We start from the raw sequence: 144,179 nt of genomic DNA, 5'->3' as shown, positions 1-144,179 counted from the left end.
ATTAAAATTTTGAAGAAGTTCTTCCAACGTTTGCGGCCTGTCTGTTTCAGGAATAATGATAGTATTGATTTGTCTCGAATCTAAGACAAGCCTGATCGATCCATTTTTCTTCTCAACAACATGTAATGGATTGTTGTATGAGCTTACTGCAGGCTCAATAATGCCCTCATCAAGCATAGATTGTATTTCTGTTCTAACACGGTCCCTATAATGTGCTGGAATTACGTATGGTCTAACACAAAATTTAGTATGCTCACGAACACGAAATTGGTATTTAAATCCCTTGATTGTTCCTGTTTTGTGAGTAAAAACGGTGTAATGTGCTTGTAAAATCTCAAAAAGGTCCTGCCTATCAGTGCCATTACAATCCTCAATTGTTTGAATTTTATTCTGAATTAACTCATTAATTTCAAATATGCCGTCGATATCATCCCTGTCAGTACTTGCAGAGTGATTGTTAGTGTCTAGTTCCGTAGAAAATTCCGAACTGTTGTCTAACAGAAGGTAAAGCCGATTAATTTCCTCGTCATGGTTTGAGAGCCAATCTTCAAATTTCAAAGCTATTGACTTACCTTCCTTCTCTAAACTTATTTCAGCATCGTGAAAGTTTAAGATTGCTTTGTATTCATTCAAAAAGTCTAGTCCCAATATAATTTCCGTAGACAATAATGGAACAATAATAAAGTTCATAGAGAAGCTGTGGCTTTGGCAAAAGAGTTTTAAATTGGTTTGTTGGCGTACATCTACACTTTTTCCAAAGATTGCACCTTGTAATTTAATCTTACGTAACGGAAGTGTGGGGCAATCATTCGATTGGTTGCATTTGCTAAAAGCTGTTTCACTAATTACTGAAATGGGACTGCCAGAGTCAAGTACTGCCGTAAATTTTACGTCATTTACAGTAATGTGAATCATAGGATATGCAATGTTGTTATGTTTTACGTCGTGTTCCTGGAGTAAGATGTCCCTAATGTCTTCCATTTTTACGTAATTACTAGCTACGGCAGCTGCGTCGTCAGTTTCATAAATACGTTATGTGGCTGCCAGCGGTATGAGACATTGCCTATTGTCTTTGTTGGCGCGCGTCGTTATTGGGATTTGGAGACCTAACTTCCACAAATTCACCTTGTCGAGAGGGCCCTGCTCTGTTCGAATCCCGCCAGTTCTGATGCAATTCAGGTCTGTCTTTACGATCATATCGTCTGTCGTCATGTCGGTAAATTCCATAGTTTATTTCTTGTCGGTGACGTGGTGGAGAATTTCTCTCTGAATCGTAACCGCGCGCTGGACCGTTGCATCTGAAGTTATTCTGTCTCCCTTGATAATAATTATTTTGGTTCCCATATTGTGTGTTTCTCTGATTGTCTCTGTGATAGTCATTACCGTGGAGAGGTGATCTTTCCCTGTAATTATTACTACTCTGCCAATGGTTGTCATACGGGTGTAGTCTGTTATGGTCACGATTTACGTTGAACGAATAGCCTTGTCGTGTATTATTTCTGTCATTGCGGAATTGTGACGGATGTGATATGTAATTGTTGTGCTCCTGTTTTCGCGTTCCGCGATTGTCAGTGTCAATTTCCAGTACTTGTAACAGTCCCTGAAAAGTTTCAATGTCGTCTTTGCAACGTCCTGCTAAAATAATATGTCGTAAATGTTCAGGCAGTTTTATTAAGCAGATGCGGATGAGTTCTGAGGGGCTGTATGGGTTTGACAGGTACTGATTCTTGTGCAACATGTCTTCAAAATATTTCACAAGACCGGAATATTCAGATTGTTCGAAATGTTTCATCATTATGATGCTATGTTTTACTCGGTCTTGTGTAGTTTGAGACCAATATGCTGAGAGGAAGGCATGATAAAAATCTCCTTCACTGTGACAATCGTGAACGACCGATCGCATTCTTACAGCTGATTCATTCTCCAAGTAGCCGCACATAAATTCTAATCTGTGCTCCAATGACCAGTTGGGAGGAAAACAATGAGAGAATTGATGGAGCCACGCTTGTGGACGAATGTCGTTGGCAGAATTCTTAAACGTTTTGAATTTACGTGTAGTAATGAACAGCTTATAGTCAAAATCATCGTGTCGGCGAGTAGCATATCGGTCAATGTTACGTCGTGTCGGCGGTTCCATCTCAAAATTCGGTGCACCTTGCCAGTTTCTTTCATAATTTCTGAAATGCCCTGTGATATTATTTTGAGGCTTTTCCGTATTTCTAAGTTCCTCTTCCCGTGTTGGAGCGCGAGTGTCCTCTGAAATATGAAATTTTTGTATTACTTGTGCCAACTGATTTTGTACTTCCCGGATTTCTCTTTTGTATTGCGTATTAATTTGATTCTGATTTTCTTTGAATTTCTTAATTTGTTCATTTGGCTACAGGTCTTGTGTCATTCAGATCATCATCTACCTTTGTAGATAAGTTAGTGAACTGATCTGAAAGTTCGGCTACTTTATCCGATAGCGAAATTATTTCCTCAGTGTGTTTTTCTGAACCAAGTTTCAGAGTGTCCATTTGTGTTGAAATCGTGTCTACTGTGTCCTTTAAGTTTTCTTGAGTTTTTGCAACTTGCGTAACCGAATCGGTAGATGCAACTGAGTCAATTTTAGCTTGCAAGGTGTCGTGATTTTCATGAACAATAGTTTGCAGTTCTTTTATGGCTGCTTCGTGATTCTGTATTGCATTTTCATGACGCGAAAAAATAGGTTGGAAATGCTCACAAATTTGTGTTTTTACGTCATTACAGACTTTTTGACATTTCGATTGGATGTTATGTAACTCAGTAGTTAAGTCTTCACGTGTTTGTTCAAGCGTGGTGTCTAACTTTTGTAGATTTTGTTCCATTGTGTCTAACTTCATAAGATTTTGTCCCACTGTGTCTAACTTTTGAAGATTTTGTTCCATTGTGTCTAACTGTTGCTGTGTTTGTCTCTGGTGTTGTTCCATTGTGTCTAACTTTTGAAGCTTTTGACCCATTTGTTGCATTAATTGTAATAACAATGCACTGGTGTCTGAAACCTGTTCCTGAGTGCTTTTCGGCAGTGAATGTGCACCGGCAACATTCACATTTTGACAAGCGGAAAATGCGTCTTGACTTATTTGAGAAAACGGTGAGAACCCAAAACCTGAGTCTACAGTATTTGCAATATTGTGTTCTGTCATTTCCGATTCCTGAGGCGAGCTATTGCCGAGCGATCGATCGATAATGCTTCCCTGTTCACTAATTGTTTCACTGCCTATGCCATTGTTTGCCGCCCGCTCCATTTCCCTATGCACAATTACCAAATTACTATGTTGAACATTAGTTAATTCATTACACGGTGGCGCTAACACACTGCTTTCGTCTTCACTGTCATTTCTCAGTTTACTTTGGAGCCTAGTATTACGTTTTTTCACACGCCATAATTGTCACAATATTTCACACGATAACACAGAAAAGCACAATTTGAAGAGCAAACTAACAAAACATATTAACATAGCATTGAAAATAATATCTAGTTAATTGCAAGCGCAGCTGCGAAATACTTGGTGCAAATCTACATGCATGCCACAACTGTGTACAACAATGAAAAACTACAACTACAAAGGAAATTCTCTCTATAATTACGCGCTAGCAATAAACAAAAGCTACACTAATTACACAAACTACAAGAAAAAAATCAGAAGATTCCAGTGAGGTATCCTAGGCTAAGGGTCGACATATGAAACGTCCCCTTTGTACAATTATACATAAGACTGTGCTTAACCTGACACACAATATTTTTAGCGCAACGCAATCTGACTTTCAAAAATCCCTACGAAAGAATGGCCCTGACTAACATTAACCTATACCTTTCACAAATCACTTACCTCACTAAAAATCTTCGTTGCTCGAACTACTGCAAAACAGCGAGCGCCACTACTGCCAGCTAAATAAAAGATTCAAACTACGGAAGGCACTAACTACTGATAGGCATAGTTAGGAAATGAAAGATTTTAGTAGAGAACAAACAATGTATTTGCCTTAATAGTGTTAAAAGATCATAATATACATAACAGATCATGACATCCAGTCTTACAAATTTCCAAACTCCGCCATCTCTCTCCGCACATCCACCACTGCTGGCGGCTCACCTCCAACTGCGCAACGCTACGCGCTGTTAACAGCCAACAGCCCAACACTACAATGGCGAGTATTACAACAATGCAAAGCAGCCACAGACTGCACACAGCACAGCCAGTGATTTTCATACAGAGCGCTACGTGGCGTTACCAATAAAATAACCTAAACAGCCTACTTACAGTAGGATACTGCGGAAAAACAGTAAGTCCACAGACAGTCGTGTGATGCTTTCTAGGATATTGTTTATGTCTTTGTCACCCATACTAAACAAGACTAACAGGGGACATTGACGGTATATAGAGAAGGGCAGCACGAATGGTCTTAAGTTTGTTTGAATCAGAGGCCAGAGTAACGGAAATGTTGAACAACCTGAAGTAACAGACGCCTCAGAATAGATGACAAGCATCCCGCGAAAGCCTTCCAAGAACTGCAGTTAACTAAAGAATCTAGAGGTGTACTACAGCGCCATACGTACTGCTGCAGCAGCTGCGACGAATACAAGATTAGCCCAATCACAAAGTGCCCAGGCGCAGAAATTCTTTCCGCACTCTAAACGCAGATGGAATGGAAGGGAGCCGTTATACAGTATGTACTACAGTGGCAAGTACATTATCCCATGTCGTTCATAGTGAATTACAGATCACATAGAGTAGTGAAATATGTTTCTCGCGCTGTAACATTTTCTGCAGGAAAGGACAAGATTAGTTCTATAGTGGCAGTGCGGGCCACAGTAAGGTGTTGGAATCGTTATCCAGTTGTATTTAAATCTCGCATGACCTCATTGAAACTCCACGGAGAAAGAACTACTAGCCCTTTGGCTGTTCATGGTAGAGAGCAGAGAGAAGACACCATTAATTGTCTACGTTGTGTCTAAACGATCTGGTAGAATGCGTCGGGAGCTCTTTGAGGCTGTTCGCAAATGATGCGCTTGCCTATAGGGAGGTAGCGTCGCCAGAAGGCAGTAACGATTTGCAGAAGGACTAACAGAGGATTGATGAGCGCTGCACGGGCATGTACATAAAGGACTCAGGACATTTCATTTAGAAGCTGAAGAAAGTAAAACTTGCACCAAACGACATCCTGGTCAGCTTTGATATTGTTTCTTTGTTTACGAAAGTGCCACTCAGCGACGCTCTGGAGGACATCGGTTCCATTTTCCCGCAAGACATCACAAGGCTCTTACTACGAACAGCTGGAATGCGCTGCCATGGGTAGTCCTCCTAGTTCAGTGGTGGGCAACTTCTTCATGGAACATTTCGAAGCACAGGCACTGGACTCGGTGACTTGTAAACCTAAGGTGTGGTACAGACACGTGGATGATAGTTTCGTTGTGTGGAGTCATGGTGAAAAACAGCTCGGTGACTTCCTAAGGCACTTGAACAGCCTCCACGCCAATATAAAATTTACCATGGAAGTAGAAAAGGACAAAAAACTACCATTTCTAGATGTGCTGGACACAAGGGATGGCAAAGACCTGGGACATAGCGTGTACCGAAAACCGCCACACACGGACCAATACCTGCACAAACTATCAAACCACCACCCGACCCAGAAAAGAGGCAGATCAAAGAATGTCTTAGGTCGGCAAAGGGCAAAAGGTTTCCACTTGCAATGTCGGGGCCGGCCGCTATGGCCGAGCGGTTCTAGGCCTACAGTCTGGATCCACGCGACAGCTATGGTCGCAGGTTCGAATCTTGCCTCGGACTTGGATGTGTGTGATGTCCGTAGGTTAGTTAGGTTTAAGTAGTTCTAAGTTCTAGGAGACTGATGACTTCAGATGTTAAGTCCCATAGTGCTCACAGCCATTCGAACCATTTTGCAATGTCCGGAATATACCGCTTACCATGCACATGCGTAAAAGTTTATGTCGGAATGACTGGACGATCAATCAACACCAGGATCAAAGAACATAATTGACACCGCAGTTTGGGGCAGGTGGAGAAATCGGCCTTGGCAGAGCACGCGCTGAGTGAGACCGACCATGTAATAAAATCCCCCGTCGCGGAATTCTGGCTGTAGAGAAGCACTATCGCACCCATTTGATCAGAGAAGCTGTAGAAATACACAAACAAGGGAAGATATTCAACAAGAAAGAAGAATACCTTAAGGTAAACGGATACTGGCTTCCCGTATTGCAGCGAACGACCGTCGCAATCAGCAAGAGAAGAACCACAACGGAAATGACCGCGGGGAAGCCCTCGGACGTTGGTGCGCCAGGTACATATAGTCTGCGGCCGCGAGCTCGGCTCCAGTTCACCACCGGCAGTGAAGGGTGAAACTAAGAAACTTTGTCAATACCAGGCACTCGTGCTGGCGAAAAGTAAGTAAAATCATCAGATGAACGTCGGCCGAAGAACCCGAGACAGAAGCAAACAGGCAGTTTGTCAACGAAGATATTGTTGGAAAGCTTGTGCGAACGACTTTAAGCCATTCAGTTCCCTGTTGATTGAGTGACTCAGAGTTTTCCCATTCGCAGAGTGAAGAGGCATGTAACCCTAGACGAAATTTCTGGGTACCTTCACCTTTAATTTCCTTGCGCCTAGACTCAGGTAAAGGAAGTCAAAGTACAAGTGCTACTTGCAAAGAGGCAGCAGTGTTGCCACCTTATTAAAGCAGTGTGGGAAGAGTCCTACACGTAGGGCTGATGACTGGATACCTTATTATACCAAGTCTCTACAGTCATACGTAACAGGTGCGGATATTACACACTGCTGGTGAGATGTGATGTACGAGCAGATCCTCTGTTTAAACTTTCCAAGCGAAAGCCAAGTATGTATAAGGCTTTGCTGATACCTTAAAGCCACCTAACACTACCATTCTGTCTCTTGTTATAACTTTTTCCGTGGATTTGTGTTCTCTCTAAATCGGTTATGGCAAACGCTGGGAATTATCGATTTGAAAAGAACACAGCTGATTTCTTTCCCCAATTGGAGCTTCACTCTTCCCTCAATCACCTCGTCGTCGGTCAGACGCTGCTGGACCCTGATCATTCCTGTCTCTTCTGCTTCGTTATCAGAGCGATAGTCGCGTTCTGGTGTACTGTATACGAAGGTCTTCTTCCTATTCGTCAGGAAGGTTCTTTCTGGTTGCAAGTTTATTGTGACTCATGTATTCTACGGCCATGGAGAGCCGCTGGAATATAAATCAGTTGCTAGTCCGAGGATAATTAGGAAAGTTCCCTCTAACACACTATTTCAATGTTTCTGGGAAGACGTCCGCTGTCAGGGTGTAGCGACAGGCGTCTGGTGTTGTCGTTGAAAAGAAACTTAATGATTATATTGTCAATGGCAAGAACTTTCATGATCTAAGCTGTAATGTTATCATTTTTTTAAGGTGATATGGTTCAATTCTTGTTGCTATGTACGAGTGCTGTCCGGAAAGTAAGGTTCGATGGGTCACGAAATGGAAATCTCCGCGAACATAAAAAAATTTTATTTGCGAGAGTTAGCTACACCTTTCTACACATTCACCGCTCTGACTGAGACATTTATCGTAGCATTGTACCAACTTTCTAACAACCTCGTCAAAGAAGGCAGCCACCTGTACTTGCTGACAATTCTCTACGTTGATCCGCAGCTTATTGTCTGTGCCAAAACATTGTCTGCATATCCAGCGGATAATGTGAGCAGAGAGGGAACTCTGAAGGAGCCAAGTCCGGGCTATATGGTGGGTGACAAAGCGCCTCATTGCCTCTGCAGTGAGCGGCCGAGGATTGTTATGAAGAAAGAAATGCATGACAGTTACGTTGTGTGGGCTGCATGAAATCAGGCTCAATCTCTCACAGGCACTCATACTTGGCGGGACACACCGTTCTTCAGGCTTCTATACGCGCTCACTGTGCGATCAAAATTGAAAAGAGGGATGTGATGTGATAGACTGGCATACAAGAAACACTGTTCAACACATCTGTGCCAACCTTCATCGGATTTTCACTGTGTTTTCCATTTCGCGATTGATCGGACCTTACTTTCTGAATAGCCCTCGTAATAAAAAAATTACCATACTATTGATTAAGCCTCTGAGACTGATTTCCCACTGAATGTCCAAGTTAGAAAAGTCGTCGATGTGGTGATTTCATGATTTAGATGTTCAGTATGGACGACAGGTTGAGCGTAAAATTTCTTTGATCTATGGAAGTCAGTTTGCAACATCTTTCATCTCGCTTTGTACTTAACATTGCTAGCCAGAAGAAGCTACTTAACAAATGAACAATACCTTGGTGCTGTACTTTTACCCTGTGTAGAAGCAAGTAACCGAGGGAGGAAAGTGAGGGCTTCCATCCTCGAGTATAGCACTTAAACCAACTCCTACCTGCTCCATCTTGTAGATCTTCTCATTATTTCTCTCGTAATCAGTAGCACTATCTGCCGTAAAATGATAAAGTGTGGTTTCTGATAGGAACGTGGGTAGTTATCTTTAATAAATGAAAAATTAAGATGCCATCACTATGTTCTACTGAATGAGACCTGATAGTCAAGGGAACGCAGGATTCGGTTAAGGTTGTGGACGGGATCGTAATCAGTTACTATTGGTTGCCTTGTACAGTTACACACATTTATTTTTAAAACAGTAATTCCAGACTCAACTGCGTGGACCTGTCTCCTCATGAGTCCCCAACCGAACTCCACATTCACACGACACGGAAAAACAACGACGTCGCCCCAAATATAGGGCAACAGTTACTACATATCGATAACTGCTGCTGCTGCCACTAGGGGATAGGCAACGTTTGCGAAGCGAGTGGCGCAAGTCAAGACGGGAAGAAGACAAACAATTGCAACCATGCCAACTAAAGGATACGGTCTGGCTTCCAACAGAAAGTGGAAACCTACAAACAGCACCAACGAGAGCTGCAGCGCATCTCACTAAATATAGTCACAATAGACTTTAGATAACTACACGTCCGATATTAACTAACGTAATTAACTCGAAAATGGAACACTGTAACATCAATGGCTACAAGAAAATCTCTGATGGGTAATGCCGAAGTGCAAAATGCCAAAATTACAGCCAATGACTGGTAAACCACCCCTGATATTTTCTGTATGAAATGTGATTTATTGTTATTATTATTACTACTATTCACAATTAGTACTGTTTGGTGCCCATCCTCAGCGACACCGTCTTCCAATACAGTGGCCTGTAAGATAGCTCCTTATGCAGCGAGCCGGTCTTCACAACGCAGATCAACTACAGAGTAGGTAAAATGAAACAGACGAAGGAAGTATTTCATGCACCTTAAGGCAGGCAACCCGACTTACATCATCTTCTTCTGGGGCTCACGATGTAAATCGGGTTGCGTACCTACCTTAAATGCATGAAATACGTCCTTGGATATTTTCATTTTGTCCAGTCCGTGTAAGCACCGTATATGGTGACACACGTGTTGCACAAGCCGACTTCAGCTGTGGGAACCGCCTCCCTCTACGATACTGTATTTCTGTAAGCTGCTACGTCTCAACAGAAATGTTAATAAATCTTATAAAGAACAAATAAAGGAGTCGATTATCACAAGAAACGAACGTCACGAATTCCATTAACAGAAATTCAGAATACCCTCAGCTGAAAGCTAAGTTAAGCCTCGTTCATTCTGCGGAATGACCTGTTTTTTTTTCCTTCGTTGCGCCACACGGATCCCTCTGTGAACTGCACGCTTCGCCAATGGTATTTTATGGCCTCTGTGTTCGAACACGCTCCAAAGGCAAAAGGCGTCGCGCAGTCCCGAACTTACGCACACAAGAACTGCAGCACCGCCGTTACTTTAGCTTACCTAGTATATTAAGCCCCTGGGTCTGCCCTCCAGCGTGGAAAACAAAGCGATTAGCCAGTCAGTGCGCCCGAGAGCGCAAAGACGCTTTGTTCTTCCAGTAACTCTGCAGGTGAGTGCATTCTCTACAAAAGGCGGCGTAATATCCTGGCACCGTGACCCAGCGTTCTGACTGCATACTGAGACCGTCTTCACGCGAGGATCTACCGCAAACTTCGCTAACAAAACTAAGAAACATATTTTGCGAAAGCAAATATTTATTTCACAACGGTTTTATTCTGTCAGAGGAAGTTTATTACCAAGTTTGCGTAACATTATTTCACAGTATGATAATTTTTCACACTCTCTACACTGTTACATTCGATTTCATCCGTCGGATATTTCTCATTATTTCGGGAACGTCTGAAAACTGTGAGCAACGGATAACGTTACATTGTATCCGTTACGAACCTGTATGTTGCACTGGATTAGCCGTCGAGTAATGAATGGTGTGCGATGCTGCCAGTGTGTTTCAGAACGACTGAAGAGGCTATTTTGGGCCCAACTCAAGTGTTGTCTGGGACTGATCGCTGAGTGCAGGGCTACCGTATGTAGTCACAAGTGATCTATTTCAACTTTCGTAGATGCTGCGTACAAACGTCAAAGAGTATGTGTAGTGCTGGCCCCCTGCACAGTTAGCTCTACAGATACACAAACCGCTCAGCAGTGGGTGTGCCGAGTGCTGGTTCTTCACTCTTCTCCTGTTTGTGATCAAGAAGTGTTCGACGAACAAAACTTATAGGCGATTTTCCAACTCCACGAAAGAGAAAAGTGTACCATTGTGGAAAAATTTAGATAATGATGGCAGGGAAACTGTCTCGAATCGAAGTTTGACATCGCTGTGCCTGATGTGTGCGCAGGTGTATTTTCATAGTGGGAGTACTCATCTTTACCCATAACTTTTGGCTGTTTCTGTTTCAACTCAAAACCGAATTCTTTAGTTCCTCCTCGTTTTAAGAACTGATCACTGCCGAATTATCCCTTTTCAAAATGATTACAATTCACTACGATCCCCCCCCCCCCCCAAACAAAACAACGCCCGCCTTCAGCTTCTCCACCGACAAAATGGATTTCTCTTGTTCTGGTGAAAATTTGCCTCTGTCCGGCCACAGTTCTTTCTTTTGGGTGTAATGCTGGATCTGAGTTTCGTCTGGAAAACATGGACTCTAAAATGCATAACTTAAGAGCGATGTGCAATTTTTCTTTGATACTGTGAAATAAATCTCTTTTACGGAAAGCTCTTTGCTTTCCACATGTTGAGAGGTGATGCTGTGGACCAAAACAAGAAAAAAATCTGGTAAACATGGGCTCTGAAGAGCATACCTTAAGAGCTATGACAAACTGTTCATCTTCGCTACTGAGAAAAATGTTACCTCTACTGAACAGATGCTCATAGGTCTTTAAGTATGCATTTTAAGAAAAGAGCCTGCTGCAGAATGGTTTTGTTTTATAGATTGAAGATGAAGTAGTGTTCTTAGGTCTTAATGTATGCATTTTAGAACCAATGTTTTAAGACGGTTTTTCTTCGCATGATTGTTCTTGTCGTACCCCTGAATACTGACCATTCCTCTTGCGATACCCTGTAGATGTTTTATAAATTACTTGTGGAATTCTTGTTGATAATGGGCATTTAATCACAGTCTATAACATGTTGTGTATCGGCGTGTAGTTGCGTAGCTGTATTTATTTCCCTTATTTAGAAACCAGTCTCTTAATGCAGGAAGCAGAGATCCGTCGCTCCAGGTAGTGTTATCGTCAATATTTCAAAAAAATTGTGTTTATAATTACTTGTAAATATGCGAAGATATGACTGAGCCTTTGGCGCAAAGGCAGCACTATGATTTTGAACTAGCTCTTTTGGTGTAATCATAGACCAGTAAAAAAGAAAACACAGACACACTAACGCAGCGCTTTCGTGGCTGGAGCGTTTTCGATTCAGCTGCCTGAGCGAACCGTGTCCGGTTTCCAGCTCCGGCTGTTCTCGCACAGTATGCAAACATGGCACGCTACAGCGAACTTAAGTGTAGCAATTTTACATTCAGTTTCCTGTGTGCGCCAGGTGGACATGGGAGCGTGGGGAAAAGAGGAGTGCATGATTTGTCAACAGTGAGTAACTGAGTGAAATCCAGTTGTTCTGCGAGAGACGAAAGTAATTTAACCGCACATATCATAGTTGTGGTTCTTAATGACTGTCAGCTCCGGGAAAATCTCTGAAGCGAAAGAATCCACCATTTCACAGACAAAGCGCTGCGGCTTTACCATCAACAGCGTCGAGTGCTGTTTGTCACAATAGTGATGCGTTGACTGCGCAACACAATTGTCAGGGTCAAATCTCTGTTACCTACGCTGTTAACTGTCACCTGTTTGAACCAGTGATTTGCTCCTCAAGAATTCATACTGCTAAAGTAACCGAGAACTTTGACAGAACAGTGTAGTGATTGAAACTCAGCTACATCTGAAATAGCAAAAGAGTGCGATAGCTGAAAAATTTTCGATATGCATAACTTTACAACAATATTTTTAGCTTCTTTCTCAAAGAAAGTTTCTGAAAACCTGATTGCAACCGAAAATGAACAGTGTATTAATACAGTACAACACATGATTTCTGCTTAAACTGTCTGCTTGGCCTTGTGTGCATGGATGATTAGAAACAAAGAAAACTAGGTAGGTATAACAGAATTACATAACACGGAATTTTAATATCGACGAATTTTGTATTCGCTGATGGAGAGTTCTGATATAAGTTGCAAGATGTATAATGCTTTCGTACCTTTTTCAATGATTCTACATCTACATCCATACTCCGCAAGCCACCTGGCGGTGTGTGGTGGAGTGTACCTTGAGTACCTCTATCGGTTCTCCCTTCTATTCCAGTCTCGTATTGTTCGTGGAAAGAAGGATTGTCGGTATGCCTCTGTGTGGGCTCTAATCTCTCTGATTTTATCCTCATAGTCTCTTCGCGAGATATACGTAGGAGGGAGCAATATACTGCTTGACTCCTCGGTGAAGGTATGTTCTCGAAACTTTAACAAAAGCCCGTACGGACCTACTGAGCGTCTCTCCTACAGAGTCTTCCACTGGAGTTTATCATCTCCGTAACGCTTTCGCGATTGCTAAATGATCCTGTAACGAAGCGTGCTGCTCTCCGTTGGATCTTCTCTCTCTCTTCTATCAACCCTATCTGGTACGGATCCCACACTGCTGAGCAATACTCAAGCAGTGGGCGAACAAGCGTACCGTAACCTACTTCCTTTGTTTTCGGATTGCATATCTCAGTCTGGCATCTGCTTTACCGACGATCAACTTTATATGAGCATTCCATTTTAAACCACTCCTAATGCCTACTCCCAGATAATTTATGGAATTAACTGCTTCCAGTCGCTGACCTGCTATATTGTAGCTAAATGATAAAGGATCTTTCCATGTATTCGCAGCACATTACACTTGTCTACATTGAGATTCAATTGCCGTTCCCAGCACCATGCGTCAATTCGTTGCAGATCCTCCTGCATTTCAGTACAATTTTCCATTGTTACAACCTCTCGATATACTACTGCATCATCCGCAAAAAGCCTCAGTGAACTTCCGATGTCATCCACAAGGTCATTTATGTATATTGTGAATAGCAACGGTCCTACGACACTCCCCTGCGGCACACCTGAAATCACTCTTACTTCGGAAGACTTCTCTCCATTGAGAATGACATGCTGCGTTCTGTTATCTAGGAACTCTTCAATCCAATCACACAATTTGTCTGATAGTCCATATGCTCTTACTTTGTTCATTAAACGACTGTGGGGAACTGTATCGAACGCCTTTCGGAAGTCAAGAAACACGGCAGATATCTGGCAACCCGTGTCTATGGCCCTCTGAGTCTCAAGGACGAATAGCGCGAGCTGGGTTTCACACGATCGTCGTTTTCGAAACTCATGCTGATTCCTACAGAGTAGTCCCTTCTTGAAAACGGGGATTACCTGTGCCCTTTTCCAATCCTTTGAAACGCTACGCTCTTCTAGAGACCTACGGTACACCGCTGCAAGAAGGGGGCAAGTTACTTCGCGTACTCTGTGTAAAATCACGATCTATTAATTTGAGTTGATATCATTTTATGCTCCGATGCCCGGAGGAAGTGCACGATTAACTTGCGTTTTATTTTAATTTTGAACTGCCCTTTCTGATATCCGTGCCGGTTTACGGTATGTGTTTTGAGTCGTCAGTCTTATGACTGGTTTGACGTAGCCCGCCACGAATTCCTCTCCTGTGCCAAATTCTTCAAAAAATGGTTCAAAGGGCTCTGAGCACTATGGGACTTAACATCTGAGGTCATCAGCCCCCTAGAACTTAGAACTACTTGAACGTAACTAACCTAAGGACATCACACACATCCATGCCCGAGGCAGGATTCGAACCTGCGACCGTAGCAGTCTCGCGGTTCCGGACTGAAGCGCCTAGAACCGCTCGGCCATCACGACCGGCCCAAATTCTTCATCTCAGAGTAGCACTCACAACATACGTCCTCAATTATTTGCTGGATGTATTCCAATCTCTGTCTTCCTCTACAGTTTTTGCCATCTACAGCTCCCTCTAGTACCATGGAAGTCATTCCCTAATGTCTTAATTAATGTCTTATTAACCTGTCCTTTCACCTTGTCAGTGTTTTTCACATATTGCTTCCCTCTCCGATTCTGCACAGAACCTCCTCATTCCTTACGTTATCAGTCCACCTAATTTTCAACATTCATCTGCAGCACAACATCTCAGATTCGTCAATCCTCCTCTTTTCCGGTTTTCCCACACTCCACGTTTCACTACCGTGCAATGCTGTGCTCCAAACGTACATTCCCAGAAATTTTTCCTCAAACTAAGACCTGTGACTGATACTAGTAGACTTATCTTGATCAAGAATGCTCTTTTTGCTAGTGGTAGTCCGCTTTTGATGTCCTCCTTGCTCCGTCCGAAATTGGTTATTTTGGTGGCTAGGCAGCAGAATTCCCTAACTTCATCTACATCGTGACCATAATCCTGATGTTAAATTTCTCGCTGTTCTCATTTCTGCTACTTATAATTACTTTCGTCTTTCTTCGATTTACTCTCAGTTCTGATTCTGTACTCATTAGACAGTTCATTGCATTCAGCATATCATGTAATTCTTCTTTAGTGAATCGTATTATTGACATCCTTTCACCTAGAATTTTATTTTCATCATTGTTTCTTCGATCTACGGATTGAACAGTAGTACACCCTTTTTAATTCGACATTTCGTTCTTGTTGTCCACTCTTATTGTTCCCTCTTGGCTCTTGTACATATTGTATATTATTCGTCTTTCACTATAGCTTACCCCTATTTTTCACAGAGTTTCGAACATGTGACACCATTTGACATTGTCAAACGCTTTTCCATGGTCGGCAATTCTATGAACGTGTCTTGATATTTCTTTAGTCTTGTTTCCATTTTCAACCACAACGTCAGAATTACCTCTCTGGTGCCTTTACGTTTCTTAAACCCAAACTGATCGATTCACTGTAGTGCATGAGTATGTAAGTTTAGCTCAGTATTGGGGCGGATTTCTGCTCTGCCATGGTCAGGGAGCAAAGGAGGTTCCGCTGGATTTCGTGGCACAACAACGGGATGGACACGCTAGTGAAAACTGTTCGTGTGTCCAGCGGGACCGTGCGGCCTATGTCATTCTGTTGGACTCCGTCGGCGTGCGCAGACGCAGAAACGGACATTCTCACCAAATTTTCAGGAGCGGCGTTCCACTGGCTCGTCACATTCCTCTGGAGGGCATTCTAGAAGATTCTGGTAGCTCTGCAGCCAAATAAGGTTTAGTCCTACGCACTCTTCTTGGTGTGTGATCGGTCTGTATCGTCGCCCAGGAAAGCGTGACACATGACTGATCTATGAGAACTGCAGAAAAAAAACGGGCCAATCTTGGTCGCTGGAGTGAAGACAGACAGCTTTGGGGATGCAACGACAGTCGTGTTAACTGTAAGCGCAGGAAGAGACAGTGGAGACAGCTTTTCGGTTGCTGAAAGTGCAGTCAGATATTCGAGTAGTTGTATAAAGCTCAGTCAGATTGCGTTGGAAAGTTACAGATATTATAAAGAATAAATTCGTTGCTGGACATGGGCGGTTAACACTTGAGAGCAACTGGGTGTAAATTCAATGCTGACGTTCTCAGACAAACCTTGGACGCTGCACGTATTAGAGTCTTGTCGGATATAATAGATGAGTGGAGCAAGACTGCAGAATTGCTAACCGTATGGTTCAATTTTACACAAAGGACACGATCACTAATTAAATTAGTAATCGATTAGTTGTATATAACACACGACGATTTGCACTGCATCGCAATCTAATACGTAAGTTCTTTCTATTTTATTCATAACAGTCTCTAATCATCAATAACTCTGTCTTTCTGTTTCACAACTCTACTTTTACAGTATCCTAAGATTGTTAATCATATTGGTTTCTTGTTGTCAGACAGTAACCATTCCGCAGTACAGACGATTATACCACATTTTCTTTCGTGTATCAAAATGTACTAGAGCTTCTGCACTACATATGCAACACTTATTAAGGTATACCGTTTCCCTGCGTTCTATGTGACTAACGTAAGTAACTCTTCGTGTTGTAAATAGTTTCCACTTTCTTCTAGCGCTGTGCTTAATCCTTGCAACTGTTTTGGTAGTTCCCATTCACTAAAGATCCCTGCACTTCACAGGATTACTGCTCCATATCGAATGATAAATGAGCACTTCGCTTATTCGATTCACGGTCCAGCTGTCACTGCGAACGCTGAAGAATTACTTGGTGGAGAGTGCCTTCTATAGTCTCTCCTCCCATGGCCCGCCTACAGCCAAGCTTCAAACACACACACACACACACACACACACGGCGAGAGAGAGAGAGAGAGAGAGAGAGAGAGAGAGAGAAAGGCTCAATGCCAAACACAGATCTCCGTTGTGTAAGTACCTCGGCTGCAGACAATCTACAGTGATAAACCACATCATACACATAGTCGGCTGCATTCCTTATCACCTTGCTATAAGTAGTATTTGTATTTGCCTAGCTTTTCTGCAGCAAATATCTTGTTGATTTTCACTTAGCATCTGTTGTGGAGTCTTCCTGCTCGAGTGTACTGCTTCGTGCTTTTGCCGCACTCAATGTTGTGACCCTTTTTCGTAGAAAATACATCACAGAATAATAAGGAAATAGCCGGCCGCTGTGGCCGAGCGGTTCTAGGCGCTTCATTCTGGAAACGCACTGCTGCTACGGTCGCAGGTTCGAATCCTGCCTCGGGCATGTATGTGTGTGATGTCCTTAGGTTAGTTAGGTTTAAGTAGTTCTAACTCTAGGGGACTGATGACCTCAGATGTTAAGCCCCATATTGCTTAGAGCCATTTGACCATTTGAATAAGGAAATACAAATATTCTTCTTCCAGTTATCTGAGTCCTTAGCGTAAAAATTGTCCATTTAACAGATAATGTGCTGAATAGCAGCCTGTTACAAGTTTACTCTTGCCACACGAAGGGTCAGTGGCTTGTCATAAGTCAGCTGTCTCTCTCAGTTTATTTGATGAGATATGGTCAATAATTTTGGATGTGGCATTGTAGTATCACTCGAATAAAACATACTGTTTAGCACTTGTCCAGCTTTTATTGGTTATAGAGATATAACTGTTAGAACATAACCCAAACAGATACTTACAGAAGGCCTTAAAGCGAAGTCGAATGATTAAATTCCAAAGCGATTTCCATAATTTCCACCTCCGACCTCAGTGTACTTTTCAGTTCTTTTTCCAGCACCGAGTGTAAGTCTTCCGAGGTCTTTCTGACGTTCTTTTACGAGGGCAGCACTGTTCAAAAACCAAAGGATCAATTAGTCTTTTCTCTTTGCTTTTTCATTGCAAAAGGTGGTTGTAAAGTCAGTACCTACTTGTAACAATGAATCATTAAAAAGTGTACAACTGAATACTTTGGTAGACTGTACTGTTTGGTTATTAAGTTGCATTTCAAAGTATGCACTCACATTTTTCACACAAATCTTGAATCTCTTAGGAACAGGATCTACCGCTTTTCTTAGAATCCCACTTGGAACATTTGCAAACACAGTAACCTCCCCGGAGAATTTTGAAAGATAAAATTATTTAAATGTGAATAGACATCGTGCTAAACGTAACTTCCCAGCAAATTCTTACAAGACAATACAAATGTTAATGTGAATAAACCCCAAGTGTGACTTCCCAGCAAAAAATAAAAGAAAACTCAATGATAATGAAAACGTGCAAAAATATTAAGTCCCCACAAAATTAACGTTATGATGAACCTGATAAATTTTATAAGGTCGTCTGCGCTGACCTTAGGCCCTGTGCAAATCTGATAAATTGATTCTGGCAGGAAAAGCATAGGAAGTATTGTGTCAATTGTAATGATTATTTTCTTAAAAAATTGCTTTCAGAATAAAATTATTATTGGGGCGATTCTTGAACAAATTAATTACTGTTAAGATACATTACATTATTAGATGAGCACAATGCTGCTTCATTACCTTATTTAACAATACACCTCGTCCTGAACCTTGACCAGAGCCCCATGTCGACGCCCGCCGACTCCACACACACACAACTGCGACTGTCTCTCGCGCGCTACTAGCACGAGCGAACTACATGCTCTCGCGACTCGCTACGTACAACAACTCTCTCGCAACTGCATCATCTCGCACGCGCTACTGCTCTCCAACTGAACTACATGCTCTCGCGCGGTCAAGCGCAGACTAGCAACGATTAATAACTCTCTGGTCAGAGATTCTGTCATGCCCCGCCATCGCTGCTACCGAGTACATACGCGTTTCATAACCCTCCACTGGGGGGGCAAAAATTTGGCAGCGATGGTGAGTCATTTGGACTTGCCATGAGCAACAATTTTTTTTGTAACTAATTAACTTTTACAATTCACAGAATATTCAGATGTAGAACATGAATTAAATGTGGTGCACATGCACCAAGTACAAAACATTTCAGACAATGACAATGAGTACATAACATATGACATAAGTGCACACACTGAAAAACTCCTTAGCATCTTCACAACAAAAAAAAAAATCATGTTGACAAGTGACATAAGTGCACATGCACTGCAGTTCAGAACATATCAGCAAATCAAAATGTATACGTAATGAGTACAAATGGCATAAAGTGCACATGCACTGTAAAACTCTCTAATATTTTTACGACAAATAAACCTAATGAGTACAAATCATATTGACAAATGACAAAAGTGCACACACACTGAAGTAGTGAACATATCAGGAAATCACAAATGTGTATGTAATGAGTACAAATGGCATAAAGTGTACACTCACTGAAGTTAAGTACAAAACATATTAACAAATGGCAAAAGTGCACACACACTGTAATACTCTCTAGTATTTTTCTACAACAAACAAACAAATCAAGGAGTGTAATAAAGTCCACATGCACTATTGAAGTCTTTAGTAATTTCAGGACAACTGGACTTATTAACAAATGAAAGGAAATGCACACGTACTGTATATAACTTTTTCATTTTACAAGAATTAGGAAAGGAATAGGAAGGATTGCGTCATGGTTGTAGCACTTAGGTTGCTCGCAGCTGCACTGAAAGTCCATATCTTTCCACAGAAGTACAACACCAAGTGAGACAATCTGAAGTTCTTTTCCCAGAAGTGTTTATCAGCGTAGCCAAGACACTGAAATGTCGTAGTAATATTCCATGTTATCATTTGGCAGTACATCAGGTACACCAAACAGTGGGACCATAATAACGTCTCCATCGCTCACGGTGGTGGACAGCATGTCGTGTCAACACCACGCTCTTACAAGGCACACCAACGTGGAATTAGTGCAAAAACCAAATATAGTGCTCCATGATCATGAGGATATACAGGACAAATGGATATTGCAGTAATTCAGGGTAGTTAGGCCAGAAGGTGAAGGACATTAAGTCACTTACTAGTCTTCGCTGAAAATTACATTAGTAGTTTGCGGCATTCATTGCCCAGTTATTGAACATTTCTGTACCATGTATGTAGTATTACAGAATAATGTTCATTGTTTGGCGTTTTACTGACAACATTGGCACTCATTGCCTAATTATAAATCATAGAAATTATTCGTTTTACAGATAACACTGAAATTCGTTGCTTAATTACAAATCATCAGAAGTCTTTCGTTTTACAGACAACATTGAAATTGATTGCCTATTTGCAAATCATCAGAAGTCATTCGTTTCACAGATAACATTGAAATTCGTTGCTTAATTACAAATCATCAGAAGTCATTCGTTTTACAGACAACATTGACATTGATTGCCTATTTGCAAATCATCAGAAGTCATTCGCTTTACAGAGAACATTTTACAGAGAACAGTAGAATAAAAGTATTATTCACTGAAATTATGCGCATAGTATTTATGTATTCAATTGACATACTATTTAGAGCTGATCAGTATTATTAAGAACTCTCTTAAACGGGTAGCATTATTTGGGACTGGTAATACTTTTTTTTTGTTACCAATACATTGCTTTGGGTAATTATAGGGGAAAGCAAGAAAAGGAAAAAAATTGCTTCTGGGTTGTTCCTGTAAATGAAAATGTGTAACGTCATTTGTCATGAGTCAGCTGTAGCAACGTTATGAAACAAGTAGAGTATATGTAATCACATTCATAAATGACATAGATTTAATGAACAACTGCTTGTAGCACATTAATTTCATAAATAATTTCTCCTGCAAAAATATATAAGAAAAATGGATTATTAAGCTGAAAGAAGAAACGCATTTTATGCTGAAAAGTAGTGAACTTCGAATTAACAGGTAGTGAAATATGTATAAAAATATTTGTTCTCTAGCTGTCCTTTCCAAAACCTTCAGTCATCATACCATACGATATAAAACATACTGTCAAAACAAACTACAACACATACTTAAATAACCACATAGCATAAATACATAAACTTCAACATCATCCTCATCTGTAAAGAAAAAACTTCATTATCCATCATTTCATTATCCATATTATCATAACTCCATTATTATCGTCACCTGTGAAGAAAAACTTCATTATTCATAGTAGCATATTCTTCATCATTATTCATCAGCATTCATTATCATCTGCAAAAAATTCACTTCATTACTCATTACATAACTATTCCTTATCTCTAGCATATTTCATCACTGAAACTAAGATGTGCAGTTCTGTCTGACGGGCTGCATCAATCGCTTCGTATTCTGAAATAAAAAATTAGTTAAGACTGCTATTCTACGATGTATAGTATATTCTTGTTAATGCTTGTTAATTCTGATCCATTTACTCTTCCTCATAAGGTTTTTGTATCTTCTTTCGTCTATTCCGTAAGTGAAATTCCCATTTCTGTTTAATTTATTTCCTTTACACGTTATTTCTTTCTGAAAATGATGAACAAAGATTAATGTCTTGCATTTACATCATATACTCACTAGATAATGCCTGGTTTATGGTAACATAATTAAGCATACAGCATAACATGACAGAAAACGTAATATGTCAAAAGCATAGACAGTGTTCAAAGGCAAAAATGTACACAGAATATCACAATGCAGCAGCAAAAAAAAAAAAAAAAATCTAAAACAGTCACGATGTTGAGATATCATAGGGCAAATAATGTCAAAGTCAACTGGTGTTTGCTATATCTTAACCATTTCATAGTTTATACAAACAAACCATGAAAACAATCGTACATACATAAAAAAAGATGACAAAAAATATGACCTTCCTTGTGTTCAGCTTGATTGTTGTGTAGTTAATAGAGGCGAGAATTAAAGACTTTAATGGAGAGAGAATTTAATAAAATTAATATGTCACTAGGCAAAATTGCATAATTATTCGTAAGATACGTAAGTTTATCTGAAAAAATATGCACGGTCTGATGTGTAACGACAAGAAGAGCGACCTGCTAACCTTGCCTTGCTGGGCGCTTGCCAAGAAAAAAATACGATAATCATCAGTAAGTAGTCATGTGAATATAATTGCAGAAATAGTCATAAAATGTGTAAATGGCATTATAGCATGTTAAATCATGAAGTGTCTTCACTCAATAAAGGGTTTAATGTTAGAGACATGGTGGTTGCGTTAACTTTTTTTGGTTCTTAGAGTTTCGACGTGTACAACATTGGGGTGAGGAATGCTGCGAATCCGATATGGACCTGCGTATAGAAGTTCAAATTTACTGCACTTACCTGTTATTCTGCTGGATAAATAGTGTGTACGTACTAATATCTTCTGTCCAATGTGAAAGTCTCGGCCTGTACAAACCTGTTTTTGCTGTCTTCTCCGGCGCTCTGCGGCACGTTTGATGTTGTTCAGCGCAATGTCAATTATTTCGTGGTGTCGTAATCGACGAGATGTAGGAAATGTTACTAATTCTGTAATTTTGTTTGCTGGTTCAACGTTTTTCAGTATAACAGACGGAGATAGGATAGTGGATTCATTTGGTATGGAATTAATTACATCTTGGAATGAGAATATGTGTGTGTCCCAATCAATATGTCTTTTGTGGCAGTATATTCTACACAGTTTACCAATTTCTTTCATTAATCGTTCACAGGGGTTCGAAGAAGCATGGTACTTGGATATATAGATCGGAGAAATGTTTCTAGCTCGTAACATGCGTGTCCATATAGCAGAACGAAATTGTGATCCATTATCGGAAATTATTCTCATCACATGTCCTACATGAAATAGAAAATGTTTTACAAATGCTTTCGAAACGGTTTTAGCAGTAGCTTTTCGTAACGGAGTGAAAGTAACAAATTTTGAAGTGAGTTCGACAGCGACAAAGATGTAGCAAAAACCTCTATTAGTTCTGGGAATCGGACCAAAAATGTCTACAGCGGCCATGTGTCTTAATTTAACAGGTATAATGGGATATAATGGAGGAATATGTGAAGTCGTGTCTGACTTAGCTTTCTGGCAAATTTTACATGACGCTAAAACTCGTCGTGTACGTTTCTCCATGCTGGTAAAATAACAGTTCTGTCTCAGTATAAGAAAACATTTTCTGGCTCCGTAATGTGCGTAACTTAAATGAGTGTACCAGATTAATTTGTTAACCAGTTCGTCAGGAATGCATAATAACCAATTGTTGCTGTCTGGATGAGAGCGGCGAAACAGAATGTCATTGCGTACAGTGTAGTGGTTTCTAATCGTAACATTATTCTTATCTTGCCAAAGGTGTTTAATTTCTTTCCACACGTTGTCTTTATTTTGCTCTTGTGCTATGTCCTGCAATGACGACGAAATAAAATTTTCAAATGCAACTTGTTGGATGTACATCACGCTGAAATTTCCTTTGCAGAAGTTGGTTGCGACGTCTTGCTGATTGTTGCTGAGAGAACGAGATAGTGCGCCTGCTATAACATATTGTGTGCCGGGAATGTGAACCATTGTAAAATTAAATTCCTGTAAATAAAGCTTCCATCTACTTAATCTGTCGTGAGTAAATTTAGCTGAAAGTAAAAATTGTATCGCTCTGTGATCTGTGTAAACGGTGGTATGTCTGCCATAAAGAAAATGCCTAAATCTCGTGAAAGCCCATACAACACATAATGTTTCCAGTTCTGTAACGGAGTAATTTCGTTCAGCAGGTGACAGAATACGACTTGCAAATGCGATGTTTTTAATTACTGTAGAGCCATTTTCTTCAATTTCCTGAAAAATATGTACCCCTAAAGCGGTGTTGGAACTGTCGGTGGCAATGGAAAAATTTCTGGTAAGATCTGGGTCCGATAAAAGTGATGCATTCAACAAAGCATGTTTCAGGTTCATAAATTCAGAATGTGCTTGCTTATCCCAGGACCAAATACTGTTTTTACCTGTTAATTGGCATAATCTAGGTGCGTCTAAAGCAGAATGATGAATAAATTTACGAAAAAAGTTAATTAAGCCCAAAAAACTGCGTAGTTGTTTCTTCGTTGTAGGAACGGTAATGTCACGTAGAGCTTGAAGTTTTTCCGGATCAGGCGCAATGCCTTCTGCTGAAATTACGTGTCCAAGAAATTTTATAGAAGTTTTACCAAAATGCGATTTACTGAGATTAACTGTGAGTCCTTGTGCACGAAAAGTTTGCAACAGTTGTTCAAGAGTCAGATTGTGTTCAGTCCTGTTAGCTTCTGCAATAAGAATGTCATCTAGGTACGTCGTAATTCTGTCCTTAAGTTCTGTCGGAAGTATTGTGTTCAAACCGCGAATAAAAGCTGCAGAAGAAATAGTTAAACCGAACGGTAATTTACAAAATTTATAACAGTCGCCAAAACAGAGAAAAGCTGTGTACTTTCTGCAGTTTGGATGGAGCTAAATTTGCCAAAATCCCGATTTCAAATCTAATGTAAAATAAATAGCAGTACCGTGAAATTTCTGTAGAAGTTCCTCTAATGTCTGTGGTCGATCTGTTTCATTAATAATAATGTCATTTATGTGACGCGAGTCAAGTACGATTCGAAGTGAGCCATCTTTTTTCTTAACAATATGCAGCGGGTTTATGTACGGACTAACTGCCGATTCAATAATTCCTTGGTCGAGCATATCTTGCAACTCTTTTTTAACCTGTTCTCTATGAATATACGGAATGGGATAATGCTTAGCTGTAAATGTATCGTGCTGTTTAACTTGAAATTCATACATAAAACCGGACATAGTACCAGGAATGTTGTCGACAACTGGAGCTTGCTGTAAAAGAATTTTGTGTAGTTGCGTGCGTTCGTCGTCTGCATTTGCACTACTTTGTTTAACTTTATCAAAAATCATCTGCATTACGTCGTAGTCAGCTTCGTCTGGAGTGTTACAGTTATGTACGTACGTATCCGTGAACAATGTGGAATTACAGTCTATGTTACGTGATACGGAAATGACCTCTGTGCGGTTAATTGTTTGTTCTTCCGCAGATAGTGAGTGCTGAAATTCTAAAGCCAATTGCACATTTTCATCCTTCAACATTAAATAGGAATTTTGAAAATCAACCACTGCGTCGTGTTGTACGAGAAAATTAGTACCTAAAATAAAGTCTGTTGTCAATAAAGGAACAATCCAAAAATTTGAGTGAAAAGTGTGACCTGCAATACAAAATGATAAATGCGTCTGTAATTTAACGTCTACACCTTTGCTCGATGCTGCTCCTTTTACTTTCGTTTTGCCTACCTCATTTATAACTGACATAGGTGATCCAGAATCGATTACTGCTGAAAATTTCGATGAACCAATTTTAATTTCGATGACAGGATGTGAAATAGTTTTCTGAACAACTGGTCTTTCCTATGAAAGAGTGTCTCTGATGTCGTCAAAAGTAATAACATTTTCGTGAACAACATTCTGTGTGTCTAAACTGGTGCTTGTGTTATTGGAAGACGCGACCTGTACAGTATCTAGTCAGATTCTATCTGACGTGTTATTATTTTCTGGAGGATGTTGCGGCATTTCTACTATTTGAACTGTTCTATTACTTCTTCCAGACGTATTACGCTCTGGATGATACCTACTGTCGGGTTCATTCATGAGAATAGGTTCTTGTGGATAATTTTGCTGTTGGTATGACCGACTGTTGTTAGATGTACGCTGAAAATTGTCCTCATTATTTTTACGTCTGTCGTGATAGTCATTCCTATACGGTGCATTGCGATAGGAATTGAAATACTGTGTTTTCTGTATGTAGTTGTTCCTTTGCTGCCGTGCGTTACTATTTGTTGTATCAGGGACTAAACGTCCACGCGGCGAAACATTAAAGTTAGGTTGCCTTGTGCATTACATTGTTGGTTAGGTAGGCTAACCGGCTGGTTTTGTTGCTGTTGTTGTGAAAAACCTCTATTGTTACTAAAATGTGGCTGCTGTTGCTGAAAATTTTGACGATATTGATAATTAGAATTTTGTCTGTTATTAAAGTTCTGGTAATTGTCGTGCCTAAAGCGTCTGTTACTTTTACTATTGAAATTGCGTGGCTGATCGTAATTGCTGTACGTTTGTTGGCCTTGGTTGTTATACGAAAAATTTTTGTTTACGAAAGAATAATCTGATTGCTGCACTTCTAAAAGCTGCAGCAGATCCCTGAATGCCGAAATATTTTCTTTTTGCTGACCTGTTAAAAGTGACACTCTTAATGACCGTGGTAATTTAGAGATACATAATTGAATGAGTGCAGATTCACTGTACGGTTCACTTAAGCACTGGTTTTGTTGCACCATGTGCTCAAAAAATTGCGTCACACTGGGAAAATTTGAGTTCTCATAATTCGGTAAACTAATTAACTGAGCTTTAATTCCGCGGTGTGTCGTCTTCGACCAATACGCTGACAGAAAAGCACTCTGGAATTCTTCTACCGAGTAACATTGTCTCGCGATCGGTCTCATACGAGTTGCCGGTTCGCCTTCCAAAAAGCTACAAATGAATTCAAGTTTGTGCGTTACAGGCCAACTCGGTGGAAAAGCAAAGCTAAACTGTTGTATCCAATCCAGTGGGTGAATCTGTGTTCTGTCATTTTTAAACACTTTAATTTTTCTCACTGATAGAAAATGTTTGTAATCGAAATTATCGTCTCTGTATGGCGGAACAGGTTCATGATTGTAAGAGAATCTATTTGTCTGTGTCTGTTCTGAATCTAAGTCCCGCAGAGTTGTGCAAATCTAATAATGTATGTTAATTGTAATTAATTTGTTCAAAAAATGCCCCAATAATAATTTTTTATAAAGTAACTCTTTTAAAGAAAAACATTCATTTCAATTTAAAGAATATTTCCTATGCATTTCCTCCAAGAATCAAAATTAAATATACGCCAGCATTGCACGAAGCTGTGTCGATAGATAAGAGCAGATATAAATGCAGTTTTTCATTGAGGTAAGTATTTTTGCTTTTTATTCAGAATACAGGGCCGAAGGTCACCGCTGCTGTCCTTATAAAATTTATCATCTCATGACCAGGCCACCGTTTTCCAGTTGTCTAGGGTGCAACCAGTATTGTCACGAGCCCAGGAGGGGCGTTGCAACCGATGTCGTGCTGTTAGCAAAGGCATTTGTGTCGTTCGTCTGCTGCCATAGAACATAAATGCGAAATTTCACCCCACTGTCCAAACTAATAAATTCGTCTTGCAACCCACATTGATTTCTGCGTTTATTTCAATGAGTATTGCTTGTCTGTTACCACTGACATCTCCACTCAAATTCTGCTGCTCTCGGTCGTTAAGTGAAGGCTGTCAGCCACTGCCTTATCCGTGATGAGAGGTAATGCCTGAAATTTGGTATTCTCGGCACACTCTTAACAATGTGGATCTAGGAATATTGAAATCCTCAACGATTTCCGAAATGGAATGTCCCATGAATCTAGCTCCAGTCACTGTTGCGCATTCAAAGTCTGTTAATTTTCGTCGTGAGGACATAATCACGTCGGAAACCTTTTCCCATGAATCACCTGAGTACAAATTACAGCTCCGCCAATGCACTGCCCTTTTACACCTTGCGTATGTGATGCTCCCGCCGGCTGCATATGTTGGTATCGCTATCCCATGACTTTTGACACCTCGATATATATAAGTCAGTGCTATCAGTCAAGACACCACTCAGATATATGAGGCGTGTTTTTTAAGTAAGGTCCCTTTGAACGTAATTATACAATGAAAGGTTACTTAAAAAAAAGTAAATTTATTTTCAGAAAGTATAAACTTCACTCTATTTTTCGACATAGTTGCCAAGTTTGTTCAAACACGTATCATACCTCTCAACCAATTTTAAAATACCCTGTTCATAAAAACTTGTCACTTGCTCCGATAACCAAGAGTTCACTGCCGTTTTCACGTCGTCCTCATCATTGTAACACTGAGGTGTTGCTTGAGGTGGCGGAACAGATGGTAATCGCTCGGCGCAATATCAGGACTGTAGAGTGGGTGGTGTAAAACTTCCCAGATAAAACTGTCCAATAAATTGCGGGTCTGACCTGCAGTGTGAGGTCTTGCATTGTCACGGAAAAGGACAGTTCCCTTTGTCAGCATGCTGCGTTTTTTGTTTTGAATGGCTCTGCGTAACTTTGTCAGGGTTTGGCAGTATGCTTCTGCACTGATAGTGGTTCCTCGTTGCACGAAGTCGACCAACAAAACACCATGCCTATCCCAAAACACCGACGCCATGATTTTGCACTAGGTCAGAGTCTGTTTGTCCTTCACCTTCACAGGCAAGTGTGTATGTCTCCATACCATTCTCTGTTGATTCGATTCGAGCATGATATGCGAAGCCCATGTTTCGTCTCCAGTTACGATCTGACTCATGAAGCCGTCACCATCTTTGTGATAACGAGTCAAGAGCTTCATTGCACACTCAGATCTTTGGTTTTTGTGGTCCTCTGTTAAGAGTTTCGTGACCCAACAGGAGCGTAGTTGCCTAAACTTTAGGTGTTCAGAAACAATGTTGTAAAGCACTGATCTCGACACGTCGGGAAATTCGTTTGAGAGACCTGTTATTGTGAAGCGCCTGTTCTCACGAATCCTCGCTTCAAATGAAGCCACCAAATCATCTGTAATCAAAGAAGCGGTCCTCATCATGGACATTGTCACGGCCATCTTTGAATTCTCTTACCCACTTACGCACTTTGCTTTCACTCATAACGGTATCACCATACACTTCGCAAATCTGTCGTTGAATTTCTGTAGCAGACAGGTTCCTTGCTGACAAAAACCGTATCACTGAGCCAACCTCACATGCGGCAGAAGAGTTGATAGTCTTAAAACATTTTGAAAGCACAGAACAGAACCGTACAGCTTAGCTACCTACGTGAAACTGAGCACAGTTGTTTCCAAGGCATGTCGGTACACGACACATGGGCTCGATGCGGTATGCATGCAAACTACCAGTGTCTACAACAAAACGGACCGTACTTAAAAAACACGCCTCGTATATAATCGTATAAATAGTGGCTCACATGAGAATCAGCATTATGGTTATTGTAAGACGTCGTGGTCTCCTGACCTTCATTGCTTACATATTCGGCCCTCACAGTCATATTTCGCACATGAAGATGCTTCATTCAAACCAAACTCGACAAGATAAAGTCAGTGTTGTATGAATTCATGTAAACGATATGCAAATAACTAGTAAATCGCAAGTGCACTCCAAGATTGAAATACTCGAGGCTGGCGTACACACACACATTCAAGACATGACGGTCGCAGGGGCTTTTAGTTCGGGAGAGACAAACCGCATGATGGAGGGCCGGTCCCTTCAGAGGATGAGTCAACCTATCTATGTCGGCCGGCGATCGCCCATAAAGCAGACAGCATTTGCCTGAGTGAAAGGGAGAATGACCCGTGTTCGGCTTAAATGCAAATTCCGCTACATTGTGTGGGAGCGCCGAGCCTACGCATTCTGTACAAACATAGCACGCAGTTTCAGAGGTTTTCACAGGGAGACAGCGAATGCCAAATGCCAATGCTACAGATTTCCGGATTGGTCGTCTTAAACGAAACGTCATTCTCCCGTTTTAGAAGAGCAATGCTGATTGCCAGACGATATTCCTGACGCTTTTAGCTGAAGGAGTAATGGAAGAGACCGAAATATACACCCCTTCACGTCTGATGTGGAGAGGGGCCGTTCCGTTGTCGCTCTTGGAGCGAGAACACGTAACGAGAGTGTGTGTGCTCTCCTCAATACTTCACTGGGAGAGCACCTCTGTCGAGAGCGAATCGGAGTGCGACTCCATGTTGAGTCCTTGCGATTAAGCATTGTTCACTGTGTTCGCTGCCACACTTATTGTGCAGCGTGGACAGAGTTATAGTCAAACGCCTGCGAGCGAATTTTTGAGTGACATCATGGTGGACTGGTTACCTGACCGGTGTACCACGCCAATAGTTAAGGCTAGGGGCGAATAGGAGTCCTTGACTTCATCAAGGCGTAGGGAGAGTTTGATTGGCGAAGGTCAATCCAGATAGAACGATAGTTATCTTATTTGTCAGCAGCGAGCGGCGCAGACAGCAGTCATTGCTGCTTACGGTATTGTGCGCTACAGCTCTTGTGGGCCCCATATATCCTCCACAACAGTACACTTCACTGCATTTCACACGTGACAGCCGTGACCATACCTAGCAACATTCTAACGGAAAATTATTCAACTTGAGTAGGCGCGGCTCTCAGCCATTCTGCCAAGTCAATAACAATCTTAAGGAGGGTAGGAGACGAGATACTGGCAGACGTAAAGCTGTGAGGACCGGGCGTGAGTCGTGCTTCGGTAGCTCAGATAGTAGAGCACTTGCCCGCGAAAGGCAAAGGTCCCAAGTTCGAGTCTCGGTCGGGCATACAGTTTTATTCTGCCAGGAAGTTTCAACAATCTTAAGCTTTGTATAGAAATTTCATTAGCGAATCCTATCCTTAAGAGGTAACTTTACATTCTGAAAAGAACCCGGAAATAACTTGTTCAGTTCATAACTAAAGGTGCCATTGTCATTTCTCAGAATTTTTGCAAAAATAAATAATAATTTCCGTTAGTTTCATGTTTTTCTTACACTAATTAGCACTACTCCAGTACCCAAGTATCCCACTAGTTACGTATGAAATTTTATGAATTTTTGTGTCATTTCCTTACAGCGGACGACTCCAGAAGATATTTATTGCTGAAAGTTTTTCAGGCGTTTCTCTTTAGAATGTTAGGAGCGTCTGTCTGACTTCTGTAGTAGTGTGGGGGTGGAAATTGCATCTTGCAGAAGCGACAGGGTAAAGGATACATCTCATATTAATCCGTTGCGCAGAATGACAGAATAGCACCCACACGCTCACATCATGTCTGACCAGATCCCTGACCATGAATTGTCAGGTATGCTAATAGTGAAGTAGCCATTTGTGGTGAACTTTTCATATTCTTGAGTATCTGTTTTCTCTTTCAAGGTGATCACATTCTGGTAGTAAAGTGGCCACTCTTCCCATACTTTTTAAATGGCCTGCTGCTTGGAAGTATATCATTTCTCTAACTCAGTCGAGGTGAAGGTTTCGGTCACTTGTACATTCAGCTCTGATGAAATTTTTCATTAGGGTACACTTGAAAATGTTGGGTCCATAACGCAGCAGTTGTCCCTCTATCCTCACCGCTTTCGTGAATTTAACTTCCACATCATGCAGTGCTGTACCCTCGCAGAGTATCTTGGATTGGTAAGGAGAATTGATAAATGTATCCAGTGCGAACAACTTTTCTTTTCCAACCGCAAGAGTTCATCTATGAGTTCACCCAAAGCTATGTAAGCAAGACTATGGGCACATACATCCCTGGCACCATCGTCTAGTCAGAATCTATTTAACATTTTGGCTGCAAAAATCTTTCAAACGACAATCGTCCCTGTGACACCCATGAATGGCATTAAGTAGTGATAACCTCTCAGCTTCACGTTGAAGTTGCTCAAATCTGAAACACAGGCAAAACAATGCCTGGTCGAAAGTGACGACACATGATTCTTAGTTAATTCGCTTACATTCTTCACTTATAGTGAGGATGGACTGTAGAGTAGTAGACTAAGAACATTGGTGAATGCAAGGCACACAATCTTGGAGCATTCATATTCCTGTCCTTGTGTCCTTGAGCCGGGCAACATCAAATGCCGACGGTACAGTATCCTATGAAGGGCTGTTAAATATGTACACAGTTTTACAGTTCCATCTGGTGGTCGGAGAAACTGCTGAACTTTAACAGTGCCAGCTCTGCCATTTATGTCTGGTGCTGAGGTCACTTTTATGCGAACCACATGTGCCTCCCTTGGTCACAGCGTCTCGGGGGTGTGACTCGTTATTCCTCCCAATTTATGGACTGGCTGAGTCGTTTACTATGTCTTTCTTTGCCTACAGCACATGTGGTCTTTCGAGCACGGAAGCTACGTCGTAGGAGGCTGAAAATCCTGATGTCACTAGGAGATTTAGAAGAAATTTGGATCGATAATTCTTCTAAACATAGGTTGCAACCCCAACTGAAATGGGAGACAAGAATGATTTTTCTTACGCATCTGGCATAATGACATGTGATAGAACAAGACATTTCTTTTCCTGCGATTCCAGTCAACCCCGTTTATCTGTCAACATAATCGTGTACAGGAGAAGAAGCAGTGTCTTGGAGGCAGCATACACACACACAAAAATATGAATGTGACGGTAAGCAGCAGTGCTGAACACTTCATAGTCGATATCGTTTTGCATGTAGTTTCATTATTCGAGAACATTCTTTTGCGGGTCTCCTTTTTTTCGTTCGAGTATCAGTGGTCAGGGAAAATTCTATGGACAGTGGTCCTCGAAACATATGATACTCCCTCCGGCAACTGTATGAGAGATGATTATAGCATGTTTATACTGTACTTCCCCTGCAGACACTTTTTAACATATGACAATTTTAACATATGAATAAGAATCTTCAGGTACATTATCAAGCAACTGCCCAAGGGAAAACTGGCACTCGTCACCACAATTAAATCAGTTCCATTTCGTCCATCATTCTCATATGGTCTTCAGCTTTTTGTCTCCATTCATCTCCTCGCAGTCTTGCGTATGTCAAAATCGTGCTTGCTACCTCTGGAAGCGTTTCTTTGACCACGGGATTGTGCCTCGCCTTTCCTTAAATAACTTGGCCTGTTTTCGTGGGTACTCTTCAGTAAGCTATTCCTCGCACCAGATACACTTTTTGTTGAAATTAAATGATAACGGTAGCTCATCCGAGCTGGTTGAGTTGGGTGCAGCTGTGACTGTGTCACGTTCACAGCATAATAAGGCCAAAATCAGTTTCTCGTTATTGTAACTTCTTCTACAAGCTATGCGAATTGTAATTTCCTCCACTCTTTCCAGTAACCTTTCATGTTCAGGCTTTCTGCGTTTGACACTGGAGGCAGGAAGCGTAACAACTCCTCTCTTTTCAATTACAGCCGTTTCGCGTTCTTCCAAACTTTTTTCGCGTATGGGACACCGTTCTAACGCTACTGAAAATGCCATACTAGGTCAGCACTACAACAAAAATAATTCGAATTATAGCACAATCAAGAAAAATGCGTTGCAGTGTCACTCAACAAGTCACCACCGAACATTCATATGGAACAACTAGATCGAAACTGACCTAATGAGAAAAATAGCGTTTACTTTAGGGACGTATATTGCGCAAACTCTCTCCTACTTGATTGTTTGATTTTATCACCTGCTGTTACCGAGTCTGAGCTTTATTCTCACCTACTAAGGGTCCTTGGCTGCCTCATTTGATAATAGCTTTGATGATTGCAGCTTGAAGTTATTTCTCACTGCTTGCTATGGCTAGTGACAGCAGGGTACTTTTCCAGTTATGTCCTGGTTAATTAAATGAATAATAGTAATTACCTTTCATCACTCAGATTAATTGAAATAATGCACAACGGACAGCTTTTGTCCATAAACTGTTTACCTTCGACCCATGATTCTTTATCATTCTAAGCTTCATTTCCCTCAGTTATATAAATATCCTCCTGAATCAAATAAATCAATTATTGGGAATTTACTTTGCCTTTCCATCATATCAAGAGCAACACGGGGATCTTGCTACATAGAATTTGTTTCTAAAGCTAATAAATTACTATAGTTTCATCCCCCTTCAAATCAGGGCTTTTACATCTGCGAAGCTACATGCATCCCAATTGGGATTAACCTTGGTCTCCTAGGCTAATATAATATCGTCACACTATAAGGTAGCAGGAAGGTTTCATAGAGTGGAAAATAATCTCGTCTCACAACACACAGTCCTCACTGCCATGCAAGATACTTTTTATATTAACTACTGCGATATAAATGTCACTTGCAGTGGGAAGGCTAAGCGTGGAGACCAGCAGAATGCGGTTCTATCAGGTCTCATAACAACTTCACTGCACTCAAAAGCTATCATGCTACGTGAACGACGAAGGAGGGCACCTCTCAATGGAAAACTACTTTTGATTACATAAACAAAGAACTGAATGAAACTTCAGCTTAGTAATCGCTTCTGAGAAGATATTCAAACGTGTTGTAGCTGTATGATTACACTCGTGATTTACGTTAAATAGCTAACTGAAATTGTCAAAATTACGTTAAACGTGTGTGATGTTCTAAGAGAATTTACGGTGACGGACTATCGGATTTAACTGACACAAGCATAACAAAATTCCATCTTAGACGAACTACCACCACAAATTTGCAATAAAAGTAAACTTCAGCCACTCAAAATGTAAGCGCAAATCGCCGCACAATAATGATTGCATAGTCAGGCTATATTGATTCTGGCGCTACAGTATAGAACCGCGCGACAGCTACGGTCGCAGGTTCGAATCCTGCCTCGGGCATGGATGTTTGTGATGACCTTAGGTTAGTTAGGTTTAAGTAGTTCTAAGATCTAGGGGACTGATGACCACAGATGTTAAGTCCCATAGAGCTCAGAGCCATTTGAACCATTTTTGAACTTAAACCTAACTAGTCTAAGGACATCACACACAACCATGCCCGAGGCCAGATTCGAACCTGCGACTGTAGCGGTCTCGCAGTTCCAGACTGAAGCGCCTAGAACCGCTCGACTACAACGGCCGGCTACTCGCTTTGGAAACAGCAGCACTGTGGGCCCTCCAGCTACACGACGCCTAAACTGGCCCACCCCTTGTCCAATATCTTCCAGTTTGAACCGTTAGGGTGAGAGAAGTCTCCCATTGGCAGAGCTACCAGACACTCTCTAAATTATCGATCCTTTTTGAAAATCTCCGCAGATCTTTCTGCGCAACCTTGCCCATAGATTTCTCTTCACAGAATCATCATTTCTGGTTAGTTCTGTTTTTGCTACAATCCGAACAATGACACTTTCATTTACTCATTTTCATGGAAAGGTAAACAGAGCACAAAGAAAGTGTGATTAGCAAAGTAAAACGCAGTTTAAATGCGTTTTCAGACCCAAATGGCCGTTGTGTGAGCGAATTACTTCTCGTAGCCTCTCCTTGTACTACCGCAAACTCTGGTCATCCATATAACGATCTCTTATCTTACAAGGTGGAGAGATTAAATGAGGCATATGAACAATACTGCTTCAATTGCACCTAACACAATTTACATAGAAATGTTGACAAATGAAGGTTATATGGCAAAAAATCTCCGCTTTGCTGCTATTTTTGATAATTTGAGGTATTTATTGTATTTGTGAACTACTGTACCTCGATAGATGTTGGGCAGAAAAATATTTTTGACAAGTAAATTTGCAGAGAGTTTAATTCTCTTCAAATCTGTAATGTGTGTTTGGTTATAAACACATGGTTTACACTCCCTACGTAAAATCCACCGTTATTGATTAGTGGATTATAGCATAACAGTTTAAAATACAGGATGTTTGTAAATGAATATCGGGGTTTTAACGCTTTATAATATTTATTATATTAAACTTACAGTTGTAAATGATATGTAAAATGAAAGAGCAACCCAAACAGTTGTGTTTGGCACCAGTGCGCATGCGGAGCGCGCAATGTTTCCACCGCAATCCGCTAGATTGAACTTCACTATACCCAAGCGCTGGATAGGCCGCAAGGGGCCCAATGCCAGGGCTTGCTTTTCATGGCCTCCACATTCACCTGACATAACGATTTTTTCCTTTGGGGCTTCATCACGGATCGCGTGTACGTGCCTCCGCTATCAGCAGACCTCCCTGAATTAAGTAACCGGATTGAAGCAGCTGTTGTTACAATCACTGATGACACACTTATCAACATTTGGGAAGAACTCGGCTAAAGACTTGATGTGTGCCATGTGACAAATGGTGCTCACGTTGAACTTTTATAAGGTTCTTGGTAAAACTGTTTGAGCTGCTCTTTCATTTGGCATAACATTTATAACTGTAAGTTCAATGTAACAAATCTTATAAAGTATTAAAACCCCGATGTAAACACCCTGTAGTTTGACCGTGTGCAACTGATAAAGGCTGATCGTTTAATACTTGTGTGGGAGTTGTTTCGAATTGAATCCAACGAAGGTAATTAAGATGTCAGGTAGCAATGATCGTACATACTTTGCTGTTATGTTCTATATCTTTTGCCTAAACAGCACAAATGAGGCTGTCACTCGCTTCGTCTGGCAAAGTAATAACGGTTAACCCATCACAGGTCGCCCATTAATGTCGTCACCCGCAAATATTCATTATGTGGCACTGAATACACAATCCTCATTGCAATCCAAATCGCGGGTGTCCAGCGCGGTTGTCATATAATCATGGTGCGCAAATGAACACTTAAACAGATCAAACAAATCACTCAATTAACGCCATTTGCGTATTTGCTGGAGGTCAGGCCCACGGCTTTGGGTGACACACACACAGCCGTTATACGATTGTGAACGCGGTCGGCTGTCCTGCCGAAATTCGCCCTGCTCGCTTTAGCAGCCAACGACTTACTTGCTCGGAGTCTCAGCCTTCGACCATAGATACTAGTAGACTGGCCTTGCTGTGCAGAAGCTATAGGGCTAGAGTGGCTCCAACATAAACCACGTGACTGTTGGCAAAACGTGGCACGATTTCAAATCAGCGGTCCGCCATCCTATGTTTGTATCGTATTTTACCCACATTTCTCAATTGACTGCCAAACGCTTCCAGCAAAAATTACTTTTTTATTCGCGAAAAATTATGTCAGAACTACATTTGACCTGGATTTGTTCACAGTACCATTTATAAAATCTAACAAATACATCGAACGCCCCTCTGGTGGGCTGCGGGACGAAATTACTACAAACTATCAATTAAAGTATAATGTCGTTAAAATTCTTTTAAATAGTAAGAGTGGGCTCGTGTCAAAACTTTAACCATTGGATTCGCCGAGTTTTGAGCTCTAGTCACTATCAGTTAAAAAAATGATATGTTAGATGAAAGGTGAGACTTTGAAGTTTCAGAAAATAATTTTGGAGCCTACATTTATTTAATAGTATTAGAAGGTAGAAAAAAATTCTCTTCATGTGTCGACTATAGTTGCTCTTACCTTATTATAATCTCACTTGTATATACAAAAAGGCGCGTATGTGCAGATGGCTTAAAGTTTTTCCGTTTCAGGACCTGTATCCAAAGCTGCCTTCGGTTTTCATCCTTAGGGGACCTACGAGTAGGAACGAGAAACAGTTCTATAACCGAATTATCACAGATACTTTCCAAACTGTAATACGAGTCTGACTTTACAGGCATCACTTTCAACACTTTAATTTACGTGATACTCTATTTCAAGTGTAAAAAACATCACTTCAGCAGATTTCAATAAACGCATCTGCACTATCATAGAAACACTTACACGTGAAATGAATGCCATTTCCCCTGACAAAACGCTGAGTGCAGCCATAAGCGCAACACGAAACAATCGTGTTTTGCCAACAGTCATGTGACTTTAGCCCAGAGATGTTGGAGCCACGAAAATGACGTCAGGGCCAGTCTATTACATTTATGGTCGAAGGTCTCAGCACTAACTACCCCCTGGCGCACTGGGCGCTCGACTATCGATATTATCCACTGCAACCCTGAGTGAGGCAAAGATAGTATTGTTCTCGATACCTCAATACGTAAGAGGTGGTTGACCCCTTACGAAATGAAATAATAAAAATCGGCCGAAAACTTCGAAGCTTTGTTTCTAAATAACATCGGATATTTCTGAAGATACTTCTGTAGAATGAATTAGGAACTCCCGACAATGCGAAGATTGGGAAAAAGTACTAGCATGTACCTAGCTACGAGTCGACTGCAGTTCAACTCTACAGGACCCCAGCAACTGCGTACAGTGTAGTGCGTTAAAATCGTATATAGTAAATGTTCTATGTTTTATAATCGTTCAAAATAAATGTTCTTGAATTTTTGATGGTGATGTACCCTGAACGGAAATTTAATTATAACATATCATACATAGAGTTACAAACCTTTATTGCACCTTTGCGTTAGAACGACATACTGTCAAATGGTTCAAATGGCTCTAAGCACTATGGGACTTAACATCTGAGGTCATCAGTCCCTTAGACTTAGAACTACTTAAACCTAACTAACCTAAGGACATCACACACATTCATGCCCGAGGCAGGTTTCGAACCTGCGACCGTAGCAGCAGCGCGGTCCCCGACTGAAGCGCCCAGAACCGCTCGGTCACAACGGCTGGCCAACATACTGTCACAACACACTAGTTATAGTACGAAAACAACCGAAATATGATGAACCACATGAACGATTCGTATATCGTGATGCAAAATGCTGGCCGTTAACGCCAGGATGTGCATATACTTTGCTTTTGTTCTGTTTCCACGGGAGAATTGTAAACTATGTGAATACATCATGGGAGCGGCTAGTTCGTAAAGAGCTGTCCTCATTTACTTGTCTCGCCCAGTTTTCATAAATGCTCGCATGAATTATTTACGTCGCAATGCAGAACCGCAGACGGCGGCATGCAGTTTGTTGCAGTGCGAGCACCGTGTTGTACGGACGTCACGCAGCGACCACTGCGACGCATCAATTCATTCTGTCGTATTTGCTAGTGGCGGCGCAAATGCAAATGACGGAACTCGCCACAGATATCCGGTCGTGAAACGCAGATGCTTAACGAGATTCGTAATGCACAGTCTACGTTTAACGACTCATAACGCCGTCCAGTTACTAATTACGCAGTTCCAATCCCTGGCAGCTAATAACGCTTTATGGTGCGGTATCAGTACTATCAAACTCACTTAACTACAGGATACTCTAAACATCTGAAATAGTTTTTGTGCTCATAAGTTTTATAATAAAGTCGAATGGAGCACTTCAACACTTGATAAACTGTATAAAATATTCTTGAAAATTATTTATAAATTTTCTGCACTGAGACTAACACTGAACTTGTACAAAACGCTATGCGCGTAATTAAGATAAAATCAGTCAATGAAACAAAATATATTAAAGGCTTATGCTTTTATATTGGTTAGAAACTGAACTGGAATTCAGGTATTGCAAAACTTTTCAAATTGGTGAGCTGTACAACTAATGAAAGTAGGCTTTGGAGATAAACTATCATAAAGTTGACTTACTATTCCAATTATAATTCACTAACGACTTATGGCAGCATTACGTAATAAGAACTATAATTTATGTGGTTTCAGTTTGTATTCTTCGGTGGCTGAACTCAAATCCCAAATGTTTAAAAGAAATAATATCTGATGTCCACTCCAAACTCTCTTGTAGATAGCTTTCAAATAATTGCTTATACTAACAACAAACTCATAGTAATTTTACTTCGTGCAATTTTGGTTGGCAACACTAGTATGCAGCCATTCTTTTCATCGACAAATTGTGCTACAATCGTGAAGCTAACTCGTTCCACAGCATAGCGATGAATCACAGTTACAGTTCATGGAATATATAAATAACTGATTATGACGTAATGTCTCTAGTTAAGAAGTCACATGCATTATCAATTGTGATATTTGAAAGTTAGTAAATGATATTCATTCTACATATCGTCGGAATTCCGCGATAAGCCGAACACAACATTAGTGGCATCAGCACAATAATGTGCTAGTACTAACAGTGGCCGAGCACTGTTGAAATACAGGAGTACTACTTTGTAGAGAAAGTTTGAGAAAGTTTTGCAGTATGGATTTGTGTTTAGGCAGACTTGACCCATTATTACTGTAGTGACGTAACAAGACTGTTACGCCACACGGTAGTAGCCAAAAGAAAGGCAGGCACGCGTACACACACACGCCGACGGGCGTGAAGTCTGGAACATGAGAACTTATAAATGAATAAGAAGAAAAGTAGGTAGATGCTTTTTACTTATCTTTTATTTAGTTCGTGGAATACATCTCTCTTGAATACTCGTAAGCTATAGGCACTGATACAAATGGCTCCTTGCTAGTTCGTAGCCATTAACTTAGCTGATGGCTATTCTGTCTCTCGGCTAATGAGAGAGAAAGGCTTCATACAACTGGGCGATAGCTAGGTTCGCATACAACTGGGCGGTAGCTTGGTTCTCGTACAACTGGGGTCGAGTCCTCTCTCGTATCACGAGACCTGCCTTGGTGGTGGCGCTAGGTCTGCGATCACAGTGGCGACACGCGGGTCCGACATGTACTACATGGACCGCGGCCGATTTAAACTACCACCTAGCAAGTGTGGTGTCTGGCGGTGACACCACATTCCTCCCCCGCAAATCGGCGAACGGTCGTGAGATAAGGCTTCCGCCCGCCGTGGGGAGGACCACATGTTGACGTATGCGATGAGGTGGGGAGCCTAACAACAGGCGAGGCTGTGCCACCCGCACCCGGCCATCCGGTCCGAGGGGAGCTAGGAAACGCCTGCAAAACTAGTCCAGGGTGCACGTCAACATGCGGTGTATGCGCCCGTAAAGAAACATGAGGGGCCGAAGTGTCGACCTCCATTGCGTCGGGGTAGCCGACGCGCGATGACGTCATGTGGTCCGGAGCGGTCGGGAGTTCCATGGCGGAGGACAGCTGGTCACGGGAAGCGATCGGCGGCGCGTGACCCTGGGAGGCGCTTGGCGGCTGCAACGAAGCGTCGAATGCGGTCGGCGGCGGCGGCTGCTGCTGCTGCTGCTGCTGCGGCGGCGGCGGCGGCGCGTCGCCATGGGGCAAAATGGAAGGCATCGTCGGTAACACCTGGGGATGAGGCGAGCCAGTAGATGGGTCCCCAGGGCGCTGACCGGACGGCACCGTCGCTGAAAGCAGACGGGGAGCGGCAGAACCCGAGCGACGACAGAGGCGCAGCTGATTGAGATGCCGACGCACCTCACCAGAGGCCCCCAAAACCAAATACATCGCGCGGCCGAGGCAGCGAAGAATGCGCCCTGCGAGCCAACGCCGTGAACCTCGATAGTTGCGATAAAATACAACGTCGCCTGGAGCAAAAGCAGGAGTCTGCCGCTGCACAGGAACCTGATGCGGCGGATGCAGCAAAGACATCAAGGTGCGATGAGGACGACCGTGGAGCAACTCAGCCGGCGAGCGCCCATCTCGGGGCTGAGAGCGATACGAAGACAAAAAGAGCAACAATGCGTCCTCCCGAGAATGCGACTCTTTCAATTTCAACATCTGTGACTTGAAAGTCCGGACCAATCGTTCCGCGGCACCGTTGGACTGAGGCGAAAACGGCGCGGATGTCAGATGTTGAATACCATTGGCCTGGCAGAAAGACTGGAATTCTGCGGACATGAATTGTGGGCCATTGTCGGAAACAATAGTCTGCGGAAGACCTTCAATGCAAAAGATAGCAGACAACGCTTGGATGGTGGCGGAGGACGTCGTGGAAGACATCCGAACAACAAAAGGAAAATTACTGAAGGCGTCGACCAGAACCAACCATCGAGCATTCCAGAATGGACCAGCAAAATCAATGTGCAAGCGTTGCCAAGGGGAAGTGGCTTTTGGCCACGCAAAAACTTTCCGCGGCGGTGCGGACTGTTGTTCGGCACACGCCGGGCACGAAGAACACATATTCGTAATCGCAGCATCGATTCCGAACCAAGTACAGTGCTGACGAGCAAGTTGTTTCGTTCGCACTATACCCCAATGTCCTTGGTGAAGAAGCCGTAAAACAGAGGACTGTAACGAACGTGGGACCACGACTCTGGACTGATCATTATCAGAACGCAACAACAAAACACCACGTCGAACAAAAAGTCTCTCCTTGTGAGCAAAAAAGCGGCGAACCAACGGATCCTCGATCCGAGACTTTGACAAAGGCCATTGCGTAGCAACAAAACGTAAAACAGTAGCAAGGACAGGGTCAGCAGCTGTGGCTGTAGCGACACGACGAAAATCAATCGGAAATGATTCGACCACTTCATCGGTTTCCGAATCAATGAACATGGAAGCAAGTTCGGAAGAATCGAATGCTTTATCCTCAGCAACAGGCAAACGGGACAACGCATCGGCGTTTCCGTGCTTAGCAGTGGACCGATACAAGATATCGTAGCGGTACTGCGAGAGGAAAATAGACCAGCGAATGAATTTCTGCGCTGTACGTGGAGGTACAGGCTTGTTCGGATGAAAAAGCGACGTCAAAGGTTTGTGGTCTGTGATGATGGTAAAGTGACGACCATACAAGAAATCATGGAACTTAGTAACACCAAACACGAGAGCCAAAGCTTCTTTCTCTATCTGTGAATAATTTCTTTGCGCAGACGAGAGCAATTTGGACGCAAAGGCAATAGGGCGATCATGGGAGCCAACTTTGTGCGCAAGTACAGCACCGATCCCGAAATCCGATGCATCTACCATCAACAAAAGGGGTTTCTGGGGATCGAAAGGCGTAAGGCAAGTATTAGAAAGCAACGCCGATTTCAACTGGCGAAAGGCGCGTTCACATTCCGGCGTCCAGACGAACGGAACACCTTTACGGCGTAAGCGATGAAGCGGAGCTGAAATGGAAGAGGCATTGCGCACATATTTATGGTAATAATTAATTTTACCCAACACACTCTGTAGCTGTTTCAGATTTTTAGGGGACGGCAAGTCTTGTATGGCACGGAGGTGCTCTGGACTCGGATGTATGCCTTGGGCATTAATGACATGTCCCAGGTATGGTAAGTCACGAGCAAAAAACACACATTTGTCCTTCCTCAAGCGAAGACCATTTTGCCGCAAGACCTGAAATAATGTTCGTAAATTCGCAAGATGATCTTCTTCTGTCTGTCCGGAGATCACGATATCGTCCAGATAGTTTGCGGCAGTAGGGACCGACGCACAAATAGTTTGTAAATATTGCTGAAACAAGGCAGGGGCGGATGCACACCCGAAAGGCAGTCTTTTGAAGCGGTACAATCCAAGATGCGTGTTAACCACCAATACGCGCTGGGATTCGTCGTCCACCGGTATTTGCAAGTACGCATCGGCTAGGTCCAACTTTGAAAAATATTTTCCCGGGCACAGTTTAGCAAAAAGATCTTCCGGGCGGGGCAAAGGAAAAGTAGCAGTCACTAGCTGTGGATTCACCGTGGCCTTGAAGTCCACGCAAAGTCTCAATTTTCCGGAAGGTTTTGGCAAAATTACTAAGGGTGAGGCCCAGAGAGAAGCTTGCACTCGTTCAATTACACCCTGTGATTCGAGATCGTGTAACGTTCTTGCGACCTCATCACGCAATGCGTGGGGAACATTGCGCGCCCTGAAAAATTTCGGTTGCGCGTTTACCTTCAGTTCTAAATGTGCTTCATAGTTTTTAGCGCAACCTAAGCCCGGTGCAAAAATGTCTGCAAATTCGTCACACAGACGAGAAACACTGTCTGTAGGCACAGTCTGATTCACTGATAGGACCTGATTTACAATAGACATGTTAAACAACTTAAATAAATCTAGACCAAATAAGTTCACTGCAGAAGAAGAACGAAGAACGTAAAATGACACAAGTTTTGTTTGTCCCTTGAATGTTGCAAGAAGGCTGCACTGTCCTAACACAGGAATTTTCTGTCCGGAATATGTAGTTAGCATAACATTTGCGGCACGCAACGGAGGTGCGCCCAGTTGTTTGTATGTGTCGTGATTGAGCAATGAAACTGCAGCTCCGGTATCGAGCTGGAATGGTATCACTTTGCCTTCAAAGTCTAAGTCCACAAAAAGTTTATTGTCCTGCTGACGACAAGAGCGACTGTTTTGTGCAATTGGAACAGACACTGGTACAGAATCACTTGCTAATTGACGTGATTTTCGGCGACGTCGACGCACAGTTTTTGTGGGACGAACACAGTTACTGTTAGAGAAAGTGTCACTGGACGAAGTGGAATTAACGACATGAATGTCCATAGGCGAAGGTCCACGAGCCTGAGTGTCCTTGGTTCGATTCCGGCGCGAAGCAAAGGGCCTGGAATTATTGTGATTGTCTGATCTGAGCTTTTTCTGGCAAACACTTTGAACATGTCCTTTCTTATTGCAGAAAAAGCAAATAGCTTGGCGTGACGGGCAATGTTCACGCGAATGTCTAGTAGCACACCGCGGGCATGATTTCACTGCATTTGTGGGCCGGCGCGGCACACCTGGCTTAGCACGCGGCGGTCGCTGTGCGTCCGTGCGCGAGGCCCGGCTACCGGGTCGCACAGCGCGTCCAGCGGGCCGGTTAATGTTACACACGGCTGGCGAAGTTTCAAAAGATTCCTGAGCACAGTCCAGTGTGTCCTGTCTATCCAATATGTCTATCACTTGTTGAAGGGAGGGATTAACTAGTTTCAAAATTTGCTCCCGTATGCGAACATCAGAAACGTTCTGTGCAATTGCATCACGCACCATTGTATCTGAATAAGAAAGACCACAGTCACATTCAAAGGCACAGTCCCTAGTAAGTCCTTGCAATGTTGCTACCCACTCCCTATTAGTTTGACCGGCCGTACGTTTTGTACGAAAAAACGTATACCGTTTTGCAACCACATTAACTGTTTCTTTGAAATAGGCATCTAATGCAGACAAAATTTCCTCGTATGACAAAGTTGCTACGTCGCGGCGGGGAAACAATTTCACTATCACACGGTATGTGGACACACCGACACAAGAAAGCAAAAACGGCTGCCGCTCATTACCTTGAATTTTGTAGGCTGCTAGATGAAAGTTGAACTGGCGAGACCACTCGTGCCAGGTCTCATCGGCTGCCACGTATGGTCGAAAGGGAGGTGCAACAGCGTTTAGTGGCAGCGGTAGCGAAGAAGCGGCGGCGGCCGCATCGGTTTGAATGTTACGTTGACCCTGGACGAGCTGTCCAAGGGCATCCAGTAACGCCTGCGTCTGCTGATTCTGCAAGCGATAAAATTCGGACAGTACATCTGGAGAATGTGGCGAAGCCATGACACAATGAAATGTAAGCAATCAGAAAGAAGTTTTTACTCGTCGCCAATCTGTAGTGACGTAACAAGACTGTTACGCCACACGGTAGTAGCCAAAAGAAAGGCAGGCACGCGTACACACACACGCCGACGGGCGTGAAGTCTGGAACATGAGAACTTATAAATGAATAAGAAGAAAAGTAGGTAGATGCTTTTTACTTATCTTTTATTTAGTTCGTGGAATACATCTCTCTTGAATACTCGTAAGCTATAGGCACTGATACAAATGGCTCCTTGCTAGTTCGTAGCCATTAACTTAGCTGATGGCTATTCTGTCTCTCGGCTAATGAGAGAGAAAGGCTTCATACAACTGGGCGATAGCTAGGTTCGCATACAACTGGGCGGTAGCTTGGTTCTCGTACAACTGGGGTCGAGTCCTCTCTCGTATCACGAGACCTGCCTTGGTGGTGGCGCTAGGTCTGCGATCACAGTGGCGACACGCGGGTCCGACATGTACTACATGGACCGCGGCCGATTTAAACTACCACCTAGCAAGTGTGGTGTCTGGCGGTGACACCACAATTACAATAACACAAAATGTGTGAAATCTGCAGTAAACAGATCCACATCAAGAAGGCAGTGACTGTTAAAAATATGTGCATGTGCCCATTGCTGATGTTAGTAGCGGGGTGCAGCAGGTTCTGTGGCACTTTCGATATCAAATTTATATGCTAATTAATTAAATTGATCAATTAAACCACTTGCCCCTCCCCCTTAACCTGTTGTTATGCTAATTGATTTATTGCCTTCAGGGGTACATTTATGACGCCTTGCAGATAATTTGTTCTTTTGAGAAACCCCTCATCTCTCCCCCTCTCCCTTCTCCTCCCGTACCTCTCTGGGAAAAGGGACACTTCTGTTACCTCTCCCCAGTTCGGTTCAGAGCCACTTTTCCCCCTCCAGGAAAATCCCCCAGCCCTCACCTCCCCCACTACCTCCTCCCCACCCCCATCTGGAATTGGTGGGAAAAGAAAGTCTGTGCTGGAGAGGAAGGACCTTATGACACAGAATTCAAATTAATTGACATAAAGGTATAATGTTCAATTCAATAAGCATATAATTTATGTAAACAGTTTGTGGGAGACAAGTCTCCCCCACTTGGGTAGAACTCACGTCTGCGCCTCCAACCCCCGCTTTCCATGATGTAATAACTGTAAGCTCCAACGAATATAGTAACCACCGTTTTGGGTTGCCCACATGTGTATCTGCCGTTCACACACCACTGGGTGCCCATCTGCTCTGCCCCATGTTATAATTACAGATCATGATACTACTGCCACTGACTGGAGATCAGAAGACAGTGTCCTCTGATATTCGATATCCGAGAGACCACCTCCATTCTCTCTGAAGTGGTTACTTCCTGTTACAGCACCTACACTTCAACCCGTAAACCAGGGTGATGCGCCTACACACCTGAAGGACCTGCATTTGTCCTAATGGCTCCCAAAGCAATGCATCAAGTGCCGACAATCCATTGATCTGGGAATTCGACACTCGCTCCTTGTCTCTGTCTCTGTCTATCTCAAGTGGTTACTTACTTTTGTGTGAACACATTCATGAACCAATGTGTCCGAAGAAACAGATAGTGTTTTCGACCCCCCCCCCTCCCCTCAGAAAATTGTTTGTAATGACTAATGCTGAGGTCAGAGGGAGAGCTGGCACAATTACAATATCAAAAATTCTGTGAAATAGTTTATTTGCACTATCCTGTAGAATTAATTGTTTAACATTTACAGTAATCAAACAGATATCTTAAAAACACACACCATCATCTTATGATGATTCTTCATGTTACAATATATTTACAATGTTTAGGAATCACATGCAGACATTTCGCTAATAAAGTAATTAAATTTCTGCCACAAATAAATCATAGTACTAAATATATCCAAGGTCCTGTATGCACCAGCATTTGAGAAAAGAAGCACCCTCCTCTACCACAACATTTCCACCATCCACCATCCACTAAAATTTTCTGGTGAAAACAAGCCTTCGTATCACACACACTCACAATCGTGACGCACGTGCCGTTGCCTGACACCTAGTGAGCCATACCCGTTCCAGCCAGGGGAGGGCTGGAGATCTGCGGCTGCACCGGCTACGTTGGCAGAGTTACTTTTTGTGAAAATCCTGTACAACATTATGGCATGACTATATTTCCTCTACGTATTCTCTCTCACGCTAAAAAAATCTATTTTTATCAGCTTAATATCTGTTACGTCCTGCATCACAGGACTGGTACATTTAATTCAGTTTTAACTCAAGACGGAATACCAAGGGCATGCACCCTGTAACATGATGCCTCCTCACTCTTGAACTCCCTTAAAGTAGCCAGATGCCTCGTTATCTAAGAACATTATTAAGGTAGCAACACAGAGGAGTCGTAAGTACACTACTGGCCATTAAAATTGCTACACCAAGAAGAAATGCAGATCATAAACGGGTATTCATTGGACAAATATATTATACTAGAACTGACATGTGATTACATTTTCACACAATTTGGGTGCATAGATCCTGAGAAATCAGTACCCTCAACAACCACCTCTGGCCGTAATAACGGCCTTGATACGCCTGGGCTTTGAGTCAGAGCTTGGATGGCGTGTACGGGTACAGCTGCCCATGCAGCTTCAACACGATACCACAGTTCATCAAGATTAGTGACTGGCGTATTGTGACGAGCCAGTTCCTCGGCCACCGTTGACCAGACGTTTTCATTTGGTGAGAGATCTGGAGAATCTGCTGGCCAGGGCAGCAGTCGAACATTTTCTGTATCCAGAAAGGCCCGTACAGGACCTGCAACATGCGGTCGCGCACTATCCTGTTGAAATGTAGGGTTTCGTAGGTATCGAATGAAGGGTAGAGCCACGGGTCGTAACACATCTGAAATGTAACGTTCACTGTTCAAAGTGCCGTCAATCCGAACAAGAGATGACCGAGATGTGTAACCAATGGTAGCCCATACAAGCACGCCGGGTGATACGCCCGCATGGCGATGCCGAATACAGGCTTCCAATGTGCGTTCACTGCAATGTCGCCAAACACGGCTGCGACCATCATGATGCTGTAAACATAACCTGGATTCATCCGAAAAAATGACGTTTTGCCATTCGTGCACCCAGGTGCGTCGTTGAGTACACCATCGCTGGCGCTCCTGTCTGTGCTGCAGCGTCAAGGGTAGCCACAGCCATGGTCTCCGAGCTGATAGTCCATGCTGCTGCAAACATCATCGAACTGTTCGTGCAGATGGTTGTTGTCTTGCAAACGTCCCCATCTGTTGACTCAGGGATCGAGACGTGGTTGCACGATCCATTACAGCCATGCAGATAAGATGCCTGTCATCTCGACTGCCAGTGATACGAGGCGCTGGGATCCAGCCTCCTGAACCCACCGATTCCATATTCTGCTAACAGTCATTGGATCTCGACCAATGCGAGCTGCAATGTCGCGATACGATAAACCGCAATCGCGATAGGCTGCAATCCGACCTTTATCAGAGTCGGAAATGTGATAGTACGCATTTCTCCTCCTTACACGAGGCATCACAACAACATTTCACCAGGCAACGCCAGTCAACTGCTGTTTGTGTACGACAAATCGGTTGGTAACGTTCCTCATGTCAACACGTTGTAGGCGTCGCCACCCGCGCTAACATTGTGTGAATGCTCTGAAAAGCTAGTCATTTGCATATCACAGCATCTTCTTCCTGTCGGTTAAATTTCGCGTCTGCAGCACGTCATCTTCATCGTGTATCCATTTTAATGGCCAATAGTGTATCAGGTTAATACTATGTATCATTTTACAACTTTGATAATATAGCTGAATTTATTACAATGGTCGTCTCTCCCTGTTTAGGTGGGAAATTGAAATTTCGTGAAAAGTTCTCGTCGCAACGAAAAAACGCCTGATTACTGCTTCATTAAGCAAATCATAACTGTGGCACTCTCGCCCTCACTTCCACCCCACCGGCTGCACGTCTTTGACATCAAATAGATTGACAAATTAATTAAACTGATCATGTGTCAATCCTCCCCCATGAACCATAGACCTTGCCGTTGGTGGGGAGGCTTGCGTGCCTCAGCGATACAGGTAGCCGTACCGTAGGTACAACCACAACGGAGGGGTATCTGTTGAGAGGCCAGACAAACGTGTGGGTCCTGAAGAGGGGCAGCAGCCTTTTCAGTAGTTGCAAGGGCAACAGTCTGGATGATTGACTGATCGGGCCTTGTAACAATAACCAAAACGGCTTTGCTGTGCTGGTACTGCGAACGGCTGAAAGCAAGGGGAAACTACGGCCGTAACTTTTTCCGAAGGCAAGCAGCTTTACTGTATGATTAAATGATGATGGCGTCCTCTTGGGTAAAATATTCCGGAGGTAAAATAGTCCCCCATTCGGATCTCCGGGCGGGGACTACTCAAGAGGATGTCGTTATCAGGAGAAAGAAAACTGGCGTTCTACGGATCGGAGCGTGGAATGTCAGATCCCTTAATCGGGCAGGTAGGTTAGAAAATTTAAAAAGGGAAATGGATAGATTAAAGTTAGATATAGAGGGAATTAGTGAAGTTCGGTGGCAGGAGGAACAACACTTCTGGTCAGGTGACTACAGGGTTATAAACACAAAATCAAATAGGGGTAAAGCAGGAGTAGGTTTAATAATGAATAGGAAAATAGGAATGCGGGTAAGCTACTACAAACAGCATAGTGAACGCATTATTGTGGCCAAGATAGATACGAAGCCCACACCTACTACAGTAGTACAAGTTTATATGCCAACTAGCTCTGCAGATGACGAAGAAATTGAAGAAATGTATGATGAAATAAAAGAAATTATTCAGACAGTGAAGGGAGACGAAAATTTAATAGTCATGGGTGACTGGAATTCGAGTGTAGGAAAAGGGAGAGAAGGAAACGTAGTAGGTGAATATGGATTGGGGCTAAGAAATGAAAGAGGAAGCCGCCTGGTAGAATTTTGCACAGAGCACAACATAATCATAGCTAACACTTGGTTTAAGAATCATGAAAAAAGATTGTATACATGGAAGAACCCTGGAGATACTAAAAGGTATCAGATAGATTATACAATGGTAAGACAAAGATTTAGGAACGAGGTTTTAAATTGTGGAGGGGCAGATGTGGACCCTGACCACAATCTATTGGTTATGACCTGTAGATTAAAACTGAAGAAACTGCAAAAAGCTGGGAATTTAAGGAGATGGGACCTGGATAAACTGAAAGAGCCAGAGGTTGTAAAGAGTTTCAGGGAGAGCATAAGGGAACAATTGACAGGAATGGGGGAAAGAAATACAGTAGAAGAAGAATGGGTAGCTTGGAGGGATGAAGTAGTGAAGGCAGCAGAGGATATAGTAGGTAAAAAGACGAGGGCTAGTAGAAATCCTTGGGTAACAGAAGAAATATTGAATTTAATTGATGAAAGGAGAAAATATAAAAATTCAGTAAATGAAGCAGGCAAAACGGAATACAAACGTCTCAAAAATGAGATCGACAGGAAGTGCAAAATGGCTAAGCAGGGATGGCTAGAGGACAAATGTAACGATGTAGAGGCTTATGTCACTAAGGGTAAGATAGATACTGCCTACAGGAAAATTAAATAGACCTTTGGAGATAAGAGAACGACTTGTATGAATATCAAGAGCTCAGATGGAAACCCAGTTCTAAGCAAAGAAGGGAAAGCAGAAAGGTGGAAGGAGTATATAGAGGGTCTATACAAGGGCGATGTACTTGAGGACAATATTATGGAAATGGAAGAGGATGTAGATGAAGATGAAATGGGAGATACGATACTGCGTGAAGAGTTTGACAGAGCACTGAAAGACCTGAGTCGAAACAAGGCCCCCGGAGTAGACAACATTCCATTAGAAATACTGACGGCCTTGGGAGAACCGGTCCTGACAAAACTCCACCATCTGGTGAGCAAGATGTACGAGACAGGCGAAATACCCTCAGACTTCAAGAAGAATATAATAATTCCAATCCCAAAGAAAGCAGGTGTTGACTGATGTGAATATTACCGAACTATCAGTTTAATAAGCCACAGCTGCAAAATACTAACGCGAATTATTTACAGACGAATGGAAAAACTGGCAGAAGCCGACCTCGGGGAAGAACAGTTTTGATTCCGTAGATATGTTGAAACACGTGAGGCAATACTGACCTTACAACTTATCTTAGAAGAAAGATTAAGGAAAGGCAAACCTACGTTTCTAGCATTTGTAGACTTAGAGAAAGCTTTTGACAATGTTGACTGGAATACTCTCTTTCAAATTCTAAAGGTGGCAGGGATAAAATACAGGGAGCGAAAGGCTATTTACAATTTGTACAGAAACCAGATGGCAGTTATAAGAGTCGAGGGACATGAAAGGGAAGCAGTGGTTGGGAAGGGAGTAAGACAGGGTTGTAGCCTCTCCCCGATGTTGTTCAATCTGTATATTGAGCAAGCAGTAAAGGAAACAAAAGAAAAAATCGGAGTATGTATTAAAATCCATGGAGAAGAAATAAAAACTTTGAGGTTCGCCGATGACATTGTAATTCTGTCAGTGACAGCAAAGGACTTGGAAGAACAGTTGAATGGAATGGACAGTGTCTTGAAAGGAGGATATAAGATGAACATCAACAAAAGCAAAACGAGGATAATGGAATGTAGTCGAATTAAGTCGGGTGATGCTGAGGGAATTAGATTAGGAAATGAGACACTTAAAGTAGTAAAGGAGTTTTGCTATTTGGGGAGTAAAATAACTGATGATGGTCGAAGTAGAGAGGATATAAAATGTAGACTGGCAATGGCAAGGAAAGCGTTTCTGAAGAAGAGAAATTTGTTAACATCGAGTATAGATTTAAGTGTCAGGAAGTCATTTCTGAAAGTATTTGTATGGAGTGTAGCTATGTATGGAAGCGAAACATGGACGATAAATAGTTTGGACAAGAAGAGAATAGAAGCTTTCGAAATGTGGTGCTACAGAAAAATGCTGAAGATTAGATGGGTGTTGTGTTGTTGTGGTCTTCAGTCCTGAGACTGGTTTGATGCAGCTCTCCATGCTACTCTATCCTGTGCAAGCTTTTTCATCTCCCAGTACCTACTGCAACCTACATCCTTCTGAATCTGCTTAGTGTATTCATCTCTTGGTCTCCCTCTACGATTTTTACCCTCCACGCTGCCCTCCAATACTAAATTGGTGATCCCTTGATGCCTCAGAACATGTCCTACCAACCGATCCCTTCTTCTGGTCAAGTTGTGCCACAAAATTCTCTTCTCCCCAATCCTATTCAATACTTCCCCATTAGTTATGTGATCTACCCATCTAATCTTCAGCATTCTTCTGTAGCACCACATTTCGAAAGCTTCTATGCTCTTCTTGTCCAAACTATTTATCGTCCATGTTTCACTTCCATACATGGCTACACTCCATACGAATACTTTCAGAAATGACTTCCTGACACTTAAATCAATACTGGATGTTAACAAATTTCTCTTCTTCAGAAACGCTTTCCTTGCCATTGCCAGCCTGCATTTTATATCCTCTCTACTTCGACCATCATCAGTTATTTTGCTCCCCAAATAGCAAAACTCCTTTACTACTTTAAGTGCCTCATTTCCTAATCTAAATCCCTCAGCATCACCCGACTTAATTAGACTACATTCCATTATCCTTGTTTTGCTTTTGTTGATGTTCATCTTATATCCTCCTTTCAAGACACTGTCCATTCCATTCAACTGCTCTTCCAAGTCCTTTGCTGTCACTGACAGAATTACAATGTCATCGGCGAACCTCAAAGTTTTTATTTCTTCTCCATGAATTTTAATACCTACTCCGAATTTTTCTTTTGTTTCCTTTACTGCTTGCTCAATATACAGATTGAACAACATCGGGGAGAGGCTACAACCCTGTCTTACTCCCTTCCCAACCACTGCTTCCCTTTCATGTCCCTCGACTCTTATAACTGCCATTTGGTTTCTGTACAAATCGTAAATAGCCTTTCGCTCCCTATATTTTACCCCTGCCACCTTTAGAATTTGAAAGAGAGTATTCCAGTCAACATTGTCAAAAGCTTTCTCTAAGTCTACAAATGCTAGAAACGTAGGTTTGCCTTTCCTTAATCTTTCTTCTAAGATAAGTCGTAAGGTCAGTATTGCCTCACGTGTTCCAGTGTTTCTACGGAATCCAAACTGATCTTCCCCGAGGTTGGCTTCTACTAGTTTTTCCATTCGTCTGTAAAAAATTCGTGTTAGTATTTTGCAGCTGTGACTTATTAAGCTGATAGTTCGGTAATTTTCACATCTGTCAACACCTGCTTTCTTTGGGATTGGAATTATTATATTCTTCTTGAAGTCAGAGGGTATTTCGCCTGTTTCATACATCTTGCTCACCAGATGGTAGAGTTTTGTCAGGACTGCCTCTCCCACGGCCGTCAGTAGTTCCAATGGAATATTGTCTACTCCGGGGGCCTTGTTTCGACTCAGGTCTTTCAGTGCTCTGTCAAACTCTTCACGCAGTATCATATCTCTCATTTCATCTTCATCTACATCCTCTTCCATTTCCATAATATTGTCCTCAAGTACATCGCCCTTGTATAGACCCTCTATATACTCCTTCCACCTTTCTGCTTTCCCTTCTTTGCTAAGAACTGGGTTTCAATCTGAGCTCTTGATATTTATACAAGTCGTTCTCTTATCTCCAAAGGTCTCTTTAATTTTCCTGTAGGCGGTATCTATCTTACCCCTAGTGAGATAGGCCTCTACATCCTCACATTTGTCCTCTAGCCATCCCTGCTTAGCCATTTTGCACTTCCTGTCGATCTCATTTTTGAGACGTTTGTATTCCTTTTTGCCTGGTTCACTTACTGCATTTTTATATTTTCTCCTTTCATCAATTAAATTCAATATTTCTTCTGTTACCCAAGGATTTCTACTAGCCCTCGTCTTTTTACCTACTATATCCTCTGCTGCCTTCACTACTTCATCCCTCAAAGCTACCCATTCTTCTTCTACTGTATTTATTTCCCCCATTCCTGTCAATTGCTCCCTTATGCTCTCCCTGAATCTCTGTACAACCTCTGGTTCTTTTAGTTTATCCAGGTCCCATCTCCTTAAATTCCCACCTTTTTGCAGTTTCTTCAGTTTTAATCTACAGGTCATAACCAATAGATTGTGGTCAGAGTCCACATCTGCCCCTGGAAATGTCTTACAATTTAAAACCTGGTTCCTAAATCTCTGTCTTACCATTATATAATCTATCTGATACCTTTTAGTATCTCCAGGGTTCTTCCATGTATACAATCTTTTTTCATGATTCTTAAACCAAGTGTTAGCTATGATTATGTTGTGCTCTGTGCAAAATTCTACCAGGCGGCTTCCTCTTTCATTTCTTAGCCCCAATCCATATTCACCTACTACGTTTCCTTCTCTCCCTTTTTCTACACTCGAATTCCAGTCACCCATGACTATTAAATTTTCGTCTCCCTTCACAATCTGAATAATTTCTTTTATTTCATCATACATTTCTTCAATTTCTTCGTCATCTGCAGAACTAGTTGGCATACAAACTTGTACTACTGTAGTAGGCGTGGGCTTCGTATCTATCTTGGCCACAATAATGCGTTCACTATGCTGTTTGTAGTAGCTTACCCGCATTCCTATTTTCCTATTCATTATTAAACCTACTCCTGCATTCCCCCATTTGATTTTGTGTTTATAACCCTGTAGTCACCTGACCAAAAGTCTTGTTCCTCCTGCCACCGAATTTCACTAATTCCCACTATATCTAACTTCAACCTATCCATTTCCCTTTTTACATTTTCTAACCTACCTGCCCGATTAAGGGATCTGACATTCCACGCTCCGATCCGTAGAACGCCAGTTTTCTTTCTCCTGATAACGACATCCTCTTGAGTAGTCCCCGCCCGGAGATCCGAATGGGGGACTATTTTACCTCCGGAATATTTTACCCAAGAGGACGTCATCATCATGTAGTCATACAGTAAAGCTGCATGCCCTCGGGAAAAATTACGGCTCTAGTTTCCCCTTGCTTTCAGCCGTTCGCAGTACCAGCACAGCAAGGCCGTTCTGGTTATTGTTACAAGGCCAGATCAGTCAATCATCCAGACTGTTGCCCTTGCAACTACTGAAAAGGCTGCTGCCCCTCTTCAGGAACCACACGTTTGTCTGGCTTCTCAACATATACCCCTCCGTTGTGGTTGCACCTACGGGACGGCTATCTGTATCGCTGAGGCACGCAAGCCTCCCCACCAACGGCAAGGTCCATGGTTCATGGGGGGGAGATGGGTAGATCACATAACTAATGAGGAAGTATTGAATAGGAGTGGGGAGAAGAGAAGTTTGTGGCACAACTTGTCCAGAAGAAGGGATCGGTTAGTAGGACATGCTCTGAGGCATCAAGGGATCACCAATTTAGTATTGGAGGGCAGCGTGGAGGGTAAAAATTGTAGAGGGAGACCAAGAGATGAATACACTAAGCAGATTCAGAAGGATGTAGGTTGCAGTAGGTACTGGGAGATGAAGAAGCTTGCACAGGATAGAGTAGCATGGAGAGCTGCATCAAACCAGTCTCAGGACTGAAGACCACAACAACAACAACAACATGTGTCAATATCCTAGATGAGTAATTTCTCTCCTGCAGTCGGATTACCCTGGGATGGAAGCTCAAATGGGAATTGGTGAAGGGAAGGTTGATACGTCCCCTTAGAAAAATAATAAATTACTGTGCTGACAAACTTCTACGTTATTTGATTTTGAAACAGCTGATCAAAACGCAACGTACTCGAACAGTTTTCTCTTTACTTGTTCTGATCATCACAATATTTTTAGCGTAACGCAGTCTAACTTTCAATAATCCCTACAAAAGAATGGCCCTGACTAACAATAACCTACACCTTTCATGAATCACTTACCTCACAAAAATCTTCGTTACTCAAACTACTGCAATACAGCGAACGCCAATACTGCCAGCTAAATAAAAGATTCTAACTACTGAAGGCACTAACTACTGATAGGCATAGTTAGCAAATGAAAGATTTTGATAGAGAACAAACAATGTATTTACCTTAATAGTGTTCAAAAGTCATAATATGTATCTCTGTTCATGACATCCAGTCTTACAAATTTCCTTTTTCTGACGGACACACGTCCAGATCGTCCGCTCTCAAAACTCTGCCATCTCTCTCCCCACATCTACCACCGCTGGCGACTCACCTCCAACTGCACAACGCTACGCGCTGTTCACATCCAACTGCCCAACACTACACAAGCGAATATTCCAACAATGAGTCCAATCAGCCATAGACTGCACACAGCACAGTCAGTGATTTTCATACAGAGCGCTACGTGGCGTTACCAACATGAAAACCTAAACAGCCTTCTTACAAGGTGATGTTCTTTCTGAGGAAGCTGACTCCAGAAGGTTTCAACTGCCACCAACAAACTTTTTGCATAAGGACCGTGAATATTGCATATGTGAAATTAGTGCACATACGGAGATACACAGAGAGTCTTTCTTTTCCCTCACTCTGTTTGCGAGTGGAAAACGAATGGAAATGGCTAGTACTGTCAAACGGTACTATCTGCCATACACTGTATGATGGAGAGCGAAATAAGCATATAGATGTAAATGTAATATAGTCTACCTATTAAGATGTCAGTACATCCTTTTATAAGTACACAAAACTCCGGGAAGAACGCTGTCTCCTATTTATCGAGAAAAAAAAAAGATGGACCCTCTGCTGCTGACAGTCTCTAGCCACTAATTTTCACATTGCCCTCACTTCGCGAGATGTATGTGAGGGTTGTAATATATTGGCCACAACACTTACATGTAGCAGTGTATAGCTCACCTCTCAACTCCCCTTACGCCGGTATCGTTTACTGCCATAACCTTCCAGTCAGTGATATACAGCATTTGAATCGACCTGACTTCGACGAGTAAGAGATGTCGCCCAGACCCCTGCTAATTCTCCTGGAATTCCGTCTTGTTTCGACAGCACTGTTCTATTAATTAAGTGCTTTCTAGACCATAACCTGTCACTGACTAGGTACAGAGCTACCATAACGAGAAAACTACCACACTAACGTACAGGAGGAAATTCACAACCATGCAGAGTATACGTGGACTGTGCAAAGAAATTCAGAAGTGTAACACCAACAATTCATTGATATCGAATGACTGTCTATATATATTACCTTGTACACATCTTAATCTCGTTTATCATATTCCTTTGATTGATACGCTACAAATACGACAGAATTTTGGTGTCAGAGACTATGTTGACACAAGAGTCTCTCTATCTCTATTTCTCTCTCTCTCTCTCTCTCCTGGTTACTGTTATAACATGCTATGGCCTAACACTACAAACTATAAAAACCTCGGCAACATCACCTGATAGAGAGTTTACCATGTCTTTCTTTTCCAATATATTGGAAACAAATACTGTCTGTGTCTTGACACGGCATATGTGGTGATCCCATTACATACACACATATTGGTCCACTGGAGCAGGTGGCCAGTGATTGTTGTCCCTTCCATACGCCTGTGTAAAGTTTTGTCGCCTGTAGTGGAGGAAGACTATTTCTCATAAACTATCAATCATAATAGACAGTTTCTGTGTTTGTTTTTTTTTTATTTTGCTGTAACACATCCAAGTAATGTATGACTACACTTTTGTACACCACCATACATTTTTTTTTTTTTTACTGTGACTTTGAGGTGTCAGGTGCTAAATCGACGTTAACACGTTTTCGTCCACTGCCTGTCACAGAAAGCTGGACATCGCATGATCTAAGCTAATCTGCTCCCACAACAAACAGGATGGTTGGAATAAAGGACAGAGGCGGTGTTCCTTATTGACTAAAATGTGGAAGAAATCACAACATATGGAAACTGGAAGAGTTAGCAGCATTGTGGCATGTTTCCAAACAGTTACTTGAGAGTGATGACCTCCGCATTCATGTTCCACGATGTCAGGCTAGCAGATGTCTCAGAGTTCCATTTTCGATGAGATACAGAGCATTGGTTCCACATATTGGTGATGTGTGTTGCACCCAGGAGTACGATACTGTCTTGGTGTTCTAGGCGGTGGTTATCATGACCTCCAAATCTTTGGACACTGCATCTTTCATTTTATGGCTTTCAGTGGATAACTGCACTTGGAACAAGGGAGTATACTGCAGGATTTAAACCCATAAATCACATGTAGTATGCACCATGTGTTGTCGATTGCACTGCTGGGGGAATGGATAGATTTTTCGTACACCCAGGTAAGCATTTAAGGATCCTCATTCCTCCACATTTTCATCAGTTTTACATATTTTGCATCACTTTTTGTAATTTTACAAGATTTTCTATAGTTTCAATGCATTTTATCCAATTAACCGAGTTCAAAACCACCACTCTCGACGTCTTGTCACGTCTACATAAAGACTGATCGCTTCGATCTTGAGATGGTGTCAATCAGCGGCATTGTCACCTGGCTCTCAATTTCTGTATCATTGCTAAACCACCCTGTCTCTTACTCTGTGAGTGCTACATACATGTGGGCATACCACAAACATTGTTACATAGCCTACATCACATGACACAAATATTGTTCCTCAGTGTAGGAAACAGCAGGGTGGCAAAGAGGAGGTGTAAAAACTATATTCCTTAGCCAAAACATTTTATGAATTCGATATAATTTTATTACGACTGCCCATCTCTCCCTATATGGATGAGAGTCACAAAGTGTTCTCGCATTAATAGGATAAAGTTAAGGATTGAAAGATCTCACCAACAGCTTTGATGTTTACCACCCCAACAAATGTATCATATCTATACCAGCACTCTGCCCTCTATTTCGAAAGGAGATGCCCTTATGGTTTGTGCATGATGGAGTTCCAGATGGAAGGAGTTTGAAACATTTTATGTATGTCACAGGCGCTATAAATTGTGCGATATTGGTGTAGCATTTGCATTGCATTCCACGAAGGCACTGGAAAAAGGGAAATGATCGTAGAACCCAAACACACACTCTTAAAGCTACACGGTTCTGCCTTTAAACATACTATAATGTTAAAGCAGTGGGGTCCAACATATTAGTCACGTTATTACTCCAATGCAGGAAACACGTTTCCAATACCTGACATACATTCAATGTGCAAGTTTTCTATCCCGCTCACTATGATGATAAACTTTAAGACGATAAAACTACTACTTTCTGCATCTAAGGAAAGAAAAAAGCCGTACATTGTTTCTGATACATGCAATATAGCTTTCTGGAGGTGTATAGCGCCCATTGTTCACGTCCGATTATGGTTTGGAATTTATGTTATGCTCACATCAGTCCTACAAAATGGTCGCCAGCAACGGCAAATGTATGAAACAATGACATGAGGACATAGACAAATGCATAACAGCGGTGTTTGACATATGAAATTACGTGCCATGCTGCATTAACTCCATGAACAGAACAGTCTCTTCCACACACAACATCTGTCAAGCAAATGCATACATAGGTTTTGGAGTACCTCACAAACCCCTGTCACTGACTTAGAATTGGTGTAGGTCTGAAACTGAACACCATATTAACGTCGAAGATGTGGCAGGGAAATGGGGTACTTTGCATACATCTTCGTTTGTATATAGGAGGGTACCAAAATAGGTTTTCGATCGATTTGGTGGGCATGGTTTATCACACATACGTTGTAAGTCCTCTACTGACTGTGGTATGGAGGAGGTTGCTGTTATGATTCACATAGCTAGCGTTCTGAGCCACACCCAGAACATGTAATTGTGGACGAGTCCAACACATGCTGTACCACAAAACTGATACAGCTCAGGAGAACAATGAAAAAATGGTTGAATGTGCGATAAATTACCAACCACAACGTCTTCCTCTCTCTAGAATGCATCATCAATCACCGTTAAATCGTACGTCTCTACAAATCCTCTCAACCGACTACTCCATCTACTTTCTATCATCCTTTAATGCAGATCCATGTCAATTTAGAGGCAGATGGTTCTGTATTCTAGTAAAGCATCGAATACAACAGTCAGCCTGCGTGTATTCCTATTACCTCGGTAGACATACTGCAGAGTGTTGTTATAAGCCATGCAGCAACTAGTCTGCAAGATATTTGTTAGCTGACACCACAAAGTTGTGACTGGTAGAGAGTAGAGAAAAGCACATTCTAAATAGTGTTACTTAGATTTTCGAACACTTAAACAGTCTTGCACAGAGTCAAATACAGAATCCGTTTGACAGTTGTATGTTGCAGTCCACAAGCAGCTATACAGTATTCTTTAGCTAAGGAGGACATAAAGTTTCTCATAGTCACATATCTATGTGGTAGTTGCCGATAACTTTGGAGTTACCCCTAGGCTTACTCAATCTGGTGGCCATCAACGTTAAACTATCTATTCCACCCATCTTACCTCTGCCCACAAAAAATTACATTTTCCATAGTTCCCAGTGCCTCAATATCGACTTTTTCTCACATTTCACTTGTTGCCATACACACACACACACACACACACACACACACACACACACACACACACACACACACATATATATCCCCATCAGGTGGCTTGCGGAGTATATATGCTGGTGCAGGAAGATTTTTGTACATGGGAACGAGTATATATATATATATATATATATATATATATATATATATATATATATATATATATATGTGTGTGTGTGTGTGTGTTTTACCAAATATTTGGGCGTGCTGTTGACCACAAGTAGGACACCGAAACAATGATCATATATCTGGGTGCAATACACACCGCCAGTATGAGGAATCAGTGCACTTGGTCTCTTATAAAAAGGAACCTTGAGACATATGTTCTTCCTTCGGTACAGATGACAAAACTTTACACAGTACGTGCATATTTAATGGGATCACCACATATGTCCAATGTCAACATGCAGAGAATATTTGTTTTCAATATATCGAAAGAGGAGGACATGGTAAAATCTTATCTTCTCTACTTGGTACCTGGTGATGTTACCGAAGTTTTTGCAGCTCTTAGTTTTACTCTGTTGGATGTCATAACAATAATGAAGAGAGAAAGCGAGAGAGAGAGAGAGAGAGAGAGAGAGAGAGAGAGAGAGAGAGACTGTGCTGTCAATGTAGATTCTGACACCAATACTCTCTTGTATTTGCAACTTAGCAATCATAGAAATACGATAAAGGAGATTAGGATATGTACAGGAGGACATTTGTAGACAGTCATTCGATATCAATGAATTTCTTTGTGCAGTCCACGTATCCTCTGCATGGTTGTGAATTTCCCCCTGTATGCTATGGTGGCAGTTTTCTCGTAGTGATAGCTCCATGCCTAGTCAGTGAGAGGTGCAGGATTAGACAGCGTTCAACTAATACAACAGTGCCATTGAAACGTGATGGGATAGCAAGAGAAATAGCTGGGGTCTCTAACTTCGCGAGAAAATCGCTTACTTATCGAAATCAGGTGGATTCAAATGTTGTATATTGCACACTGGAAGATTAATGAGAGTATGACAGGCAAACGATACTCTGACGAAAGGGGAGAGGTGAGCTATATACTGCTTTTTCTAATTTTCAACAAATTGCAACCTGTCACATATATCTCACGAAGTGAGGCCAATGAGGAAATTAGTGGCTAATACGAATATATTTTATCAAGAGACAATCAGCAGCAGCTAACTTCTGACATCTTATCTTCATAGTCCTTATGCAAAATGTATGTTGGCGGCAGTCAGCTTCAGGGGTCAGTTCTCTAAATTTTCTCAATAGTATTCCTCGAAAAGAACGTTGCCTTCCCGTTTGAACTACATGAGGAGTTGAATCTAACTGAAGGGGAAAAATTCCTCGCCTTGCAAAGGCACTCTCATGATCAGTTTAATTACATTAAATAACTTTGAATTTGCGAACATTGACAACCATCAATTGGATAATAGGATGACGACATCGAAAATTTGTGCCAGACCAAGTCTTGAACCCGGATTTCCTGCTTACAGCGTGCGGTAGTCTCAGCACTTGGCTATCCAAAGGTACAGGGGAAAAATGTACATCAAGCATATACTACGCTGAAGAGCCAAGAAAACTAGTTCAGCTGCCTAAGATCATGGAGGGCCCCCATAAGCACTCAGAAGTGCTACAACACGGCGGGGCATGGACTCAACCAATATCTGAAGTAGTGCTGGAGGGAACTGACACCATGAATCCTATAGGGCTGTCCATAAGTTCGTAAGAGTACGAGAGGGTGGAGATCTCTTCTGAACAGCACGTTGCAAGGCATCCAGATATGCTCGATGACGTTCATGTCTGGGGAGTTTGCTGGTCAGCGGAAGTGTTTACACTCAGAAGAGTGTTACAGGAGCCATTCTGTAGAAATTCTGGACAGTGGGGTGTCGCATTCTTCTGTATATCACTCCTACTGCACAACACCATTGCAGAGCCTCCACCAGCACGAACAGCCACCTGCTGACATGCAGTGTTCATGGATTCATGAGGTTGTCTCCATACCCGAACGTGACCATCCACTCAATACAACTTTAAACGAGACTCGTCCGACCAGGCAACATGTATCCAGTCATCAGCAGTCCAATGTCGGTGTTGGCGGGCCCCTGTGAGGCTTAAAGCTCTGTGTCATTCAATCATCAGAGGGTACACGAGTGGGTCTTCAGCTCTGAAAGCCCATATCGATGACATTTCATTTAATGGTTCACACGATAACGCTTGTTAATCACCCAGCATTGAAATCTGCAGCAATTCGCGAACGGGTTGCACTTGTGTCACATTGATCGATTCTTTTCAGTCGTCATTGGTCCTATTCTTGCAGGATCTTTCTCCAGCCGCAGTGATGTTGGAAATTTGATTTTTTACTGGATTCCTGATATCATGATACACATGCGAAATGGTCTTACGAGAAAATTCCCACTTTATCGCTACCTCGGAAATGTCGTGTCTGATCGATCGTGTGCTGAATATAACACCACATTCAAACTCACTTAAATCTTGATAAACTGCCATTGTAGCGGCAGTAACCAATCTAACAACTATGCCAGACACTTGTTGTCTTATATAGACGTTGCCGACCGTAGCTCCGTATTATGCCTGCTTACATATCTCTGTATTTGATTATGCATTCCTATACCAGTTCCTTTGGGGCTTCTGAGTAGTACAGGTTGTAGAGAAATGGGTAACAATATGTGGAGTTTGGGTCTAACTGGGAGTTGAGCTTGGATAGCCAAATGGTACGGCGACCACTCGCGATTAATGAGAAATCTAGGTTTAAATCTTGGTCCGGAACAAATTTTCACTGTCGCCATTTCATTATACAGCTGATGTTTGTCGGTATTCGCAACTGAGAATACATTTCATTTATTCCATAAAGGTTGTAGTCAGCGCAGTGCCTGTTCCTTCAAAGAAAAAGCATGTCCAAAGGAATGTTGCAGTGTAAATAAAAATAATACAGGCATTGTAATATTGTATCTATTTCAGTAATTAGTCAATCAATTTGGTATCAATGATGTGTGGATGTGAGGGTGAGAGTACCACAGATATGATTTGTGATTAGGAGCGGTATTCTGGTGTCTTTTAATGAAATTTCTCCCACCTATTCAGGTAGAGATGACCATCGTAATAAAATCATCTGTATTACCAAAGTGTAAAATGATACATAGTATTAAGATGATAACTTACAACTCCTCTGTGATGCTACCTAAGGAGCCTTTGTAGGTGAAGAGACATCTGTCTACTTTAAGGGAGCTCAAAAGTGATACGAACAGATTTTTTTGCCTGATGAGAGAATATTTAGAGGAAATATTGCCTATGCCATACTGTTGCCTAGGATTTTCACAACAAGTAACGATACTTCAGCGGTCTGTCTGAAAATGTGTGCAGCCCTCCGGATGGCCGAGTACTGAACTGGCCAGTGTGCTGATTGAGTGGTTGTGGAGGTGGATGCACGCGTTGCACGTATTCTATGATCTTATGCGGAAATTTGAGAAGATTCAATATGGCGAGTACCTGCATTGGATGACTATTCCTCCATGTCAATCTATCGGTTGACTGCTTGGAAGTCATAGTGGCAGTCTCCCATTCCCCTGAGCATCCGGCACGATTGGCATGTGGGTACACGGAGACATGCACGCAGCTGCCGATGTGGCCAGTGTGGCCGCAGGTTTCCAGTCCTCTCCCAGCTGGCGCGACCGCGGCTCCCCAGCTGTCGTCAGTCGGCGCGCATGTTGCGATCGAAAGTGTGTGTGAATGGCAGGTTTTTTCGCCAGATATTTTTAGTGTAATGTGTAAACGCTGTTGCTTCTTTTCTGAAACATTGGTGCCTGCAAGACCTCGTATATATTTAGCACTATGATCTGATCTGTTTGCAGGGAAATTTAATTACTTGAGTTTCAAAATGTTTGCATGTGATTCTCAAACGTTGGAAATGTGTTTTGTTATAAAGAAGAATCATCATAAGGTGGTGGTGAGTGTTTCTGAGATATCTGTTGAGTCCTGTAAACAGTCAAACAATTAATTTAATAGGGTTGTGCATGTAGACTATTTCCCACCATTTATGATATTGCAATTTGGCACCAGCTCTCCCTCTGTCCTCACTATTAGCCAATAGGATTACAGTACTGTGAGGAGGGATGAAAACGTTTGTTTGTATGTTTGGACACGTTGGTTCATGCACGTGTTCACACAAGGGGGAAATAACCACTTGAGATAGACAGAGACACGAAGCGAGTCTGGAAATTCCCGATCAAACGAATGCTGCCAGCTGATGCTATGTTTGGGGTGTCCACTGGAACAAATGGGGTTCCACAGGTGTGTAGGCATGTCACCTTAGTCTATGAATTTGAGGCACAGGCTAACACACACATCAAAAAAAGTTTTGCATTGACCCGGTTCCCAGAACTCCTGAAGATAGACGTTGATTGTGGATACTGTATCACAGACACAGTCCCTTTGACAGTTGAGAGATGTCACTAAACTCGTCCGAAAATGTAAACAACCAGCAGCACATATTAGACGAAGGGGGTCCGACAGCCGATCAGTTCCAGTCATTCCAGTAGGAAGAAGGTACACGGCTCGTGTTGTCTATAGTTCAACCACACATAGACGGTCAATACCGCATTGGTACTTTGCGCCAGGGGCTCTCAATAAGGGAACTGTACAGGCGTCTCGGAGTGAACCAAAGCGATGTTTTTCGGACATGGAAGAGATACAGAGAAACAGGAACTGTCGATGACATGCCTCGCTCCGGCCTCCCAAGGGCTACTACTGCTGCGGATGACCGCTACCTACGGATTATGGCTCGGAGAAACTCTGACACCAACGCCACCATGTTGAATAATGCTTTTCGTGCAGCCACAGGACGACGTGTTACGACTCAAACTGTGCGCAGTAGGCGAGGTCCACCTTTGCAACCACGACACCATGCAGCGCGGTACAGATGGGCCTAACAACATGCCAAATGGACCTCTCAGGATTGGCATCATGTTCTTTTCATCGATGAGTGTCGCATATGCCTTCGATCAGACAATCGTCGGAGACGTGTTTGGAGTCAACCCAGTCAGGCTGAACGCCTTAGACACACTGTCCAGCGATTGCAGCAAGGTGGAGGTTCCCTGCTCTTTTGGGGTGGCATTATGTGGGGCGGACGTACACCGTTGGTGATCATGGAAAGAGCCGTACCAGCTGTACGATACGTGAATGCCATCCTCCGACCGATAGTACAACCATATCGGCTGCATATTGGCGAGGCATTCGTCTTCATGGACGACAATTCGCGCCCCCATCGTGCACATTATGAGAATGACGTCCTTCAGGACTCGACTAGAGTGGCCAGCATGTTCTCCAGACATGAACCCTATCGAACACGTTTGGGATAGACTGAAAAGGGCTGTTTATGGACTACGTTAGCCACCAATCACTCTGACGGATCTACGCCGAATCGCCGTTGAGGAGTGGGCAATCTGGACCATCAGTGCCTTGATGAACTTGTGGATTGTATGCCACGACGAATACAAGAATGCATCAATGCAAGAGGACGTGCTGCAGGGTATTAGAGGTAGCGGTTTGTACAGCAATCTGCACCACCACCTCTGTAGGTCTCGCTGTATGGTGGTACAACATGCAATGTTTGGTTTTCATGAGCAATAAAAAGGGCGGAAATGATGTTTATGTTGATCCCTCTTCCAGTTTTCTGTACAGGTTCCGGAACTCTCGGAACCGAGGTGATGCAAAACTATTTTTGAATGTGTGTATATTGTAAACTACGTTGCTTTAACATTATAGCATGTTTAAGGGCAGAACCGTGTAGGTGCGTCTATGTTCTACGATCATTTCTCTCTCTAGAACATTCTTGGTACAGCATTCAGACACTACAGCAAAACTACAGAATTGATAGCAGAAGTAATTTAAGTAATCTGTTCCGAACTCCTTATATCTGGATCTCCATCACGCATAAACCATACTTTTCTTCTTTTTCTTAATCGTCTGTTATTTCACCACTACACACTCAAATGTATCTACTATACACCAGTTACGAGTCCTAACCTCCTTATGATGCGTACATGTATAGAAATCGTGTGTAATTCGATGACTGACGTGAGTAAGATTGGTACAGAATAGTCTTCGCAGAACGGTAGTTGCGCTATTGGAATGAGAGTAGCACTCTGTATGACTAGCGTTCGTTGGCTATGCAGTTTTGGAACACATGCTATGCTCCTACCGAAAGCAAGATATCGATGTTTATGGACTACGTGGAATTCAGCTCGTTCTCTTGTTTCATGAGGTATTGTATGTGCTGGGTACAGTGCCCCCCCTGTTACTGGTCAAATGCAAATTAAATCAGACGATGTTGCAGGGAGGGTTGGTTAAAGATGGGGGAACTGTTACAAGATGCATAGAAAAACCATCTGAAGTTTTGCTCAGGATTGTTAGGTGATAGGTTCAACGAAGAGACAACTCGTTTCGAAATAGAGGACAGAATTCTGCTGTGGATATGATTCGTTGGTTCCGGTGGTAATCATTAAAGGTGTTAGTGAGATCTTTCAATTCTCATCTTTAGCCTAACAATGCGAGAATACTTTGTGACTCTCATCCACATAGGGAGAGATAGCCAATCGTAAGAAAATCTTACCGAATTTATCAAGTGTTTCGGCTGAGGTACGTAACTTTGGCACCTCCTCCCTGTTGCCTACACTAAGGAACAATATTTGCGTCATGTGATATAGGTCGTGAAACAGGGTTCACGATGTGTCCACATGTACCCTGCTCCAGTGGATCAATACAGAAACGTTTAACGGGATCACCACATACGCTCGATGTCGACACACAGAAGGTATTTTTTTTTTCGACAGATCAGAAAAGAAAGACGTGGCAAAATCTTATCGAGTTCACTGCCAGGTAACGTTAACGAATCCAACTGCGTTGGATGTTGTAAAAATATAAAAATAACAAGGAGCGGAAGAGAGAGAGGCGGAGGGGCGGAGAGAGAGGGGGAGAGAGAGAGAGAGAGAGAGAGAGAGAGAAAGAGAGAGAGAGACGGAGAGAGAGAGAGAGAGAGAGAGGGGGGCAGAGAGAGAGGGGGGGAGAGAGAGACGGAGAGAGAGAGAGGGGGGGAGGGAAAGAGAGAGAGAGAGAGAGAGAGAGAGACGGAGAGGGAGAGAGAGAGAGAGATGGAGAGGGAGAGAGAGAGAGAGAGATGGAGAGAGAGAGAGAGAGAGAGAGAGAGATGGAGAGAGAGAGAGACGGAGAGGGAGAGAGAGAGAGAGAGAGATGGAGAGAGAGACAGAGAGGGAGAGAGAGACGGAGAGGGAGAGAGAGATGGAGAGGGAGAGCTGTCAACGAAGACCGTCACACCATTACACTGTCGTATTTATAGCGTAGTAGTCAAAGGAATATGATAAAAGAAATTAGGACATTTACAAGGAGATGTCTATTGACTGTCATTCGATATCGATGTATTTTAGGTGTTATGTTTCTTTGTACAACCCACGTATACTCTGTATGGTTATGATTTTCCTTCTATACGTTAGTGTCCTATTTTTCTGATTGTGATAGCTCTCTAACCCGCCAGTGACAGGTGGAGGACTCGATAGCCTTGTAACAAATATAACAATGCTACCGAAACGTGATGGGATTTCGAGAGCATTAGTAGGGGTCTGTGACTTGGCGGGGGACGTCTCTTACATGTCTAAATGAAATTCTGTGTATCGAACACTGGAAAACTCGTGAGCATATGGCAGTAAACGATACTCTGACGAAAGTCGACTTGAGAGGTGAGCACTATATCGCTTACTCCTAAGTGTTGTGGAAAAGGTACTACAACCTCTCACATAAGTGTCGCGAAGTGACTGCAGTGACTAAGCTAGTGGCTAATACAAAGATTTTTACCTGGAGAGAATCAAGAACAGATGTTCCGTCTTTTGTTTTTCAGATAAATAAGAGACAACGATCGTCTGTGAGCTTTGTGTGCCTATAAATGGATACACTGACAACATAATAGCTAAACTAAATTTACATCTACATCTACACTGAAGCGGCACACAAACTGGTAAAGGCATGCGTATTCAAATACACAGATACGTGAACAGGTAGAACATGGCGCTGCGGTCGGCAAGGCCTAGATAAGACAACAAGTGTCTGGCGCAGTTGTTAGATCGGTTATAATGGCAGGTTATCAAGATATGAGTTTGTACCTGGTGTTATAGTCAGCGCACGAACGATGGGACACAGCATCTCCGAGGTAGCGATGCAGTGCGGTGGTGACTTTTCCGTAAGACCGTTTCGCGAGTGTACCGTGAATATCACGAATCCGGTAAAAAAACATCAAATGCTCGACATCGCTGGGGCCGAAAAAAGATCCTGCAAGAACGTGACCAACGACGACTGAAGATAATCGTTCAACGTGACAGAAGTGCAACCCTTCCGCAACTTGCTACAGATTTCAATGCTGGGCCATCAACGAGTTTCAGTGAGCGAACCATTCAACGGAACATTATCGATATGGGTTTTCGAAGCCGTAGACCCACTTGTGAAGCCTTGACGACTTCATGACACAGTTTTATGCCTCGTCTGGCCCATCAACACCGACATTGGACGGTTGTTGACTGGAAACTGGTCGGACGAGTCTCGTTTTAAATTTTGTCGAGCGGATGGAAGTGTGCGGGTATGTGAGACAACCTCATGAATCGATGCACATACCACGTCAGCAAGGGATTGTTGAAGCTGGTGGAGGCTCTGAAATGGTATGGGGCGTGTACAGTTGGAGTGATATGTGGTCCCTGACACGTCTAGATACGACTCTGACAGATAACACGTACGTAAGCATCTTATTTGATCGCCTGCCACTATTCATGTCCATTGTATATTCCGACGGACTTAGGCAATTCCAGCAGGACAACGCAACACCACACATGTCCGGATTTGCTATAGAGTTGCTCTAGAAACACTGTTCTGAGTTTAAACACTTGCGCTGGTCACCAATCTCCACAGACATGAACATTACTGAGCATATCTGGGATGCCTCGTAGCGTGCTATTCAGAAGAGATCTCCACACCCTCGTATTCTTGCAGATTAATGGTCAGCCCTGCAGGATTCATGGCATCAATTCCCTCCAGCTCTACTTCACACATTGTCGAATCCTTGCCACATCGTGTTGCGGCACTTCTGCGTGCTCGCGGGGGCCCTACACGATATTAGGCAGGTGTACCAGTTTCTTTGGGCCTTCAGAGTATTTCCCCAACAACAGATAGTGTGCACCGATCAGCACCAGGCGGCGGCAGAATAGCCCAGAATCTTTGTTCACAACTGCCTAATTTTCGAAGATACCACATAAAGAAGACCACACATTGCTGTTGCCAACATAATGCGCAAAAATCTCGCTTATTCCGAGAAAAACCAGAGAAATGGAGAAGAAACTTCTCACTCTTGGTATACCGAGCTATGTGGCGCAGTGGTTAGCACAATGGACACGTATATGGGAGGAGACGGTTCAAAGCCGTCTCCGGCCAACCTGATTTAAGTTTTTGGTGATTTCCCTAAATTACCTCCGGCAAATGCCGGGACGGTTCCTTTGAACTGGCACTGTCGGTTTCCTCCCCATCCTTCCGTAATCCGACCTTGTGCTCCATTTATAATGACCTCGTTGTCGACGGGACGTTAAACACTCATCTCCTCCTTCTCCTCCTCTTGGCATACAAAATGCACATTAAGATACATTACATTGGTACTTGGCTACAGCAATGTCTTTTCGATTGATAGGTGCCTTCATGTCAAGTATGGCGGTGCAGCAACCCAGTACGATTGGATGACCAAAATGTTGGAGCGACAGGTACCATTTTTCCTACGCTAGCTGGACAGCACCAAGGCACGGATGTTCGTACAAAAAAGGCCAAACTTTCAAATGAAATTATGCTATCGGAACTGAGGTGGCGGCAAGGTGCCCTCTACCCTGAACTAGGTCGGGCACTGCTCTGCTCAGAGAAGCACCAGACAGACCAGAGCCTCATTTCTTCAAAAACTGCTCATTTTCCAGGGGAGTCTCGCCTCTCCTAATGAGATTTAGACTGCCTTCTACTGACAACAGGATACTGAGACCATCACACTGGGAGTGAACCTTCCGGGAGCAAAAAAAGCTTTCCTTCCAAAAACCGAGCGAGGTAGTGCAGTGGTTAGCGCTCTGGACTCGCGTTCCGGAGGACGATGGATCAATCTCGCCTCCGGCTATCCTGAACTTGATTTTCCGCGATTTCCCTAAATCGCTTCAGGAAAGTGGCGGGATGCTTCCTTTGAAAGAGCACGGCCGACTTCTTTCCTGATCCTTCCCAAATTCCAATGGCTCAAATGGCTCTGAGCACTATGGGATTTAACATCTGAGGTCATCAGTCCCCTAAAATGTAGAACTACTTAAACCTAACTAACCTAAAGACACCACACACATCCATGCCCGAGGCAGGATTCGAACCTGCGGCCGTAGCGGTCGCGCGGTTCCAGACTGAAGCGTCTAGAACCACTCGGCCACTACGGCCGGCAATTCCGGTGGGAGCGATGACCTCGCTGTTTGGCCCCCTCCTCCAAATCAACCAACCAACCTTCCTCCCGAATCCACATGTTTAGTACTCACAATAAAGTAATCGCCAGACAGTGGCAGAAAATGAAACAACTTCATTTAGCGAGCAGTCACTGATGTTACAAAATATCAATGCTGGTGTCACAGATATGCCCTGACTTACTCTTCAAATACAATCAGAACTATGTGAGCAGGTTCACAAGTCTATATCAATAAGATATATCCACTCAAAATTAAAAAATTAAGGAAGTACTTGGGTGAGCATGTAATGCCCCAGACAAAAAGAAAACATTTTTAACTTGTGATTAAGAAAAATGAGAAAAAGTGAAGTGAAAACTTAAAAAATTAAGCGTCACAGAGAGAACATTTTCTATTAGCAGTGGCTTAAAGTTTCCACAAATTACTAAGAAAACAATAATTCGAAGTGTGTCTTCAGAATTTAGAAGTACAAGAGAAATATCGTTCAAAACATTCACATTTTATTTGAAAGATCCAACAGATTACTAAGAATGGCTGTGTATTAAAAAGTTTGCAATTTTAAACGAATAATATGTACTAGGTAAATAAAATAATTCCTCATGTGAGAACAGCACAGTACAGATGAAAAAATAGACAGTAATGTTGTTATATAATGCATTGTATTATATGAATTTGTTATATTATGTATTGTATTATATTATATGAATTCCTGTTGTCTTCTGTGCTGTCACCGCAAGACACCACACTTGCTAGGTTGTAGGCTTCAAATCGGCCGCGGTCCGTCAGTACACATCGGACCCGCGAGTCGCCACTGTCGACGCTAGCAGACCGAGCGCCGCCACTCGGCTGGCCTTTCGAGACAAGCTAGCGCACTGGCCAGTTCTACAGTCGACTTCAATGGGAATGGTTCACTCGTTATAGCTTCAGAGATGTCAACTGCAGAGACGCTAGTTAGCATAACCTTCAGCTAAGTCAGTAGCTACGACCTAGCCAGGCGCCACATACTGTTTATGCATTGCCAATTGATCTGTATGTGTGAAGCAATCAGAATTCTAAAGCAGTATTCGCAGTTCAGTCAATATAACTGCAAAGTCAAGATCGACGTTCATCGCTGATGCTGAATTAAAGCTAAGTATTTAATTGTATTCCTGTCTACTAACTTCTAATCACCTAATATGTTCCAGATACATCCTGTCAAGTATAGTTCATTGATCCTCACGTCAGCTTACGTGATTAACGCGTGCAATAATGGCCACACCTCGTGATCAGACTAAGAGTCAAATTGCGTGACTCAGCCGGGTCACCCTTTTTACATGAGGCCCATAGTTCCGCCTCATACATAACATCTTCTTCAGTGGGCTTGCATAAATACGTCCAACCTCCTGTGGGAATCACAGAGAGCGAATGTGGAGGAAATGGACAGAGGCTGCGTACAGGTGGCGCTAGATGGACATGTAGATCGGCTGTGGGTATGCTGCCATGGTCCGTACAGTTGCGATAACGCTGTGTCGTGGACAAAATGAAAAAAAAAAAAAAAAACGTACTTAGAAAGTGGGAGGTCCTGGGTTCGAATCCCAATCTGGTACACATTTTTACTCGTCACCGCTGATTCTGTGTAATGTCCCAATGCTGTTGACAGCAGTGATCCCCTCGCTTTACTTTCCTTTCTTCCATTCTCCACCTTCAATTTACCCGTAAGAAATGTTGCTGTAACCATTGCAGCATTTGCCTAAGTGGTATAATGGAACCTTGGAAAATCAATCAAGATGGTGACTGTGGATTTGAATGCTGCTCCTCCTGAACGCGAGTCTAAATGTGCTACGAGGGTGAGTCAAATGAAAACCTTAAATTTGCAATAACAAATGGAAATTTCGTGCCGTTCTCCTGTAAGTTGGTAGGCGTGCAACAAACAGCGTGCAGAATGGACTGTAGGTAGCAGCATAGTGCAGATGCACACATACCGTCGCAGTATGAGTATAAAGATGGCCTCCCCACTTCCGACTTGCACCAGGGAAGAACAGCGTTCTGTTATTCGGTTTTTTGCGTGGTGAAGGTGTGAAACCTATTGAAATTTATCGACGAATGGTGCATGTTTGTCACAGCAACAAGTCAACGAATGGAGTAGGAAGTTCGCAAATGGTGTGACTTTAGTGGAAGAAGCTCCTCGTCCAGGTCAGGCACAACGAGTTGTGACTCCACAGAACATTGCAGCAGTTGAAGCCATAGTGAAGGAAAACCGCCGATTGGCACTGGTTGACATTGCAGCATGTTTGCAGATTAGTCATGGGTCAGCACACCACATTGTGCATGACGTGCTCCAGTTTCACAAGGTGTCTGCAAGATGGGTGCCACGCAGCTGACTCCTGAAATGAGAGACCGGCGTGTTGATGCTTGTGAAGAACTTCTTCGGCGCTTTGAAAGAGAAGGTGATGGCTTCCTTCCTAGAGTCGTTACTGGGGACGAAACCTGGGTTCACTTCCACCAACCGGAAACGAAGGGAGCGAGCAAGGAATGGTGCCATTCCTCATCACCAAAACCAAAGAAGTTTCGAACAGAACCATCAGCAGGGAAGGTTATGCTGACTCTCTTTTGGGACGAAAAAGGCGTTATTTTGGAGCATTACATGCCTAGAGGGACCACTGTCACCAGTGCATCATACACAGATCTCCTAAAAGATCATCTGCGACCTGCGATCAAATCAAATCGACGTGGACTGCTGTCAGCAGGTGTCCTTTTGCAACATGACAATGCAATGCCCCACACTGACCGTACAACAGTTGCAACATTCACAGACCTGCATTTTGAGTGTCTTCCTCATCCACCATACTCACCAGACGTTGCCCTAAGTGATTTTCATATGTTTGGACCACTCAAAGACGCAATGGGAGGAAAGAAGTTCCGTTCTGATGACGAGGTGCATGAGTGGTTGCGCGGACTACCAAAAGATTTTTTTTCTAATGGAATTCATGCACTTTGTAACCGCTTGATGACTTGCATTGAGCGTGTGGGAGATTATGTTGAAAAGTGATACAGCTTTGTACCACTTCTGCACAATAAATAATATTTTTAAAAAATATTTAAGGTTTTCATTTGACTCACCCTCGTACATACATGGGATCTGTTGATCCGAGACCGCCTTATGTTGCTAACTAATCACGTATTTTATTGTACGGCTGCTCTAAGTTATCGTCCCCTCGTGCTGAACTCTAACCTCGAAATTTCTCTTCAGACGCTATACTTACTGTGTAGATTTGCCCGATTAGCGGGGTCGTGTTTATCAGCTGTAGACGAGCTTTAACTTAAAGACGGGGGGGGGGGGGGGGGGGGGCTTTGGCGTTGGCTGTTCTATGGTAAAAGGCGTCGGCCACAGATACAATGGGCCCTTTCATGGAGACGGGCAGTGAACCGATACTGCTTGGTAAATGAGAAGCTGCCCCTTTGATGTGGTGCGGCTGCTCTGCGTGTAATCACGGGAGTATCTCGGGTGGCTGCGGTCGAAACTGCTTGCAGGTCGTTCTGTGTGGCGCTCTGCGTGGCCGTTGCCTTCCGCTCCACTCTGTTGAGTACAAAATACAAGGGCGCAACCAGGGGTGCAAGGAAGAGGGTGGAGAGATGGGTATGGGACGAAAGGAAGAACTGTTTTCAAAAAATTTGTTCAAATGGCTCTGAGCACTATGGGACAACATCTGAGGTCATCAGTCCCCTAGAACTTAGAACTACTTAAACCTAACCAACCTAAGGACATCACACACATTCACGCCCGAGGCAGGATTCGAACCTGCGACCGTAGCGGTCGCGCGGTTCCATACTGAAGCGCCTAGAACCGGTCGGCCACTGCGGCCGGCCCGAAGCACTGTTTTAAGGGTAAGGGAACGTAGTCGAATAAAATCAGACAATGCTGAGGGAATTAGATTAGGAAATGAAACATTAAGAGCAACAGATGAGTTTTGCAGCTTGAACAGCAAAATGATGGCAGAAATAGAGAGATTATAAAATGCAGACTGGCAACATCAGTACAAACATTTCACAAAGAAAAGAAATTTGTTGGTATCTGTAAATAACAGAAAAAAGTCCCCTTACGAGTTTTTCTGCCTTTATGTGAACGTTAATCTCAGTAATTACGGTAGGGGTTTTTATACTGCTTTTACTAACAGAATGACTGATTCACAAGGAAGGTTTCCTTGCATATCACCATAGCCGTATTTATTTAGCTTATGGCATATAACACATCATATAGAAAAGACATAAAAATCATAAGACACAGAAATAAAGAGTAGTCACAGTGTGTAACATATAGTTGTAGATATAAAAGTGTTTAAAAATAGTGTATATAACAAACAAAAGTTCACAAACAAACATCCAGATTTGTGACATAATCTATTGCACTTTCAGTTGCGGTCAGAAACTCATTGGGGTCTCCTGCAAAACGTCTCAGAGGGCAATCTTCCACGATGTGACGAATCGTCTGCCGGTCCGCACCGCAGTCACATCTCGGGGTGGTGATTTTACCCCACCTGTGGAGGCTGTCTGCACATCTGCCGTTGTTTGTCCGAATTCGATTCAGGGTCGTCCAAGTTTTCCTTGGCAAATTGAATCCTGGTGGTTGGACATTGATGCATGGCATATTCTGCAGGTTTTGGGGCACAGATTCTCTCCACCGCATTTTCCAGAGGTTGCCATAATCCGGGTTGAGAGGATGCGTATTTTTTGCCTTTTTTAAAGAGGGGTGTCTTGAGCGCAATCTGTTCATCTCCAGGGCAAGAACATCCTTATGGATTGGCAGTTTCTCGTTGTTCAGCACTTTTCCATACTCACGTAAGAGAGCGTTCTCTCTGCGCAGGTCCGGTGGGGGAATGTTGCTCAGTATAGGTAGCCAGTGTAAAGGCGTTGGCTTTATTGTTCCTGATATCATCCTCATTGTGTAGTTTAGTTGAGCATCGATCAAGCCTGTGTGTTTACTGTTTAGCCATACCGGTGCGGCATATTCTGCTGTTGTGTAGACAAGTCCCAGAGCCGAAGATCTCAGCACAGCCGCGGAAGAGCCCCACGTGGTCCCACATAGCTTCTGTATGATATTATTTCGAGTTTTAAGTTTTGCGGCTGTATTACGTAGGTGTTCCTTGAATGTTAGGGTTCTGTCAAAGGTGACGCCTAGATATCTGGGGTAATTGTTATGGTTTAGCTGCCTGTTTTCGAAATGAACGTTGAGCTTTCTTTTTGCTTGGGCATTGTCGAGGTGAAAGCATGTCACCTCCGTTTTTGTTGCGTTTGGCCGTAATCTCCACCTTCGGAAGTAATCTCCCAGCTTTGTTAGATCCGCAGTTAATGTGTTTTCCGTTGCCTCCATTGATCTGCCTCTTGCAGCTATTGCCCAGTCGTCGGCATATCCGAATTTTTGAGAAGTGGTTTCAGGTAAGTCAGATATGTAGAGGTTAAACATCAATGGCGCCAGAACGGAGCCTTGTGGTAAACCATTGTTGAGCTTCATTTGGTCACTTTTTAAGTCGCCCATTATGACTCTGAAACTTCTATCTGTGAGCATGTTATCAATGAGGTTGGCCAGCTTATTACATGGTATGACCCGCAGCAACTTAAATATCAGGCCTTGTCGCCAAACGGTATCATAAGCGGCTGATAGGTCAATAAAGGCTACTGATGTTTTGAGTTTTTTCTGAAAGCTCGCCTCTATATGAGTTGCTAGGGAGAGGATCTGGTCGGTGCAACTGCGGTTGGGTCGAAAACCTGCCTGTTCAATCGGTACCACTTCAAGAATTTTTCCGCTTATTCTGTTGTAGATGATACGTTCCAACAGCTTATAGACACAGTTCAGCAGAGCGATAGGGCGGTAGTTTTGGGGCATGTCATTAGGTTTGCCTGGCTTTAGTATCGCTATAATCTTTGCTCGTTTAAGCTGGTGTGGGATATTACCCAATTCTAAAATATCTGTTAAGAAGTTTGCGAGCCATGTTCTAGTATATTTTCCACAGTGAAGTAGGAATTCCGGGTGGATGCCATCGAAGCCGGGAGCCTTGCCACTTTGGATTTTTGACAAGGCTGCTGCAACTTCTTCCGCTGTGATAGGCTGTGAAAATTCGGAGGTAGGCGATGCCCTTTGTTTTAAGGATCTTAATTCACGTTTGACGGTCGTGGTGTGTGTTCTGTCCCTTGGTGCTCTTGAGGTTCTAACTATATGTGTGGCCACTTTGTTAGGGGTTATCGGGTGGGTGTCTTTTATTTTACGTTTACTGCCTCCCAGGTTACGGAGTAGGGTCCATGCTTGCCTACTGGATTTAGTGAAATCTAGATTCTCCACGGTGTCCATCCATTTTTCCCGTCGAGCTGCGTCTAAGCTGTGCAACAGTTCGTCCGCGATTTCTTGGTTGTTGGTTTTGGTAAATTCCTGGTACAGGTCTTCGCATCTCTCATTCCAGCCAGGGATGTACTCTTTCCGGTAGCCTCTGGGTACATTCCTCTTAGCCGTGGCGATGACTGCTCCCACAAATCTGTCATAGTTGTCCCTAGTCGGGGGTATCCAACCTAGACACTTGTCAAGGTTTTCTGCAAAGGTGGCCCAGTCTGCCTTCTGGAAATTCCATCGTGGGCGAGGAAAGGATTTTATGATTGGGATGTTAATTCCGACTTTTAAGATAACAGGGCGATGCTGGCTATGTGGGAAATCAGACAGGACTTCACGAGTTGCGGCTAGCGGTTGGTTGTTTTTGTTTTTAGTGACAAAACATAAATCAGGGTTATAATCTCGTCTCCATGCTGCTGATCGAAATGTTCCGCGGTCCTTGGCGTCGAAAATCAGGTGGGTGTTAGTCTCCTCACTCCAGCTCATCAGGGATTCACCGTTCTGGTCGTTTCGTGCGTACTTCCAGTTCTCATGGTGACTATTAAAGTCTCCTACGTAGACAGCAGGGTGGGGATATTCTTGGAGTACTTCTGGAGGCCATGGACAGCCGGGAGGCTTATAGATGTTAACTATAATGGTCTCGCCAATTTTGACAGCAACTTCATGTATGTTGTTGTCTGTAGATATCTTACACAGGGAAGCATTTTCTATCTTATTTCGTATGTAGGTTGCCACGCCGTAATTACGGTGATAGGTGGCTCCCAGTATCTCGAATCCAGGGATTTTTCCTCTAGAGGCCAGCTGATCTATGTTTTCCGCATGAGTCTCTTGTATCGCGACTACGTCGATTTTGTTCTGAGTGAGAACTCTCTGGAGAAATTCACATTTGCTCCTACTTATGCCTTCAATGTTTAGGTGGCAGACTCGGAGGCACGGTCCGAGTGCTCTAGTCAATTCTTCATCGTTCATTTGGTCGGTATCACTCATGATGTGTTTACCAGGAGATCCAGCACAGGATTATCTGGACTATCTGGTTGCCTTTAGTGCTAGTTCATTTAGCGTTACCCAGGGTGCACGTGTAGTATTCTACTACGGACGCGAACTAGCCGTAGACACTGAGTGATGTCAGGCGAGTCGCTAAACGTATATAAAAATGGCTCTGAGCACTATGGGACTTAACTTCTGAGGTCATCAGTCCCCTAGAACTTAGAACTACTTAAACCTAACTAACCTAAGCACATCACAAACATCCATGCCCGTGGCAAGATTCGAACCTGCGACCGTAACGGTCGCTCGGTTCCAGACTGTAGCGCCTTGAACCGCTCGGCCACTCCGGCCGGCAAACGTATATAAATTTAAGTGTTAGGTAAGTACAGGGTGTTTATAAATGAATATCGGGGTTTTAAGGCTTTATAATATTTCTTAAACTTACAGTTATAAATGATATGTCAAATGAAAGAGCAACCCAAATGGTCGTGTTTGGCACCAGTGCGCATGCGCAGCGTGCGATGTTTCCGCCGCAATCCGCTAGATTGGTTGAACTTTTCTATACCCAAGCGCTGGATAGGCCGCAAGGGTCCCAATGACAGGGACATTGCATCGCCTCCACGTTCACTCGACCTAACGCCATGCGATTTTTTCCTTTGGGGCTTCATCAAGGATCGTGTGTACGTGCCTCCGCTGCCAGCAGACATCCCTGAATTAAGAAACCGGACTGAAGCAGCTGTTACTACAATCACTGAAGACACACTTATCAACTTTTGGGAAGAACTCGGCTATAGATTTGATGTGTGCCGTGTGACAAATAGTGATCACATTAAACATTTACAAGGTTCTTGGTAAAACTGTTTGAGTTGCTCTTTCATTTGACATATCATTTATAACTGAAGTTTAACACAATATATATTTTGAAGCGTTAAAACCCCGATATTCATTTATAAACACACTGTATTTGTCTCGAGTATAGACTCGTACGGAAGAGAAACATAGACAGTAAATAGTTTAGATAGGAAGAGAATAGAAACTTTTGACAGGTGATGCTACAAAATAATGTTGAAGATTAGATGAGTAGATCGCATAATTAATGAGAGGATACAGAATCTAATTGGGGAAAACAGAAATTTATGGCACAACTTGATTGAAGAACGGGCCGTTTGATAGAACAACTCGACGCAATGAGGAATAGTCAATTTGATAATGGAGGGAAGTGAATGTTGAAGGATACAATCCAAGAATCCCACAATAATAATGGAGGAGATTTAAAGCTAAGTTAAAGGCGAAGGCAGGGAAGACGAACCAAATTCGTATGGAGTAGAGCGGCTGGAGACAGCGTGTGAGGTGCGCCTGCTTGTGTGAATCTGTGTGTGCGTTCCTTCCTTTCCAGAACAAGGCTTTGCCCGAAAGCTCAGTGTGTAACAATCTTTTTTGTTGTGCCTCTCTTCAACTCAACGAGTCATCTTTACGGTGAGCAGCAATCTACCCTTCTCATAATATTGTATGTATGCAGATGACATGGTCATCCTCCCCAGGAACCTAGAAGACCTACAACCAACCATGGAGACCATCAGCAAGTGGGCACTGGAAAATTCGGTGGAAATAAATATGCATGCACGTCCGAGGGGACACTGCATCGCTCTCCTTCACAACACAGGTACTGCAATATCATATTTATCCGAGGTTATCAGGCAGCGACTTCCAATTAGAAAGTCTCCTCCCTGTACAGTAATTAGACAACGTATGTATAAGTACAGGTTCTGAGGCAGCAACGACGACATATGGAAGATGCGGTCGGGCCGTGAGCCGTGAGCCTCTAGCCAAAGCGGTTAAGGAGACCGCTGACGTAAAGCGGGAAATCCGAGTTCGAGCCCAGGACCGGCACGAATTGTTATTGTCGTCATTTCCTTATACAGCTGATGGTTGTTCGCATTCGCATTTCGTTCATGTCATAACGGCTATAGCCGTTGTAGTGCCTGAATTGTTCTCCTTAATAATACATGCACTGCAATATCATGAGAAACTGGAACTCCATCTCGAGACAAAAACATTACACCATTTCATATTAGACATTGCTTCTACAATTTACGTGATTTTCCACCTTCATGTTAGCTGCATAGTAAAGTTGCAATGTTAATGTTTTCCTAGTGTATGCAGACGGCTGTTGTTCTGTTATAAATATCATGACTGTCACGCAGACATCAAACTAGTGAAAGCTGATTAAATAAATATGATGTAACTGATAAATGAGCAGTTCTTTTCTTCCCTAAATAGCAACCACCTTGCTAATTTCACACTTTAAATTTAACGAGCTATTTACGATGAAGCGAAATCTCTCACCATGAACATGAATGTAAATGTTGAGCAGTTTATTCTGAAGCAGATTGTCTGGAGTGTGGTATTGTACGGAAGTGAAGCGTGGACAACAAACACTTCAGACAGGGAGGATGTTCGAAATGTTGTGCTACAGAAGAATCATCAGATTGGATGGGTAGGCCAAATAACTAATGAAGAAGAAAATCGATTTGGAGAAGAAAGAAATTTATGGAAGAGCTTTACCGAAACAAGGGATCATTCGGTAGGACACATCCTGAGGCATCAGTTCTGTAGTTTTTCGATTTCGCTGTGTGTCACTGCGGTCTTTTGGCAAACTTGTAACTTGTTGGTCGTCATTTAGCGTGGGAAGAACAAGTATGAGTCCGGAACCGCGCTGCTGCTAAACTCGCAGGTTCGAATACTGCCTCGGGCATGGATGTGTGTGATGTCCTTAGGTAATTAAGTTTAAGTAGTTCTAATTCTAGGTGACTGATGACCTCAGATGTTAAGTCCCATAGTGCTTAGAGCCATTTGAACCATTTTGAACAAGTATGACATATCTGTGACAAATGTTTGCGTAGTAAATACAATGTTTTTAGAAGTAGCTATCCATAATTCTCTCCTTTCGTACTGGAAAGGTGTAAAAATCCGTTTTATGTTATCGACATATTTCCTTTCCAATTCAGCCTCTATTAATTTGTTTGCATGATCAGCTACAGAAGAGTTTCATAGTACCCGAATAGTCAGTGTCTCGTGTAATGGGTAGGGTTGCCAACTCACCCGTATTATATGATAACTCCAGTAACTTTTAAGCCAAAACCCGTCTCCTGTATTTATTTTATCCGGGAGACTGTGGTGTTGTCATACAATGAAACACAACCTCAGCTATCGTGGCACGGACTGTGCAAATAAACTTAGAAATAGCATATTGTGAGGTGGCGTTGTGTTAGCGCTAAGAAGTGTGAGTGACTTCTTAGACGTACTTAATGATCCTGAGAAGTGTGGCACCTTTTTTCTTTGGCTTCAAATGCATCGGATTACAAGAAAAGGAAAACGTTTCTGTCGTAATCAGGTACTTTGAAACTTGTGTTGGCATCAGAAATAAACAGTTACTTTTTGTGGAACTAGCAGATGAGAGTGTAGTGGTATTCATGCTTTGATAAAGAATTTTGAATCTCGATTCATTAAACGTAAATAACATTTCGTCATATAGTGCATATCATGCTAGTGTCAATTATAACAAAAATAAATCCGTGATGAAGTTGTTGGGTGATGATAATAACAAAACATTCAAGGCAAACTGCACAAATCATGTAAATCATAATGGCACTAAATAAGTCTTCTGATGTCTTACATGTAGGCATAGTAATGATATTTGTTAAGATTTATGGACACCTTTCAGTGTCAGCAAAACGCCTGGAAGAATTAAGATCTTTTTTAAAAGAAATTTTGTGATAATGGTGTGAAATTTAAGGCATGTGTCTACTAGGTGGCTGTTCGTCGAACAAGCCGTTGATAGCCTAACAAAGATCTCGGAGCCAGCAGTAAGCTATTTTAAAAGTATAAATGAAGCATCTAAAGCTTTGAACTTTTATTTTGGTGATGAGAATCTGGGCAAAATGTTGAAGCATATCTTAAACTTTTTCTTATGTAGGCAACATGCTTTTGGAGACATCAAAGTATCTAGATATTTCAGATTTAACTATAATGGAGTCCTGTAATGCTACTGAAGCTTTGTTGAAGAAAATTTAGCAACGGATAGATGACCAGTACACGCAAAGTTTTAAATAAATTAGGTCCTGTCAGTCAGAAGAGAATTCAGAATTATCTTATTGAATTCTACGACACCTTTAATACTTACATTTTAAAAAATGTGAACATTTCTGACAGATGTACAATTCGGTTCTTGCTCCCACTGTCGTTAAAGAATTCTGTTAATTTTAATGATTTTCAGAAAATGTCTACTCGCATTCAATTAGAAATAAATGAAGATAACCTATGTGATGAATTCCGTTCTTTGGAAGATATGATGAGTACGAAAATTTCTGTTGATGGTAGTACTGTGGAAAAGTGGATATCTGTGATGAATGAAGCAGAGGCTAACGCTAGAGCAGCCCAGGGGAAAATAAGATTCTTGGCTTGGTTCTCAGTATACCAGCATCTAAAGCTCACAAAGCAAGAATACTTTCTTTGATAAACAGTCAATTGTCTGATGACAGGAACCGTTGTAATGCAGACTACTGGCCATTAAAATTGCTACACAACGAAGATGACTCGCTACAGACGCGAAATATAACCGACAGGAAGAAGATGCTGTGATATGCAAATGATTAGCTTTTCAGAGCATTCACACAAGGTTGGCGCCGGTGGCAACACCTACAACGTGCTGACATGAGGAAAGTTTCAAACGGATTTCTCATACACAAACAGCAGTTGACCTGCGTTGCCCGGTGAAACGTTGTTGTGATGCCTCGTGTAAGGAGGAGAAATGCGTACCATCACGTTTCCGACTTTGATAAAGGTCGGATTGTAGCCTGTCGCGATTGCGGTTTATCGTATCGCGACACTGCTGCTCGCGTTGGTCGAGATCCAATGACTGTTATCAGAATATGGAATCGGTGGCTTCAGGAGGGCAATACGAGACGCCGTGCTGGATCCCAACGGCCTCGCATCACTAGCAGTCGAGATGACAGGCATCTTATCCGCATGGCTGTAACGGATCGTGCACCCACGTCTCGATCCCTGAGTCAACAGATGGGGACGTTTGCAAGACAAAAACCATCTTCACGAACAGTTCGATGACGTTTGCAGCAGCATGAACTACCAGCTCGGAGACCATGGCTGCGATTACCCTCGACGCTGCATCACAGACAGGAGCGCCTGCGATGGTGTACTCAACGACGAACATGGGTGCACGAATGGCAAAACGTCAGTTTTTTCGGATGAATCCAGGTTCTGTTTACAACATCATGATGGTCGTATCCGTGTTAGGCGACATCACTGTGAACGCACATTGGAAGCGTGTATTCGTCATCGCCATACTGGCGTATCACTCGGCGTGATGGTATGGGGTGCCATTGGTTACTCGTCTCGGTCACCTCTTGTTCGCATTGACGGCACTTTGAACAGTGGACGTTACATTTCAGGTGTTTTACGACCCGTGGCTCTACCCTTCATTCGATCCCTGCGAAACCCTACATTTCAGAAGGATAATACACGACCGCATGTTGCAGGTCCTGTACGGGCCTTTCTGGACACATAAAATGTTCGACTGCTGCCCTGGCCAGCCCATTCTCCAGATATCTCACCAACTGAAAACGTCTGGTCATTGGTGGCCGAGCAACTGGCTCGTCACAATACGCCAGTCACTACCCTTGATGAACTGTGGTATGGTGTTGAAGCTGCATGGGCAGCTGTACCTGTACACGCCATCCAAGCTCTGTTTGACTCAATGCCCAGACGTATCAAGCCGTTGTTACGGCCAGAGGTTGTTGTCCTGGGTACTGATTTCTCAGGATCTATGCACCCAAATTGCGTGAAAATGTAATCACCTGTCAGTTCTAGTATAGTATATTTGTCCAATGAATACCAGTTATCATTTGCATTTCTTCTTGGTATAACAATTTTAATGCCCAACTGTGTAGATTTGATAAAAGCTGAGTTACAAATAATTGTTTATTTTGGTTACAAATGTGAAAGATTTGTAAACTTTGTAAAGAATGATTGTAGACTTCAGGCTACTGCCAAAAATGTAAACGAATATAGTTTCAAATAAAAGAAATTCTGTAGACCTTTAGTTTGTAATTGTTGTGGAGAGGTTTTTTGGTTGGTTGAGGGAATAAGGTAATTGCATTAGATCTATTCATTTTGTCGGTTCAGAGTCTCCCTCATCTCGATAAACAAATGTTCAACCCAAGTAATAGCAGATACGCACAAAAGAGTTATTCTATGCTGTTCACTGCTGACAAACAGTGGGCAGAAACAACAGAGCTTCTGGCCTGACAATGTGTACCGAAGCAGCGTCAGGTAGGAGTCGCTACTGCACGGCTAGCAGAATACCGTAGGCTCCCGCCGTCTGTAGTTTCCCGCCCTGTGTAAAGCCCGTCTCACACGGAATAAGATTCGCTGCCATTTTACTTGCCGGTTCAAGCGTTGGCCCCTAGATGGCTCCGTCGTCTGCTAGCCAGCTGTCCTGCAGGGAGCAGCGATTGTTCTCCGTGATAGATCCCGAACTGTTTTTCTTGTGAGGCCTACTCGGGTTCCCAGCATGCTACCTGCGCAGGCCAATCAGGAGTCCTGTTTGGCGACTGACGTCACAGCTTATGCGGCGGAAACTCTGAGGCAAACTGAACGTCACGCGCCCACCGACCGACCTGCTACCTTTCTCAAACGATTGTAAAAAACTACTCGGATAAAAACATTAATTCTTGCTCATCTCATAGCTTCATTCGTCAGCTTCATGATGAACTGCCCGTCAATTCGTTAATGATCATGTTGTTGTTGTGGTCTTCAGTCATGAGACTGGTTTGATGCAGCTCTCCATGCTACTCTATCCTGTGCAAGCTCATCTCCCAGAAACTACTGCAACCTACATCCTTCTGAATCTGCTTAGTGTATTCATCTCTTGGTCTCCCTCTACGATTTTTACCCTCCACGCTGCCCTCCAATACTAAATTGGTGATCCCTTGATGCCTCAGAACATGTCCTACCAACCGATCCCTTCTACTAGTCAAGTTGTGCCACAAATTTCTCTTCTCCCCAATCCTATTCAATACCTCCTCATTAGTTATGTGATCTACCCATCTAATCTTCAGCATTCTTCTGTAGCACCACATTTCAAAAGCTTCTATTCTCTTCTTGTCCAAACTATTTATCGTCCATGTTTCACTTCCATACATGGCTACACTCCATACAAATACTTTCAGAAACGACTTCCTGACATTTAAATCTATACTTGACGTTAACAAATTTCTCTTCTTCACAAACGCTTTCCTTCCCATTGCCAGTCTACATTTTATATCCTCTCTACTTCGACCATCATCAGTTATTTTGCTCCCCAAATAACAAAACTCCTTTACTACTTTAAGTGTCTCATTTCCTAGTCTAATTCCCTCAGCATCACCCGACTTAATTCGACTACATTCCATTATCCTCGTTTTACTTTTGTTGATGTTCATCTTATATCCTCCTTCCAAGACACTGTCCATTCCGTTCAACTGCTCTTCCAAGTCCTTTGCTGTCTCTGACAGAATTACAATGTCATCGGCAAACCTCAAAGTTTTTATTTCTTCTCCATGGTTTTTAATACCTACTCCGAATTTTTCTTTTGTTTCCTTCACTGCTTGCTCAATATACAGATTGAATAACATTGGGGAGAGGCTACAACCCTGTCTCACTCCCTTCCCAATCACTGCTTCCCTTTCATGTCCCTCGACTCTTATAACTGCCATCTGGTTTCTGTATAAACTGTAAATAGCCTTTCGCTCCTTGTATTTTACCCCTGCCACCTTCAGAATTTGAAAGAGAGTATTCCAGTCAACATTGTCGAAAGCTTTCTCTAAGTCTACAAATGCTAGAAACGTAGGTTTGCCTTTCCTTAATCTAGCTTCTAAGATAAGTCGTAGGGTCAATATTGCCTCACCTGTTCCTATATTTCTACGGAATCCAAACTGATTTTCCCCTAGGTCGGCTTCTACTAGTTTTTCCATTCGTCTGTAAAGAATTCGTGTTAGTATTTTGCAGCCGTGACTTATTAAACTGATAGTTCGGTAATTTTCACATCTGTCAACACTTGCTTTCTTTGGGATTGGAATTGTTATATTCTTCTTGAAGTCTGAGGGTATTTCGCCTGTCTCATATATCTTGCTCACCAGATGGTGAACAAAATCCTGAAATATGACAACAAATATGTTAATGATCATATTTGTTGTAATATTTTAGGATTAAGTAAAATTTCGGAAAGTTTTCAGTGAAAAACAGAGGTCGCTGTGAATTTGCGTTCAGTGCATGTTAGCTCACAATTTGTTGCATATGAAATGTAGCTAACTTACTGAATTTTTCTTTAAACTGAGGGATAGTCCTATCTGTTACCAGACCAGTATATAAAGCGCATCGTTGCGAACAAGTTCGCCAGGGAAAAATCCAGAATGAAAATTTCCACAATACCTCTCCCTCGTATCTCGTAAATGATTGCAGATATCAAAACAAGACTCAGCCAAATGACAGTATGCAAAGAGGAGATTATTTCGGGGTATCATTAATATGTGAAACTTCCGTTTCTACCGCGATACTCAAGTGACTACAAATTTGTTTTCAGTGAAATGAAGTCATATTTAAGCGCCATCGATAGCTGGTGAAATGAGAATTACTGTGTGTTTGAAACAATATACGTGAAAAAATTACAGTTTATTTTATATCGAGAATGGGGATTTTCGTAAACTATTGACATGTCTTTACATCAGGTGCTGTTTTCTGATCCTGTCGCAATTTCAGCTGCATTACAATGTTAGTGAGATGAATATTTATAAACTAAGCTGTATTTTGGCGAAAGAAACCGATTACTGTGGCAACAAGGAGTCTTAGATATTACTCAAAACTCATCAACGCTTCTCTGAATAAAAGTAATGATGATGAAATTAAGGAAAAATAAATCGCTACTTCTGCTGAAATTTTGGCGGAATCATATGTACCAGTGTATTTGTAATAACGAATGATATGGACTGAAGCGGTACAATAGATTTTATTTCTATATCTCAACAATATAAGAAATATGAAAACAGTTAACAGCAAATAACATGCCATCTTCTCATTCCTCTTCCTATACAGAATGAGGGAGCGTACTTTTTCACGACAAACATGTTTTAGTTTGTCAAAGATATCGCTGTCTGTTTATCCCCGAGTAGGTTGTAGAGCGAATTTTGGACAATTTAAATGTGTTCATATTTTTCAGATCATTAAGATACAGAAATGAGATACTTTGGGCAGTGGTAATCGACATCATTCATTATTAAACACATAATTGTGGTACAGGATTCTACTGAACTTTCAATAGAAGTATCGATTTCTTTCCACCAGACTTCTTATTCTCTTTCCTTCAGAGAGACGTTATCAGTGGCGAGTTTTTAAGAACACTTTAAGTTCCCTTGTCCCCACATTCAGATCTGCTTCTTTCGTCAAAACGGAGCAGAGTTTGTAAATATTCATATCACTAAAATTCTAATACAGTTGAAATTGCGACAGAACAATAAAACAGCAACTGATGGAAATACAAGTCAATATTACATAGAAATGCCCATTCTCTGTATAAAAATAAAGTGAAATTTCCTCACACATGTAGTTCCAAACGCATAGTATTTCTCGTTTCAGCAGTTATCAATGGCCCTTAAATATCACGTCATTTCATGCCTATCGCTAGATAGGCAATTTTCGCCCACTAATCACATGGCGAAATACTCTTCCTTTGCCTACTATAATTTGACAAAATCTTGTTTCAATATTTGAAACGATTTACGAGATAGGAGCAATTTTGGGAATATTTCTTTCCGGCATTTTCGCAGTGCGCGAGTTCGCGACTAATCGCATTATATATGATTCATTTTCTCGAGATACGTAGGAACATCATAGAAAGTATAAAGAAAAATTCAGTATCTTAGCTACATTTCGTTTGCAACAACAAATGACCTAATATGCACTGAATGTAAATTCATGCCGGCCACGGTGGCCGATCGGTTCTAGGCGCTTCAGTCCGGAACCGCGCGACTGCTACGGTCGCAGGTTCGAATCCTGCCTCGGGCATGGATGTGTGTGATGTCCTTAGGTTAGTTAGGTTTAAGTAGTTCTAAGTTCTAGGGGACTTATGACCTCAGCTGTTGAGTCCCATAGTGTTCAGAGCCATTTGAACCATTTTGTAAATTCATAGCCACGTCTGTTTTTCACTGTAAACTTTTCCGAAATACTTGCAGTAGTTTACTCCAACCTAAAATATTATAATAAGTATGAATATTAAGGGACTGATAGGCAGCTCATCATGAAGCTGACGGATGAAGCTATAGCACTTGCGACAATCAATTTTTTTACCGAATAGTTTCTTCACAATAGGTTGAGAAAGACTGCAGTTCGTTCGGCTCGTGCCCCCTGCCGTTCATGAAGTCGACAGCCAGCTAGCCCTGCGCCGAAACATACACCGTGTGAGACGTTCAGGGTGCGAGGTATGGCGGCAGCTGTGCGCGCCATCTGGCAAACTTGCCTGTGAGACGGTCGCGGTGGTGCCTTTGGAAAAGACAATCTTCCCTGGCCATTCTCGTACAACATAAACCTCTGCTCCGTCTCTAACGACTTCTGGTCGATGGGACGTTAAATCCTAGGTTTCCCTTTTCTCTCATTTGTTACGTTGGCAGTCGTCACTGACCCAAATAGCGGAAATTGCTGTCATACTCCGCAAACATATTGTTGTTAGCTTTGCACCGATTACACAGGCTGATTGAAACATTTTTGTGCATCGAGGGGCGTTCCATAAGTAAAGCGACGCATTTCCTTCACGGCAAGTTCCGGTTACAAAAGTGCGGAAGTAGTTGTGGCACACCGTGGAATATTCGCACTTCAGCCACTCTAGTTTCATGAAGTTTCTATAGCTGGCGCCGTTGTACTTACAAGGGAACCTCCCCATCGCACACCCCTCAGATTTAGTTATAAGTTGGCACAGTGGATAGGCCTTGAAAAACTGAACACAGATCAATTGAGAAAACAGGAAGAAGTTGTGTGGAACTGTGAAAAAATAAGCAAAATATACAAACTGAGTAGTTCATGGGAAGATAGGCAACATCAAGGACATTAGGAATGCAGGAGCGCCGTGGTCTCGTGGTAACGCGAGCAGCTGCGGAAAGAAAGATCCGTGGTTCAAATCCTCCATCGAATGAAAAGTTTAATTTTTTATTTTCAGTTTATGTGACAAACTCTTATGTTTTCATCACTTTTTTGGGAGTGATTATCACATCCACAAGAAAACCTAAACCGGGCAAGGTAGAAGAATCTTTTTACCCATTCGCCAAGTGTACAAGTTAGGTGGGTCGACAACACATTCCTGTCATGTGACGCACATGCCGTCACCAGTGTCGTATAGAATATATCAGATGTGTTTTCCTGTGGAGGAATCGGTTGACCTATGACCTTGCGATCAAATGTTTTCGGTTCCCATTGGAGAGGCACGTCCTTTCGTCTACTAATCGCACGGCTTTGCAATGCGGTCGCAAAACACAGACACTAAACTTATTACAGTGAACAGAGACGTCAATGAACGAACGGACAGACAATAACTATGCAAAAATAAAGGAAGTAAAATTTTCACTCGAGGGAAGATTTGAACCCAAGACTTCTCGTTCTGCAGCTCCTCACGCTACCACTTTTTTTTTTTTTTTTTTTTTTTTTTTTAATCTCATTTTGTTCGCTTTTGTTCGTTGCATCTGCTCGGGGCGGACGTCGTAAGACGTCAATTGAAGTTCGTTGTTGATCGATTAACTCAGTTTTTTATTACAGAGGGCAGCTCACCCTCTGGCCGAACACGCTGAGCTACCGTGCCGGCACCACTAGACCACGGCGCGCCTAGACTTCAATTGTCCATGATCTTGCCTATATGGCCCATGGACTACTCAGTTTGTATATTTTGCTTATTTTTTCACAGTTCCACACAACTTCTTCCTGTTTTCTCAATTGATCTGTGTTCAGTTTATCAAGGCCTATCCACTGTGCCAACTTATAACTAAATCTGAGGGGGGTGCGATGGGGAGGTTCCCTTGTTAGCCTTCAAAATGGCGTCTGTATCAGAACTGCGTCCCAAGTAGAAAGATGTCACGGAGTTTCTTTTGGCGGAAAGCCAGAGCATTACAGATATTTATAGACGCTTGCAGAATGTCTACCGAGACCTGGCAGTGAACAAAAACACGGTGAATCGTTGGACGAGGCGCCTGTTACCATCGGAATGTTGCGCAAACCCATCCGTTTCCTCGCGTACCGGCCAACCACACACATTTGTGACTCCTGCAATATTGGAACGAGAGGACACTGTCACTATTAGTGAGAGGCAGATCACAATCAAACACGCCGTAGCAGGCAGCTGTGGCCGAGCGGTTCTAGGCGCTTCAGTCCGGAACCGCGCTTCTGCTGCGGTCGCAGGTTCCAATCCTGCCTCGGTCACGGATGTGTGTGATGTCCTTAGGTTAGTTAGGTTTAAGTAGTTCTAAGTCTAGGGGACTGATGACCTCAGATGTTAAGTCCCATAGTGCTCAGAGCCATTTCAACCAAACACGCCGCTGCACAACTGCGCGTCTCTGTTTGTAGTGCTGATACATTCGACCACCATTTGGGATACTGGAAAATGTCCGCTGCGTTCTTCACCATGTAACAGAAGACCGTGAAGAGCAACGAAAAACCATCAGTGCGGAATTGCTTCCGCATTACGTGGGTGAGCGTGATAAGTTTTTGTCGAACATCGTCATAGGTGATGATACATAAGTGCATCACGGCGAACTGGAACCCTCTGAGTGTCGCTACATCTGTCCGAATAAAATGTTCAGATCTGCACCTTCAGCCGCTGAAGTCAAGGCGGCCTTCTTCTGGGACTCTAAAGGGATTATTCTGTTTGATGTCCTCCCTCGTGCTGCAACGATCAACTCTGAAATGTACTGTGCTACCCTCATGAAACTGAAGAAACGATTTCAGCGTGTTCGTCGTCACAAAAATGCAAACGAACTACTGCTCCTCCGTGGTAACACGAGGCTTCACACAATTCCGCGCACCCGAGAGCAGCTCACAAAACTTTACTGGACTGTTCCTCCTCATCCACCTTACAGCTAGGATCTCGTAACTTACGACTTCCATCAATGAAAGATGTGCACCACCCGACAACATGGATGATGCGGGGGTCATTGATGCAGCGAGTTGTTGGCTCCGACCAGTAGGTATCGTAAGGTCGTCGCAATGAAGGAATATTATGTTGAGGAATAGGATAGAGTGAGATATAACATGGTGTATACGACTCCCGAAAAAAACCAGCCTGGTTTCAGAAAAAAATGAGTTGCATTATTTATTGTAACGCCCCTCGTAGATAACACATTTAAGGTTCGTATGAGCTGCTTCACATTCTGCGGTTTCCACCAAATTTATGGAAGCAACTACACAAACTACCTCCGAACTCTCTCTCGCTCACTCCACAAGCAAACTACTGCAGAAAATTCTGCTAGTATTACAGTGGGCCTAGATGCTCTGCTGAGAGCTACAGTATCTGATCAAAAGAATACGGACGCCTATTAGTGGGCATTAGAGTAGGGTGTGCCCAACCACCGCGTTTATGACGGTTTTAACTCTGCTAGGAACACTTTCAGTGATGTGCCTGAATGTTTCTGAACGAATGACCCACCATTCTTCCTCAGGAGCCGAAATCAGAGCAGCTAGTGATGTTGTACACTGCTTCCTTGAGCGAACTCAACATTCTCACCCCTCCCTAAGGTGTTCCAGTCGGTTCACGTCTACCCATTTCAGGAATGTTATTGTCCACAAACCACTGCCTCAGTGATCCTGTTTTAGGACGAAGTCCGTTGTCATGCTGATGAAAGCAATCACCGTCTCCAGGCGGTTCCTCTACTGTGCGCGTTACACAATGCTGCAAGATGTGTTCGTATCCTTCCGCATTCACTGGACTCGCATTCGGGAGGACGACGGTTCAATCCCGCGTCCGGCCATCCTGATTTAGGTTTTCCGTGATTTCCCTAAATCGCTCCAGGCAAATGCCGGGACGGTTCCTTTGAAATGGCACGGCCGACTTCCTTCCCTAATCCGATGAGACCGATGACCTCGCTGTCTGGTCTCCTTCCCCAAACAACCCAACCCAACCCCTTCCGCATTTAGGGTTTTCTAAAGCACAATAAACGGACTACACGCTAACAATGAAAAATGCGTCCATACCGTAACACCACATCTTCGGTTCTTCACTGTTATCTATACACATGACAGCATTTTAAGTTCTCCAGGCATTCGCAAAACCCAAACCCTTCCATTGGATTGCCGCAGGGTATAGCTTATTCATCACCCCAAATCAGTCGACTGGCAGTCATACGCTGTCCAATGTATTCACTTGTTGCACCATCTTAAGTATCTCTTAGCATTTACTATAGAAATGTGTGGCTTACGAGGAGTTGATCGACCATTGCACCCCACTGTTTTAACACCCTGCACGTAGTCATTGTTCTAGCCAGGCTGCTGGTAGCACTTTGTAACTCGGGTCTGATTCATTCCACTGTTGATCGAAGCAGACGAAATGAATTAAAATTTGTGCTGGGGCTGGGACTCGAACCCGGGTCTTCTTACATGCTAGGCAGAAATGCTAACCATTACACCACCAACTACCTAAGTTGAGTGCTCTCCCAAACACACACTATTTTTCCCTTACATATTGTCACTACTGCCTAGCAAGCAAGGAGACCCGGGTTCGAGTCCCGACCGCAGCACAAATTTTAATTAATTTCGTCTGCTTCGATCATTATCGTAGATAATAGAAAGAGACTTAAATGTCTCAGTGAAACATTTAATTATAAGATCATTCCGCTGTTGTCTTGCGACGTTTCGCATTCACCCTGCGGAATGCTCGATGGTGCCTGTCTGTCGTTATTTGAGATCTTCCTCGTCTTGTTTTAGTTGCTCCTTCGCGCTTTCACTTCACAATGACGCCACCAACAGTCGACTTGGGCCGCTATAGAAGGGTTCAAATGTCCCTGATTGTTTTGTTACTCACAAGGGAAACTCCCCATCGCAACCCCCTCAGATTTAGTGGTAAGAGGGCCCAGCGGACAGCCCATCAAAAACGGAACACAAGCATGGAAACAGGAAGATGGTATACTGAACTGTGGAAAAAAGCAAAATAGAAGTGCAGTAAACAGTAGGCTGAAACAGCAGAAGCGTCGTGGTTCAGTACTCGATTCCCAGCTGAATCGGAGATTTTCTCCGCTCAGGGACTGTGTGTCGTGTTGTCCTAATCATTATCATATCATCAGCCTGCACGGTAGCTCAGGGTGTTCGGTCAGAGGGTTAGCTACCCTCTGTAACAAAAAAAATGAGCCTAACAGATCAACGGAGAACCTAAATGAGTGTCATCGGAGTCCGCCCAGAACAAATTCAACGAACAATATAGAACAAAATGAGATTTAGAAAAATAATAAAAAAAGTAGTTGTGGTATTGGACTACGATGTGTGTGAGCCGTACTCAAAACTCCCTCCTGCCAATTTTTTCCCCTTTTTCGCTCTTCGCGGTATTCAAATTTGGGTGTGAGTCGTGTTGACACGTCCGTTTGCAACAGTGAGGTGTAAGCGAGGACCTGTAACGTCAGTTGACTCTACACAACTACTCCATTAGTAGCCAAGAGGAAGTGGCTTTCGAAGGGTAACTGCAAACGTTTGATGACAAGGCGACAAGTTAACCGAATCCTCCAGCGGAAAATATGTCTGGTGTGTCATACGCGGTATTAGCGACAGTACGTGTGTCATATGATAGGAATATCTTACCGAAGCACCTAGCTTCTACGCTTGGTAGGTGAGAGAGATATGCCTCCTTGCTCGACTCAGGGGTTCGTATGAATGTGAATGTCATCACTGTCAAGGAAATGACGTAACCGTAATAGTTTGTCACATAAGCTGCAATAAATGAACGCAACAGTTTCACGATCACCTAGTTTCTCTGCGCTCTGTCAAAACACATGTTTTTAACGGTTTTAAAGCTGCGTTCCGTTTTTGAAGTTTTGGCTCTTGAATTCCTTTCTTGTAACGTAGTTCACACCCGTTTATTTGTTTTTTTTTTCATTTTTGTGAGAAGTCTATGTGGTATCTCGCCTGCTCTCACAATTAATCACGTTTACTTGCGACGGTAACATATTCTTACCACATGACTCATATTCTCTGTTGTATAGTATGGCAACTGCCCAGACTACAGAAAGAGAACAAACGTTTCAGTGACTGGACGGACAGTTCATAATGTTGTGAAAAAATAAATAAATAAAAACGAAACGGTACAAAGCAGTTTTTTACAGTACTCGTGCGTTCCATAGTTCACCACTGTGACCACTTAACCACGACGCTGCGATTACTGGAACACACTCAACATTGCATTTGTTGAGCTTGGACCGTTAACAGTTCAGTACACTTTCTTCCTGTTTTCATGCTTGATCTGTGTTCAGTTTTTGACGGGCTATCCACTGGGCCATCTTACGGCTAAATCTGACGGTGCTTCCATGGGGAGTTACCCTTGTCAGATGACATCCAGTCATCCAGTGACTGGCCCACGTTCGGAATCACAGAGCTCATCCAACCAATCCATTCTGCTGTTACCGCTTCTCTATGGACAGCACAGTACTCCTCGCCAGCTTTCACACTGGTGGCGTCTGACTGTCTGTATATATATATGGTCACTCCAAAAGAAATTCACGCTATTTTTCTAAAAGTAACGTTTTCGTTCTGCCTGTGTGAAAGTTTTACAGTGCGTAGATACATCCTTCCCGCTTGTTTTCGAACTTAGTTCAACGTGTTACCGTGAGTGGCGCCGTCACAGCATGTCTTCAAGATGGCTGCCACACTTGACGTTCGTCAGAAGCAACGTGCTGTCATAGAATTCCCGTGCTGTGAAAACGAGACAGTGGGAAACATCCACAAGAGGCTGGAAAAGGTGTACGGAGACGCTGCTGTCGATCGCAGTACAGTTAGTCGGTGGGCAAGCAGGTTACGTGATGAAAGCGGGCGCGGCAATATTGAGGATTGTCCTCGCAGCGGCAGGCCTTGTACTGCACACACTCCAGACAATGTGCAGAGAGTTAACCAACTGGTGACTGCTGACAGATGCATCACAGTGAACGAGTTGTCACGCTACGTTGGGATAGGGGAAGTAAGTGTTTGCAGAATACTGAAAGTGTTGGCGTTGAGAAAGGTTTGTGCCAGGTGGGTTCCCTGAATGTTGACAGTGGCTCACAAAGAAACAAGAAAAACGGTATGCAGCGAACTTTTGGAACAGTATGAGAATGGTGGAGACGAATTTATAATGAAACGAACACCCTTAGCTGCTTACAGGCGTTGACATACATCTTAGTATATATATGGAGATGAATTTCTTGGTAGAATTATGCCAGGTGATGAAACATGGCTCCATCATTTTTCACCAGAGACGAAGAGGCAATCAATGGAGTAGCATCATGCAAATTCACCCAAGAACAAAAATTTAAAACCGCACCTTCTGCTGGAAAAGTTATGGCTATGGTGTTTTTCGATTCTGAAGGACTCTTGCTTGTGGACATCATGCCAAGTGGAACCACCATAAATTCTGATGCATATCTGATGACACTGAAGAAACTTCATGCTCGACTGAGTCGTGTTTGACCACATCGGCAAAAGCAGGATGTTTTGCTGTTGCACGACAATGCACGGCCACATGTCAGTCAAAAAACCATGGAAGCGGTCACAAAACTCGGATGGTCAACACTGAAACACCCGCCTTACAGTCCTCACCTGGTTCCATGTGACTATCATCTCTTCGGGAAACTGAAAGACTCTCTTCGTGGGGCAAGGTTTGAAGATAATGATTCCCTTGTGCACGCTGCCAAACAGTGGCTCCAACAGGTTGGTCCAGAATTTTACCATGCGGGTATACAGGCACTGGTACCAAGATGGCGTAAGGCAGTTGAGAGAGATGGAAATTATGTGGAGAAATGAAAATATTGTTCCTAAAGGATGTATCTACACACTGTAAAACTTTCAAACATAGAGAATAAAAGATGGATTTTAAAAAAATAGTGTGCATTTTTTTGGAGTGACCCTCGTATATAGGGTTTATTCTCTTTCTTTATATATCCCTTTACAGAGAATTTCGGAATACACGTTTATCACCGGACGTTTACTCTAAACATATCGGAACTACTCGTTCCATAGTCGTGGTATAAATTCCTCTCATACTCAGTACGGCTCTGTCAGAACTTCTATTACACTAACACAAGAATTTCGTCATCTGTTCTGTAAAGGTGACTATCTGGAAAGATATGATCCTGCATATAATGAATACTTCTTTCAATCGTTTCGGAAAGGCTCTTCTCAGATTTTTTGGTAAAAATGTTCTCTTGTCGTCGTGGCCCTCAAGGGACTGATGAATCATACTGTGATAAACAGACCTCCCTCCGGCAAGTAATACTGACATAGGAGGCCACCATTATTTTCATTCATTTATGAAAGGTCCTTTCTCCTGGGGAGGGGGCAATTCAAGAGAGAATCGTCATTGTTTGTACACTGAAGAGTCAAAGAAACTGGTACACCTACCCAATATTGTGTAGGGCCCCCTCGAGCACACAGAAGTCCCGCAACGGCACATTGTATGGAGAAATGAAAATATTGTTCCTAAAGGAGGTGCTGGAGGGAATTGACACCATGAATCCCGCAGGGATGTCCATAAATCCGTAGGAGCACGAGAGGGTGGAGATCTCTTCTGAACAGTGCGTTGCAAGGCATACCAGATATGCTCATTATATTCATACCTGGGGAGTCTGGTGGTCAGCGGAAGTGTTTAAACTCAAAAGACTGTTCCAGGAGCCACTCTGTAGCAAATCTGAACGTGTGAAGTGTCGCGTTGTACTGCTGGAATTGCCCAAGTCGGAATACACAATGGACATGAATGGTTGCAGGCGATCAGATAGGATGCTTACGTACGTGTCACCTGTCACAGTCGCATCTAGACGGATCAGGGATCTCAGATCACTCCAACTGCACATGTCCCACACTATTCCAGAGCCTCCACCAGCTTGAACAGTCCCTTGCTGACGTGCTGGGTCCATGGATTCAGGAGGTTGTCTCCATGCCCGCACACTTCCATCCGCTCGATACAATTTAAAACGAGACTCGTCTGACCAAGCAACACGTTTACAGTCGTCAACAGTCCGATGTCGGTGTTGACAGGCCCAGACGAGACTTAAAACTTTGTGTCGTGAAGTCATCAAGGCTAAACGAGTGGCCCTTCGGCTCTGAAAGCCCATATCGATAATGTTCCGTTGAGTGGTTCGCTCGCTGAAACCGTTGATGGCCCTGCATTGAAATCTGCAGCAATTTGCGTAAGGGTTGCACTTCTGTCACGTTGAACGATTATCTTCAGTCGTCGTTGGTCACGTTCTTGCAGGATCTTTTTCCGGCCACAGCGATGTCGAAGATTTGATGTTTTACCGGATTCGTGATTTTCAGTTTACACTCGTGAAACGGTCGGACGGGAAAATCCCCACCCCACTGCATCGCTACCTCGGAGACGCTGTGTCCCATCGCTCGTGCGCCGACTATAACACCAGGTACAAACTCACTTACATCTTGATAACCTGCCATTGTAGCAGCAGTAACCCATCTAACAACTGCGCCAGACACTTGGCTTACATAGCCGTTGCTGATCGCAGCGCTGTGTTCTGCCTGCTTACACATACCAGTATTTGAATACGAACGCCTGTACCAGTGTCTTTGGCGTTTCAGTGTATATTGTGCTAGACACCACAAATCTGAAGCTCACATTGCAAATGCGGAGAAAATTTTATGTTTCAACTGATTTTGGCCTAATTTATGCTCCATGAAGTCTCAAAGGCAGCGAGCAGTCCTGCTTGTTATCCGCAGTTTAGCACAGATCAAACCACTCACATGTGGTGACCAACTTTGATTTCGTAGCAGAACGCATGTAAAACATACTTCTCTCTTAAGTGGGATGCAACAAAACGTCTGAATCCTCTCTAAAGTCCAGTGTGGAACGGAAATGTTCAAATCAAATATAACAAGTTAGAAAACACCAAGAAGGCTATAAAATACATCCCAAAATGGTACAAATGGCTCTGAGCGCTGTGGGACTTAACATCTGAGGTCAACAGTCCCCTAGGACTTAGAACTACTTAAACCTAACTAACCTAAGGACATCACACACACCCATGACCGAGGCAGGATTCGAACGTGCGACCGTAGCGGTCGCCCGGTTTCAGACTCAAGGGCCTAGAAACGTTCGGCCACAACGGCCGGCTAAATACATCCCAGGCAAATATGTACAATATTATTAAAATTTACTAAAGGAAACTAGTGTCATGGATAATCCAGTGCATATAACAGTTTTTAACGAGGTAAACTCGTTTGTATCTGATGCAGAATCAAAGAGATTTCTGAAGTCATTGCTAAAAGTCCTATGATTAATAAAACTCGCAAGCTTACAGTCTTTCTGTTGAACATAAAGTACTAAATTCATTGCGTAATTTCACTGATGATGTAAAAGGAATAGCTCATCAGGAACAGTAATTTGATTTTAAAACATAGTTTGTCTTTTTTCGACACCATAGTGATTGATTATGGGACCTTTTAGAAACGATCGATTCGTTAATTATGATCTAACTAAACGACGGATCTGTGCTGGTGTAAAGCTTTAGGTGAAGCAAGTGAAGCCCGTACTCCTCAGCTTTTACGATGGATTACTCGCACTCCGAAAAAAAAAAACTGCAAAGCACTATCAAGACCAGGAAGAAGCTGTTGCGATAATGAAAATTTGTCTGCGTTTGATCCACATTGCACAAAGTGCTCGGACATGGAAATTAATGGCAGTCGTCTCAGCCGTTAAAATGGGCGCTATTGAGTACGTAGTAGCGCAGACGTGAGTATTGTAATTGTGAAAATTCGTCGGTATTCCAGCTTTGCAGCATGAAGCACCCCGTCGCGGAACGATTGTGTAGGTATCTGACGCTTTGAAATGGCCTAGATTCGCAACACGTGTTGCACTTGAGTTTAATGTTTTGCATTAATCAGTGGAATGTCTGCTTTACGTGCCCCGAGTACCATGCAAATTGTTGCACAATAATTACCTGGGCTGAAGCCCAATCCGCTTTACAAGGCGAGAACCTGGTTGAAGGGTCGTTGCATTCCGTTCGGAAACATTTTAACGTGCTTTAAAGCCCGTCTTTGAAAGATAACTGATTCGTCCGTAACACAATACTCTGGAATTTTTAAATGTTTCGGTAGGCTACACACGTTTTGACGGACTCGTGCTGAACAACTGCAAAAAGTATTGTAAAACATTGTTTTGCCTTCCATTAAATTTAAAAGTGATTTCGGTGTTATATATGCAGGAGTTCTAATTCTACGAAATTCTGAGCGAATTAGTGACAGTTAAAAACTAATTCGTTAATATGCAATTATAATACTAAAGATTTTTATACATTTTATTGCCATACCACAATTTTTTATTAATTTTGTTCTTCGTATTTTACAGTTTTTGTGATCACTCTTCTAATTTCCGTGCCTGGCGTGAAGTCAAGACACACTGCTGTTTTAGTCACTGCCCTACAGAAATTACTCCATCCTTAGCTTTTTATCGAAGTATTACTACCAATGTTGTCTTTTATTCCTTCAAATACAAGATATGTGTTTCAGAAAAGCAGAGCGTCATTTCTTTTCATGTATCGTTACGTTACCATCTCTTCTGGTCGAGGAACTGTCAGAGAACTGCAAACTTATTATTCCTTAGCGTGGGTAGCCAAAAATTTGAGAGTTGGAAAATCGTTTTTCTCAAAGTAAAATATATTCATTTCATGCAGACATACTGTAGTTGTAACGTAATATACGACAGGATAAGAGGATCGAGTTGGAGGTTCATTCTCATGTTTTTTGTAAGAAGATATAAGTTAAAAGTGGTAGAAAATTATGGTGATCACGAGAGTGGAAAAATCGTACGGTAAGAGAAAATAATGTTATTAAGACTGCAACTGTGATACGAAATGTTCGAAATGTTGCAAATTAAAATAGTCTGTTTCGCAAGCTCGTTGGTGATGTGAACACACATTTATGTTACTGAATAAGTATTTTCTAACATTAGGAACGCATCACCCTAGCTTATAATTACACTACACCGTATCTTAGCTGAATGATTTACTTTTGTGTATCGTTACTAATATTTCCCAGTACCACAGATATCGTTCTTGCTACTGAAACATAAAGAGTGAAAACGACGTGGATTCGAAAATGCACATAGTTGGACGTTTCCTTAGACCGGGTTACTGTTGCAGAAATTGGTCTGTAATATACATATTACCATTTCTTGGCCGGTGTGACCGAGCGGTTCTAGGTGCTTCTGTCTGGAACCACGCGAATCCTGCCTCGGGCATGGATGTCTGTGAAGTCCTTAGGTTAGTTAGGTTTAAGTAGTTCTAAGTTCTAGGGGACTGGTGACCTCAGATTTTAAGTCCCATAGTGCTCAGAGCCATTTGAACCATTTTTGAACAGTACATTTACTTTTTTATAGACGCCATAACATACGTATTTCGTGCTAGGTGACAGACAAATGTCTTCCGAATGCTACTGAAAAACCCAAAGTTCTCTTCGGTTAATGACTGAGTAAGTGCTAGGTGCGAAACGTTTGACCACGGGATATGGGTTAACCTCTTTTTACGGTTTCCGCAGATCTAGACGACAACCTATAGGAGATGAGTGCACGACGTGGAATACCAGCGAAGGCCTGTTTGCATGCATGGATCAAATGACGGTGTATGTAAAATCTGGAAGACTCTTTTAACCAGAAGTAAATGATAAATAGGCGGTGATGATATCTTTTAAGCGACACTGGGGGCTGAATGATCGTTGAGCACACCGAATACGAATAATTGTTCGAATCTGAGCCACAGGTCTCTCAGCAACGGAGCGTGTTAATTGTCGCACATAGCTGTACGTACGCGTGAAACAGGCCCATACCAATCCCATTGTCTATCGACTATAGTTTCGTCTGAGAACAAGCGCTGATCCAAGGTTGAGGGAAGTTACAACGTGTTTATAGGCTTTACATATACGAGTTTACAAATTTCACAACTAACTTTGCATGGGGGCTTAATTATATAATGAATGCAAATATTTTTAATTTTTTGATTTTGTAGCTGTCTGTTCGATTACGAAGTCTCGTAAACGGTTGGCCCTGACTAGTTTTAGTACGCAATCTGACTGCATAGAATAACAACAAAGAATGAAAGAAAATTTCCGTTAATACAATTAATTAATTAAGTCCCCAGCAACTATAAAACCTACGAAACCAAAACACAAGTGTAATTGTTCTGTGTGTGGAAGTGTGATTCAACGTACACATCTGACACGATTCTTCTTCGATAAGACAAGAAATTTTAAATACCATTTATACTGAAGTAATTAAAAAAAATAGAAATACTATAATTGCGCAAGAATACCAGAATTACACTCTAATACAAGAACACAAGCCAGATGCTTTATTGACTGAACCTGTAATGACGCCTTATTTAAGACATTGAAATAATAAAAAAAAAGGATTTTTTTTTTACCTTCATATATATTGACGAAAAGCACTCTGATCATTACAATATCTCCATTCGAACAACATCTGCTGTCTAGCCCATCAAACAACTGCATAAAACATGGAACAAGCACTCCCTACTACAACATCTCAACACCGACTCACTACTACTACATCTCGATAAGCACTGACTACTGCCACATCTCGACAAGCACTGCCAGTGGAGGCGGCGGAATAAAACTCTTTGGCGCAATCTCTGGCGCTGTGGCTCAGTGTAGCCACCTTTCAACTTTCGTAGAATAAAATACCGGCAGTACGAAAACGAAGGGTCTCGAATGTGGCGAGGAATTCTAGAACTTACGAGATACATTTCACGCTGAGGACGGGCCGACGTGTGTGAGCTTGCGGCCTGACCGCTAACACTGCAGCCTGATAGAGGCTGCCCTACTTGCTGTCAACAACGCCTCCGGCTACCTGTGCTATGAGCTGTGTGCGCCTCTTTTGTAGGTGCCGTGTGCTTTTGTTGGTGTCGTGGGACTAAAGGCCAAGCAGTTTTGCACAGTGGGTTGTCCCATCACAGTCTCCCTCACTGTAGATTTGCGTCAATCGTTCATCAGCAGCGGATGTGTTGTCACCGTCTATCACCGCAGTGCCCTCTCGAACAGCCTCCGTTTCCATACAGTTTTACAGGCCTAAGCCACCGGGTGGTTATACTTAAAGTGCAGCTCCTCACGGAGGTCCAGTGTGGGCGCGTTAATGTGGAACCGATCGACGCTGGAAAAAAATTAGTTACAACTGTGGCCACCAGGTGCAAATCAAGCGCTGAACATTGTTTGTATGTAAAGCTCTGTATAAAGTAAAGTATGGCCATCCTATTCACCTGCGTTTGGCGCGGTCCGCAGTTCAGGATTGGCTGAAGCCCCGGCACGTGACATTAGCGGCCATTGTGAGCCCAAGCGTTACGTGTGAGGCATAGGAAGAGTTGTGTATTTTCGTTGTTTTAAGTAGAATAATGCCTCAGTGCTGTGCTTTTGGCTGTTCGTGTCGAGGCGAAAAGGGAGGCAAACTGTACAGAGTTCGTTCCGAAGGGAGAGATGCAACGGGAAGGAGAATATGGCTGATGAAAATCATCAAAGCCAACTGGCATACCACAAGAGACTCTCGCTCGTGTGCTTTAAGTACAGTTTTTACTCATTGCTGCAAATTATCGTAAGGTTTAAGATTCACTTTGTGTTAAACTTTCTATATTTTGACTCACTTCATGATCGGATTTGGTGCATCATTATATGTCATTAGCCTCAAGATGGTCAAGTTTGTTTTTAAAAGGTACGTCGTTTTCAAGCCTTTTTTTTTTTGTACCAACCCTAGCAAAAGCGACGCGTTTCTAGTATATCTGCAATGTACCGACTGATATAAACTACAAAAGCGTATTTTTTGCAGCGCGAAAGATGAAATAGGTAAACGTTGTTTTTCATTTCGTAGTTAGTGTGTAAGCCTAACTGTTGAAGCCGGCCGGAGTGGCCGAGCGGTTCTAGGCGCTTCAGTCTGGAACCGCGCGACCGCTATGGTCGCAGGTTCGAATCTTGCCTCGGGCATGGATGTGTGTGATGTCCTTAGGTTAGTTAGGTTTAAGTAGTTCTAAATTCTAGGGGACTGATGACCTCAGAAGTTAAGTCCCATAGTGCTCAGAGCCATTTGAACCATTTTGAACCTAACTGTTGAAGACGGGGAAAGTGCTGTATTTGGATGTTTTAGTATATATTGTTGCGTCCACCGAAAAATACGCTATTATGGCTATCTGTACTTTAAAAGATCAATTAACAACGCGACGTTTTCATTAAGGTTCTTGAAAATAACTGGTGTGATAATGACGTGCCTCTTTAAAGTACCTATTACTTGCATATAATAGAATAGGCCTACCGTTTCCACAAACATTGAAATCAATTAACAGAAATGCATAGTTGAATTGCAGCTTAGAGATAAAACTGCTACTGTTAGCACATAAAACGAAAAATAGTGATGGTACTGTACAAAGTTGTCATGACTGTTAAAAAATTTGACCTGATTGACTGTACATTATGCTTTAAACTTATATTTAGAACGCTCACAATAATAAATTGTACTTTTTTTCACGCAGTATAATGTAAAAAAAATTGTTTGTACTATGCATGTACGTAACTTACGACCATTCATTCAATAACTATTAACGTTACTAGTAGGCTAGTAGTAGTAGTAGTAGCTTTATTCATCCATAGATCTCTTTTTACAAGGATATAGGACGTGTTAATGGTAATATTACTGTGGCAATTTGGCCGCTAATCTACAATGTATTAACATGAATACAGTTGTTACTGTTTCCTACAGCCTATTTTTGATCGTAGGCCTAGTTTTATTCGGACACATTCTAAAAATATTGTATTCTCTTGCACTTTCGTAATCATTCTCCTAACGTCACAGAATAATTTACACACAATATTTTATGGGATAGATCTGACAAAAATATAAAGCGTATGTGATCATATAGACACGTTTATTAATTCTATTTACTAAGATATCGCGCATATATACACCACTGGCCATTAAAATTGCTAAACCACAAAGATGACGTGCCACAGACGCGAAATTTTACCTACGGGGAGAAGACGCTGTGATATGCAAATGATTGGCGTTTCAGAACATTCACACAAGGTTGGCGCCAGTGGCGACACCTACAACGTGTTGACATGGGGAAAGTTTCCAAACCGATTTGTCATACACAAATAGCAGTTGACCGGCGTTGCCTAGTGAAACGTTGTTGTGATGCCTTGTGTAAGGAGGAGAAATACGTACTATCAAGTTTCCGACTTTGATAGAGGTCGGATTGTAGATTATCGCGATTGCGGTTTATCGTATCGCGACATTGGTGCTCACGTTCGTCGAGATCCAATGACTGTTAGCAGAATATGGAATCAGTGGGTTCAGGAGGGTAATACGGAACGCCGTGCTGGATACCAACGGCCTCGTATCAATAGCAGTCGAGATGACAGGCATCTCATCCTCATGTCTGTAAGGGATCGTGCAGCCACGTCTCGATCCCTGAGTCAACAGATGGGGACGTTTGCAAGACAACAACCATCTGCACGAACAGTTCGACGACGTTTGCGGCAGCATGGACTATCAGCTCGGAGACCATGGCTGCGGTTACCCTTGACGCTGCATCACAGACAGGAGCACCTGCGATGGTGTACTCAACGACGAACCTGGGTGCACGAATGGCAAAACGTAATTTTTCCGGATGAATCCAGATTCTGTTTACAGCATCATGATGGTCGCATCCCTGTTTGGCGACATCGCGGTGAACGCACATTGGAAGCGTGTATTCGTCATCGGCATACTGGCGTATCACCCGGCGTGATGATATGTGGTGCCATTGGTTACACGTCTCGGTCTCCTCATTCGCACTGACGGCACTTTGAACAGTGGACGTTACATTTCAGATGTGTTACGACCCGTGGCTCTACCGTTCATTCGATCCCTGCGGAACTCTACATTTCAGCAGGATAATGCACGACTTCAGATTGCAAGTCCTGTACGGACCTTTCTGGATACAGAAAATGTTCGACTGCTGCCACGTTCTCCAGATCTATCACCAATTGGAAATGTCTGGTCAATGGTGGGCAAGCAACTGGCTCGTCACAATACGCCAGTCACTACTCTTGATGAACTGTGGTATCGTGTTGAAGCTGCATGGGCAACTGTACCTGTAAACGCCATCCAAGCTCTGTTTGACTCAATGCCCAGGCGTATCGAGGCCGTTATTAAGGACAGAGGTGGTTGTTCTGGGTACTGATTTCTCAGGATCTATGCACCCAAATTGCATGAAAATGTAATCACATGTCAGTTCTAGTATAATATATTTGTGCAATGAAGACCCGTTTATCATCTGCATTTCTTCTTGGTGTAACAATTTTAATGGCCAGTAGTGTATTTGAATCCGATGCTTTATTTCGTATAGCAAAAGAGACATTGGGCAAATTTTCGTAGTACCAATTAGAAGGAATAAGAAGTAAGTCCATATAGATCTTTAAATAAGGGATGGATTTTTCCTTGACCTTGCGAACTAATATTGGTTCCCTTTTGTCCTGCTGACTATTGGATAAGACCAATTTAACGGTAATTACGAAAACAAGTGTTCAAACTCGATACTGCAACAAGAGCTGCGAAATCTAAAAATGGTTCAAATGGCTCTGACCACTATGGGACTTAACATCTGAGGTCATCAATCCCCTAGACTTAGAACTACTTAAACCTAACTAACCTAAGGACATCACACACATCCATGCCCAAGGCAGGATTCGAACCTGCGACCGTAGCAGCCGCGTGGTTCCGGATTGAAGCGAACTGCGAAATGTGCTTTCGCTATTACTAAAGACCTGCAGGGAAAAAACTGTCGTGCAAAACAGCATGATCATTGGTTTTCGGACCAAAGGACGGGTGAAGGACTTCCGAAACGGCTACATTTGTAAGCTCTTCGCCCGCCGCCGTGGTTAAAGTAAACCGTGCATAGCAAAATGGGGCTGTCCAAAACCGGCGCCGAGGCAACTGAGGTCACCACGGGCCATAGATGCCAGGTGTGACCGACGACTGCGGAGGTGCGTACTGGCGAATAAACGTGCAGCTGTGGAGTAACCGGCCGTCCAGGGGAACCAAAGGGCCACCAACAATGTGTCCTCAATGACGGTTCAGTGGACGTTGCAACAGGCGCCTGCCACAACTGGAAATCAGCTGAGTGGCGACAGTTGGCCTTTCACTTTTCATGCGTGTAGGGTGCGAAACGCTTGAAAGCAAACACCTGTAACAACCTTCGGAAGTGTGGAGGCCGAGGAGGGTGGGCAGCAAGAGAGGGGAAGAAAACCAATGTGCACTCCGTGTGCATACCGGGGGGGAGTCATTCCAGATGTGGAAAGGGTCCTTCCGGATGCCATGAAGGGTACAGGGCGCACCCATCTGCAGGTGGTCGCTCATGTCGGCACCAATGATGTGTGTCGCTATGGATCCGAGGAAATCCTCTCTGGATTCCGGCGGCTATCTGATTTGGTGAAGACTGCCAGTCTCGCTAGCGGGATGAAAGCAGAGCTCACCATCTGCAGCATCGTCGACAGGACTGACTGCGGACCTTTGGTACAGAGCCGAGTGGAGGGTCTGAATCAGAGGCTGAGACGGTTCTGCGACCGTGTGGGCTGCAGATTCCTCGACTTGCGCCATAGGGTGGTGGGGTTTCGGGTTCCGCTGGATAGGTCAGGAGTCCACTACACGCAACAAGCGGCTACACGGGTAGCAGGGGTTGTGTGGCGTGGGCTGGGCGGTTTTTTAGGTTAGATGGCCTTGGGCAAGTACAGAAAGGGCAACAGCCTCAACGGGTGCGGGGCAAAGTCAGGACATGCGGGGACCAAGCAGCAATCGGTATTGTAATTGTAAACTGTCGAAGCTGCGTTGCTAAAGTACCGGAACTTCAAGCGCTGATAGAAAGCACCGAAGCTGAAATCGTTATAGGTACAGAAAGCTGGCTGAAGCCAGAGATAAATTCTGCCGAAATTTTTACAAAGGTACAGACGGTGTTTAGAAAAGATAGATTGCATGCAACCGGTGGTGGAGTGTTCGTCGCTGTTAGTAGTAGTTTATCCTGTAGTGAAGTAGAAGTGGATAGTTCCTGTGAATTATTATGGGTGGAGGTTACACTCAACAACCGAGCTAGGATAATAATTGGCTCCTTTTACCGACCTCCAGACTCAGCAGCATTAGTGGCAGAACAACTGAGAGAAAATTTGGAATACATTTCACATAAATTTTCTCAGCATGTTATAGTCTTAGATGGAGATTTCAATTTACCAGATATAGACTGGGACACTCAGATGTTTAGGACGGGTGGTAGGGACAGAGCATGGAGTGACATTATACTGAGTACACTATCCGAAAATTACCTCGAGCAATTAAACAGAGAACCGACTCGTGGAGATAACATCTTGGACCTACTGATAACAAATAGACCCGAACTTTTCGACTCTGTATGTGCAGAACAGGGAATCAGTGATCATAAGGCCGTTGCAGCATCCCTGAATATGGAAGTAAATAGGAATATAAAAAAGGGAGGAAGATTTATCTATTTAGCAATAGTAATAGAAGACAGATTTCAGACTACCTAACAGATCAACGAAAATTTCTGTTCCGACACTGACAATTTTGAGTGTTTATGGAAAAAGGCAATCGTAAAATGCGTTTTAGACAGGTACGTGCCGAGTAAAACAGTGAGGAACGGGAAAAACCCACCGTGGTACAACAACAAAGTTAGGAAACTACTGCGAAAGCAAAGAGAGCTTCACTCCAAGTTTAAACGCAGCCAAAACCTCTCAGACAAACAGAAGCTAAACGATGTCAAAGTTAGCGTAAGGAGGGCTATGTGTGAAGCGTTCAGTGAATTCGAAAGTAAAATTCTATGTACCGACTTGACAGAAAATCCTCGGAAGTTCTGGTCTTACGTTAAATCAGTAAGTGGCTTGAAACAGCATATCCAGACACTCCGGGATGATGATGGCATTGAAACAGAGGATGACACGCATAAAGCTGAAATACTAAACACCTTTTTCCAAAGCTGTTTCACAGAGGAAGACCGCACTGCAGTTCCTTCTCTAAATCCTCGCACAAACGAAAAAATGGCTGACATCGAAATAAGTGTCCAAGGAATAGAAAAGCAACTGGAATCACTCAACAGAGGAAAGTCCGCCGGACCTGACGGGATACCAATTCGATTCTACACAGAGTACGCGAAAGACCTTGCCCCCCTTCTAACAGCTGTGTACCGCAAGTCTCTAGAGGAACGGAAGGTTCCAAATGATTGGAAAAGAGCACAGGTAGTCCCAGTCTTCAAGAAGGGTCGTCGAGCAGATGCGGAAAACTATAGACCTATATCTCTGACGTCGATCTGTTGTAGAATTTTAGAACATGTTTTTTGCTCGAGTATCATGTCGTTTTTGGAAACCCAGAATCTACTATGTAGGAATCAACATGGATTCCGGAAACAGCGATCGTGTGAGACCCAACTCGCTTTATTTGTTCATGAGACCCAGAAAATATTAGATACAGGCTCCCAGGTAGATGCTATTTTTCTTGACTTCCGGAAGGCGTTCGATACAGTTCCGCAATGTCGCCTGATAAACAAAGTAAGAGCCTACGGAATATCAGACCAGCTGTGTGGCTGGATTGAAGAGTTTTTAGCAAACAGAACACAGCATGTTGTTATCAATGGAGAGACACCTACAGACGTTAAAGTAACCTCTGGCGTACCACAGGGCAGTGTTATGGGACCATTGCTTTTCACAATATATATAAATGACCTAGTAGATAGTGTCGGAAGTTCCATGCGGCTTTTCGCGGATGATGCTGTAGTATACAGAGAAGTTGCAGCATTAGAAAATTGTAGCGAAATGCAGGAAGATCTGCAGCGGATAGGCACTTGGTGCAGGGAGTGGCAACTGACCCTTAACATAGACAAATGTAATGTATTGCGAATACATAGAAAGAAGGATCCTTTATTGCATGATTATATGATAGCGGAACAAACAATGGTAGCAGTTACTTCTGTAAAATATCTGGGAGTATGCGTGCGGAACGATTTGAAGTAGAATGATCATATAAAATCAATTGTTGGTAAGGCAGGTACCAGGTTGAGATTCATTGGGAGAGTCCTTAGAAAATGTAGTCCATCAACAAAGGAGGTGGCTTACAAAACACTCGTTCGACCTATACTTGAGTATTGCTCATCAGTGTGGGATCCGTACCAGATCGGGTTGACAGAGGAGATAGAGAAGATCCAAAGAAGAGCGGCGCGTTTCGTCACAGGGTTATTTGGTAAGCGTGATAGCGTTACGGAGATGTTTAGCGAACTCAAGTGGCAGACTCTGCAAGAGAGGCGCTCTGCATCGCGGTGTAGCTTGCTGTCCAGATTTCGAGAGGGTGCGTTTCTGATTGAGGTATCGAATATATTGCTTCCCCCTACTTTTACCTCCCGAGGAGATCACGAATATAAAATTAGAGAGATTAGAGTGCGCACGGAGGCTTTCAGACAGTCGTTCTTCCCGCGAACCATACACGACTGGAACAGGAAAGGGAGGTAATGACAGTGGCACGTAAAGTGCCCTCCGCCACACACCGTTGGGTGGCTTGCGGAGTATAAATGTAGATGTAGATGTTATGGTCTGGGGAATGTTTTCATGGGATTTTCTGGAGAACTTGTCATTGTGAAAGGTGCAAGGGAACGACAGAAGTAAGCATCCATCCAGTGTCCGCCCCAATGGCTGAGTGGTGCGCCGTCACGGTAGCTCAGCGTGCTCGATCAGGGGGTTAGCTACCCTCTGTAATAAAAAAAAGTGAACGGATCAACAAAGAACCTGAATAGGTGTCATTGGACGTCCGCCACGAACAAATTCAACGAACAATATAGAACAAAATGAGATCTAAAAAGAAAGTGGTCAGCGTCACGGATTGCCGTCCTATGGGCCCGAGTTCGACCCCCGGCTGGTTCGGCGATTTTCTCCGCTGAGGGACTGGGTGTTGTGTTGTCTTCATCATCATTTCATCCTTATCCGGCGCGCAGGTCGCCCAATGTGGCGTCGAATGTAATAAGACTTCCACCGAGGCGGCCGGACCTGCCCCGTAAGAGGCTTCCCGGTCAATGACGCCCAACGCTCTTATCCATTTTTCCATCCATCCAGTTCATTTTTCCTGGTCACGAGGGCGTCTAGCAGCAGGACAATGCAACGTGGCACAGAGCTCACAGAGTACGTGCGTGGTTCGAAGAGCACCAGGAAGAGTTTGGCATACTCTTCTGGCCAACATACGCCTCGCATTTAAACCCCGTTCAGAATCTGTGGGACCACATCGATCGGGCTGCTCGCGCCATGGATCCCCAACCGAGAAACGTACCGCGGCTGCCCACGGCACCGGAGTCGGCATGGCTCCACACACCTGTCGATGCCTTTCAGAACCTCGTTGACTCTATTCCTGGACGTCATGCAGCGATCCTCACCGGAAAAGGTCATTATTCCGGCTGTCACAAAGTGGTCACATTAAAATCGCTGGATAGTGTGTAACACCTGGGAGGATTTAAGAAAGTTTAAAATCTCTGGTTTTTATACGAAAAATTGAGTAAGAAATTAAATTTCGTAAAATAAGACAAAATGTTTAGTCATTCGCTGCTATAATGCTGAAGAAATAAAGAAACATAAAAACAAATAAAATAAAAATTAAAATAGTAACATCAAAGATAAATAAATCAACAAATACTTAAATACGCCAATGTACTACTCGCATAGTCAGACCTAAGACTGGAAAAAATGGGAAAGCATGTTATTATCACAAAGAGGTTGGCACAGGCTGCCCCACTGTTGCGGCCACCTTTGACGGCCGGAAACATTACACAAGGCACGTCAAGGGTCGCGAAGCGCACGGTCGGAAACAGCACAGTACCACAGATTCAACACGGTTGGCGAACACACAGGTACAACCGGGAAACTACGGCAAACTGAATAAGGGAAGACAGAAAGAAGAAGACAGAGGCAGAAAAAAACGAAAAAAAGGGAAAAAAAAGCGGAGCACCTGAACGTAGGCAAGAACCACTGAAGGGTATGGCACTTTCATAGTTTACACACTCGTATAGACATAGTTTGCAGGCGGGTATTCACGACCACGGTGTTTGATGAGAAAACGACACTTGTGAGAACACTCTTCTAATTTATGTTGTGTAAACTGTGAGGTTTTTAGAGTTCTAAGAGTTTGTTGCCGTTACAGTTCTTATTCCTATAAACTGCGTGATAAAGCACCTTCAAATTTTCGGACGTATGCTTTTCAAAACTTATATTTCTCTGAATTGCAACTTTTTGACCGATACGATAAAGCAATGTACTATACCCTAATGTAAACAAATTATTATGATTATATAAAAATATGTCTTAATTTTATGGTGGTTAAGCAGTTTATTGCCGGCTGCTGTGGTAGAGCGGTTCTAGGCGCTTCAGTCCGGAACCGCCCTGCTGCTACGGTCGCAGACTCGAATCCTGCTCGGGCATGGATGTGAGTGATATCCTTACGTTAGTTAGGTTTAAGTAGTTCTGAATCTAGAGGACTGATGACCTCAGATGTTAAGTCCCATAGTGCTTAGAGCCATTTGAACCATTAACAGTTTACTATTATCACCATAAAAACATTTCATACACTTCGTTGTTATTATTGTGAAAATCATACAGATATGTTGGCACATTTTTAGAGGAAGTAACTGCAATATATACTGGATGAACATAAAAAAGACAAACTGCAGGGACAGATTGCTTACTGGAAATGGAGCCTAAAAGGTCCTATGAACATGTGTCCCGAAGTGGACTGTGTACGTGCAACGACAGAAAATCGTCTCGGAACACAACACAGAGATGCATCGCACCCATGTCACGACAGATCTTCGATGTGGCCTCCATGGAACTACATGTGATAGGGACAATAGCTGTTGCCATGCATGATACACACATCGTAGTTTGGGGCGACTTGCCTCTAGTTTGTACTACGGTTCGTCTCAATATCCCGTAGAACCTGGTCCTTCAAGTCTAGTGTACGCGCAGTCCACCGCCTCTCTACACATTCGTCTGTCTGGAAGGAACCCTGAGCACACAAACGCCCAAAGAGGCCTTGAAGTGTTTGATGGTCTGTGAGGGTACTTGCTCTGGCATAGCCCTTTCCATCTGCTTGGCCGTACACAAATACCATCTCGGCTTGTTCCCGACATGAAAACCGGATCATTATGCTGCTTTCAGTATGCTGCATCAATCATGCAGCCAGCAAGACGAGAAACACACGTCACATGGTAAAAGGAGCTGTCATTCGTCAGCGCCATCTTCCGCGGTAACGATGCATTTCCGGACACTTGTTCATAGGACCATTTTTCCTCTCTTTTCAGTCAACTGTCCGTCCCTGCAGTTTGTCGGCTTCATTAACGTTCACCCTGTGTTTAGCGAGAAGGGAGGGTAGGGGGCAGGATGGGGCAGACAAGGACAGTAGGAAACTATAATCCCCCAAGAACTGAATCCCAAATCAGTGCCTGCCAAACAAAGAGTTAGTGTGGCATTACTGCTCTTCATGTTGTACGTTGCGATATGCCCGGTAACTAACACATGTTTCTCACAATTTTGTGACGGGAGTATCTTCATTTTGGAATCACAGAAGTGGCAGTTCTGGAGTGAAAGTGCCGTCGGTTTGTGTTTCGTAAGAACTGTCGACATTTTACTGCGACACATAACAGAACTGACAAATATCAGCATGCTCACTTCAGAAAAAAATGGTAAATTTTGACATCGAAGCCAGTACCTGCGTGTGGCTGCAACATGTACGTCTGCGCGCACTTACTCCAACACAGCAGTAATATGTATCCTACCACTGTGATAACCTATATCCACCCACTCGGATTCTTTGTATTGGTCCACGTTATACTATACGATTAGACATGCTAGCGACTCCCGAGCTCTTTCCTAATATCATACCTGCAGGCTGATACAAAAGAACAAGATAGAACGTGCAGCAAATGAACGAAGCTGAATATATATTGTGCTCCACTTGTATGTAAAGTCCCTTCGGTCTGTAAACCAGTAATTTTTTTATTTATTGTTGTTGTCTTCTGTCCGTAGGTTGAACTGACGCAGCTCCCGACGCTAGCCTATCACGTGGTACCCTCAACCTCTGCATAACTACCGCACCACAATTCACAGTCGCCTATTATCGTCATCTCTGAACTGTTTTTCGTCCATATACAAGGGTACACTTTTAGAGAAGACTTCATAACACTTAAGTTTATATTTTCAGAAATGCTTTTATTGCTGTTGCTAATGTTCGCTTTATATACTCTGTATTTCCGCCATCGTCAGTCGTCTTACAGATCAAATAGCAAAATTTTCTAGTTTTCTGCTACTTCCGTATTTCATTTCCTAAACTACACTGACGTCCAAAATTAAAGCCACAAACTGCAACTTACCTGTCCTGTGTCTAATGCACGATATAACCATACAAACTATCAACCAAACGTCCGTACCATCGTGTTCTGCACGGAATATGGCATTCCGGTCAACCACGCCAACGATGACTCCAGGGCACCTATGAAACTAGGTAGTGCTTGCTGGGTAGCCCCACATCCACATTCGCTGTCTAAACAGACACAGTCGGTGCACTATGGCACAGAGAATATGCCTACCAGACTCTTTGCGGTGGAGGGCCGTAGAAAGAAAGGTAGCAGGACGGTCGCAAACTGGTGTGGCTCGTAGTGTGGATCGTTCTGTTGTTTCTTGGATGTAGCGACAGTTTATAGAGACCGAAACTGTATCCAGAAATCCAGGCAGGGCCGACCACGTGTTACTTCAGAAAAGAGGATCGTTATTTGGTTGTAAGGGCGCGACAGTACCACCTCAGTACTGCACGGCAACTGGCGTGTGAGCTCCCGGCATTCACTGGACGTGTTGTATCCAGGCTGTTTAGGTTTTTTTATTGGTAATGCCACGTAGCGCTCTGTATGAAAATCACTGGCTGTGCTGTGTGTAGTCTGTGGCTGGTTTGCATTGTTGTTGGCTATTGTAGTGTTGGGCAGTTGCCTGTTAACAGCGCATAGCGTTGCGCAGTTGGAGGTGAGCCGCCAGCAGTGGTGGATGTGGGGAGAGAGACGGCGGAGTTTTGAGAGCGGATGATCTGGACGTGTGTCCATCAGAGACAGTAAATTTGTAAACTGGATGTCATGAACTGATATATATATTATGACTTTTAAACACTATTAAGGTAAATACATTGTTTGTTCTTTATCAAAATCTTTCATTTTGCTAACTACGCCTATCAGTAGTTAGTCCCTTCAGTAGTTAGAATCTTTTATTTAGCTGGCAGTAGTGGCGCTCGCTGTATTGCAGTAGTTCGAGTAACGAAGATTTTTGTGAGGTAAGTGATTCATGAAAGGTATAGGTTATTGTTAGTCAGGGCCATTCTTTTGTAGGGATTTTTCAAAGTCAGATTGCGTTGCGCTAAAAAAATATTGTGTGTCAGTCTAAGCACAGTCATTTATAATTTTTCTAAGGGGACGTTTCAGTTGCTTTCACATATGAGTCCCGATTTAGTGTGAAGAATGATTCTCGGTTAAATCGCATCTGGAGGGAATGTGGAACACGATTAATGGACTCGAACATTGTGGAAAGAGACCGATCTCGAGGAGGATCTTAAATAGTTTGGAGAGGGATTGTGTTTACCACTCGAACCCCTCTTCATGAAATTGTACAGATGAATCAGCAACGCATAACTGCTTTCAAGTGTCGTGACGATACCTTGGGACCTCATTTGCGATTGTTGCGAGGTGCTGTGGGCCCAGACTTCGTATTGGTGGACGACAATGCTCGACCTTATACAGGGTGTTACAAAAAGGTACGGCCAAACTTTCAGGAAACATTCCTCACACACAAAGAAAGAAAATATGTTATGTGGACATGTGTCCGGAAATGCTTACTTTCCATGTTAGAGCTGATTTTATTACTTCTCTTCAAATCACATTAATCATGGAATGGAAACACACAGCAACAGAACAAACCAGCGTGACTTCAAACACTTTGTTACAGGAAATGTTCAAAATGTCCTCCGTTGGCGAGGATACATGCACCCACCCTCCGTCGCATGGAATCCCTGATGCGCTGATGCAGCCCTGGAGAATGGCGTATTGTATCACAGCCGTCCACAATACGAGCACGAAAAGTCTCTACATTTGGTACCGGGGTTGCGTAGACAAGAGCTTTCAAATGCCCCCATAAATGAAGGTCAAGAGGGTTGAGGTCAGGAGAGCGTGGAGGCCATGGAATTGGTCCGCCTCTACCAATCCATCGGTCACCGAATCTGTTGTTGAGAAGCGTACGAACACTTCGACTGAAATTTGCAGGAGCTCCATCGTGCATGAACCACATGTTGTGTCGTACTTGTAAAGGCACATGTTCTAGCAGCACAGCTAGAGTATCCTGTATGATAACGTGCTCCATTGAGCATAGGTGGAAGAACATGGAGCCCAATCAAGACATCACCAACAATGCCTGCCCAAACGTTCACAGAAAATCTGTGTTGATGACGTGATTGCACAATTGCGTGCGGATTCTCGTCAGCCCACACATGTTGATTGTGAAAATGTACAATTTGATCACGTTGGAATGAAGCCTCATCCGTAAAGAGAACATTTGCACTGAAATGAGGATTGACACATTGTTGGATGAACCATTCGCAGAAGTGTACCCATGGAGGCCAGTCAGCTGCTGATATTGCCTGCACACGCTGTACATGGTACGGAAACAACTGGTTCTCCCGTAGCACTCTCCATACAGTGACGTGGTCAACGTTACCATGTACAGCAGCAACTTCTCTGACGCTGACATTAGGGTTATCGTCAACTGCACGAAGAATTGCCTCGTCCATTGCAGGTGTCCTCGTAGTTCTAGGTCTTCCCGAGTCGCCAGTCATAGGCTGTAATATTCCGTGCTCCCTAAGACGCCGATCAATTGCTTCGAACGTCTTCTTGTCGGGGCACCTTCGTTCTGGAAATCTGTCTCGATACAAACGTACCGCGCCACGGCTATTGCCCCGTGCTAATCCATACATCAAATGGGCATCTGTCAAATCCGCATTTGTAAACATTGCACTGACTGCAAAACCACGTTCGTGATGAACACTAACCTGTTGATGCTACGTACTGATGTGCTTGATGCTAGTACTGTAGAGCAATGAGTCACATGTCAAAACAAGCAGCGAAGTCAACATTACCTTCCTTCAATTGGACCAACTGGCGGTGAATCGAGGAAGTACAGTACATACTGACGAAACTAAAATGAGCTCTAACACGGAAATTAAGCGTTTCCGGACACATGTCCACATAACATCTTTTCTTTATTTGTGTGTGAGGAATGTTTCCTGAAAGTCTGGCCATACCTTTTTGTAACAACCTATAGACCATGGGTGGTTGGTGTTTTATTGGAAACGCAAGATATTGTACGCGTGGCGTGGCCTGGTTGCTCTCCCGATTTGAATCCCTTAAAGTGTGTCTGGGATGCACCAGGGAGACGGCTTGCACCACGTCATCATCCACCAACCACTCTCCAAGACTGCGGGCAGCTCTGCAGGAAGCTTGGGCGTGATTGCCTCAGCATTGGACTGATGACATCATTCACAGCATGCTCCATCGTTGTCAAGCCTGTACTGCTGCCAGAGGGGGTCACACTCCATACTGAGCACATTAACCAGTTGTCGGAATGCCTGTGCAAACTTGTTAAGTTGCAGAAAGTGAAGAACGTTTTTGTCTACGGTTATGCGTGTTGCAGCTGTTCACGTTCTCTGTTCTTTTCATTGTTTCTACTTTACTCTCACCAGTTTTGTTGCAAAATAAGCGCAACATTGCGAAATTTGTGTTGCTTTTATTGTCGGCACCAGTGTAGCTCCAACAGATTAATCAGACTTAATTTTACTACACTCCATTAGTCTCATTTCACTTTTGTAGTAGTTGCAATAGTGTGAAACAAATTCTCGGTGTGCTTTGGCTTCTTCAAAAACTGACTCATGAAAACTATTGTACTTCCATTTCTGTGTTCGTAGTGCATAACCGCAAATGTTCCGTAGAAGTCCTGTCGTAATCGCTGTATGACGATTAAAATGCCAGATAATGCACCACGCAGACCACATTTAGCAAATAAAAACAAATACGCCCTAACCCAGAATCAGACCATCCACCTCCTGCATACTAACCCAAAACACTATCCACTGCACCATCTGCACAACACTACTGCTATAAGCTGACAGAGGTAGTTACTATACATGTGGTTACAGTGTTGCCAGATTGCTAAGCTTTTACGTCCATTTACTACCCGAAATATGCGCAGGACGAGAATTTGTGACATATATTTTTGTGTTGCTAGAATGTAAGGAATCGCGCTTCGTAGTCCGAAGGTGGAAATTTTCCGTCACCCTGTGTAGGCCTGTCGCAGTTTCTCTCCATATTTCTGCCACTTTCTGTTAAACCGGTCTCCTGCCTGGCGAAAGACGCCTGCCTACCAGTGTTGCAGTGTTTTTGGTTACTCATTGTCATTTACTACTTATAGACTACCGAGCCAGAAAAACTGTTTTGTTTCTCTTGCATACGTTATCGTTATACCGACTGCCATAATCTAATTGTTCCATTTTTCTCAAGGTGTGTCCTCGAAATGGCATAACATTTTCGAAGGCCAGTTTTCAGTGCTGTTCACTTTAATTGCTCCCTTTTCTCTGCACCATATGGTATCAATACTCTCAACAGTGGATCTGTAGATGGCTCGCTTTGCCGTTTTGTAACCTTACAACATACGCGGGTCCAGGGTTCGGTTCTAGAGGTGTGGGAGCGGCGACTGTCCAACCCCCTCCCCCAAAGGACCACCATTCCCTGGAGCAAGGGTCGGATCGCCACCCCCGCGCCACCTCTCAGAGAAAGGAAAAAACCTAGATCTTCAAAGAAAATAGTTTAACAGTCGGTACTAAGCAGGTTTTCAACAAGTTCGTAACTGGAACTTTTTATGACTACTTACAAGTCACCAGTAGCACCAAAATATTTTAAATACTCCATACCCATAGGTCTAGCAAGCCCCACATACCATCATATGGGCGTCCTTGCTTCCCCCACCAAATACAATATGTGATCACCTCCACATTTAAAGTGCCGCAGATTCTTAAAATTATAACAACACATCATAAAAATAAAACATACAAAATCTTTCAACCGACACATAATAATATGTTTACGTCAGTGGTTAGTACAGTCCTTTTCCTTTTGTTTGGGGAGGGGGGGGAGGCGGCATGACACCCACCACACACCCACACACCCACCCACCCACCCACCCACACACACACACACACACACACACACACACACACCTGCATCTGGTTAAATTGCCATTCCAGAGAAGGCAGTTGACTTGCCTTACCGATCTTTTCCCGTAGCTCATTTTATTATTCATGTCATCGACTGTCCTGCTATTGGATGGTAGCGGTACTCCCTAGCACCTGAAGTCCTTTGATTTTTGTCTGTTCAGTTTCTAGGTCTTCCGCATTTCTTCCTCCTACTGCTAATACTAAGTTTTCTGGATGTTGTCAGTCCCCAACTTTCATATACATACTTCAGCTTTTGCGGCAAGCTCCTATCTCCAGCTAGAAAAACCTAGTTGTCAGCACAAAGAGAATATCTGACAACAGACCCAAATATACACACTTTTTTTTTAAATGACACTTACGAGTAAGCTACAGCATTTTTATTCAAAATGTAACACACGCCTTCTATGTAACTATCCCTGCACTAGCTGTTACGCACAGCTGCACTAGCATATCAGTAGTTTTGTTATGAGTGAATATGAGTAAGTAATCCATTGCAACCGTCCTTACGCGTCTTCCTGTTCAGGTAAGCAAAGCTCATGATGTGCAGCTTCCCCCACCTGCCTCACCGCACGATGATGCGGAATGTGTAGCCTTTCTGCTGCGTATTGCATGTGGAGGCGCGTTGGCATTTATACGCTGTGCACATTATACAACAAGCTGAATAATTTTTAACATGGTTTATGTTACTGATATAAAAAAGTATGTTCTAATCTCTACTTCACAATCTCAAGTCAGTTTCTTTTACTTTCTAAAGTAGCTTGTACTCTTCCAGGTGGTTCAGACTATCTCCGTACCAAATCTCATCGAAATCTGTTCAACGGCTTAGTCGTGAAAATGTAACCGACAGTTGCTTTCGCGTTTGATAATATTAGTATGGAAGTATGAATTAAACAAGTTGAGGACAGTATAAATATTGTATTCAAGCTGTTACTCACGCGTGCGCTCACATATCAGTAAAATGAGATGAAATGTGTACATAGCTTTATTGGCTGCGAAGCCCCATTCAGGATAATCGACCCTCTTGGTACTAGGGCTTTTATCTGACGCCACTTCCGTGACTTGAGAAGCGATTATGATGAAAGGATGACGAGGAAAACACAAACAGCCAGTCCCAAGTGGAAGGAATCTGTTGATCATCCATAGTTTTGCTACGATGAGTGATGACGATACTACACTGAATCACCAAAGAAACTTGTATCGTGCCGGGCACTGTGGCCGAGCGGTTCTGCGTGCTTCAGGCCGGAACCGCGCTGCTGCTACGGTCGCAGGTTCGAATCCTGCCTGGGGCATGGATGTGTGTGATGTCCTTAGGTGAGTTAGGTTTAAGTAGCTCTAAGTCTAGGGGACTGATGACCTCAGATGTTAAATCCCATAGCCATTTGAACGATTTTTGAACTTGTTTGGGGATGCGTATTCAAATACAGAGATAAGTAAACAGGCAGAATACGGCGCTGCGGTCGGGAACGCCTTTATAAGACAAGAAGTGTCTAGCGCAGTTGTTAGATCGGTTACGGCTGCTACAATGGCAGGTTATCAAAACTGAGGTGAGTTTCAACGTGGTGTTATAGTCATAGCACGAGCGATGGGACACAGCATCTCCGAGATAGCGATGAAGGGTGATTTTCCCATACGACCATTTCACGAGTGTACCGTGAATATCAGGAAACCGGTAAAACATCAAATCTCCGACATCGCTGTTGTGGAAAAAGATCCTGCAAGAACTGAAGAGAATCGTCCAACATGACGAAATGCAACCCTTCCGTAAATTGCTGCAGATTTAAAAGCTGAGCCACCAACAAGTGTCAGAGTGCGGACCATTGAATGGAACATCATCGATATGGGCTTTCGGAGCCGAAGGCCCGCTCGTGTACTCTTGATGACAGCACGGCACAAAGCTTTACGCCTCGTTTGGGCCCGTCGACACGACAATGGCCTGTTGATAACTGGAAATATGTTGCCTGGTTGGACGAGTCTAGTTTCAAATTGTATCGAGGGGATGGACGTGTACAGGTATGGAGACAACCTTATGAATCCATGGATCCTGCATGTCAGCAGGGGACTGTTCAATCTGGTGGAGGCTCTGTAATTGTGCGAGACGTGTGCAGTTGGAGTGATGTGCGACCCCTGATACTTCTAGATACGACGCTGACAGGTGGCACATACGTAAGCATCCTGTCTGATCACCTGCATCCATTCATGCCTATTGTGCATTCCGACGAACTTGGGCAATTCCCGCAGGACAATGCGACGCCACATACGTCCAGAATTGCTAGAGTGGCTCCAGGAACACTCTTCTGAGTTCAAACAATTACGCTGGCCACCAGACTCCTCAGACACGAACATTATTGAGCGTATCTGGTATGCCTTGAAACGTGCTGCTCAGAAGAGATCTCCACCCTCTCGTACTCTTACAGACTTGTGCTGGACTCATGGTATCAGTTCCCTCCAGGACTAATTTAGACATCAGTCGAGTCCATGCCAGATCGTGTTGCAGCACTTCTTCGCCCTGCGGGGGCTCCACACGATATTGAGCAGATGTACCAATTTCTTTGACTCTTCTGTGTGAAATAAAATGTGGACGTTCTAAAATTAAAAAAATAGCGTTTAACTTAGGAAGAAAGAGAATAAATTATTTGTGATTTCAAAATGGTTCAAATGGCTCTGAGCACTATGGGACTCAACTGCTGAGGTCATTAGTCCCCTAGAACTTAGAACTAGTTAAACCTAACTAACCTAAGGACATCACACACATCCATGCCCGAGGCAGGATTCGAACCTGCGACCGTAGCGGTCTTGCGGTTCCAGACTGCAGCGCCTTTAACCGCACGGCCGCTTCGGCCGGCATTTGTGATTTAGAGCAGTGCAAACTATATAATGGTTGTATGTCCAAAAGCGTCGGCTGCCCTCACGTATCTGCCCGTTACCCACAGCTGCCGTCGCGTATCATAATCAAATGCAGCTTTACTAAAAGCATCCACGTTCTGCATACAACGTCGGGACGCACCGGTTTTCTATTTGTCGTACAGGACTGAAAATGACGGCGTTGTTGAGAGCCTTCAAGCATCTCAGACGCTATAAGACACGGGTGACGCTCATCGACGAAAATGCGACGGGCTTGTGATTGATACTAGTATGGAAGTATGGATTAAACACGTTTAGGGTCGTAAGAGCATGGAATTCAGTTCGTATTATGCAGTATGTATCAAACAATAAAAGCAATTTCACACATGTGGTAAAATTGAAAAGCCATAGAATTTGTAGCGACGTCAGGAGTCAGCCGAAACAATGTCAGGTAATCAGTTGATCGGCCGTCGCATGTCAACAGGGTTCGCGCTTGATACCACGTTCGGAGGTGAAGTTATAATATCGTGAACCTCAGCTGCATAGCTGTGATGCAGCTGATTGAACACCAGTGGGAACTTAATGGAGACGGCGGTCACTCCGGCGCAGAGGTAACTCGCTTCCATCTGTGCAAACCATAATGCTAAGATGTGGGGCCAAAACGGCGGTAGCCGCACGGCCATTCTTGATATGGTTGGCGGGTCCGTCCCCGCACCAATTTCTGATTCTTGAAGTTCGCTGCTAGCCATTTTTGCTGCTGATTTATTGTCTGTTTAGCTGCGATCACTTCGGGGTCACCACTGTCGCAAGTTGTGTGTGTTGTACTTGCGACCTCATTATCGTGTTCTTGTCCGCAGCGAGAATAAGATACGGGCGACGTATAATTCTGTTCAGTACTTTATTTAGACGATCAGCTGATTAACTGACATCTGTTTCGTCTGACGCCTGACGTCGCTACAAGTTAATACTGTTTCAGAGAATACTTATCGTTCCATATATCGCGTTATATTCTTGAAAGCAATAAATATCTTAAATATATTGAAAGGGATGTTCACTTGCCGAGATGACTGGGTGTTGTTGTGTCGTCTCCATCATCATCATTCATCCCCATTACGGTCGGAGGAAGTCAACCGCAAACTACCTCCATTAGGACCTTGGCTAATATGGCTGTGCGGGTCCCCCGCATCGTTCCCCTACGCTCTGTCAAGAAGCATGGGACTTCATTTCCATTATAATTAAATGTCACATAATTACATAAAGCTTATAGGAGCTGTATGTTACAGTACAGAGCCTATTGTTCCACAACGTCACCGGCCGAAGTGGCCGTGCGGTTCTAGGCGCTGCAGTCTGGAACCGCGAGACCGCTACGGTCGCAGGTTCGAATCCTGCCTCGGGCATGGATGTGTGTGATGTCCTTAGGTTAGTTAGGTTTAACTAGTTCTAAGTTTTAGGGGACTAATGACCTCAGAAGTTGAGTCCCATACTGCTCAGAGCCAATCCACAACGTCTTAGTGGGGTAGTGGTTATGAGTGTGAAATTGTAGGGGGGAGGACTGCTGGTTTGCGTCTGGTCCCCAATCCTTTTTCTCCTTTCAAAAAGGTTCTGTGATTTCCTTATTAGATTAATAAAAGTGTGTTCTGTAATGTTTGATGTTGTGTACATACAAGAGTGCTCTGTCAGAAGTGAGTTGTCACCGTCAATAATTTACAAATTAAGCATGCAAATGCAGTAAATACTCAGACACGTTAGCCCGCTGGTAAAACAAACTACTACGCTGAATAAAAAGTGTAGAAAAGACTGACACATTAGCATAAGAATTAAAAGTTAAATTAGTGTCAGCCATCCGTGAGACTTTTCGTTATTTTATTGCAACAAATTGTATCAAAACCGATACGTTTTCGAGAGATGCTCAGTGTGTTGTCGTTTTGAAACAGCATTTACTTATAGAAAATAAGTTAACTGAGCTGCCATTTCAATTCGTCTGGCTAAATGGCTGTCCACCGCTTTTAGCTGCAGACCAACTCCTGAAACTAATGTCCAGAGTTTCTTAAAATATACTTACTTTGTTAAGACTCCTTAATGAACAACGTTGAATATATACGTTAAATTGGTCCTGTGTTGACTGGCTTCAACTTGTTTTTTGTTTGTAAATCATCAAATTGTCTCACATTCAATGTTGACAAAGACATATTAGGAAAAATAATCGACACAACGTTTTCATTAAGTTTCGGAATAATATGTTGCAAACACTTTAATCTCTCTTTTATCAACAGTCCAGGTCACAGGAATGTAGTAAAGAATGCAGTACTTGACACATTTACAAACAACGTAACTTCGAGGTTAACGCATCCTGCAGTGAAGACACAGCGTACTCTTCAGTTCCACTGAGACGAATTATTATAGTAAACAGTACGATCGAAAAAGTGGATAGACAGCTCTTTCCGCCTTCGATATGGCGTGTGACGTTAAAATCAGCTTACGTTTGCGGGGAGTATGATGAGATGAGTATTACGCTTTTATAACAGATTTTGAAATTGTTAACGTCGTTATTCCGTAATTGTCGTACGTCAAAATGCCAACTGCTTCAGAAAACAGTAGGACTGTGGTTTTATATGTGTTTCGCGTTTAAGTCGCAGTTTTCCATACTTTCATCTTTCACTTAGCAGAATATAAATAAGTATGTGAAGGTAGCTATAATTTTGAATTCAACAGTACGAAAAGATTGCAAATTATGCATTGTCCGAGCATAATATCTTACCTTCTTATTTCTTTCTTGCTTTGCTTTTCAAGGACCAGTTCCCTGTGAAAAAGGAATTACTTGTCTTTCAGACACAGTTTGCACTATTACCAGAAGAATTAACTCCATACTCCATTAATAATGTTGATCAAAAACCGTTCCTGGTAGTCATTTGTCAGAACAATGTCCTTACAGAAAATAAAATGACGGAAGGAAATAATACTGTTATGCAAATGTGTGTCCTCTACCAGGATTTGAGACGTATGTTATCTTAATACTGGTTACTTAGGTGTTATTTCTGTCTCGATGCTGCTGCTGCAAAGACTGAAACTTACTATCTGCGCTACGTTGAATGATTGGTGCCAGAACAAATATAGTAAATAGGAGGGCTGGGCAAACGATGCTCACGTACTAACAGGCTCGAAGTTTCGCTATACGCTGCAGAGCTCAAAGTATCGATCGCTGCTCGAGCAATCACGTGATCTTTGACTTGGGCTATACGAGCGCTAACGTATTGATCCGCGAGGAACTACAAACTAGTCCCAAGAACTAGCCATAGCTCTTCGTGATGCTTAACAACTGCATGAAGTACGAGAGAAAATAATAGAACTTCCTACGGCCGTATACACCCCTGTTGTATGTAAACAAATTTGCAGTAAATGTTATCGTACAGTGTGTATGGATACATTAACATTTATGGTGGTTTTTTAAACTGTCAAAGACGAAAATGTTGTGTTTCAAAAAATATTACGTGGCACTGAGCCCAAAGCAGTATCCTATTTCGTTATTAGAAACTGTAATGACTTAACAAGAGGGTTAATGAGGTTTTCGATCACCGTTCGCAAAATAAATATAATAAAGTTAACCATCTTTTTATCAGCTTGGAAACAAGATGGTAAGATAAGGATGAAACAAAAACATAATTAATTAGAAATTATATTAAACTGACTGGAAATGGAACCGCCAGATTAAATTGTAGCCTCACGACCCGTCGTGCATATATAGTAACAACAGACGTTACTAGATAGTGGGACGAGCGAAAGGTCAAGAGTTACAGTGAATCATGATCGCGATCTCTCACTTATTAGATGCTGGTCCTAAATATGGAATGCATCCTAGAAAATTCTGCAGGATCGAACGCGGATTCGAATCGTCGTCCGCCCGAACGCGGGTCCAGTGGGCCTCGTTCAGTAGGCCTGTTCGAGTAGTGTTCAGGTATTTCACTAGTAAACAGATAACCAGAAGTTCGTAATTAGATTGAATGTTCGCTCGCCAGTATATTGCGTCTATCTCTGACAGAGAAGTATAATTATCGCTGATGGCAAAGATAAACATAAAAGTTCGATCGGTTTTTGTAAGAAAAGCACAACGCTTCTTGCTCTTAGCCGCTTAAAAATGAACGACGTTTCAACTAACGGCAGTTATCAGAAAGATCCATATTGTTTAAGTGTAGAAGAAATCGCCAGAGATTTTATCGAAAATCTCTTGGAGTCGGCGGTCGAGGAAATTAGAAGACAGGGTGTCAACGTAGACTTTCGGAAGCACATTGTGACACCGAAATGCTTAGTGCAGTGGCCGTCCGTCAGTGACTTCACTCCCGATCTCGGCCTGCAGAAAGTCGACGAATATATTCGGAGCTGGCCGAAGAACGCTGAGATGATGTACTGCATCGACTACACGGGCTGCAGGAGAGACTCGCGAAGCGATTTTCACTTTTATGAGGTGCGTGTCTTTTTCTTTTCACATTCACAAGAATCCATAATTCTATGATGTGTTTTACACTGTTGTCTAATACTGTTGGGAGCACTGCTTTTTTTAAAAATTTCTTGTATAATGTGCTCCTCTCTTAAGCAAACATATGAGGATATGAGCTAAACATTTCAAGATCGCGTTTTGTGGCGTAAGTTATTGTTAAAACTATTGGTACAGGTTGTGATCTGTAAAGCATGTTGTTGAAATGGGGTCTTAAACTTCCAACATCGTCCTTTTACAGCAAAGGCAACATCTGGATGATTTGGAATCATTTGAAGGTTGCATTCTGCAAAGATCGAAATCCCGGCTCTTCCATTTTTATGGCGGAAGTATTGGATCATTATATTATCATTAATTTAGCTCTTCAGCGAAAGTTTGCATAAACGTTGATACTACACATAGTTTGACAATGCGTTACGGCAACTGGATTAGAACAATAGGCAGCCATTGAGAGGTGCGGTAACACAAAATTTGTTTCTGACTCCAAGAAATCTGACATGTTATGATTTCAGAATACATATTTTCAGTAGATCCCAAGGTGCCAGTTCCACTTAGATACGACAGATTATCTTGAATTGCAGCGAAGAAAGTGGCAAACAATGACATCTCCATGATACTCGCTACAGAGTCCATTTTTAAATACGAAAGAAAGTCGCAGATAGTGATTGGGCTGAGACTTACGGTGTGACATTAAACTGCTGTGAGATGGAATGAATGACAATACTATCACTTAAGTCTTACGTCATATTTCTCACTTTTCTCTGGCAACCGAAGGTGAAACTGTAGTTGGAACATGGTAGGCTAATGCCCCTCTCCCTCTCCCTCTCTCTCTGTCTCTCTCTCTGTGCTATATACAGGGTGTCCCAGCTATCTTGTCCACCCAAAATATCTCTGGAACAATAACAGCTATTGGAAAACGACTTTCACCGGTATCAATGTAGGGCTGGGGCCCATGAATGTACATATTTGGAAACATTCTAAAACGAAAGCAATCAATAGCATGACAAAGCCCCATTACATCCCGAGATATTAAGACGCGAAGTTGACGCTTGGAAGACCCGACATGCTCTGCTAGCGCACGTCCTGAGGCTCAGGCGTGAACCCCATACTGCCCGTATTCGCGATGTGATTGACATGCGTAATCACACTTCCATACTTATCAAGAGGTCCGAAACGAATAATACGGTCTGCTGCCATCCTACAGCATGGTGTTCACGCCCGAGCCTCAGGACGTGCGCTAGCAGCGCATGTCGGGTGTTTCAAGCGTCAGCTTCGCGTCTCAATATCTCGGGATGTAATGGGAACATTGCGATGCAATCAACGCCATTGTGTATGTGCTTTGTCATGCTATGGATTGCTGAAGAAAAGATATAGGAGATCCACTTAAAAAAACATAAGTTTGTGTTAAAAAATACATATGTTTTCGTTTTAGAATGTTTCCAAATATGTACATTCATGCGCCCCAGCCCTACATTGATACCGGTGAAAGTCGTTTTCCAATAGCTGTTATTGTTCCAAAGATATTTTGGGTGGACAAGATAGCTGGGACACCCTATATATATATATATATATATATATATATATATATATATATATATATATATATATATATATATATGTGTGTGTGTGTGTGTGTGTGTGTGTGTGAGTGTGTGTGTGAATTTAAGGAGCTCAACAGTGGGATATTAGCACCTTTAGGAGGCTAATGTAAATTGCTGTGAGCAAACCAATAGATTGTTGCGCTCCTTATTTTCACATATTTACAGTAGCATGAGAAGAAGGTTAGATAGGAACCTCATATTTTACATTAATTTATTCCAAAGAAATGTTTCATCCCCCTGATCTTTTGTCATCTGCTACTTAAAACCAACTTCCTTGATGTCGTTATTCCGCGACATGAACACAAACGTAACGGCTCTCCAAACCACAATTACGTTTCACTTGCGATGAGAAAAAGTTTTGCTGGCTGATATCAATAATTTTTTGTAGGACAACTGGCTAACCCCAAGCATACAAAATTATTTTTATTTTGAACAGTTTTCACTTTACAAATTATTTTCTGTCTACAATATTTTAAAAATGAAGTTAAATAGATGTAACTTCACATGACACTTGACATGCTCGGCATGACTGATAGCGAAGAGGTGTGAGATCTATGTTTTAATGCATGTGTAATTTAGTGACATAATTTCACCCTGACTAGGTAATTTCAACTGGACACGTTGAATGAATGGACAGATCACACCTGTCTACAAGAAGGGCAATAGACGTGATACACAAAACTGACGCTTAATATCGTTGACATCCATATATAGCTAATACTTAGAAAGTGTTTTGAGTTCAAACGTAATGAGATATCTCGAGCAGAATGACGTTCTCCATGTCAGCCAGGACTAATTCACGCGAAACTCAACTCGCTCTCTTCTCTCATAACTTCCTGAAAGCCATGGATCAAAGCAATCAGGTAGATTCAGTATTTCTCGACTTCTATAGAGCGTTTGAATTAGTTACACATCAGCGCTTACTAACGAAAGTACGAACATATGCGGCATTAAATGATATTAGTGATTGGACTGAGGATTCATTGTTAGGGAGAACACTGTACGTTATCTTTGGTGGAAAATCACCGACAGATACAGTAGTACCTTTGGGCGTGCCCCGAGGAAGTGTCGGGAGACGCTTGTTTTTCACTTTTTAAGTTAGTTATCTAGCAGACAAAATTAGTAGTAACCTTAGATGTTTTTTGCAGATGATGCATTTATCTATAATAATGTACTATCTGGAACACGCTGCACAAAAATTGAGTCAGATTTTGGCTTGATTTCGAATAGGCACATTACTTGGCAACTTTCTTTAATAAAAGTTCAGATCCGTGAACCTGTGCATTTCACAAAAGGATAAACATAATATCCAAAGACTACAACGTCAATGATCACTGATGCTGACGCTTCATTGGTGAACTGTCCTTACTCGGCATGTTGAGCAGAGTAAGCATGAAGATACTGTAATTGCCGTTCCTGTGGGGAAGAAAAGAAAAATCTTACCCACAGATATTGCCCTTGGGTGATGTCGTGATCATATCCTGTGTCTTCTGCGAGAAAATTATTCTCGCAACGGATCAGTTCAACGTGTGGCCTGTGGTGTGGTTGGTGGTCCAGTTCACGGAAGACCCGGTTGTTGGATTGTCCCGTCTTCTAGTAGAAAGATCTCGCGATGATCTTGAATATATCCTGCATGAGCGGGATTCCTGTGTCTTCGTGCAGCAAAGGAGTGGAGTATTCCCTCGGAAGACGCAGAGCGGTCTTCAGAGCTCGGTTCTGGATGCTTTGCAGCGTTGCGATGAGCTAATCTGCGGCCTTTCCCCGCGTCACAGCTGCACATTCCAACATTGGTCGGACCAGAATTGTATTCCAACACTGGTCAGACCAGTGTTATCAAGGGGTGACAATTGGGATCAGTCAACTTATACAAACACGATAATTTAATCATTACTGGGAATGTGGAATGGAACAATCACATGGGGTCAGTCGCAGGTAAAGCAGGTGCAGAATTCAGTTAATTGAAAAAATACTATGGAATTCTAATCAATTTGCATGGCAGAGTTCGTAAAAAAAATCTCGTGTGACCCATCCTAGAATACTGCTCAAGTGTGTGGGACTCGCACCAAATCGGACTAGTCGGGAATACTGAACGTGTACAAAGGACAGAAGGAATTTTCACAGTTAGTTTGGCCCACGGCAAATCGTCACGGACATTCTCAAAAACATGAAATGGCACACCTTTAAAGATAGACATCAACTATTCTGCGAAAGCCTGCTTACAAGGCTCCTTGAAATGGTACCACGAGAGAGTTTCAGTAAGATCCTACAGATGCCTACTCTTTGGTCCCTTAGGGACCACGATCGCAGACTAGAATGATTACAGCATGCGCAAAGAAGTTTTAAGCTGACATTCTTCTAGTACTGCATCGGCGAATGGAACGGGAAGGAGCGCCAATTCGTGGTGCAGTGTGAAGTACAGAACTGTCGAAATAACGAATAAATGAAGGGTGCTTATTCAATCAACTTTTCCAATACTGAAATTTTAAACGAAAGAATAAGGACAACATTCCCTACTAGTCTTCAAAAGCCATGTCACTTTTGAATTAACCTCTAATGTTTTGCTTACTCTTGCCCATTCCACAAATACTGTACACTGAAATGCCAAAGAAACTGGTGCCCCTGCCTAATATCGTTTAGGACCCCCGCGAGCACGAAGTGCCTCAGCATGATGTGGCATGGACTAATGTCTGAAGTAGTGCTGGGGGGAATTGATAACATGAATCTTGCAGGGCTGTCCATAAATCCGTAAAAGTACGAGGGCGTGGAGATCTCTTTTGAATAGCACGTTGTAGGGCATCCAAGATATACTCAATAATGTTCATGTCTGGAGAGTCTGGTGGCCAACAGAAGTGTTTAAACTCAGAAGAGCGTTCCTGGAGCCACTCTGTAGCAATACTGGACGTGTGGGGTGTCGCTGGAATTACTCAAGTCCTTTGGAATGTACAGTGGACATGAATGGATGTAGGTGATCAGCCAAGATGCTTACGTACACGTCACCTGTCAGAGTCGTATCTAGACGTATCAGGGGTTCCATATCATTCCAACTGCACACGCCCCAAACCATTACATAGCGCTCACCAGCTTAAACAGTCCCCTGCTGACATGCAAGGTCCATGGATTCATGAGGTTGTCTCCACACCCGTACACGTCCATCCGCTCGATGCAATTTGAAACAAGACTTGTCCGACCAGGTAACATGTTTCCAGTCATCAACAGTCCAATGTCGGTGTTGACGGGCACAGACGAGGCGTAAAGTTTTGTGTCGATTGGGCCTTCGGCTCTGGAAGCCCAAATCGATGATGTTTCGTTGAATGGTTCGCACGCTGACTCTTGCTGATGGCCCAGGATTGAAATCTGATGCAATTTGCGGAAGGGTTGCACTTCTATCACGCTGAACGATTCTCATCAGTTGTCGTTGGTCCCGTTCTTGCAGGATCATTTTTCCGGCCGCAGCGATGTCGAAGATTTGATGATTTTCCGGATTCCTGATATTCACAGTACACCCGTGAAATGGTCGTAAGGAAAACCTCGCAGATGCTGTGACCCATAGCTCGTGCGTCGACTATAACACCACCTTCAAACTCACTTAAGTCTTGATAACCTACCATTGTAGCAGCAGTAACCGATCTAACAACTACGCCAGGTACTCGTTGTCTTAAATAGGCGTTGCCGACCATAGCGCCTTATTCTGACAGTTTACGTATTTCTGTATTTGAATTCGAATGGCTATACCAGTTTCTTTGCGGCTTCAGTGTAACAACGCAGCAGATTCAGTGGGTCTGTCCCCTAATATTATTAATTATCCTTATGTCTCTCCCGACAACTATTCCACTTGATACCAGCTGGCAGTTTAAAACTGTGTGCCAGACCAAGTCTCAAACTTAGAAACTTTGCCTTTCGCGGCAAGTACTCAAAAGAGCACTTACTTCGGTATCCGTAAAAAGGTGGTGAGTGTAATCCGACTGCAAGAAAAAAGTTTCATATCAGCACACTCTCAGCTGCAGATTGAAAATTTCATTCTGGAAGCTATTCCTCTTTTTGATCTGTAGGAGGCTACTCCCCTGCACTTCAGTGATAGTTTGCTGTCCTATTATTATTACCTATCATTCCCATATAGGACTGTTCACTAGACTGGGTGGAGGAATCTCCTAGTGCTAGACTAATAGCGAAAACATCCCTTCTACGTCCAGCAATTAGTGACAAGACTGGTTAGAGCTACTCTCTAGTGCTTGATAAATGGCAATTACCTCTCCCCAACTCCCATGCTTTACAGCCATAGGAAAAAACAGATGAATTTTCTCGCTGATTTGGAATTTCCAGCCAATAGGAGGATGGGGACTTAGACTGCGCCAGTATTCTGGATCAGCCATTTTGGATTGTTACATTATAGTCAGAGTGTGCCAGTATTCCAAGGGTGATGAAATAAAGAGAGCACCCTACATCCTTCCACACCAGTGATAAGCTAATTGAATTTTTATAAATAGAGAATGTGTTATTATTATTGTATCCTTCACAATGCAATGTAATTAGCATTTGAATTTACCACCGAATTTCGAATTTATCACAAAGTTTTGAATTTCCCATTAAGTTTTGTACTTCCAGTCATTGTTCCAGGTAGGGGCAGGGAGTGTAGGGGGAGTGAGTGGGGCCGCAGGGGATTTTCGAGAGGGAGGAGGGGTAATTAATTGATCCATTTAATTAAGTGTGCGACGTAACGCGCTCTTTTTCGCACGTCGACGGCTGTTCTGCAACATATATAGTCTACCTATCTCGATACTGCTGCAGATCTGCACACGTTAAGACCTGGCTGCAGCTACTTAAGAGATCTCAGAAAAGCAGCGTTGAAGAAACAGAGATTTCGTAACTACACATCGGAGGCCGCTATAAGTACAAAAAGTTGAAAATAGTCTTGTGAACTCTAAAGAATAAATCTGAAATGGGTTGCTGTTCAAATTTCTAAGTTCAAAGGTCCTTTTAAACTTGCATTAGGATTTTTTTATTGCTATTAAGCAAGATCATCAGCCCATATGTGTTCAAATCATTAAAGTTCCTGTTCACAGTCCTCGTCACACTCAAACAGCCAGAACTTTTCCTATCCAATTCCGAAACGTTTACGAGAGTGACACAGTCAATAAACTGCTATTTACTTTTGCACTCGGCATTCAGTGGTTGCCTTTGAATAAAGTTTTTGCTCGCCATAAATACTCAGTAAAAAAAAATTACTTACAAGGGAACCTCCCCATCGCACCCCCCTCACATTTAGTTACAAGTTGCCACAGTGGATAGGCCTTGAAAAACTGAACACAGATCAATTGAGAAAACAGGAAGAAGTTGTGTGGAACTGTGAAAAAAATAAGCAAAATATACAAACTGAGTAGTCCATGGGTCACATAGACAACATCATGGACTGTATGAGCTCCGGAGCGCCGTGGTCCCGTGGTAGCGTGAGCAGCAGCAGAACGAGAGGTCCGTGGTTCAAGTCTTCCTTCGAGTGAAAATTTTACTTTCTTTGTTTTTGCATAGTTATTATCTGTCCGTTCGTTCATTGACGTCTCTGTTCACTGTAATAAGTTTTGTGTCTGTGTTTTGCGACCGCATCGCAAAACCGTGCGATTAGTAAGACGAAAGGACGTGCCTCTCCAGTGGGAACCGAAAACATTTGATCGCAAGGTCATAGGTCAAGCGATTCCTCCACGGGAAAACACATCTGATATGTTATATACGACACTGGTGACAGCATGTGCGTCACATGACAGGAATATGTTGTCGACCCACCTAACATGTACACTTGGCGAATGGGTAAAAAGATTCTTCTACCTTGCCCGATTTAGGTTTTCTTGTGGATGTGATAATCACTCCAAAGAAAGTGATGAAAACATAAGAGTTTGTCACATAAATTGAAAATAAAACATTTAACTTTTCTCTCGATGGGAAATTTGAACCAAGGACCTTTCGTTCCGCAGCTGCTCACGTTACCACGAGGCCACAGCGATCCTGCGCTACCAGTCTCCTTGATGTTGCCCATGTTACCACGAACTACTCAGTTTGTATATTTTGCTTATTTTTTCACAGTTCCACACAACTTCTTCCTGTTTTCTCAATTGATCTGTGTTCAGTTTTTCAAGGCCTATCCACTGTGCCAACTTATAACTAAATCTGAGGGGGATGCGATGGGGAGGTTCCCTTGTTAGTACCGCCACGCTTTTAGTTCAAAGTTTACACACGCGATTTTCTCCAGAACAAAATATCTCTCGACTCTTAAAATTTCACAAATAGTTAATGGTGAACACCAGCTACCTTTATCACTGTACCGAAACGCTGAAGTCACTGTATCACTTCATTTTACACATAATGCATTCGGACACTTTCAGCATGACCGGCTCCTTCGAAAACTAGTCCACCTCTTTCTTCTTCTCTGTGCCTCTACAAGCACCTCTATCTCATGCGTTAGGTGGTAAACCGTCTCACTTCTTATTAGTTGTACAGAACTACGGCCAATCAGAACTGACTTTCAGGGCGCGGCTCGCGCCAAAATCTAGCAAGAACCAACCACTGCTCTCAGCTCATTGACGTCATTAAAAGAAGCAACTCAAAACGCTCTTGTTAAACAAAAAAATAAAATGAAATAAACTTTAAGCTGTAATTTACGTCTGGAATTTAACTATATAGTCGCGAACATTCTGGCTGTCTATTACATATTCAAACATGCTTGAACATCCGTCATCCAATAGTAGGGGAACCACTGGTGGATTCGTTCCCACAATACTAAGCTGGAACACTTGCAAGTTTCTATAGAGAATTACAAACTGAATATTTAATATTAGCGAATGTCCCACATACACTCAGACAAGTACTCTCTTTTACACTCACCCTAACACAAAACATAAATATCTACTTGAAATTCTTAAAGTTATTACTACACCAAAATTACGAAAGATTTTCTAGAATGAGAACTTTCCAAATTTCAATCTAAACACTGAAGGTGTTATCATATCTTTTCAAATAGTCACAGTTGGTGAACTACTAACATATATATATATTGATTTAGTTTTTTAAGTGTCAGATAATTCCTTTTTTACTGACTTTTCTTTTTATAACTTCCAAATTATGGCAGTTACTGACGTCAGATTTTGACAGATTGTTCCTTTACACGACAGAAGGTTATGTACCTAATATGAAGTTCCTCAGGCTATTTCTAGATCAGTTATTAATTTTTATAGTTCTAGACCCCCCCCCCCCCCCCCCCATGAACCGTAGGCCTTGCCGTTGGTGGGGAGGCTTGTGTGCCTCAATGATACAGATAGCAGTAACGTAGGTGCAACCACAACGGAGGGGTATCTGTTGAGAGGCCAGACAAACGTGTGGTTCCTGAAGAGGGGCAGCAACCTTTTTGTAGTTGCAGGGGCAACAGTCTGGATGATTGACTGATCTGGCACTGTAACACTAACCAAAGCGGCCTTGCTGTTTTGGTATGGCGAACGGCTAAAAGCAAGGGAAAACTACAGCCGTAATTTTTCCCGAGTGCATGCAGCTTTACTGTATGATTAAATGATGATGGCGTCCTCTTGGGTAAAATGTTCTGGATGTAAAATAGTCTCCCCCATTCGGATCTCCGGGCAGGGACTACTCAAGAGGACATCGTTATCAGAAGAAAGAAAACTGACATTCTCCAGATCGGAGCGTGGAATGTCAGATCCCTTAATCGGGCAGGTAGGTCAGAAAATTTAAAAAGGGAAATGGATAGGTTAAAGTTAGATATAGTGGGAATTAGTGAAGTTCGGTGGCAGGAGGAACAAGACTTTTGGTCAGGTGAATACATGGTTATAAATACAAAATCAAATAGGGGTAATGCAGGAGTAGGTTTAACAATGAATAAAAAAATAGGAGTGCGGGTAAGCCACTACAAACAGCATAGTGAACGCATTATTGTGGCCAAGATAGACACGAAGCAAACAGTAGGAAAAGGAAGAGAAGGTGAATATGGATTGGGGCTAAGAAATGAAAGAGGAAGCCGCCTGGTAGAATTTTGCACAGAGCATAACTTAATCATAGCTAACACTTGGTTCAAGAATCATGAAACAAGGTTGTATACATGGAAGAACCCTGGAGAAACTAAAAGGTTTCAGACAGATTATATAATGGTAAGACGGAGATTTAGGAACCAGATTTTAAATTGTAAGACATTTCCAGGGGCAGATGTGGACTCTGATCACAATCTATTGGTTATGAACTGTAGATTAAAACTGAAGAAACTGCAAAAAGGTGGGAATTTAAGGAGATGGGACCTGGATAAACTGAAAAAAACCAGAGGTTGTACAGAGTTTCAGGGAGAGCATAAGGGAACGGTTGACAGGAACGGGGGAAATAAATACAGTAGAAGAAGAATGGTTAGCTTTGAGGAATGAAATAGTGAAGGCAGAAGAGGAACAAGTAGGTAAAAAGACGAGGGCTAGTAGAAATCCTTGGGTAACAGAAGAAATATTGAATTTAATTGCTGAAAGGAGAAAATACAAAATGCAGGAAGTGAATCAGGCAAAAAGGAATACAAACGTCTCAAAAATGAGATCGACAGGAAGAACAAAATGGCTAAGCGGGGATGGCTAGAGAACAAATGTAAGGACGTAGAGGCTTATCTCACCAGGGGTAAGATAGATACTGCCTACAGGAAAATTAGAGAGACCTTTGGAGAAAAGAGAACCACTTGCATTAATATCAAAAATTCAGGTGGAAACCCAATTCTAAGCAAAGAAGTGAAAGCAGAAAGATGGAATGAGTATATAGAGGGTTTATACAGGGGTGATGTTCTTGAGGACAATATTATGGAAATGGAAGAGGAGGTAGATGAAGATGAAATGGGAGATATGATACTGCGTGAAGAGTTTGACAGAGCAATGAAAGACCTATGTCAAAACAAGGCCCTGGGAGTAGACGACATTCCATTAGAACTATTGACAGCCTTGGGAGAGCCAGTCATTACAAAACTCTGCCATCTGGTGAGCAAGATGTATGAGACAGGCGAAATTCCCTCAGACTTCAAGAAGAAAATAATAATTCCAATCCCAAAGAAAGCCGGTGTGGACATATGTAAAAATTACCGAACCATCAGTTTAATAAGTGACAGCTGCAAAACACTAACACGAATTCTTTACAGACGAATGGAAAAAAAACTGGTAGAAGCCGATCTCAGGGAAGATCAGTTAGGATTCCGTAGAAATGTTGGAACACATGAGGCAATACTGACCCTACGACTTATATTAGAAGAAAGATTAAGGAAAGGCAAACCTACATTTCTAGCATTTGTAGACATAAAGACAGCTTTTGACAATGTTGACTGGAATACTCTCTTTCAAATTCTGAAGGTGGCAGGGGTAAAATACAGGGAGCGAAAGGCTATTTACAATTTTTACAGAAACCAGATGGCAGTCAAGGGACATGAAAGGGAAGCAGTGGTTGGGAAGGGAGTGAGACAAGGTTGTAGCCTCTCCCCAATGTTATTCAATCAGTATGTTGAGCAAGCAGTAAAGGAAATGAAAGAAAACTTTGGAGTAGGTATTAAAATCCATGGAGAAGAAATAAAAACTTTGAGGTTCGCCGATGACATTGTAATTCTGTCAGAGACAGCAAAGGACTTGGAAGAGCAGTTGAATGGAATGGACAGTGTCTTGAAAGGAGGGTATAAGATGAACATCAACAAAAACAAAACGAGGATAATGGAATGTAGTCGAATTAAGTCGGGTGATGCTGTGGGAATTAGATTAGGAAATGAGACACTCAAAGTAGTAAAGGAGTTTTGCTATTTGGGGAGCAAAATAACTGATGATGGTCGAAGTAGAGAGGATATAAAATGTAGACTGGGAATGGGAAGGAAAGCGTTTCTGAAAGTATTTGTATGTAGTGTAGCCATGTATGGAAGTGAAACATGGACAATAAATAGTTTAGACAAGAAGAGAATAGAAGCTTTAGTAATGTGGTGCTACAGAAGAATGCTGAAGATTAGATGGGTAGATCACATAACTAATGAGGAGGTGTTGAAGAGGATTGGGGAGAAGAGAAGTTTGTGGCACAACTTGACTAGAAGAAGGGATCGATTGGTAGGACACCTTCTGAGGCATCAAGGGATCACCAATTTAGTATTGGAGAGCAGCGTGGAGGGTAAAAATCGTAGAGGGAGACCAAGAGATGAATACACTAAGCAGATTCAGAAGGATGTAAGTTGCAGTAGGTACTGGGAGATTAAGAAGCTTGCACAGGATAGAGTAGCATGGAGAGCTGCATCAAACCAGTCTCAGGACTGAAGACCACAACAACGACAACAACATAGTTCCAGAGAATGTAACTACTCTGTAAGCGCCTCTCTGCTACTTTCACACGCTGCAGTCATGCCATATGGTCGTGACGCACGTCTGCAAGACACAGCTTGCCCATTGCAGATTGCATAAGATTCTGACTGCTTACACTGGAGCCCACATACATTCATACAAGAAAGCTTTAGTAGACAAATTGGTGATAGCACCGCAGCTGCGATGCCTCAAGTGTTCAATTAATTTAATATCAAAAGTGTGCTCATTTTGGCAAGGGGCTGGGGGGAGGGCTGGAGATTTCCCAGGAGGGGAGAAAGTGGCTCAGAACTGAACTGAGAACTGGTGACGAGGGTTGCAGCCCTTTATCCAGAGAAGAAGGGGGGAAGGAGGAGGGGGATAGTTGGAGTGGATATGTTTCTCAGAAGGATGGATTATTCCCAGGGGGTCATAAATCAATCCTGAGGTGGTCATAAACCACTTAGCAGAACAGTTGGTTGTCACAGATCAATCACCTGCCACAATTTAGGTAACACATCAATTTGATATCGAAAGTGTACCAGAATCTCTTTGCTCCACTACTGATGTCAGCAACCATGCTTGAATCTTTTTCAAGAAAATAGTGTAATTTCTGTGTACTTGTACTCTTGCACTCACTTTATCGTGTTATAATTATGCAGTAATGTAAAGTGATTGCTACTGCAGCGTATTGCACATGACGTAATAAAATCTGTGTTTTTCATTTAATATGAATTTTTTTTTTTTTTTTTTTTTGGTCATCAGTCTACTGACTGGTTTGATGCGGCTCGCCACGAATTCCTTTCCTGTGCTAACCTCTTCATCTCAGAGTAGCACTTGCAACCTACATCCTCAATTATTTGCTTGCCGTATTCCAATCCATGTCTTCCTCTACAGTTTTTGCCCTCTACAGCTCTCTCTAGTACCGTGGAAGTCATTCCCTCATGTCTTAGCAGATGTCCTATCATCCTGTCCCTTCTCCCTATCAGTGTTTTTCACATATTCCTTTCCTCTCCGATTCTGCATAGAACCTCCTCATTCCTTACCTTATCTGTCCACCTAATTTTCAACATTCGTCTATAGCACCACATCTCAAATGCTTTGATTCTCTTCTGTTCCGGTTTTCCCACAGTCCATGTTTCACTACCATACAATGCTGTACTCCAGACGTACATCCTCAGAAATTTCTTCCTCAAATTAAGGCCGGTATTTGATATTAGTAGACATCTCTTGGCCAGAAATGCCTTTTTTGCCATAGCGAGTCTGCTTTTGATGTCCTCCTTGCTCCGTCTGTCATTGGTTATTTTACTGCCTAGGTAGCAGAATTCCATAACTTCATTGACTTCGTGACCATCAATCCTGATGTTAAGTTTCTCGCTGTTCTCATTTCTACTTTTTCTCATTACCTTCATCTTTCTCCGATTTACTCTCAGACCATACTGTGTACTCATTAGACTGTTCATTCCGTTCAGCAGATCATTTAATTTTTCTTCACTTTCACTCAGGATAGCAATGTCATCAGCGAATCGTATCATTGATATCCTTTCACCTTGTATTTTTATTCCACTCCTGAACCTTCCTTTTATTTCCATCATTGCTTCCTCGATGTACAGATTGAAGAGTAGGGGCGAAAGGATACAGCCTTGTCTCACACCCTTCTTAATACGAGCACTTCGTTCTTGATCGTCCACTCTTATTATTCCCTCTTGGTTGTTGTACATATTGTATATGACCCGTCTCTCCTTGTAGCTTACCCCTACTTTTTTCAGAATCTCGAACAGCTTGCACCATTTTATATTGTCGAACGCTTTTTCCAGGTCGACAAATCCTATGAAAGTGTCTTGAGTTTTCTTTATCCTTGCTTCCATTGTTAGCCGTAACATCAGAATTGCCTCTCTCGTCCCTTTACTTTTCCTAAAGCCAAACTGATAGTCACCTAGCGCATTCTCAATTTTCTTTTCCATTCTTCTGTATATTATTCTTGTAAGCAGCTTCGATGCATGAGCTGTTAAGCTGATTGTGCGATAATTCTCGGACATGTCAGCTCTTGCCGTCTACGCAATTGTGCGGATGATGCTTTTCCGAAAGTCAGATGGTATGTCGCCAGACTCATATGTTCTACACACCAACGTGAATAGTCGGTTTGTTGCCACTTCCCCCAATGATTTTAGAAATTCTGATGGAATGTTATCTATCCCTTCTGCCTTATTTGACCGTAAGTCCTCCAAAGCTCTTTTAAATTCCGATTCTAATACTGGATCCCCTATCTCTTCTAAATCGACTCCTTTTTCTTCTTCTATCACATCAGACAAATCTTCACCCTCATAGAGGCTTTCAATGTATTCTTTCCACCTATCTGCTGTCTCCTCTGCATTTAACAGTAGAATTCCCGTTGCACTCTTAATGTTACCACCGTTGCTTTTAATGTCACCAAAGGTTGTTTTGACTTTCCTGTATGCTGAGTCTGTCCTTCCGACAATCATATTCTTTTCGATGTCTTCACATTTTTACTGCAGCCATTTCGTCTTAGCTTCCCTGCACTTCCTATTTATTTCATTCCTCAGCGCCTTGTATTTCTGTATTCCTGATTTTCCCGGAACATGTTTGTACTTCCTCCTTTCATCAATCAACTGCAGTATTTCTTCTGTTACCCATGGTTTCTTCGCAGCCACCTTCTTTGTACCTATGTTTTCCTTCCCAACTTCTGGGATGGCCCTTTTTAGAGATGTCCATTCCTCTTCAACTGTACTGCCTACTACGCTATTCCTTATTGCTGTATCTATAGCGTTAGAGAACTTTAAACGTATCTCGTCATTCCTTAGTACTTTCGTATCCCACTTCTTTGCGTATTGATTCTTCCTGACTAATGTCTTGAACTTCAGCCTACTCTTCATCACTACTATATTGTGATCTGAGTCTATATCTCCTCCTGGGTACGCCTTACAATCCAGTATTTGATTTCGGAATCTCTGTCTGACCATGATGTAATCTAATTGAAATCTTCCCGTATCTCCCGGCCTTTTCCAAGTATACCTCCTCCTCTTGTGATTCTTGAACAGGGTATTCGCTATTACTAGCTGAAACTTGTTACAGAACTCAATTAGTCTTTCTCCTCCTTCATTCCTTGTCCCAAGCCCATATTCTCCTGTAACCTTTTCTTCTACTCCTTCCCCTACAACTGCATTCCAGTCGCCCATGACTATTAGATTTTCGTCCCCCTTTACATACTGCATTACCCTTTCAGTATCCTCATACACTTTCTCTATCTGTTCATCTTTAGCTTGCGACGTCGACATGTATACCTGAACTATCGTTGTCGGTGTTGGTCTGCTGTCGATTCTGATTAGAACAACCCGGTCATTGAACTGTTCACAGTAACACACCCTCTGCCCTACCTTCCTATTCATAACGAATGCTACACCTGTTATACCATTTTCTGCTGCTGTTGCTATTACCCAATACTCATGTGACCAGAAATCCTTGTCTTCCTTCCACTTCACTTCACTGACCCCTACTATATCTAGATTGAGCCTTTGCATTTCCCTTTTCAGATTTTCTAGTTTCCCTACCACGTTCAAGCTTCTGACATTCCACGCCACGACTCGTAGAACGTTATCCTTTCGTTGATTATTCAATCTTTTTCTCATGGTAACCTCCCCCTTGGCAGTCCCCTCCCGGAGATCCGAATGGGGGACTATTCCGGAATCTTTTGCCAATGGAGAGATCATCATGCCACTTCTTCAATTACAGGCCACATGTCCTGTGGATACACGTTACGTGTCTTTAATGCAGTGGTTTCCATAGCCTTCTGCATCCTCATGTCGTTGATCATTGCTGATTCTTCCGCCTTTAGGGGCAATTTCCCACCCCTAGGACAAGAGACTGCCCTGAACCTCTATCCGCTCCTCCGCCCTCTTTGACAAGGCTGTTGGCAGAATGAGGCTTATGCAGGAAGTCTTCGGCCGCCAATGCTGATTATTTATCAAAATTTAGGCAGTGGCGGGGATCGAACCCGGGACCAAAGACGTTTTGATTATGAATCAAAGACGCTACCCCTAGACCATTTTTTTTAATTTTTTTTCCTTTTTTTTTAGACGCTACCCCCTTCTTTTTTTTTTTTTTTTTTTTTTTTTTTTTTTTTTTTTTTTTTTTTTTTTTTTTTTTTTTTTTTTTATCGACCGAGGCTCGAACTCGGGACCTTTGCCTTTCGCGGGCAAGTGCTCTACCAACCTTTTTTTTTTTTTTTTTTTTTTTTGCAGACGCTCTATCCATCCTTTTTTTTTTACCATATGCGCCAATTTGTAATAAGAATAGAATGAACAAAGTGTATATCACTGCTAGGCTGCCGTAGCGCAATATAAGAAATGAAAAGTATTCTTGAGGTTTTTTTTTTTTTTTTTTTTTTGGGGGGGGGGGGCCAAGTAGTAAACAGAATTTTTTTTATGGTGCACAAAAGACTATCACATCATCATTGAAGGAAGGTTGCTCTGCGAGAGAACGGAAATGTGAAAGCGAAAAAGGGAAAGAAAAAATGCCTTCTGCATTGGTGAGCATCTGAATAGTATCGTAAAATTCCGACAAGTACTAAAGTCCCAGGAAGCAAATGGGATTCATACATACAGGTCACTGGCAACCTCTGCGATCTGAAAGAGTGTATTTGAAGCATTTAACCATTAATTATGATGTTCAGCATATTTCCAAATATCCTCCTGTAGTCACAGTGTTGTCTCATTTTAAAGTGTTCAATTTCTATGTAAGAATAATAGTCGAGGAAAGTAGCATGCCTATTCTGCATAATAAACGATGCTGTGTGGCCCATGATCCACGTTGCAGCGTTGTTTTTTGCTCGTGGATATCTCAGTTTTTGTGGCTGAATGATCTCTAAAAGATCTACACCACAGGGCGTCGTACGGTCTATCACCGACAATCGTTGACGAAGAAATGTAGTAATTTCTTCTGCATGTCCGCACGTGAACCTATGAAGAAGCGTATCGACCCTTCCGCATGTGTCACAGTTGGGCGTTGGATGAAGGCCAATTTTATGTAGCTTTTCATTCGTTGCTACTTTATCGTTGACTGTTAGATACCAGTCGGCTATGACGCGTGACGGTAACACGTCGCTGTGCACATTCCGCCATACTATACTCCATTGTGTATGTGGATGTTTTTCTTCGAAACGATTCCTGTGGTTTGTTGTCGTGAGAAGTCCATAAAGCTTCCTGTTCGTCAGGCTTCCGTTATCGATGATTTTGTGTCGAATGTAGCTCATTTCCATGTAGTACAGTCGCACATGTCGGTAAGAAAGTGGAATGCCGGCGATATTAACGGGTGGGTCAAGGCTATGAGGCTTCCACCGCTGAATGAGGTTTGTGATGATACTGGTCCTCCGGGTACGGAACTCCTTCCTGATGCGATTTAGGAGCAGGGTGACACATTTTTTGTGTACTTTAATGAGGTTAAGGCCACCTTAGAGCGAAGGTAAGGTTAAGGTATCGAATTGAACTTTGAAAATGTGCCCCCTAATAAGAAACCAACATAACGCTTGTTGTATACTCTTGGCTAGATGGTCGGAGATTGGAAGAATTTGCGCCAAATAAGTCATCTTGCTCGTAATGGCGATCTCGATGGTCTTAACTTTCTGTAGTATGTTCAAGTCACGGTCGGAGTGAAGTACCAAAGCAGCACGTAATTTATTAAGCATGTGTGACCAGTTCTTCGTCAGGAATTTGTCTGGTTTGGCCTCAAAAGTAACACCGAGGGTTGTGTGAGAATCCTTGACCTTGCACCAGGGAACATGGGATATGTCTCCGATACCGCCACCGATCTGCAAAGCTGTGGTTTTAGTTCTATTGAGTATTGCTCCTGAAAGAAACGTGAATGTTTGTAAAAGAGTTTCCGCTGACAGAAGTTGTTGCGATGATGACACAGTGACGCATACATCGTCAGCATACGCAATGCATGGGATAGTGACAGACTCGACGCTAAGTCCGATCCCGCTATGCGCCAAGTTGTTCAGGAGCGGCTCCACTGCAATGGCGAACAAAATCATTGACAGAGGACATCCTTGGCGGACGGATTGCTCAATGGAAACTTCTTGTGTAAAATGGCCATTAATGAGAATCCGTGAAGAGGCGTTTGTAGTAAGTTTGCGA

Source organism: Schistocerca americana, chromosome 5 (genome assembly GCF_021461395.2).
Source record: "Schistocerca americana isolate TAMUIC-IGC-003095 chromosome 5, iqSchAmer2.1, whole genome shotgun sequence".
In the NCBI taxonomy this organism is placed as follows: Eukaryota; Metazoa; Arthropoda; class Insecta; order Orthoptera; family Acrididae; genus Schistocerca; species Schistocerca americana.
Note: the sequence above shows the minus strand (reverse complement) of the source record.